Below are 142,402 nucleotides of genomic sequence, written 5' to 3'. Positions count from 1 at the left end.
TAGTTCACACATATTTATTTTCTTTTTGGAATTCATTCATCTGGGGAGGCCATTAATAATACTTCTTTTTTCTCTTATAATTTATGATGATTTTCGGGTCAGATGTCTACCACTATACTCTTATTTTTATTTCCATAATGGTGCAGTGTGATCATCCAAGTTTTTTGGGTAGTAGTAGATCACCCAAATAACTGAGTATTATTTGGTAAATATGGTTTCAGGGCTTCCTCCACACCAAGAGATTGGAATGCCATCACTTTCTCCTACAATGACTGAGGTATTTAACCTTCTGCATGTGTGAGCATTTGGACCACTCATCAAGTCCCATGTTACCTTTTCTGATTAAATGATTCTTTTATGACGTTCAGGGTAACATTGCACGGTGGTTGAAGAAAGTGGGGGATAAAGTTTCTCCTGGTGAAGTACTATGTGAAGTTGAAACAGTAGGGTCTTGCTTTTTTCTTAGTTCAAATTCTGTTGTATGGTAACCGATCTGCTCCATGCATTTATCATGGTTAGATAAAACTGACACTTATGTCTACTTTTTCTAAGGATAAAGCAACAGTTGAGATGGAATGTATGGAAGAAGGTTATGTTGCTAAGATAATCCATGGTGATGGGGCAAAAGAAATAAAAGTTGGAGAGGTATTTCTTTCATCCTGTATCATGTTTTCATTTGGTATGTTGCCCTCTGGTTTCTTTGTTTTCATTTGTGAAAATTCTAATCACACATTTACGTGCCTTTCATATTTCTCTTTTGATACTGCCTGTTTTTCTTTTTAATTAATTTGACAAATTTATTAAGAACAAAGGGGCCGAGGTTGAGAAGACCTTACAAGATGCAAAGAACAAAGAAAATAGGAAAGAAGTAACAACACGGCTCCAAGCTACTCTCCCTCTCTACGAAGAAAATCCCACCATAACAGAAAGTCTTCGAAGAAGACACCCTTCAACTCATTGAACACTATGCACTAGAAAAATTGATAACCCAACAAACTAATGACAACTTCCTGAAGTGAAATGCCCATTTCCATCAAATGCCTGATAATTCCTCGGCTTCCAAATGTCAAACACACAGCAAAAGAAGCCAGACACCATAGAATCCTTTCCTAAAAGCCCTGATCTGCCAACACAGAAACACAGAAAAACTGAGGAAGGGAAGCAGTAAGAAACTTTAAAGAGAAAAAGCTGGGCAGACCAAATGAAGGAAGTTACCATGGCCGGAACTTTCGGCCCTCAAACCGCTGAAGCTGGGAACTTCAATGGAGGGGCATGAGATTAGGGGTTTAATTTCCTCTTCTTTTGTGTAGTGTTTTGGACCAAAATTCCTCTGGTTACTCTTAAAACTGCGCTATTTTTCATATTTACTATTTTGTGCGCCCATTTATTCATTGGGTCTTCAATCTGTGATCCCTGCTTTACACTACTTCGGTGAAGGTTTATTTTGGTGGTATTTAGATGGCCTAACTGATGATTAATAGATCTAGTATTGAATTTTGGTCTTTCTTGTCTAAAATGTTAAAATAATATTAAAGTTTCATGAAACACATGTCATGATCTCTGTTAATGAAAAAAACAAAAGAAGAAAAAAGGGGCAAAAAACAACTGGAAAACAAGATTCGTTTATTTGTTATTCTTCCCTATTTTATTGTCTTCATTGATATTGTAGCCTCTGTACATTCTACTTTTTTGGCACCATTCTTCTTTAGTTGTTATATCCACAAACAACACTACCTATTCATTTATTTCTCCGTTTTATGTGTATTTAATGGTTACAGATCTTGGTTCATAGGAATTATTGTAATTCCAAAGCACGTCCAATGAACCATACATATTATAGGACCTTTACTTGTATAAACATATTATTGTATTTACAAATGGTTACAAGTTTTAAAGTGCTAAGTTTGACTTGGTTGTTAGTTGTTATTATAATTGGGATCTCATCTTGTATCCCTTAATTAGGTGATTGCCATAACGGTGGAAGAAGAGGATGATATTGCAAAGTTCGCAGATTACACACCTTCATCTTCGGGTTCTGATGATGGAGTTAAAGAGTCATCTGATCCTACCCCACCCAAGAAGGAGGTTGCGGAACCTGTTTCTATCAGTGCAGATGAGCCAAAGATTTCAAAGACCGATGAAGCTTCTCAATCGGGAGATCGCCTTTTTGCAAGTCCTCTTGCTAGAAAATTGGCAGAAGATCACAATGTTAGTCGTTACATTTGCTCCAACAGAAATATTCTAATTCAATGTGTTAATTGTGAATAAGATTCATTTCTTGGTGCTATTCACTAATAAACAATGAAATTTTATTTGTTCTAGGAGAATGTTTATCATTTTCTTATTTGGATGTAGGTGCCTCTTTCAAGCATCAAAGGAACTGGTCCTGATGGGCGCATTGTGAAGGCCGATATTGAAGATTACTTGGGTATATTTTTTTTGTTATATGCTTCTTCAGTAGGTTGCTCCAAGGCTATTTTTGATTCATTTCATCATTTGGTTTTTGTCAATATTCTGATAAATTTTCTTTCCTTTGTCTTCGAGGGGATATGCTGACTGTGTCTTATTTTATTTATTTATTTATCTTTTTGAAGTACCATTTCATTCATTTGCAATTGATTATTGGATAATTGATTATTATAAGTGATCATGGTTTTCTTTTTTCAAAATTTCTTTAGGCACTTATTTGGGTTTTTTCCTTAATGATGTAGCTTCTGGTGGGAAGGGTGCCTCAGCACCAGTCTCCAAGGCCAAGGATGCACCACCACCAGCAACTTTAGATTATACAGACCTCCCACTTTCTCAGATAAGAAAAGTAATTACATTTGGAGCTTCTCCATTGTATTTTTTAGCAACAATCAAGCTCTATCTTATATTCGTTCTTGACTTCTTGACAGGTCACGGCTTCACGCCTACTGCTCTCGAAACAAACTATTCCTCATTATTATTTAACAGTGGAATCCTGTGTTGATAAACTCATGGAGTGCGTATCAGTTTGCCCCATTCCCTAAACAAAAAATTATATGTGATTTCTCTGTTATTGTCATATAGACTGTTCTGAATGGCTATTGGCATTAAATACTCATTTTTCTTGTGACAGCTTGCGTAACCAGCTTAATTCCCTACAAGAAGCTTCAGGTGGGAAGCGGATATCCGTCAATGATCTTGTAATAAAGGTATGCTATCTTCATATTAATTCTGTGAGAATTTCAAGTTACAATGCATCAGAAAGCATGCCCTTTAGAGGTAAAACACAAACGCGAGATTGATGAAGCTGACCATTTTATTTAATTTGTTTTTTTGCCTTAGTTATGGCACGATGGTAAATGATTAGTATGATATGTTTGACATATATGTATGGGAAGCGTTCAGATGCCCTAAATAGAGACAAACATTGTGCCAAACATTTTTCAATATATGGGCTAGAAGTTTCGGAATGGGCTGATTTTTTGCGAGGATGATCTCTATGGTGAGGAGATCGCCCTCACAAAAAATTAGCCCATTTTGAAACTTCTAACCCCATCAAAAGTGGTTTACAAATAGTTAACGGTCCGCGATTCTTCAACTTGTAAACTAGGGTTAGGAGTTTCAGAATGGACTGATTTTTTGTGAGGATGATCTCCTCACCATACAAATCACCCCATTCTGAACTTCTAACCCATATATTGAAAAATGTTTCGCTCTCTATAGGGCCTCCAAACGCTCCCCTATATACACATATGGGCAGGTTCAAGGGCCATATACAAACATTGTGCCAAGCATTTTTCAATATTTGGGTTAGAGGTTTCGGAATGGGCTGATATCTTGTGAGAATGATCTCTCCACCAAACTTCTAACCCCAGTTTACAAGTTGAAAAATCGTGGTCCGTCTAATTTTTGTAAGCCACTTTTGATGGGGTTGTAAGTTTTGGGATGGGCTGATTTAATCATGGTCTGTATATTGAAAAATGTTTGGCACAATGTTTGATTTTGTACATGTATATATGGGTTGGGATCCGTTGACTCGTGTAAAAACACATGATCCCAACCATTTAGATACATAATCCAACAGTTGAGATTTATGCGTATCTTGATAACAAATATCTCGGAGATACTTATCCCGATAATAAATATCAACCATTGAATTTTGTATTTAAACGGTTGGGTTCGTGTGTTTTCTCCATGAGTCATTCTTTACGAGTTAAGGGATCCTAACCCTATATATATATATATATATATATATATATATATATATATATATATATATATATATATATATATATAGATATGGGAAATGTTCAGCACCCAACCATTTACCCAACAATTTGCCCAACATGTTTTGTCCTACATGGGTTAGAAGTTTTGGAATGGGCTGATTTTTGGTGAGGATGATCTCTACGGTTAGAAGATCTTCCTCACCAAAAATCAGCTCATTCCGAAATTTCTAGCCCCATGTTTACAAGTTGAAAAATCGTGGACCGTCCATTTTTTGTAAACCATTTTTGATGGGTTAGAAGTTTTGGAATGGGCTGATTTTTGGTGAGGATGATCTCCTCACCATAGAGATCATCCTCACCAAAAATCAGCCTATTCCAAAACTTCTAACCCATGTAGGACAAAACACGTAGGGTAAAGTGTAGGGTGTTGAACGGGACCCTATATATATTACAGATCGTGTGTTTTCTCCATGGTTAGGATCCGTAGACTCATGAAAAATGAACTCATGTTTACGCACAATCCTGACCATGAATGTGTGAGATCCAACGGTTGGGATAAAAGATGGATCTCGAGAATATATTACAGATCTTTACGATAAACTCAACCATTGGATCTCACATATACATGGTCAGGATCGTGTGTGAACATATGAGTTCACTTTCATGAGTCTACCAATCCCAACTCACTTTCATGTCCCCCACCCCCAAAGAAAAAAAAACAAAAGAAAAACACCAACCCATCCATAAAACCCCTCCCAAGATTCTCTGAAGTGTAACTGTTGAACAACATTTGCAGGCTGCAGCTTTGGCTCTTCGCAAGGTTCCTCAATGTAACAGTTCTTGGACAAACGATTACATCCGCCAGTGAGTATAAACAATATGCAGTATACTTAAATGCGGCTATATGACACTTATAGTAACAATTTACTCTGGCTACTGATTTTAGGTACCACAATGTGAATATCAATGTTGCTGTTCAGACAGAAAATGGACTATTTGTTCCTGTTATCAGGGTGGGTGATGCCATCAGTTTAATATCCTTAAAAGACTTCATGTGTTTTTTTAGTTCCATGGTAAGCTATATGACATCGTGAGATTCCCATTATTTGTTCATAGGATGCTGACAAGAAGGGGTTATCTACAATCTCTGAAGAAGTCAAACATTTGGCACAAAAAGCGAAAGAAAATAGCCTGAAACCAGCAGATTATGAGGTGAGTGGATGCTTTTAGGATTGCTATTATAAAATTACTGGTTGGTGGACTCGCCCGAGTCATCTAGGTATCGTCCATGAACGAGATGGATAGACAAGATGTCTCACATGTGTAAATTCTCGTGAGACAAACGAAATGACTTGGACGATATTTTGAAAACCTCGGTCAAGTCAGTACAACTCGTCAGAGTCAACTGGGATTTTGTATATTTTAATTGAAATTAATTTTTTTTTTAAATTTAAATATTTATTATCTAAATAAAATATGATTTTATGATCAAACATCCTCTAATCGACCTTATTTTCTAAAAAAAATTATAATTATTTTATGTATATAGTGAAAAATAAAAGGTTATATTAGTCTTTTTACACAATAAATGCTTATTTACATAATAGATACTTGTCTCTCACATAAGAAATGTTAAGGGCATTTAATCTTTAGAATTAAATGTCTTGTTTGGAATAAATGATTTGACAATCAATGCAAACAAGCATTTATTATGTAAAAGACCAACATACTCCTATTTTTTTTCACTAATAGACAATGAATAGGGGTATTTATTGAAAGAAAAAAAGGTGTTGGATTATACTTACTTATTCATATATATATATATCTATATATATATATAATATATATATATATATAGGGATATGTTCAGCAACAAACATTTGGCAAACATTTTTAGCAAAACATTTTTCAAAACATGGGTTAGAGGGTTTGGAATGGACTGATTTTTTGTGAGGAGTATCTCTACGGTGAGGAGATCATCATCACCAAAAATCAACTCATTCCCAAACTTCTAACCCCATCAAAATGATTTACAAAAAATGGATGGTCCACGATTTTTCAACTTGTAAACTGGGGCTAGAAGTTTTTGGAATGGCTGATTTTTGGTGAGGATGATCTCCTCACCGTAGAGATCATCTTCACCAAAATCAGCCCATTCCAAAACCTCTAACCCATGTTTTGAAAAATGTTTTGCCAAAATGTTTGTTGCTGAACGGGACCCATATATATATATATATATATATACACATATATGAATAAGTATAATCTGAGTTAAATGGTTTTTTCTCGTCCTAGAAGAGTTGAATTGTCAGAGACAACTCAGTCTCATCCATGAATGAGATGAGACATCAAATCGAGTTTTGAAATCATGCAAGCATGTGCTTTACAATATATATATATATATATATATGGGGGGTGTTCAAGTGACATAAGTAAAAACATATGTAAAAACAATCATTTTTCAAAATATGGGTTAGAAGTTTCAGATTGAGCTGTTTTTTGTGAGGATGATCTCTGTGATGAGAATATCATCCTCACTAAAAATCAGCCTAATCTGAAACACTTCAAAATCCATCAAAAGTAGTAAAAATCGATGGTCCACATTCTAAATCACTTTTGATGGGGTTAGAAAGTTCATATTGAGCTGATTTTTTGTGAGGATGATCTTCTCATCATAGAGATCATCCCCACAAAAAAATCAGCTCAATCCAAAACTTCTAACCCATATTTTGAAAAATGATTGTTTTTACATATGTTTTTACTTATGTCCCTTGAACGCTCCCCATATATATATATATATATGTGCAAGGGTAGAATGGTCTTTATAGTTAAATTACAAGATTATGTTTGAGATTCAAATAAATCTTAGAGCCTTTGCAGGAGTTGTCCTTTAATGTAGAGAGAGGCTTCTAATTGTGGACAATGAAGCCAGTCTGTGTCAAACCCTAGTAAATTCGTTATAGTAATAGATAATAGTTTAGCAACTTCATACGATCAGCAAATCATAATGGAGTTAATTTACAGGGAGGCACATTTACTGTGTCAAACTTGGGAGGACCATTTGGAATCAAACAATTCTGTGCTATAATCAATCCTCCTCAGTCCGGTATTCTCGCTGTTGGGTCAGGTAAGGTTCACTATGGCAGACATTTACTATATCCATAATAGCCGGTCTCTTATGTTAGATTTCTTTTTTCCTGATTGTCACACTTGGTTTTGGGCAGCTGAGAAAAGGGTAGTGCCCGGTGCTGGTCCCGATCAATACAACTTCGCTTCGTTTATGGCAGTTACACTGAGCTGTGATCATCGTGTAATTGATGGTATGTAGCTCAGATATATAAAGTTGTTATTTATCTTAGTAAAGCAAATCTCAACAGCCCTAATTTTTTTCCTTCATGTTACTTGTTCTTTAGGTGCTGTTGGTGCTGAATGGTTAAAAGCATTTAAAGGCTACATTGAGAACCCAGAGTCCATGCTACTCTAAATGAACGTCTTTTTATCGAACATTTTTGCCGTGTTGAATTTGAATAAAGGTATTCCAAGCAACCCAAACATTTCTTTGTTAACTTATCCAAGTTTCTATTTCGATTGGCATGGCTGGATATCCATCTCCAATCACCTTTCTCCTTTGGAATCCGGTTTTCGTGTATAGTGGCGTAGAGTAGTTGAGGATTGAGGCATTGAATCCTGCTGGCATGAAACATTAGTTGTGCTTAATTTTTTTCTTTTCTTTGTTAGTTTTCGGCTTTTGCATAAGAGTGTAAAGACGGCCGTGTAGTCTTCCGAATGTTATGTTGTGATTTAGAATTGCAATGGTGGTGAATGGATCTTCATCAAAGCCTTATTCCAAAAAGTCAGGTTAATTGATTTTGCAATCTGAGTCTGTAAAATAGGGCTGCAATGGATAGAATCAGATCCAAAATCCGATCTGAAAAACGCATGGTCTGGAATCTGGATGGAAGTTTTGGATCCGATAAGGACCCGATCCAACACCATGTGAAAATATAAATTATATGGTATAGGTTGCAAGTGTATCATCATCTTTTGGATTAGTTTAAGGAATCATGTCCATTCAATTATATATACATTAGCTATTTATCAAACCGGATTTGATTACAAATGTTGAGAGCTGGATCCGAATCCATTCCAACTCTTATGCGATTGGTTCCATATGGATTCCAATATCATGGATTTGGATACAAGATCTTTTGTGCGTTGTTTAACCCTTCTCCATTTTATAGACCTAGTAGGTTAGTAGTAGCTCTGCATCCAAACATCATCTATTAGTAGAAAGTTGTGCTCTATGTTACTTGGTTAGCTCGGTTTGAATTCGGGTTCGGGTCTGCCATTCTAGAATGAACTCTGTTTGTAGGGGGTTGGTAGTGATAATTCGTTTCTTGCTTCGCTTTTGTTTCATAGATCGGTTGGCAGTTTGGTTCGCTTGTGCATATATATGATTTAAGTATACAAGTTATAAATACAATAATTCAAATTTTAAATATGGACAATGAAAAATTATTTGGTTGTTGAACGAAACACAACCAAAATTTGGTGGATTCGTGGTTCTCTTGATTTTACGAATCCAATATAAATCACACCACAAATTGGTTTGCTTTGTATTGGTTCATGGTTTGGACTAGTAGCAACGAATTGGGAAACATAGGTTGTGCTTGTGCGCAATCTATAAGGGTTCTCAAAGGGTACCACTAGGGGTTAGCTGAGATGGTAAGAGTGACTGGGTTTGTTCCCTGGGTCACACCGTTGAATCTCTATGTGTCCTTCCACATAAAAGTGATTATATTTAATTGTTGTACACGTGTACATAAGATCTGTTAAAGTTATAAATAAATAAGACTTAATGGGTGGAATCATACCTTAAATTCGATATGTTTTTATTCAATAACTTTGGATATAGATTGAGAATTTGCGTTATGAAAATCTATCAGATTAGTTTTGTCCGATGGTAGCATAATTTAATAAAATTGGATAAAATATATAGTTATATAATTTATTTTGTTCAAGAAGGTTTGATCTCATCTGATTATTATTGAGTCCTAATATTGAGATCTAATGAACCCTTCTCGGATAGGTCTCAATTCGACCTCATTCTAATCCAGACCTGATCCATTGGTTCCAATCCTTACTGAATTTCTAGAATATATTAGGGATGCAACTTAGTTCGATTTGTGGCTAAATTAGAACCGAACCAACATAGGTTGGTTCTACTAAATAAGAACCAAAATCGAACTGAAATACCAATAGAACAGAACAAACCCAAACCAAAGTAAAGTCGGTTCAGTTTGATTCCATTGGTTATCAATATCCTATTAACTTAGTTGGAAACAACGTATTTTTAAAAATAAAATAAAATGATTATATAATAAATCATTAATCTATTTATAAAAAGAAAATCATTAATTTAAAAATCATTAAGCTATGTCCTAACTCCTAAAATAATTCATATAATTGAATAAATTTATTTATTTCTTTATAAGGTCTAGTTCTCGGTTTGATTGGTTCTATACAAGTTTTGAACCGGAACCGAATCAAATTGATCGGTTCTCCATTTTCTAAACTTAGAACCAAACCGCAACATACTCCAAATTGAACCAAATTAACCTAAAGCTATGGGTTTGGTTCGGTTCTCAGTTTGAACCGAATCAAATTGCATCCATAGTATTTACTTTTCACCCAAATGAAACAGTTTGCTGTGGTCTTTGATACCAAAGACTTGATGCACACACAAAATGTCACGTGTCACTTTGAAATCACACGTGCCGGGCCTAACAATGTTTGGTCAACCTCTAGATGCAAACATCCATAAGGATTGAGGACAAGAGTGTGCCACGTGGCGTTTTCTGGACGTTGACATCTGTATAAAAGTTGGATTCGTATTCGTAAAAGATATCGTCAGTGGTGACGACGTGATGCAAATCTAAGTCGAAAGTATTATCCTCATTCCCACTCTTATATAAATATAAAGGTACTAAATATACATTATTTTCTCATAAAAATAACCCTAGCGTTGTATCATCATTAGTGCTAGATTAGAATAGATAGTAAATTGATGGGCGGGAGGGACGTTAATGTGATGGACCACAGGTCCATTATCAGCAATGGAACCCAACTTGCACCATCTTATGGTGCAGAGTGTTCAATCATTTAGTGAATTTTATTTTATTTTTGGACAAAAGACATTTGAAGTGGCTGTCCTTTGGAGGAATCCAATTAAACTAAGAATTATTTTTTTTTTTTCTTAAAGAGGGCAGAAAGATGAGTTATGCTTCATTAAATTGAAAATTGGATAATTAGAGAACAAAATATTTCTGGATTGAGTATGATAGAGATGGAGATGCTAAGATGAATGAGTAAAAAAATATAAAAATTAGAAATAAACGTAGTTGTGAAAATACAACGAACCTAATAGGTAATAAAATATTTCTAATAATTTTAACATACGGAAGTTCTTTTTAAAGGGGGGAAAAAGTAAAGTATTGTGCCGAACAAGTAAGGGTAATCAATGAGTTCTTTGGTGGCAAATTCAATAAAGTTAGTTAAAGTAATCGTAGTAAAATAAAAATATGAAAATTTTGAATTAGATCGTGCTACTTTGAAATTTGTTGATGTTTTTTTTTATAAAGATGGTTGGATATGTGCAAGGTAGGCAAGTTAAAGATCCTGCAAGAATGAGAAGAAGATAAAGGTGTCAGTTAGTTAAGTTGGTTAAAGCCTATAAGTGTTGATACCATGAACCTGAGTTCAAAATTTGCGTTCATCTGCTAATACCAATCCACTTGTTGTAAACAATACAACAAAAAAAAAAAAAAATGCAAAATAAGAGATATGAAGAGATGATTAAAAAGAAGAAAGATTGAAGTGGTAAGAGAAGATGTATGAACATATTTCAATATAAAAAACCGGATTTTATATAAAAATTGAATAAAATTTGATCAACCCTAAATATTTGTTATCTCAAAAGAGGAACACTCATGAATTGAGGAGGATTTGGATTATTCCTTGACAATGCTTTTGGTGTCCTGAGGTGAACATTTCCAATGATTCTTTCTACAATAATGGTTTATTTAACATAAAGCAGATATACTTTGGGCCACTTTTGTCCTATAAATCTTCGCATTAGCACAAATAACTGATGTTCTGTCAAGATCCCATTGGCCGCTACTCTTCGTAAACAAAGAACAAATTATTCTTTTTCTTTTTCTATAAACATAGACCAGACCAGCACATCCTAGCCATGATGCAAGTTATATTCCTTCTTGTAGTTGAAAGTAGATTAACTTGACCATAATTTAGTACAAATTCACATTCTACACAAGTTTAATTAGTTGTCATTCAAGTCGATTGTATTTAATAAAAATTACATCGAACAGATGATCGTTAACCATCCGATGAGCAGAATTTTGTATAAATCACTAGTACCCATAACCCATATATTAAAAAAAAATTATGGGATATTAAGATCATGAGATTGGTAGAAACTTTTTATCATGACCCACTAAGTGGATGATTAGGATTGGTTGACACACCAGGCTACCATATTAGGTTGATGCAACTAAGAAAAACTCCTAAGATTTACTAAAACTTTTGGAACATTATTCTATCTTAGTGACCATTTAATTTGGAGGGTCAGGCCAGTGGGAAGAGATAGGATTGGGAGATAAGATGATAGATTCAGAATTACAAGGATTCATTGGTAAGTGTGATTGTGTTAAATGGGACAGGTTGTGTTCTATGGAGAGAGAGAGAGAGAGAGATTTGGCTTCTTTATGTTATTATATTTAAATTATTTGAATATAAGCCAATAAGAGAAAAGAACATTTATTCCATTATGTCACACATCCACTATTATATAAAGCTCAAGAGGGGCCTTTCCTTCTTCACAAGTCCAATCAAATCAACCTTTCTGTTGAGAGTAGTAGGGGTTTTCATGCAAAGCTTAAATGGGTTTTCTTTAGCTTCAGAGGTAATGGTTTTATATATATATATATATATATGGTTTGTAAAGGAGGTGACAGGAGAGAGTGAGCACACATGGTTTTTCTTGCATGAAGTTGCATGCTCGAAGCTTTGCGTACTCACTCTCTGTCTGTCACCCACCATTAAACTGATATGTGTGTGCGTGTCCCCCACTATTTAGAAGTTGTGTTTGTTGCTAAAGATGTCAATGGATCGGAGCGCTGTTGATCTAGATCCAATTTGATATCTTATCTAATTGAATCCTTATTACATGAGTCCTTATTGGATCCTCCCCCCACCCCCCCCCCCAAAAAAAAAAAATCAATTCATACCTTAAATTCACAAGTCATGATAATCTGACGCCCCCCTCTGACATACACCCCATCACAAAATTGTAGATCATTTGCCTTGGGATACATAAGAAAAGATTTATAATTTTACATATCTCAAGGTAAATGATCTACGGTTCTGTGATGGAGTCGTATGTCAGATGGGAGCGTCAGAAAATCATTATTCTAAATTCATAGCTGATTTTTTAGGCCAGTTCCATCCATTTCATAGCTTTATTACTTTATACCATCCTAATAATTTGTTGGTTTCGTTTCCATGAGTTGAGTAATGCTCTTCAACTCCACGGCTTTTTTTTTTTTTGGAAAAATTCTAAACTTGCTAACTTCTTACGACACTGCACTCAACACTACGCTAGCTGACGTGATGATGTGCACAAAACCATAGATTTTTTACATAATCACGAGAAAAAATTTCTACTTAAGAAGTGCTACTTAACTAAGTGGTAAGGCTTGTAGAGGTTGTTCCCAAGTTCAAGGTTCAAACCCCTTGAACCCATACTTCTTATGTCAAGTATTAACAATTTACAATAGTCATGTGTATTAACCAAGCATTTACCTATTAAAAAAAAAAAAAAAAAAAGTCTACGGTTTTGTGTACAATACCACATCAGCATAACGTTGAGCGCAGTATAGGAAATTAGATTAGAACGGCTCTTTATTGAATAGAAGCCAATAAGAGCTAAAACAACATTTATTCCATTATGTCACACATCCACTATATAAAGCTCGAGAGGGCCTTTCCTTCTTCTCAAATCCAATCAAATCATCCTTTCCGTTGAGAGTAGTAGGGGTTTTCATGCAAAGCTTAAATGGGTTTTCTTTGATTGCAGAGGTAATAGTTTTATTGAAATGGTTTGTAAAGTAGGTGACAGAAGAAAGTGAGCACACATGGTTTTTCTTGCATGAAACTGCATGCTTGATGCTTTGCGTGCTCACTTTCTATCTGTCACCCGCCACCAACGTGTGTGTGTGTGTGTGTTTGCGTGTATTATTTAGAAGTTGTGCTTGTTGTTAAAGATGTCAATGGATCGATCGGAGAGTGGTGGTTCTAGATCCAATTTGGCATCTTATCTGATTGAATCCTTATTAAATCAAGTCCTTATTTGGATCCAAAAAATAAAATAAAAATCAATTCATATTGGATTTTTTAGGCTGGTTCGATCCATTTCATAGCCTTGTTTGTTACTTTGTACCATCCCAGTAATTTATCGGCTTCGTCGTTTCCATGAATTGAGTATATGCTATCCAACTCCATGACTTAATTGTTTTTATTTTTATTTTTTATGTATATAGTTGCAGTTTTTTTTTTTTTTTTTAAATGTAGGTGTCAACTACCTTAGTTGAGAAAGTCTTTGGGTGATGATACGAGAGACCCGGGTTTAAATCTCGCCAGCTCCGAGTTAGTGAAGTCATTAAAACAGGTTTATCGATAAAAAAAATTTCAAAAATCAATTTGATTGGTGGATTCAGATCCGATTATTGGAATTTTTTTATGGTGATTTATACATGCCCCTCTAATTTTTGGTGACATGCCCCCATGACCTTGTTGATCATTTCGTATAGAAGGCTAAAAAATGAATTAGATGCTCTCATTGTTTACCTCTAACAAAAAATTGACTTTTTTTTTACAAAATATTTCTCAACTTAAGTCTTCAACCTCTATTCAACTTCATCTTCAATTCATTATTTCTAATCTTGCCTTATACCCCCACTTCCCCTTTCTTCTTTGTAGAAAACCCTTGATTATTTTATTTTTTTAATCCAAAATTCCTTCGTCTTTTATTTCTCTGAAAATCTTGTCTTAGTCTTAGAGGTTTGAAGTAGGGCTGCAATTTGGGCGAGTTGGATTGAACTCAACCCAATTGATGGGTGAGCCTGGTCTGAATTATGTAAAAGATGAGTTGAACCAGGGGTTAGAATATCTCAACCTGACATCAATTCGAGGAAAGGGTTTGAGCAACCTGACCCAATCCAAACCCAAAGCTATATACTTTTTTTATTCCATCTTATTAGTATGGTTTATAGACAATTGAAAATTATTAATGTGGATTTTGGTTTAATATAGTTAGTTTAAATATTCAAGGTTGGATGTGATTTTATTTTATTTTTATATATATATATATATATATATATATATATATATATATAATCAAAATGAAATTAGGATTTTTCAACAAGCCCCACTCGCACAACCTAATCAAATCGTCCAAAATTACTTAACTCAGATTAACTCGAGCTTAAACCAATTTTAGAAGATCAAGCTCGGATTAAACTTGAGTTGGTGAGCTTAGGCCCGTTGGGTTGAGGATTGTGCTACTTGGGTTGAGCCTAAGTTTATCCTCCAACCGCCCAAGTGCAGCCCAAGAAAGAGAATTTGTTCTAAGAGGTTAACTTGTTTTGGTAAGAAAAATCGAGAGTTTTTTTTTACTAAATATTGAAGATGAAGGAATTTAGGACATTCTTTATTAGACTAATAGAGAAAACCAAGATCAAGGGGCTTAGGGGTATGTCATCATTTTGAAAATATGGGGTATATCAAATACTCATCAAAACGTGGAGGAATAAATATCTAAAATACCAATTTTTTAATTGAGTCGTGATAATCTGACTTATCCATGTGGCATACTCAATCACCACCCTGACATGATAAGCTCAGAAATCATAGATCTGCTCTCCTCGAGATACAAAATTGCATTTTTTATGAAACCATAATTTTGTATCTCAAGGAGAATAGATCTACGATTCCCGAGTCTATCACGTTAGGGTTGTCAATTGAGTATGCCACGTTGATAAGTCAAATTATCACGATTTTTTTTAATTATGGGATTGGGCCTTTTCATGCTCTTAATAGTATATAGCCTTTAAATATTCATATAGTTTCAGACGTTCAGATTGTGACACGTGTCAAACAAGAGCCATGAATGCGTCATCTTAAAAGTATAAGGAACATGGTTCACTAGGGATTATTAAGGTCAATCGATGGACCCACCAAAAACCTTTATGTAGTCCCCAAAACCACGTGGCACTCTTTTTTGGGCTCTGACACTTGAAATTACGGCCCATCAGTTTGATTGCCGATTCACACACTTTAGATTCTAGGATTAAAAATAATTTAAAGAGAGCTTCTATTCCCAGACCAACCTTTACTTATGACACCAATTATCTCTTCCCCATGGTTTTAAAGCTTGTTTTGACGTCTCGTCTCGTCTCGCCTCATCACGAGACATCATCTCAGGCAAGTTTTCCAATATGTTTGAGTTGTCTCGTTCAACAATGAGACAAATGAACCATGGTTTTAAATATTGTCTGATACGTTTGACTTGTCTATCTATTTCGTTGGTGGACGATACCAAGACATATCGAACGAGTCGTCTCAGGCTTAGATGAGATTTAAAATCATGTTTCACACCAATATTTTATCATCCCACATCAGTTGACAATCCATACAAGTACGAGGATCTCTTTCTTCTCCCTTTATGAAAACCCCAATTTCTACAATATTCTACATGTAGGGTTTCTAAATGGTTCTCTCGCACAATGTATTTCATCTGTGTGTAAATCAAAAATGCAAACCTTCGCAATGGTGCGGAGCTTAACCTCTCGAAGCTCTCTCTTTATTCATACTAACCACACAATCTCTCAAGGACATCTAAAAGGATTTAACATAAGTTACAAAAGAATGGAGTGTCAATATAAAAATTTATCATAAGTTATCCACACACCTTTGAAATTCCTTTAAATTTATTATTTGGGTGTCATAAGAAAAAAGTTGGTGCGGTAATAGTAGTTCTCATAAACAAGATTTCAATCCTGGGTGTGAAATCTTTGGAACCAAAATTGATCCTACAAATTGATACAAACTAGTGGTGCAACTTGGTTCGGTTTGATTTGGTTTGAGGTCAAATTGGAACCAAATTAACATAGATCGGTTCCACTAAATAAGAACCAAAACATAGCCAAATTCGATTGGAATCAAACCAACCCAAATCAAATTAAAGTCGGTTTGGTTTGGTTTGGTTCTACGGATTGCCAATATTCTATAAATTGTAAGTAATATTTTTTAATAAAAAAATAAACATAAAATTTCATACAATAAATCACAAATCTATCTATAAAAAGTCATTAGTTTATTCATAAAAGATGACTAATCTATGTCATAACTCCTAAAAAAATTATAATAATTATTATATACATATATATTTATTTATTGCATAGGGGTTTGGTTCTATACAAGTTTGATCCGAGAACCGAACCAAATTGATCAGTTCTCCATTTTCGTAATTCGGAACTGAATCGCAACTTGTTCCAAACTAAACTAAACCACCCTAAAACTATCGATTTGGTTCGACTCTCGATTTAAACCGGACCAAGTTGCACCCCTAATACAAACCATGAATCCTTCAAGAATATTAAGAAAATTTTAGAATTAGGATCTGAGATTTTTCTTTGTAGTCGAGATTTAAAAGGAATGGCAAATATAATTCATTATTTTGTAAATTAGGACAAAGAGGAGATTGTAGGCCTAACCTAACAACACCACTACGAAGTTGTTAAGTTTATGAACCAATAGGATATTGCCACGTGTATTAAAACAGCACTTAAACCGAACTCTTGACCTTTTACAAATCTTCTCCACCAATCAATCATGTTTGCTTTTTTTTCAATACATGTGGCATCATACCATTGGTTGATCAGCTTAGCACGGAAATTTCTTAACAGCAAATTCGTCCTCTAATCACATCATGAATGGGCCGGCCCGGCCGGACTAGTCAGACTCAGGCTCACCAATTGTTTTAAAGGATTCGTATGGCCCAATCTAGTCCATCCACGAAATGGGGTTGGTCTAGAGTTTGTGAGGCCCGATTAAATCAGCCAATTTAAGTCCTGATCTTAACCAAAAAAGGCCTAATTTTCAAATAGGCCATTCTAGACCATAGAGATTGCTCGAGCTTTTAACTCTACAATTCTTTAAAGGCCCAGCCCAATCCACATATGGGTCTGGCTTGGGTTAACGTTGTGAGGCCCAATAATATCCAATCTGTAAATCCCAAGTTAGTCGATCGGATAGAGTAGCAAACGCAAACGAAACCTCAGAGAGGACTGAGGAGAGGACGCTTGAAATGAGAGGAGGGCGTACTCCCGCCATTGCACCTTCTCTTTGCGTCCGCTCATCTCCCATCTTCAACTACGCCATCTCCCCTCTTCGTTCTCTCTCCACCGTCAGATCTCATAGTTCATTACGATCAGATCACTATCAGATAAAAGCCACCAAGTACTGGAATGATTTCTACAAGCGCCACCATAACAAGGTAATCATCATCATCATCATCATCATCATAATCTGTGTTATACCCTCTTGCATGCATGCCATGTGTACTTGATATAATTTTGATTGATTGGTTGATTATTACAGTTCTTTAAAGACCGCCATTACTTGGAGAAAGACTGGTCTCATTATTTCTCTGCAAACCCTAATTCCCAAAACTCATCCAAAGTTGTATTAGAGGTATTTCAATTTCACTATGTAGTTATTTAGTTTATTAGTTAGTTAACTTTCAATTATTTTTGCTCTGTATTTATCACTTTTTGACACAAATTTAACATTTAATTGAAGGTTGGTTGTGGAGCTGGCAATACTATTTATCCTCTGATAGCTGCATTTCCTAATCTTTTAATTCACGCTTGTGATTTCTCACCCAATGCCATCGAACTCGTTAAAGTAAGATTTAAATGTCCATTTTTCGTTATTTCATCTAATGTACTCTGCTCTAAACAACTTAGACAATCTTTTTCCTAATCTTTGAAAGAGTTTGTTGTGTGTGTTTTGAATTTTATAATATTTTGTTGCACATGAGTTGCAAAAATTGGTATTTATGTAATTTTAGAATTGTTGTGTATTATGTTATTTAATGTAATGTAATGGTATTTTTGTAATTTAAAAAATACTAATTAATGTGGATTTGAGTGAACAATACTCACACTTCTCGTGCTATAATAGTAAAGACAAGTGGGCGGCATGTGCATTTGCACCTGAATTACAAAACTTATTATTTAGACAAGATTATAATTATCTTTATAATTAATTTAAGAGATTGCTTTTGAAATTTGAATCGATATTCTCTCTTTACACATGTTGCATTATTTAATATAAAGCAAGAGCATTTTGTAAAAAAAAAAATTATATATATATACCCTAGGTATTTGAGCCTCTTGGGATAAATCTCAAGGGGTTGGCCACCAGGGGGGGGGGGAATCGAACAACATTTTGTAATTTAAAATAATTAATTAATGTGGATTTGTGTTACCTTATCATTCTCTTATTATATAGTGCATGTATTATTTATATGATTTTAATATATATAGCCATGGTTTTAAAAACTCGGGCAATTCCAAGTTGACTCAGGCAAGTTGGGGTGGACTGGAGGGCACTAATGAGTTTTTCCATGTGAATCGGGACCATCTTTCACTTGGCCAAAAACTAGTTCAAATCGACCATCTTTTTTTTTGTGTGGAAAAACTTGGCTTAGTCAACCGATCCACACACACAAATTTTAAGAATTCAAATGTTTGTGATTGATATAAAATGAAATTGTGCGATTTTAGCATCCATTCATCCAGTTTATAACATACATATTCAATTATATTTCAATCCAGTTATATTTTATTGACTAGTGACTAGCGTTGAATTGGTTCAAACCAGTTTGGGAGGGTTTGGCTCATCCTAGTTGGATCAGATTGGCCGGTTCAATTACTCCTGTATGAATGTGTTAGTGACTCAATGTATTAGATATCTAGAGGTTGGTGAGTCTACCACTAGTTTGTGCCATTGTTGAGTAGCTAAAGTGGGACCTTTTGTCTTTCAGTGCAAAGGCCTATTTGTAAGGCTTGTATGTTGACTGATAGGTTTTGGGGTTCTTGACCTAATCATTTTAAATCTTTTGGTTTAACACTAGTTTGTGCTATAGTTTGACTTTATGAATAAATATGAATCAGACCTAAGAGTGTGGGAGTATATTGATTGTAATAAAACTGTTAAGGAAGAGATATACATAACTTTTAATGTTTACATGATGCAGTCACATGAAGATTTCAGAGAAGACCAGGTGAATGCATTTGTCTGTGATGTCACAAATGACGATCTTTGTGAGAAAATTACACCTTCTTCGGTTGATGTCGTGACCTTGGTAAGGATACTTTTCCTTCTTTTTCGTATATTACTTCATTCTTTGTGTCCATGGTTTAAACCATGTTCTCCTTCTCACATTTGCAAAGCAATCTTTCTGAAAATGACACCTTTCATTGTTGTTTGACCTGTAAGGAGTAGAAACTTTGTTGGAGATGATTATTTTCTGTGTATTATTATATTCATCATTTTCATAGTTTATATACCATGTTTTCTTCATAGTTGTAAGGATCATGGTTCCAATTGTTGTTCCGTTTCGTACGAAACGTTTTGACTTTTGAACAAACGGAGACGAAACTCTACAGAACTCGAAACATATGAAATTTTTGTTGATTTCTCTGAGAAATCAGAGAAGAAGAGGGAAATGGAGAAGTCGCCAGATTTGTGTCGAAGTTTGAGGTACAATTGTTTTCTTCTTCTGCAGCTGCTGCTTCGATTTTTTTTTGTTCAAGAGACAACGAAGTTGCCCTTGACCTTGGTCTTCTTTTGAAGACACGGTTATTATTTATCCCCCCCCCCTCTGGTAAATATCTGAGATACCCCATGTCTTCAAACTAACCATGTGCCCCCTGACCACAATCTTCTGAATAAGACTTTTCAAAAAACCGAAACATTGATCCAAAACGAGATTTTAAACCATATAAGGATGAAGGCGGGTTTTTGATACCAGATCTTTGATATTACCACCTCCAGAGTTTACAAACTTACCAGGTTGTCTTCCAAAAATTTTAATAAGCGTCTATCCTTGAATTAACGGAAGACTTGGCTTTTAAATAGAATTAGATGGAGGAATAGGATTCGTTTAGCCTACCCCAAATATTTTGAGTAAGGCATTGTTCATGATGATTTATTGTTAGATGTACTTCATTCCTAATCACTACAACTACTATCATTACCATCACTGTACTACTACTTCAAATCTTCGTTTCTCAAGAGTTTACCAACTATGAATGGATACTTTTTAGAGATATATCTTATAGAATATAACATCTAGTAATGCTACCTCATTGTCAAGTCCTTCAAGATCAGATTTCCTTTGTGCGGACTCCAATTCCTTCATTTAATATTTTTGTTCTTATTGAGATATTGTTCCTCAAATAGTCAAAACAAAGTAAATTAATGCTAAAAGTTATGCTACCTAATTTCAAGGGAAGGCATTTCTCTGTTTTGAGAATATATTTCTTTATTTTCAACCGCACTTGGTGTCACTCTTTCGATGAATTTGTGCCAATAAATGGCACGGCATGCTACTTTGGACATAATTTATATATATGTGTGGTGGTGGTCCTGGATCCTCCTTTAGAGATAATTGTTCTCATTTTTTTATTTATTTTTCATGAAGAGTTGCAAATACTGCCCGAATGTCCAACTAATATGTTAAGCAGATTTTTACGTTGTCTTCAGTTTCTCCAAAGAAGATGCCCTTGGTATTGCAGAACATCAAGAAAGTGCTTAAGGTGAATTCCCATATGTTATTGTTTAGATGTTAGCTTTTGTTGTTTCTTATTTGTTCTTCTGATCCTGCTAGAAAGCTATATGATGATTTTATACCTTTTCAGCCGAATGGTTATGTTCTTGTCCGAGATTACGCGATCGGGGACTTTGCTCAAGTGAGTCTCCTAGTTCTCACTTCGAAATCTTCGATCTCCTTTGCAGTTTTTATGTATACTTCTGAGTTCTGCCCAACTTTTACAGGAGAAGCTCAATGACAAGAATCAGATAATTAGCGAAAACTTTTATGTTAGAGGAGATGGTACCGTAAGTTCCATGCGGCTAGTAGTTGTTTTATTTCAAGAAACAATTTATATCTCTAGCCAATTTTCTGATAGGTTTTTTTTTTTAACTTGTGTGATTCCAGTGTGCATTTTACTTCTCTGAAGATTTCTTGTCAAGCTTGTTTAAAAAGGATGGCTTTAACACTATAGAAACCAATATATACTGCAAACAAATTGAGAACCGCGCTCGGAATATAATCATGGATAGGTAAGATCAATTTCTCATTTTGTTTAGAACTGTTGACTATTCTTTTTCTTTTTATTAAGAGAGCTGCTATTGCCACACCAACCTTTGCTAATGTCACACCAAATCCTATGTAAATCACCAAAGAATTGCACACAGTTGGTGTGGCGTTAGCAAAAGTTGGCGTGGCAATAGTAGCTCTCATTATTAATCCATTTTATATTCACTTTTTCGGCAAGGGAAAAGATCAGAAAAAATCCACAAAAGGCACAAAATTCGGGGAAGAATAAAAATATATTATTACTTAACATAATATTAAATAAAATTTCATATTGATATATAATATAAAAATATAATTTTCAAAGCTTTGTGAATAAGTTGTGATAAAATTGCTGATTGAAAGAATAGTGAATTAATCACGACTTTTAAAAAAAATTGGATAATTATGTCACTATGGTTAGGATTCGGATGTTCATTTTTTTTTTCTTCTTCTTTGAAATCCTAGATTAGATTATTGCTTATAAAAAACCGAATACGGACATGTTGATGTTCATTTATACTTAAGCTGGTTTCAAATTCACAATGCTTAAAAGTTACCCAAAGTTCTTTTGGATGTCAAACAGTTCATATGCCATTAAATCAAGAGTTGCAATCCAGAGTGGTGACCCGTTACTATAGCAACATAAGGTGTCTACATGGCACGTTTTAATTGGAGATTAAATACATGGGGCTGCATGCCAAACAATATGGTTAGAAGCCTGATGTGTTTTAAACTCCAATCAAAATGTGCCACGTAGATACTGTTCTATTCTATAGGACCGGGACACCTTACTTGATCCTGATTTTTAAATCATCAACTCACTTAAAATATTGAAAATCAGGTTCTCAAACTTGTTCAGGGACACATAAGGTCAGGCCCAATCTGATGAATCAACGAATTTTTTCCTGTTTTATGTTCTTATATCTTTTTTGCTGATTAAAATTTCTATTATCAGGCGTTGGATACGTGCCGCATTCTGCAAACTAGATTGCTTTGATCCCCAGCTTACAGCCATCCAAAAACTGGATAATGATCTGGTGATTCCCTAGATCAAGAAGCTATCAATTCCCTAATCCTGGCAGGTTTGGAAGTTAACTCGTGTGCTCACTGGTTTTGATGATCTGATGCCATTGAGATTGAATTTTCACCATGTTTCTCACTTGAAATAACTTGATTGTTTTTTAAAAGAGCTGCTATTGGCACCCCAACTTTTACTTATTACACCCCATTTTCTCAAATTATTTATCACACCCCAATTAAAGATTACAACACACCCTCCAAGCATTACAAAGGTTTGGCTCAAATTATAATCTCATCATTACAACATCTTACAGCACTCGCTCAAACAATTTCAGAAGTTGTTTACAATTACGATTAGGCTTGTATAAAATCCTAAACCCAAAAAATAGAAATCTAGCAAAACATAAAAATTAAAAATTTAAAGAGCTTCTATTGGCGCCCCAACTTTTACTTACTCTCAAACATTCATTTATTTTCTCTATTTTTAATTGGGGTGTAATAAGTAAAAGTTGGTGTGCTAGCAACTCTTTTTTTCTTTTTCTTTTTCTTTTTCTTTTTCTTTTTCTTTTTTAAATGGTGGAGAGTCAAATCAGCTTGCCATCAAAGGGAGAAGTCAATATCTGACCATAACCCACATTCGTGAGGTCGCTGATAAATATATTTCTCAAATTTGAGTATTCCAGCCCTCCTTATTCAAGAATTATTGTTTCCATTCAAATATCTTGCTTAAGGATGGGGGAAGTTGGAGGCAGGAGGAGCAATTCCCATCCAAAACATAGCTTTTTCATTCCATACATGGTGAAGTGCATTGTTCTGCCAAGTAACTATATTTGAGGTAAATTTATGTGAGTAGTATATTATAGGAACAGTTTTACGCTACGTCCATTATGTAGCATTGAAGACCTGCAATCAGCTGCACTTCCAGCATTTATGTTTTTATTGAATATTATTAGATCCTTAACTTAGTTCCATGAATGGTTTATGTTTAACATAAAACTTTGATTCAGAAAATGGAGATCCTCTTTCATAGTTAAATGTGAATAGTACAACTTAAAATTTTTCTTTCGGTGACATTTTTTGGTGTGGGAAGAGACTCGTAGGCGGGAAACACTTTCAAAACATTTTGTATTGTTTACGTAGTTTACCAAGATGCTTGTTTAGCTGCCTTGAAGATGTAACAGAAACAAAATGTAGTGTGGTGTAGCAACAAGACTTCCTCATTCCTAAGTTTTCAATTTTATTTTTTTTTATTTGCATTTTTATTTATGCGCTAATTTATGACTTACTAATGTTTTAGTATGATAAATGCTAATGTTTGAATAAGAAATGATAAGAGCATACTCTCTTCTATACTTGTGACATGTATCTAGGTTGTTAAGACCCATCATCCAAACCATGGAGATCCGATCTGAAGCTTAACCATCCGAATTCCTGATCAGGACTCAAACTTCAAGATCTTTGCCTGGAACATTCACCATGGTTTCTTCATAATTTGATGAGGTTGATTTTGGCAAAAATGATTCCTTGATGAGATGAGACCCACAGAAAGGTAGGCCCCCTATTTGAAGATTTTCTACCTAAACTTTGGTAGAAAAGTTTAAGGATACATATACAAGCTAAAGCTTACAAAACAAGAGGAGAAGATGCACCCCTCCATGAAGGAGATGTCTTGAGTTCAAACCTCCTCGTTGGCCATCCCCCTGGTGCTTTAAAAGGCCAGCACACTCACCACGTGTGAGAAGGGGTGACACGTGTTCATGGGAATAGTCAGACTTAGTATGGATACCCATGTATCAGAGTAAAAAAAAAGTTACAAAAAAAACACAAATCAAGTAAAGAAACAAGAGGTGTTCAACAAAATCTAAGAAAACTTTTCCATTCCTACCACTCTACCAAACATATATACATGTGAAACCACATTCGTCTAACCACTTGACTTCCCTCTTAGTAACCCAACATGTGCAACTTGTCACAAACAAACATACATTACATGAGAGAAAAGTAAGACCAGAAAGAAGAATAAGGATGAAATTGGAGGTAAAATGGGAGCCGCCTTCGAGGTATAGAAATAGTAGTAAGGATAGGAGTAACCATTTGGTCCAGTTGTAGGAGGTGATGGTGGTAATGGGGTGGAAGGAATGCCTAGATAATTGAATGGAGGAGGGGGTGTTACCCAAAAGTAAGAAGGCGTTGAAGGTGTTGGTAGTGGTAATTGTGGTGGTTGAAAATAATACGGTTGGGGCGGTGAATACTGAATGAATTGCGGTGATGGTGGTGGTAGGAATGTTGATGGTGGTTGCAGAGGTGGCGTACAGGTGACCGGACAAGTCGCACAATCACTGAAACATAGTAAACCCGTTGTTGGTACTCCAATTTGATCTTGTGACATTACTTGCATGATCGAGATCGACGCCATGATCCAGACCCTTAGAAGCTTAGGAAACCATACTCTCCTCGGATGTTTCAACACCTTTCCGTGAGCCATCTCAATTGCAGTCTCATGAACTAAAATGACTAAATAGAGGAAAAATGTGTCTTTGTATATGATACTTTATAGATTTTTTACTATCTTTTAAAAGTGCCATTTGGATTCTTTTTTTCTTGAAAGAAAATGGAGTGTGGTGTTTGCTGTAAAGGGGGACAGTTTTTCCTTTGCTTTGTCTTTGATCTCTAAAGGGTGCTTTTAGTCTTTTTTTAAATAATAGGGTAAAATAGGCATACCCCCATGTATTGTGGTGAATATTGGAGATACCTCCTGCATTTTTCAAACCCATGATAGAACCTTTGACTGTGGTCTTTTGTCTTATACATACAAAAATGGCCGAAATACCCTTGGTTTCTACCTCTTGCCCAAAATAAGCTTGGGTTTTGGTGACTAGATTGCCACCTTGGATTTTCTCAAACATTTCACACTCTAAACCAATGAGAAGAAAAATAAATAAAGGTTTTATCTTATAGGAGAGTTTGCAACCAATCCCTAACCTTTGGGGTAAAGGTTGAAATTGATGCTACTTCGGGAGGTTAAAATGAAGAGTTTACTCAATAAATCATTACTATTACTCTTAAGATTGAAAGGGTTTAAGACCATGGACATTTGAAGATGAGGGTATTTGGTCATTTTCTATTAGTCTTTCATAGAAGACCACAGTTCAAGGGGGTATGTGACCAGTCTGAAAACACTGGGTGTATTTCTAATATTTTACCAAAATCTAAAGGTTATTTCTAAATTAGCCTTTGTTTGATTGAAATATCATCATTATGTTGACTTGAAATGTTGTGCAACGTTACATTTTCTTTCGGTGACGATAGAGACGTTTGTGAACATTTCTAACAGACAAATGTGGACCTTTCATCATAGGTGGGCCCGACATGGTGACCCAGTTGATGGCCAGAGGGATTTGACTTGGATGTCCTTAATGGATCATCGAACTTGAAAGGTTACAACCATGATCTCTTAGTTTGAAATCAACCCTTCAGATGATCATCATCATAATCTGTGCAAATGAACGTGGCGGATCGATCGACTACGATAACATTCTATTGGAACTTGTGTGGGATCCATACATCTTATCCTTTTATTTTTCAAAATTGAATTTGTGTTCATGAAAAAGAATCCAAGGCCCAAGTTTTATGCTTTTTCTCCACACCCACCCACCTTTCATGGGCATATTGTCCTTCAATTTCAATTTTTTATCTGTAATGCTTTCTTTTGTATCCACTTTTTTCTTGGGATTGTGAATCTCCTATTCCATTTTGGAGGTTTCATGTAAGGTTGTCGAGAGATGCTTATCAGTTCGAATACAGCAATATCCGAATTCGAATCTGAAATTTTTATCTAATATCTAAATTCGAATCAAATTATATTATTAGATAACGGATAATATCCAATTAGAATTTGAATAATTTGTATATGAAAAAAGCATAATTTTTCCTTATCCAACTGATTTTTTATTATTAAAAAATTTATTATATATTATATTATGTATTATTTCGAATCTGTATCTGATAAGGATTCAAATATATAAAATTATCCAAGTTTGAATTCGATTTTTCAACTATCCATTGACACCCCTACCTCCAAAGACCTTAGGTAAAGTGAGTATTTGCTTCGGATTCTAGACTTTGATTCTGGTCCATAATTAGATTTTAGAATCTGATGCATCGTTTAGTTTAGATTGTCAATCTAATTTTTTCATAATAGGAATTAAATTCATGGAGAATCAGAAATAATTCTCAAGTTATTTCTTTTCATTTTTACCAATTATTCATTTATGATGATCTTGAAATACATCTTATAATAATAATAATAATTCATAGATTGAAGATGGCAAAGAGATTATGTTTGATTCTACATTATTTTATTGCAAGAGTGGGAATTATTGGGTTGGACAGCTAATTCCCGCCAAAAAGAAATTTTAACGTTGGTGGAACAATCATTTTCAATGTAAAAAACACAATCAAACAAAGGAAAAAATATATATGATTTTCCATCCAAATCAAATTCCCTCCCATTTTCCATGTATGTCAAACAAGCACTGAAAAGATTGGGTCGCCCTTTTTAAATTTAAAGGTCTGTACAATTGTAAGAAAAATGTTTTTTTATTTGTTATCAGAATCTTAATTTCTAGAAGAATGGATCTTTGAAACTGTCAATGTTGAATTGTAGCTAATAAAATGCCAAGTAGAGGGTTGACTTTTATTTATGGGTGTGGAGTAATCACGAAAGGATGACACTAGGGTTTTTCTAGAGAGAAATTTTTTTTTTCATTTTTCTTAGTATTTGGGTAAAATGATGTTTTACATCAAAATAGATATATATATATATATATATAATGGGGCGGTTCACCAGCCTTAAAGTTTGCCAAACATTTTTCAAAACATGGGTTAAAAGTTTCAAAATGAATTGATTTTTGGTGAGGATGATCTCTTCATCGTAGAGATCATCCTCACAAAAAATCAACATATTCCAAAACTTTTAACCCCATCAAAAGTGATTTATAAAAAATGTTTGGCACAATACTTGGCAAACTTTAGGGCTGCCTATATATATGGGGGTGGATCATGAGACATAAGTAATAAACATATGTAAAAATAATAATTTTTCAAAATTTAGGTTTAAAGATTCAGATTGAACTGATTTTTTGTAAGGATAATCTCTATGATGAGAAGATCATCCTTATACGAAAATCAGCCTAGTCTGAATCTTCTAACCCCATCAAAAGTGATTTAGAATGTAGATCATCAATTTTTATCAATAATTAGTAACCACTTTTAATGGATTTCGAAATTTTATATTAGGTTGATTTTTTGTCAGGATGATCTTCTCATCATGGAGATCATCCTTACCAAAAATCTGTTAAATCCAAAACTTTTAACCCATGTAGGACAAAACACATATTGCAAATAATAGAGATCATTATCATAAAAAATCAGCCCATTCCGACATTTCTAGTCCTATGTTTACAAGTGAAGAATCATGGACCGTCCATTTTTTGTATACCATTTTTTATGAGGTTAGAAGTTTTGGAATAAACTGATTTTTGGGGAGGATGATTTCAAAACTTATAACCCATGTAGGACAAAACACATAGGGCAAAACGTAGGGTAAATAGTAGGGTGCCGAACATGCTCCTATATATATATATATATATATATATATAGGGAAGCATTTGGAGGCCTTAAAGAGAGTCAAACATTGTACCAAATATTTTTTCGGAACAGGTTGATTTTTTGTGAGGATGATCTCTATGATGAGGAGATCCTCCTCACCAAAAATCAACCCATTCTGAAACTTCTAACCTCATCAAAAGTGTTTTACAAAAAAATGAATGGTCCACAGTTCTTTAACTTGTAAACTAGGGTTAGAAGTTTACAATGTTTGGTTCTCTTTAAGGCCTCCATACACTTCTCATGTGTGTGTGTGTGTGTGTGTGTGTGTGTGTATAGGGAAATGTTCAGTAATAAACATTTTGGCAAAACATTTTTCAAAACATGGGTTAGAGGTTTTGAAATGGACTGATTTTTGGTGAGGATGATCTCTACAATGAGGAGATCATCATCACAAAAAATCAGCCCATTACAAAACTTCTAACCCCATCAAAAATGATTTACAAAAAATGGACGATCCACGATTTTTCAACTTGTAAACATGGGGCTAGAAGTTTTGGAATGGGCTGATTTTTGGTGAAGAAGATCTCCTCACTGTAAAGATCATCCTCACCAAAAATCAGCTCATTCCAAAACCTCTAACCCATGTTTTGAAAAATGTTTGGTGCTGAACATTTTGTTGTTGAACGGGATCTTATATATATATATATATATAGCCAACCATTTTTGTCATACATGGGTTAGAAGTTTTAGATTGGGCTGATTTTTTGTGAGGATGATCTCTAAGGTGAGGAAATCATCCTTACCAAAAATCAGCCCATTCCAAAACTTCTAGCCCCATGTTTACAAGTTGAAAAATCGTGGATCCATTTTTTGTAAACCATTTTTTATAGGGTTAGAAGTTTTGGAATGGGCTGATTTTCTGTAATGATGATCTCCTCACCGTAATTCCAAAACTTCTAATTCATGTTTTGAAAAATGTTTTGCCAAAATGTTTGGTGCTGAACATTTCCCATATATATATATAGGGTCCAGTTCAACACCAAACATTTGGGCCAACATTTTAGCCAACCATTTTTATCCTATATGGGTTAGAAGTTTTGGAATGGACTGATTTTTAGTGATGATGATCTCCTTACCATAGTGATCATTCTCACCAAAAATCAGCTAATTCCAAAACTTCTAACCCATGTTTTGAAAAATGTTTGGTGCTGAACATTGCCCATATATATACACACGGGGGTGATTCATGGGACATATGTAAAAATAATGGCTTTTCAAAATATGGGTTAGAGGTTTTGGATTGAGCTGATTTTTTGCAAAAATGGTCACTATAATGAGAAGATCATCCTCACAAAAAATCAGCTCAATCTGAAACTTCTAAATCCATCAAAAGTGATTTACAAATCATTAATAAAAATTGGCAAAATTTTGATAGTCTACATTCTAAATCACTTTTAATGGGGTTAGAAGTTTCAGATTGGACTGATTTTTTTTTCAGATAATCTACTCATCATAGAGATCATCCTCACAAAAAAAATCAACTCAATCCAAAACTTCTAACCCATATTTTGATATTTTATTAATGTTACATTATTTTTTCACATGTCCCTAGATCCGTTACCTATATATATAATTTGGTTTGGAATAGAAAAGTGATTCTCTGAAGAGTAGATTTAAAAAATAGGCTAAAATCAGAAAGAGAGTTTCTATTGCCACGCCAACATTGTGGAACATTTTGATGATTTAGATAAGGATTGGTGTGGCATTAGTAAAAGTTGGTGTGGCAATAGTAGCTCTCAATCAGAAATGATGCAAGCCTCTATCTGAAGATATCCTAAAGATGCATGATATATACTCAAGATACGTGTTTTCTTCTTACAAATGGATAATGCGTTTTTAACCTTCGGATTGTGTGTTTTCCATGGATCATTTATCATGATTCAAAGGATCCCAACACATATATTACGACTCTGTATCTTATTTAACCTCGCAACAATAGAAAATAAGGTCAATAAAAGGAGAGAGTAATTTTTAGATTTTTAAATCATATTTTAAGGTTTAAATTGGATTCTAGATTATCTGACTTAGTTTTTATAATCAGGTGATTATGACAATCTAAGATCAGAATCTAGAATTAGATTCCAACAACCCCAACTAAATGTCCTATGTCTTTGAAAATGGTAGGTTAGAAACCCAAGAAATAAGGAGAGAGAGAGAGGGAGAGAGAGTCTAAAATCATGAATTATTTAAATTTAAAATAATAGTTTATCATAAAAAAGAAAAAAAGATTATTAGGTGAAACTATCGTGATAGTCAACTTTATCGGATACAAATCTAATCTCTCACCACTTGACTAGAAATGGAGAGAAGAGAACCCCATTAAGAGAAGAGGAGACAAACTCAATTTCTCTCCACCATATTTAGATTGAGAGGAGAAAATTTTGGATAATTTTAAATTTTAAAATATTTTAAAAGAGATTTAGGGGAAGAATTAGAATTATAAAATATTTTAAGAGGATTTTTCTCCAAATCTCTCCATTATTGGAGAGAGAAAATTCACATTTTTTTCTATTCTCTTCTCTCCCACTTAACATTTCAAACAAGTGAAAAGAAAATAAACTCATTTATTTTCTCTCCTCTCCATTTCTCTCAATCCGAACATAATGTAAGAGAAAATGATAATTTGCAAACAAATATGGGATTTTAACATTTAAAGGAAATTTATTTTTTTAAGGAAAATATGAATATCTTGAAAATAATAATAATAATAATAATAGGAAAATCAGGTTTCACATTTAGATGGCAATCTCTTGATCAAATCATTTTTCTCTTGGTCGAATGAATTAAAAAAAAACTGAAAAAGATAAACTCGACCAACTTTTGGTAGACTTAGATATTTATAAAGCAATCTTATAGGTGATATCTAACACTTGGATTTGAGTATATTTTATTATGGGCTTTGAATGTTCACGAATCATGATTTTCAATGCTTGTCTCATCTTATTCGTGAATGATATCGAGAAGAATCCGACTAGCCTTATTAAGTTAGTAAGGATTTCGTTCTCACTAAGGGTCCTTGGACTCAACTTGTGGCATCTAACGACATGATCCAAAGCTTCAGGGTTTAGAGGATAAATTAAAACGAACTTTGGAAGAAGAAAAAAAATTAATTAATTTTCACCGTTGAATTTTCATTTTAAGTTCGGGTGTGACAATTCGATAGTTGTCCATTTTCAAAACCTTCGATCAAGTTTAAAAAATTGTTTTCTGATTTGTTGAGTTTTTTGAAACAACTTAGAGGAAAGTAGTAGTATTGGATTTCTGAGATAGTAATCAAAGCAAAACAACCCTTAATAAGACTCAAATCTTTGTCAAGTTAGTTGGGAAAAGAGTCGTGATAATTTGACTATCCCATGTGGTGTCAATCGACTCTCATGATGTGATAAGTTTGAAAATCGTAGATCTGTATGTCTTGAAATACATTTTTTTTTTATGGGGAAGTGTAATTTTGTATCTTGAGACATACAAATCTACTGTTCCCAACTTATCACGTCAGGAGAGTCGACTAAGTGTTCCATGTGAGGTAGTCATATATTATCACGATTCTTAAAAAATTAAAATTTTCTCTATCGAGAGAATTATCGTCGGAAGTCAGTTTAGCATTTTTCTTTTACAAAAAAAACAACAGCAATGTAGTCGGCAAACTGATATTTACATACATACCATTGAAAGATTGAAAGAAAAAAAATATCAAATTTCTTAAATTCACATGACAGTGACGTGACACAAGTTTAATTAGGCATTGAATGCCTTAGCGTCCAACGACTTTGCACGTTATTGACTCTCTAGTAACTTAAATGCCAAAACAAACCGCCTCGTTATCCAAAGTCACCGTCCCACCTCACCAACCCAACTTCATCGGAAATCTTCCTCAACCCCGTTCACACCTGCACCCACTTTTACTGTTTTAGTTTTCTATTCTGCCCATACTTTTAAAAAATAAAAGATAAAAAATTAAAATGAGAGTTGTTATTAATAACCCAACTTTTCCTCGTCACACCCCAATTTCTTAAATTATTTATCATACCGCAATTAAAGATAAGAACTATAATACCCCTCATCTAAAAACTCACGAAATTATTTTATAAATAATACTCTTGTAAATCTCTTTAATTGTGATAAATCGCTCCTAGAAGTAGCACGACATAAGGTGAGAGACTTAGTCCCATATCGCCTAAGAGTGCAATGATTGAAGTATTTATAAGGGACAAATCGACCCTATATAATACTGAGGCTTTAGGACGGTTAATTCAAAGATAATATTGATATTATTGTAGATCAGGGCGTGACAAGAACACATTCTTCAATATATTATGAAGATTTAGCCCATATATTTTTAAATTTTTTTTTTTTTTTTATAATGGATTTTTTGAAATGGGACCTGAAGACCCAGAGCAAAGGTTGGGCCAGGGCATGTGGGTCTCTTCCGCTGGGCATGTGCAACATCGCATGTCACACGCATCGGGTAAGTGAGAATGAGCCCTTCAGGGTGGCTGCAAGGTCATTTTAATGCTCATATTGTATATCGAACTCACAAACTAGAGACTTTCACTACTTATCTATTTGAAATTGCCATTGAGCCGACCCCTCAAGGTTTTGGCCCATATTATAAACTCAACATTACAAAATATTATAACTCTTTCAGATACTTTCAATAGTTGTTTACAATTATGATTAGGCTCATATAAAATCATAAAATAGAAATTTAGCAACAAAAAAAAAAAAACAAAAACCTCTATTAACACCCCCCAACTTTTACTTATTCTCAATCATTCACTTGTGAGATATTTCTCAAAACATGTGTAACTTATGACAAAATTTCGATTCCAATACAATATTCATTTTAATTCCCAAAACATATTTTTTCAATGAATTCCTCACTTTTATAATCAACGATTTCGTAGATAAATTACTAGTGAGATCGCTAATATGGCAAAATCATTCGTTGATTATCATCAACAAATTCATTGACTATAAAGTGACAAATTTACTAGAAAAACATGTTTTGAGAATTAAAATGAGTAGTTTACCAAACTCAAAATTTCAAATTTCATCATATTCAGCGTGTACGAAATCGAGATTCACCCCTTCACTTATTTTCTTTATTTTTAGATGGGGTGTAATAAGTAAAAGCTGGGCTACCAATAGCAACTCACCAAATTAAATTTTAAAAAATAAAAATAATAATGAACGACTTCAAAGTTCATGTGTTCACACTTGAGAGATGACACGTTATCCACATTTTCAATCTTTCTCTCTTCAAAAGTCTTCTCTCTTTCCCACATAAAACTAGAACCAAACCAGTTCTCTTCTCTTACTTCCTCACTTTGTTTCAATCTCTCTCAAACTCAAAAGAAATGAGAGACAACAAGAAGAAACGCAGAAGAAAAGATGATTCAACTCAAGAAACATCATCAACAACATCAACAGCATCGAACGGCAACAAAAACAAAGAAGCTTTAAAGGAGATTCTAACATCACTACTCTTATTAGAACAACAAGAGTTGGAAGAACAACAAGAATCCATTAAATCCTCTCAAGAAGAAAAATCTCTCTCTGAATCCAACCACAACGAAAAAACTCAATCTATGATCGATTACGAATCTCATCTCCATGATTACTATTCTGATTTAGATGAATCTGATCGTTTACGCATCAAACGATCTCGATTCTCTTCTGCATCTAAGATTATTTCATCTCTCACGCTCTGCAACTCAAATTCGAACAAATCGAATCAAAATCCTCAACATCGAAGGCTCTGGGTGAAGGATCGTTCACAAGCTTGGTGGGATGAATGTAACCATCCCGATTTTCCAGAATCTGAGTTTCGTAAATCGTTTCGAATGAGTCGATCTACGTTTGAATTGGTCTGTGAAGAGTTGAATTCGGTTGTTGCGAAAGAAGATACGATGCTTCGATCTGCGATTCCTGTTCGACAAAGAGTTGCTGTTTGTATTTGGAGATTGGCTACTGGTGAGCCTCTTCGACTCGTGTCCAAGCGATTCGGATTAGGTATTTCGACTTGTCATAAACTTGTTCTTGAGGTTTGTTCTGCAATTAAATCTGTTTTAATGCCCAAATATCTTAATTGGCCTAATGAGGAAACCCTAGAAAAAGTTAAAAATGATTTCGAATCGATTTCGGGGATTCCTAATGTACTTGGATCAATGTATACTACACATATTCCAATTATCGCTCCAAAGGTTAATGTTGCGGCTTATTTCAATAAGCGACACACAGAGCGTAATCAGAAGACATCGTATTCGATTACAGTTCAAGGAGTTGTTAATCCTAATGGAATGTTTACTGATGTTTGTATCGGTTGGCCTGGTTCGATGCCTGATGACCAAGTTCTTGAAAAATCAGCGCTTTATCAAAGAGCGAATGGAGGATTGTTGAATGGTGATTGGATTGTTGGAAATTCAGGGTACCCTTTAATGGATTGGGTGTTGGTGCCTTATACACACCAACATTTGACATGGACGCAACATGCGTTTAATGAGAAAATTGGGGAGATTCAAAGGATTGGGAAGGAAGCATTTGCGAGATTAAAGGGGAGATGGTGTTGTTTGCAGAAGAGAACTGAGGTTAAACTTCAGGACTTACCAGTTGTACTTGGGGCATGTTGTGTGTTGCACAATATTTGTGAGATGAATAACGAAGAATTGGATCCGGAGTTGAAGATTGATCTCATCGATGATGAAATGGTCCCCGAGAGTAGTTTGAGATCAAATACTTCAATGCAAGCTAGGGATAGTATTGCTCATAATCTCTTGCATCACAACCTTGCAGGTACTGCATTTCTATAGTTTTTTTTTCTTTTTGTGTTTTCTTATGAGATTGTAATTCTTTTGGCCATGGCTTGTGAGAGTTCGAGTCGTGGAATAATACAATAGAAATTCCATTATGATTTGTCAAAGTGGGATGGGAAAAGGATTCATTCACCACTCCAACAAATCAATGGATGATCTTTACTTCAATTGCTCATACAACAATAGAAACGAAACCTTATCGCAAAGATTTGTAGTCGGCTAAACGAATTATGTTCCTCCATTTGATAATGTTCAATGCCAAGTCTTTTGTTATTGAGAATGAATTTATATATGCTTTTGTTGTCTTTGTCCGTCCACGTTCTTTTTGTAGAATGCTTTTTAACTACACATGGATAATGGATCTCCATTTTATGTTGATTACTTGGTTTCGATGGCTATGGAAGCATACACTGTGTTACAATGTCAATAATCAAATAGTGAAGCAGATGCGGCCTCGATAATCTTTATAGGGTTGTTAATGGTAGGGATAGACGATGTGCCCTTTTCTTTAGTGATGATCGATTATGGGTTGGAATCCGTAGACTCAGGAAGGTGAGCTCATATGTTCACACACAATCTCAACCATGTATATGTGAGATCCAATGATATAGTGCCCTTTAATAAAATAATATATATCATATATTATTTCGAATCGGATATTATCGATTTCGAAATGTTAATATCAGAATCCGTATCCGATAAGGATTCGGATATATAAAACCATCCGAATTCGAATCCGATATTCAAAATTTTTGGATTATATCCGATTTTCAAATTCGAATTTTCAATTATCCATTGACACCCCTAGGTGAGCTAAATAGTACATTTAGTAAATCCCTCTTTCTAATTAGTCATTGAACCCCACTCTAGACATTTTTCATGATTGAAATGTCGAAATTGTCCTAACCATTCAAATTTATCATTTTCATCCAAAAAAATTGGATTTTCGGCATCCCAATCAGGTTTTGGAGACTCCATTCTGAAGAAAATGATTTGAGAAGGATGATGAAGCAATTTTCAAGCATTTTAAAGGTGTATGTAAAAAACTTGGATTTTTTACATATGTTTACTTCGTTTTTTATCAAAATCGATCAAGGATGATTCTTTTGATTGAAATCATCTACATAAGTCATTATGCCAAGTTTTAAGTCAATCTTTCTATGTATTTTAGTTGGAAAAACTCAAAAAAAAAAAAAATGAAATCGGATAAATTTTACAGCTTCGAGGTCAGTAATTTTTTTTTTCAAGTTCAATATTTTTATTGTCAAGGTCGACATTTTATTTAATTACTGTCGACCTCAATGCTAAAAACTTTATTCGATTTTTTTTTGTATTATTATTTTTGTTTTGTTTTTGTTTTTTTTTTTTGAGTTTTTTCAGCTAAAATACATGGAAAGATTGGCTTAAAACTTGAAATAACGTCTTATGTAGAAGATTTCAAACAAAAAAAACCACCCTTGATTGATTTTGATCCAAAAAAGAAGTAAAAGCACTAAAAAAACCCAGTATTGTTTTTTGTTATAAATTGTCAAAATAAAAATTATATATTTAAAAGTTCAAAATGATGTAATTGTCAAGATTGATAATTCAAATAATTGATATCAACCTTATACAATTGTTATGATCAACAATTGAACACAAATCACCGCGATTAGTAACTCAAATTGCCAAGATTCAATGATTTGAATGAGTAGTTTTATCGGGGTGAGGGGGTATTAAGAAATAAAAAAAATTATGTATTTTTGATAACTGGGTATCCCTGTAGGCAACGGATCGGGCCCGATTTGGACTTTGCCTAGTCCATATACCATGGTCTTGTCTAAGGACTAGTCCCAAGGCACGTGCAATGTTTGCATATCACACACTCTAGGTAAGTGAGGGTGCACCTTCAGAGGTGGTGCCTGAGGAATTAATGCTTAGAATGGGTATCGAACTCACGACCTATGTGCATTAATTGCTTATCGGTCCAAAATTGTCATTGAGCTAATTACTAATTGGGTTGTTGGATATCGCCCCAAAACACAAGGTGCATTTAGAAAGACATCGCTACCACAGGGTCTATTAAGTATTTTTTTTTTCCTTACATCTGGTATAAAAGATAGTAATTTTACCTTTATAAAAATATTCCACATAAAATATTATAAAAAGAAAAGAAAATTTATTTCACATGTTTATTTCAAGGATGAATTCGTTCGTATTTGTTTGCGAGGATTTTGGGAGTCGGAAAGTTTTTGAATGGACTAGTTTTTTGTGAGGATGAACTTTCAGGACTATAGAGACCAACCTAAAAAAAAATTAGCTCATCTCAAAGCACTTGTATATATATAATAACACATGATCTTGGAGTTACTTATCTCAATTGTTGGATTTTGTGTTTAAACAGTTGAGATTATGTATTTTTTCCACGAATCATTTTTCATGAGTTACTGAACCGTAATCCACATATCTGTATAATAAAATACAACAATGGATCCCCCTTTTTTCAACTTTATTGTTTTTCCTCTCCTTAATCATTTTTTTTTTAATAATACCCCTCTAACTTTACTATCTTTCTTTTTTATCCCAAAAAATATTCTTGGCCTATGACACCAATAAACTTTAATCTATATAACAAACACAACGATGAACCTTACTCAGTTATAATTTTTGTGGGTATAATGAATGAAATAGAGGAATGGGGTGCACACAACCTTTATTGCCTTTTATCTTCTCCCTTTTTTCCAAGAAAATCTTTCAATTTTATTCTATATTTCAATAATACATATCTCTTCAACTTTATTATCTTTCCTTTCATTTTCTTCCCCTTTTCAATAATAATTATCTAACTTTACTTTCCTCTTTTCAATAATAATTATCTAACTTTACTATATTTCCTCTTTTACCCCTAAAAGAGGATACATGCGTACATGAATCAAGTAATGTATCTTTAGTATATACTGGATAAGATAACTAAAGAAAGGATAGCAACAAATAAAGCTACAAAGGACAAAATTATAGTAGTTTCTTAAATTTCATGAATTCATTCATAAAAGGTGAGGTGGCATTATGTTCTATAATTTAACGAATATTTTGTCTCAATACATTCAAAGAGAAATGTTTATGTCGAAATATTTCGAGTCAACATTGAAATTTTTACCACCTAACTTTTGGGTAATAACTTTTAATGATCCAAATAGAAAAATATTTTCTTTAAAATGTGCCTTCACCTTATGACGAATTTCAAAGTATCCAAAATACCCATTTTCATATTTTTTTTTTACGTTTCTTGAGTTATTAGATCGTTGCGATTCATTTTGACGGACTGGAAATAATATATTTATAATTTCAAAGATATGAATGTAATTTTTAATCAATTATGATGATTTGTGACGACGGATGATAAACGACGAACAATAGATTCATAAATTAGAAGCGTTGAATATAATCTATGGTCACTCGATAGATCTTTTAAAAATACCCTAAATGCATTTATTATCTGGGTTACACTATCCAAGAACAAGAAAACATTCAAAATAATCATCAGAGTTTTCGAAAAGAGATATTCTGGAGTGACCTCAAGATTGTACCTCATATCTGCACATTTTGACATGAAAGCGTGTAGAAATCATTTACGAGAAAGTGTGTAAGAATCTTAAATGATTTTTACACACTTTGCCATCAGAATATGTGGATATGAGGTACAATCTTGAGGTAGCTTTAATATTATTCTTTCGAAAATATGAAATTTTTTACATATGATGGCTGAGCCAACATAGTGTTGACTAACCGTTCCCAAAGTAATTGGCACAATGTGATAGTTTTGGGAATTTTGTCAACACTTGCAGCACGTTACAAGAAGAAAAATACTTTTCTTACAAACTTAGTTAGATTTCAAATCTTGCTAAGAGTCATTGAGCCCACATGAATTACCACATTGGCATTCCAAGGCCAAAACCTTCTAGATTTCATGGAAAAATTCTGATTAAAAATAAGTAATTATCTTCTTAGCTTCATCTAACATGTTGAAAGTGTACGGTTGTCAAACTCTCAAGTTTAAAACGAAAATTCAAGGATGAAAATTCTTTTTATCTAAATTATTTATTGTCCAAAGTTCTAAATTTTTTGTTCTCTACATCTCTGTGTTATCAGATCATGTTTTTTAAGCTAAAATGTGAGCTCACGATTCTTAGTAAAATTTCAAATCTTACTAAGTTAGTCAGTCTAGCTTCACTCTTAGGAAAATTTCCCAAAATAATGATTTTTTTAAGGAAAAAAACACATGTTCTTATCCCCCAAAAAACAACACATGTTCTTGTCAGGGGTTGAAGGTGAGGGTAATTCGGTCATATTTTATAATCCCTCCCATCTTAGCCGTTCGTTGGACATAAAGTACCCAACGACGTAGGACCCCCTGAGAAGGTCAGATACAATCATTAATATATATGACTGAGTACTGTTCATTCTCCGTTACCTTCCTTCGTCCTTCGGTATCAAGTAAAAAATAATATAAAAAAACATCGAAAATCAAATATCCCTCCAAACCCTAGTTTATTTCCCAAAACCTTAGTTTCCATTCTCAATTCGATTATTATTAATCGATATTGATCTTTGGTAAGTTCGTTTCGATTCATGCATTTTCGATCTTGTTGTTTCAGATATGTTTCTGTTTTTCAAAATCGTTGCAGATTTTATTCTTTTAAATTATGAGTTTGATCCTGATTTTTTTTGATTGATCGTTGTGTTTTTTGATTGTTTATTTGATTTTGATTCGATCATCTAGGGTTTTATACTTGTTTCGCTGCTGCAATATTGATTATAACAGTTTTGGCTTGTTGATGCTCGTTTAGATCATAATTTCGTCATCTTGATGCTTCATGCAATACGATTATTGTGTATAGTGTTGTATTAATTTGATGAATTGGATGATTTTTTTATGAAATCGATCCGATACATTTCTCTCTGTTGATTTTTTTGTTAGTTGTTGTGTATAATTTCACACTTTTATTGGATGGTTATCTCATACCCAGTGTTACCATGCATCTAAGATCAAGTTCAACAACAGATAGTAAGTAAAGCTGTAGAATTGAAATATAGAGTAAAAAATCGTTCTCTTTGAAGGGTTGATGGTGATCAACCTCTTAAGAATTGATAGTCGACACCTAAACATACCAGTGATACTTTCTAACAATTAGCCGACTCAATCAGAAACTAAAATTTAGAAGTAAGCAGTAACTAGCTAGAACCAACTTACTAATCTTGACTTATTGATTGTTGCTTAACTAGTGGAATTGTATCATTCTATGCTAGTAATATCAATCTTTCATTAATGTTGGGGGTTTTCACTACTAAATGAAGTGTCCAATATACTTCATTATTATTATTATGCAGGTGCCAGTTAGCTTAATTGGTAAAGTATTCGGGTGATAATACCAAAGACTTGGGTTCAAATCCTGTAGCACCGAGTTACTAAACTCATTGAAAGGCTTACCTATAAAAAATTATTATTATTTATAATTAGTTAGCATTGTATACCATTTTTGCAACTCCATGAAACTGTTTTTCTTACTGACCTAAAGACATAAGACCTTGACCTCTTGACCCATCCACCTTATTTTTATTGCATGCTCTTCTTTGGAAAAATAAACGCACTCTACATCTGTTTGGCATGATGTTTAATAGATTTGATTGCTCCACATTAGTAATCTTTTGTCAGGAGCATGCCTGTTTCACCATAAGTTTCAGAGGCTTTCGAGATTCATCTATCTGTTTCATCTCCTTCAAATTTGGGAAAATTGGCTATAATCATCTTAGCTTGGATGATTGTTCCATACCTCCATCCATCTTGATTTTCATTTGTTTTTGTGGTATGAGTTTTTAATCTAGGTTAAACTACTGCTATTGAAATCTTGGTCAATGTGTTAGCTCCCTGAGCCACCACTTCGTTCGCCCTTCCCTGTCTCACTGAGCCGCCTAACCCAAGTAGCTGTCGGCCGTTCTGTTCTATCATTCCATGCATGGAATGTTCCTTCCCTCCGGCTATTCCGGTAAGCGAGTAGTCCGTTAGGTACCCCAAACCTTGTATGTCGAGTATCTACATCTAATGTTGGGTACGAGCATTGGTTTTGAAGGTCACACAGATAAGAAATGTTGGGTTCGAGAAATCCTAATAAAGGGATTTGAGGATTTGACGTTCAAACAACTTAGAAAAAATATTTATCATTCAAGAATAAGGATAATTATGAGTTTTTTTTACACTAGGATATATTTATCATACACACGTAGACAAGTGAATATGTATATTCAATGTTAGATTTTCCATAAATAGAATTCCAATTGGAAAGCACAACTTATGTAATCTAGGGCAAATACTAATCGATTCTACTTATTGTTCCCTTCTATATTAGGAAAATTTTAATTGGAGAGGATACAACTAGATAATCTATGGAAGATACTACTCTACATGTTGGAATAAATAGAAAAAGAAAAGCATAAGAGTTGCGCAAGAGTTCATGGAGTGTTGGAATCCGCCTAAGGTGCCATCTTGCGACATTGGTAAGGTTTGTGAGTGTTGATATCCCACCAATTATTGACCACTAAACCGAAGTTCTAAATATAAAAAGAGTTGGATTTCAGCTCATGACCAACATGGGTACTTCACCCTTTTAGAACAGCCATGTAACATATACACATGTTTGTATCCTATTTTCTTAAGTTGATTGGGGTTTTGTGCCAAAGTATGGTCATGTTGATTGACCCTTCCAATATCTTCAAATTTGATTCCATCTCTCCTTGAAATGATCAAGAACCGTGGGCTTTGGTAGCAATGATGATGTTCCATCACATCATGTGTTTCAAATCAAACTAAACAAGTTCAACATTCAACTATAGACCTGGAGACTTCAATATTGTATGTAAGCATTTGAAGAAGAGAGGCGGGCATGTGTGGTGGGGTTGCCTTAGTGTAGAAGGTGTTCACCACCAATTTTTGTAGAGTAGTTATGACCTTCTTAATTTTCATGTGTTTTCAACATATTTACTACTATCCAAAAAATTATGGATCTTATGAGAGCAAATGGGGATGAAAAAACAAAAAACTAAATTAGCATATGACCACCTGTACAAATGCTACACATTTTGTTGTGACAAAGTACAACAAAAAGCCTCAGATGAAAATAGCAACCCACAGATAAACAAATGCATTTATTCTTTATAAACACACTTATTCAAACCTGGTCTTGTGTGTGTGTGTTTTATGTTTTGCACAACTAAAATTGTAATAAACATTCCATACCCTTTTTATAAATTAGGGTTTGAAGAGTTATATACGTTTCTACAAGATGTCATTATTCTAAAATGCTTCTACTTTTGAAACTCTTGGACTTGGATTTTGTAGATTCTGTTCTTTAGGAACATTAATAGCTTAGGAATGAGTTTAGTTGCTTTAATTACAGGGCTGCTATTAATTTCGTCTTTCCCATTTAAATTTAAATAGGATTTGAGATTCTATATTTCTATTTTTATCCTTGTGCAGGCGTGGCTGTTGCCTATTATGCTGTCGCTGTTTTAGGATTTAAATTTCTGCTGTCTATGTACATGTCATTCGTCAATTAATTTTTCTGGATCAGTAACTCAGAGAGCTTAGAGAAATTAATGCAATGTCAACTAGCAATAAATTTGATATGTCTTCTGGTAGCCCGGATAGGCCAACTTACCCTAGTGGACAGCGGGGAGCCTACACAACTGCTTCACTTGACAGATCTGCCAGTTTCCGTGATGGCATGGAGAATCGGGTCCTATCGACACTTCCCAGCATGTCGAGAAGTGGTTCTACAGTGTCACAAGGAGATGTGATTAATTTTTTGCATGGTTTGCCTTCTGATGCTAAACCGTTCTCTACGGGACAGAAATTCCCTCGGCCAGGCGAACTTAATAGAGTCATAACTTCTGCTCTTGGAATTTCACCCGATGATTCCTTGTCTGGCTCTTTAAATACCAAGCAGATTCATCCTTCCTCACTGGAGGACCTCAAGCGGGTTAAGGCTTGTCTTCATGAAAACTGTGGCAGGGCAAGGTAGATCTTCCTTTTACAATAAGGCTTTTAGAGCAACTCCTAGGGAAAACTCCATAATGGCTAGCCATTCCATTATGGATATTCATGGGGTTTGCACTCCAACCGTGCTACCCAAAATGGAGATGGAAATGTTGACTTTGTTGGAGACTCTAAAATCCAAACTGACTCTCCAAAATAGCAGTTGGGGGATGAAATCTTTTTGGAGCCAAAAAATGGAGAATCCAAACTTGCCCTCCATTTTGACAATTGAAAATTTGATTCTCTAAAATGGAGAAGGAGATGGTAATTGATTTTGAGAGGGGATGGCGATTGGGATGGAGTATGTGTTGGATTTGCTATTTTTAAAGCTTGGAAAGAATTTCCCCTTGAAGAAATTTCTACTATTTTGGAATTTTCAGAAATTCCAAATAGTAGAAATTTCTTTTTTAGGAGTTGTTTTTCCAATTCTAAGCAATCATATTGAGCCTAAAATTTTATAGATCTTTGTCATTTATCGAAGTTTTTTATTTAACAGGGATCGAGTGAAAATATTCAATGAAGTCATATCTAAATTCGATAAGGCTTTTCCAAATATTATGCCAAGGAAGCGATCTCGATCTGATGTTCCATCAAGTGAGCGGTCAAATGCCTCGCTATCAGGTGATCGTCCAGTCCTTGGAGCAAGCGTAGCTAAGATGGGAGCTCAAGGCCATGTGATCTCAAGTGGTTTTGACCTTGAGCCTCAGAAGTCAGACGAGAGGACCAAGAATGCTCCTCCCAACAAACGCATCCGGACCTCTATGCTGGATGTACAGGTATTCCAAACTCCCTTTACCTCTTTGTATACTTCTATTTATATTTTTTGGACTTATGTTTGTTAATGATTGTTCTATTTCCTTATGAACTATATATGATTATCTCACGTAAGTTATCTTATACATAAGTATTGTGTAACTAGTTATCATAGTAACCAAGTTTGAATCCGTGGGGGTCAATTCTGTTAATTTGGATAATATAGGAAATCTTCAACAACAACAACAAAAAAAGGAGAGAATATCAAGCCGGTTTTTTGAGAATAATCTGAATTTTTGGAGAATAATTGTGTTTAATTGAAAGAAAAAAAACCCCACTGATTGTTACTTTAAAGTATCTACTTTTTCAATTAATCTGTGATTATTCTTGAAGCACTATAAATCTCTGATTTTTTTGTCATACTCTCTTTCGGTGATATTTTTTGGATTTTCATGAAAATTCAGCAAATTTTGTGACTATGCTAATTATAATTATTCATGGATTGATGCATATTATCCATTTTGTTGTATATACATCTGATTATGAATTATTTATCTTTTCTTTGGAACTATCTTTAAGCCTTTGGTCCCATTTTCTTATGCCGATGTAACATGGACACTACATATCTTTCGACATGGGTACTTATGTTATTACAAAATTTGATATTATCTGTTTCTGAGTGTATGTTTTCAATGTTTTTCTGTTATACCAGAATGGTTGTATGTCATGAAATGACCTCCATTTAACAACATTTTTCAATGCCACCATTGTATGGACACTCCAGCATGTTGGAATCCTACATAGATGTTCATGTCTATGTTGCACATCATTTGCACAATTTCTTTGTTCTTTCTGATTCAGAGTTTTTTTCGTTTAACTAAATCTCATGCTAGGTTAAATTCACAAACTATTCACGAATGATTTACATTTGTTTCTGATTGTTTAGATGGATGCACGTGCAAATTCTCTTGCCAGGCCATCTGGGGCCATGGATCGAGATAGAGAAATGTTTGGGCTTGCAAATACTGTTCAATCTGAAGAAAAGGATCGAACATTATCCATTAGTGTTGACGGTTGGGAAAAGTCAAAAATGAAGAAAAAGCGTTCTGGGATAAAGGCAGATGTTTCTGCTAGTACACTGTTGACTAGACCTCTTGATGGTGATCGGGAATCCAAACGGGACATGCAACAAAGGCTTGGTAATGATGTCCGTTCAAGATTGAGTAATGCTCATGGCTTCAGGTGTGGTTTCTTTTAATGCTTGGTTAAAGTGATGTATGTCTTTTCTTTACTGTTTTTTTTGGGAAAGTAAGATCGTTGTCTTTTCTTTTTTTCTTTACCTTTTTTTTGTTTAGAATATGATGTTCCCTTGCAAACTTTTGTAATACAATTTTGTTTCACTTTAATTTTTTCCTCATCATATGCTCCTATTATATGCTAGGCTTTTATATTTTAAATATCACCACGTACAGGTCAGGTCCATCTAATGGTGCAGTCGGTGTTGGAAAATCGGATATAACCTCTCAACAAACTGGCCTTGGCACACGTTCTGCACCTCGGGCTGACCAGGACAATGTTTCTCTTCTCAATGATAGAAGAGATCGCCCTGTTGGTTCAGACAAAGAAAGAGTCAATATGAAAGCCATTAATAAGTATGAGTTAAAAACTTAACCACAGATTTGTGTTTTTTTAGAACTACTGTTAAGTTGTTTTTATAATTTTGTTTTTTTTTAATGAGGGATTTACTTCTCTTTTTTTCTTTTGTTTGCTACAAATTATTCATCAATACCAGATCGAATATCCGTGAAAATAATACTTCAGATAGTCCTACTTCAATCACAAGAATGAATACATCTGCACGGGCACCACGATCAGGTCCAGGTGCAATACTCAAGTCCTCGCCCAATGTCCATCGACCTTTTGGAGTCCCAGATGATTGGGAGCTGTCCCAAAGTACAAATAAACTCCATCCCGTTGTTGGGGTTAACAACCGCAAACGTACCACATCAGCACGGTCTTCATCCCCGCCAGTAGCACAGTGGGCTGGGCAAAGGCCACAAAAGATATCCCGTGCTGCCAGAAGATCAAATTTTGTTCCACCCGTTTCAAGTCATGATGAAATCCCAGCTTCAGATACAATATCCAATGTTACTGGTAATGAAAATGGGTCAGGGTTCCCAAGACGCTTGTCCAGTAATGCTCTCCAGCCAAGTAAATTAAAAGGTGACCATTTTTCTTCAGCTGCACCATCAGAAAGCGAGGAGTCCGGAGCTGCTGAAATCAAGTCCAAGGATAAGAGTAAAAAGTCTGGTGAGTTAGATCAGAAAGGTGGGCAGAATGTTCACAAGGTTTCAAGTCTGGTGTTGCCGTCAAGAAAGAATAAGATGCTTGATGAGGATCTTGGAAATGGTGTTCGGAGACAAGGAAGGACAGTGAGGGGTTTTACTACTACAAGGTCTGGCATTCCAATACCGGTTGAGAAGCTGGACAGTGCAATCACTGCAAAACAGCTCAGAAGTGCTAGACTTGGTTTTGATAAGATTGAAAGGTGATACGTTTTCTCTTTTAAATGTTTTGGGTAGGGGTGCAACTTGGTTTGGTTTGGGATCAAATTGGAAGAGAACCGACATAGGTAAGTTCCGCTAAATAAGAACCAGAGCCAAACCAAAATGCCTATGGAACCAAACCAATCTAAGGTCGGTTCGGTTCTATGGATTGTCAATATTCTATAAACCTTCTTGGAAGTAACATATTTTTAATTGAAAAAAGAAAAAAAAAAAATATATATATATATATATATATATATATATATATAATAAACATCGATTTTCTATAATAAATCATTAACCTATCTATAAAAAAGTCATTAATCTATGTCCTAGCTCTTAAAATAATTCATAATAACTGAATTTATATTTATTTATTACATGAGGGTTTGGTTTTATACATGCCTTGAAGTGAGAACCGAACCATATTGATCGGGTCTCCGTTTTCTTAACCCATAACTGAAGTGCAACTTGTTCCAATCCAAACCGAACCAAACCAAACCAACCCAAAGCCATTGGTTTGGTTTGGTTCGGTTCTTGGTTTGAACCGAACCAAGTTGCATCCCTAGTTTGAGGTTCTCCTGCACATTGACTTTTCTATTCCTAATTGTAGCACTGCTAGGGTTATCCTGTTATAATCTCTTATTATTTTGGTTCTTTTGACACAGTAAAGCAGGTCGCCCACCAAACCGTAAGGCTTATACACGCCCTAGGCAATCAGTCAATGGTGGAGTACCAGATTTTCATGGTATTTGACCTACAAAATATTGGATTATAGAAGTTCTGCAAAGCACCGTGGTTTGTTGTCCATCTAATTGTGCAGTTTCTTTTCTTTAACTTTTTATTTCCAGGAGAATCAAATGAGCATGAAGAGCTACTGGCTGCTGCAAATGCCGCTGTAAATCCCGGTATCATTCCCACTAAGATTTTAATGTTCAAACACTAATCAAAAACTTGTTTTTAGTGGATTGACTGTTTCAACTGTAATTGCAGATCATGCTTGTTCCAACGCATTCTGGAGGCAAATGGAGCAGTTTTTTGGTTTTATCTCAGCTGAGGACATAGCCTTTCTAAAGCGACAGGTAATGACTTTGTTTTCTTTGTAACGATTTATTGAGATCTTTGATCTGAAATAGTTACCCCTTTGCTTGTTAATTTTATGTTTTGTGAAGAAAATGATTTTCTTATTTTCCGTATTGATGAATCTGCTGCTTTCATGCTAAATGCTGTACTGATCCAAGCTGAAGGTATGGAAGCTGTTTACAGTTCTTTATCATACATGGTTATTTTCAGGAGCTCCTTATCTGTCTCCATTGATTTTGATTGGTAAGATAAATATGTTAAAAGAAAGGGAGAAAACTCACTGTTTAAAGAAGGAAATAACACATGAGAGAGGTGCTCGTGGAGGAAATCAATACAAGACCACCTAACGACTCTATCCGTTGATCATTTCCTCCCATCTTGACCAATGACATCGAATCGAGACCCTCTTGGGATGATGAATATCCATTAATGCAATAGGGCCTTGACCTGCGACACTGCTACCACACCCGTTATTTGTTCTCAAAGACTTCCATTCCTTTCTTTCCACAAAATCCAGCATGCCGTGAATGGTTGGAGTTCCCACAAAATCCTTCATTTATGGGGGAATGCGTAGAATGCAATCGTAGGAAAGTTCATAAATGATGCTTGGGACGACCCAACACACACCAAAGCACTGAGAAATTCGACCCAAATGTCCCGAGAAAAAGAGACATGTAGTCAACTATCTCACAAGTATCTTTGCACAAATCACATCTATTAGGAATAGAAGAGTCCCTAAAAAGCACATCTATATTTTTTTACTGACTATTTTTATTCTATCATGTATATTACTAATCTAATAAGCAATAGATACTTATATGATGTGGATGATTCATAATACGTTCTGATCTTTATTGGAACAGAAGGCGCTTGTGAATCGTTCATTTCGAATAAGTTGGACACTAAATTCCGTCTTTTCAATAGAATAAGAGACATGACCTTTTTTTAACCTTATACACAAAATGCTGTCTTGTCTTCAGTATTGGACAGTACAATTTCATTGTTGAATAATTCAAACTACATGGTTTGTGCAGCCCTTGAATATTTTAGATTATGGATATGAATGTATCTACTTTTTTTTTTCATTTTCCTTCCCAGGGTGATCTTGGATCTATGACATCGACCCCAGGCCCAGTTTGTATAGATGATTGCAGTACTGTCCCTAATGGAATAGGGCCAATTGAATGCGAGAAAGATACGTGGTTTGCCAATAAAGCAAAGAGTGTTGAACAATCACCAGATCATTTAGTACCAGGAATGAGTGTTCATAATGAGACCCCTTTGTGTCAGAGACTCCTTGCCGCTTTAATTTCAGAGGATGAGAATGAGGGATTTTGCTGTAGTGGAGATGAAGACATCAATTTTGACGCGTATGAAACTGGATTTGAGCTGGATGCAGAGTCAAAATCTGATAGTTGGCATCAACGGACATTAGGAACCATTCAGACTGTTGGAAGACCCACTTCAAATGGTTATAGAATAACGGCCACTCGTAGATATGTTGATGAGCTGGAATCCAATGAGTTGGAATGTGCTGATAGAAGGGCAGATCCAAATACAGGGATGATCTCAAACTTTGGGCATGCCCTAAATGGCTCACAACCCGACCAAGCAGTGATGAATAGCATCGGGTGTACTCAATCTCAGTATAATCAGATGTCCATGGATGAAAGACTTCTCCTGGAGGTTCAGAGTATTGGAATTTTCCCAGAAACAATGGTAGGTTCCTTTTACCATAGTTTTCATATTGAATGGGTATGCAATGTTTCAGTGTTTATTTATTTTTATATGTTAGTTTTTTGTTCCCTATTTGATTGAAGCTGTTGTCTGGGTGGCTTTGGTGATATACATATTTACTACCTTGCTTGAAAGTGCCAACTCAATGAGTTGATAAACTGTGTGTGTGGTAATACCACTGACCTAGAATGAAAACCCTGCCTTCACTCTTACATCTATCAAAAAAGAAAAAGAAAGAGCGAAGAGCTTGTTTTCTTGATAAGAGCTGTGTTGCTTTAAGTTAGTTATTATTGTTTTAAAGTTTAAAGTATGTGGGGAGGGGTTGATCCCAGATATCTGGTATTATCACACACATCTTACCACCTCACTGAGGTGAGGAGCATAAGCTGTTTTTTTATGGTTTAAGTATGAAGAGGGGAAGGTCTGTGGTATTATCACACGCAAACTTTACCATCTCGCCAAGGTGGCACCTTCTGCTTTTGATTAAACTATTGGGTGCAAGCGTTTGCTCATGATTTATAGATTTAGTATTTATATAAGGTTAAACTTATCTTCGTAATTAATTTAAGAGATTGTTTTAAAAATTTAAGTAAATAGTCAATTGTATAATGCGTTGTGTCATTTAATGTAATGTAAGGCATTTTCATAATTAAAAAGTTATCTAATATGAATTTTCTTCAACAATACCACCCTTCTTTTATTATAATAAGGATCTTGTCATTTGGATTTACTTTCCTTTTTTTTTTTTTAAATAAATAAATTTTTGTTCTCTTTTCAGCCTGAACTAACTCAGAGTGAAGAAGAAGAGATCAGTGGAGACATCAGTAGATTAGAGGAGAAGCTCCATGGGAAGGTACTTTCTGATGACAGCCAAACGAGCCCTTTCGTAATGGCCCACTCAAGAGTTTCCTTTTCATTTTACATTCAAATAAAAGTTCCTTGTTCTATATCCTTGCAGATCATCTTGTAGTCCATGTCCTCAGTTATACTTTCTATGAAAAGTGTTTAGTTCATTAAACATGCATAACTTTATGGTGTTTCATACAACTTGTTAGGTATTTTCAATAGTCCTCATGTTAATGGGTGTGCATAGTACAGAAAGTATGAATTGTCTAGAGTTTCGTCATATCTTCAGTTCCAATACATTGCAGTGTTAGATGCATGTGTTGCCCTGGCCAATAAGAAAAAGAAAAAAAAACAAAAACAAAAACAAAACAAAACCCTCCTTGTCCAACCAACAAATTTTCAACTTTCTGATATACGTGTTGTATGTGTGTGGGTGCACACTATTGGCATTTATACAGGTACGTGGGCATTTTTCATTCCGCATATATGCATCTAATGTGATATCTAATATACTATTTATAATATACGACAATATAAACTATTCTTTAAAGGAATCATCTGAGTTTAGTACTATTTATCATAGGTTGTAAAGAAGAAACAATTTCTACATAAACTGGAGATGTCTGCCACAGCTGCAATAGAATCTCAAGAAAGGTACAAATTGATTTCTTGGATAGCTTCACATTCATTGTTGGTATTCCTTTTGATATTTTGTCCCCAATTGTTCTCATGCCAACATTATATGATTATACAGGGAGATCGAGCGACGTGCTTTTGACAAACTTGTCGGAATGACATATGAGAAATATATGGTAATTCTTGTTGTTCAATACCTGATTCTTTTCATCCATATCCTCTTTTTTTTCTTCTTGGAATTTGATATTTCATATTTGGACTACAACTCGCCTTGTAAATCTTTCTTTAGTTGTTTATGCATCCTTTTCAATAGCCTTCAGAACATATATATGTCTACTGGTAGAATCTGTAAGGTCTCAATTAAATAATCATGCCTTACTCAGATGGTATTTGGAGAAATAGGTATTGGATCAAATTTTACATCTAAAATTTCGAAGTTATGAATATGTTCTGCTCCATTCATCATTTTCCATCACAATTACAATGGCCATTAAAAATTCAAGTAAAAGAGATGAGAAAGGGCGTCTTGTGGACTTCAAAATTTGTCCTAAGGCGAGGGGCATTTAAAAAGAAGATTTTACTAATTTGGTTATCAAGTTACCCCCAAAATTAAGTTAGGGAGTAGTTAGAAAGAAGTTCCTACTCGAGGTCCATTGAGTAATTTTCCAGTTAAAAAGTTGTAACTCATGAGGCATAGTGTGTCAATTTGCCTCTGAGAGGCTAAATGAAAGTCCCACTTTTAATTTTTAGAGAAGTACTCTAAAAATCACAATTAATCTCTGAAAAATGAATTCATAGTAAATAGAATAAACACATTGGTTCTTATTTTTTTATCTTTTACCTTGGTGAATGACACTTTCGAGCCTAGCACCTGATATCAATGCATTGACATGATAGCCCTTAAATGAGCATAAATCATAAACTGAATCATTATAAATCAAATTTCAATAGCAAAAAAAAAAAATAAATCAAATTTCAATAGCAAGTCCATGCAGTATTTACGTGTCTTCATTGCCGTCACTTGTAGGATCATCCAAAGCGTCATCATTGTCTCTGATTTCCCTACCCTCATTGTTATCCATTTCCACCCATACTTTACTTTCATCCACTAATTTCTTTAGTACCTTTCTTTATCTATACTTCAGATAAAGAGATGAACATATTAAATAACTTGCTAGAATTTAACATCCCCACATTGTTCAAGTAAGGTGTGGATGTGATGACTGCTCTTGTAGAAAAGTGCAGAAAAATTAGATTATACTTGATTAGTACAAGAAGTAAGACATAATAGGCAAAATAGAGAATCTATCAGAAGAGTAAGAAGACAAAAAAGTTTAAAATTTAGAAAAAGTATCTTAGGTATAGATGGAGATGCTAAGAAGTTATTGTCCATAATAAATACAATATGTTATTATAAAAATATTGTTTATTATTTTACGTATTTTTTCCTCTGAAAACTTGCTATTGTTAAATAGATGTGGATAAGCCACTGTAAGAAATCGAGTAAGACTATCTGGTCTAGTGGTTTCAGTTGTGTGATTTTTAATCTAGATACTTGGAACTGTGGTTGGTGAAAGGTGATTAGATTGTTGCCTAGGTTCAAGTTTTCTGATTTCTAGGTATGAACGTTTCTGTTTCTTAGTATTGTCTTACCAGTAAGATCAGTTGTTTGTTGGTTATGTTCACCTTTGTTTTATTTACAGAGATTATATTGCCACATCAACTTTAGCTAGTCCCCCGAGATGTGTGCTAATTCTTTGGTTATTTACATATGACTTGGGGTAGAGTTAGCAAAAATTGGCATGGCAATAGAATCTCTCTTTATTTACCATAATAGGAGGCATCACACTTTTAAATGTCACTTCAATGCATCTATCTCTTAATTGTAGATGAAGCTATAATACAATGAAGATGCTTATGAGATATACTGTTGTTCTGTTAATTTTCCATATGGTTTTGTACATCAAGATGTGGATGTAATATGCTAACTATGTTTGACAGGCTTGCTGGGGTCCTAATCCCACTTGTGGCAAGGGTGCGAGTAGAAAAAATGCTAAGCAGTCTGCCATGGAATTTGTCAAGCGAACACTTGAACGATGTCAAAAGTTTGAAGATACGGGTGAAAGCTGCTTTAACGAGCCTGTATTCAGGAATGTGTTCCGTTCTGTGTCTTCTTCTTCAAACAATGCTGAGTTCATAGGTGGTGTCATGGAGGGAGAGTCTTCCAAACTGTATGCTGATACTCCAGTCCGTTCTCCAGAAGTTAGGGATTCAGGTGCGCTTCCTAATGTGTTTTTGGAAAATAACTTGGTATCTCCATAAATACATGCAAGACACTTGTTACATGACCACACACATTGTATGTATTAGGATTGTCACTGGATCAGATTCGGGACCGATCTGATAAGTATCGGATCTCAATATTATGATCCAATTCCAATTCATTAACAATCAGATCAGGTCAAACCCGATTTTGTATACACAATCTAAATAAACTTCATTCATCTCTGCAAATATATAATATAATTTATTTACTTTGTAACATATTATCGGTTCGGATCCTTATTGGATCAGGACATGGTTGATCCATATCCGATCCAGTAAGATATCAGATTGAAACCTAACCAGATCGGATCCCCATCAGAATCCAAAACATCGATCCAGACCCAAAGTTATCGGATCAGGACATATCGGATTACGGGTCTGATCGATCCATTGACAGTTTATGTTTGATTTGTCAAATTGCTTCGTGGGGTTTATAGGTCTATGATTCATTGATCATCATCTTTTTTTCAAATGGGGTCTTACACTGTTCACTAATCAAAAAAGTTTAGTCATTTTGGTGATTGACTGGATTGCAATGTTCTCTGTTGGTTGCAGCTTCCATGGGTTCACAACAAATCCTTCCTCTTATTTCACAGTCAGGACAGAACATGGATACTCGTGAAAAATACTCTTCCGATGGTTTCCAGTCCGTAAATAACTTAGATGAACAAACTACCGGCAAAGAGGATTCAGGGTCGACTAGAGTGAAAAAGAGGGAGTTGTTGCTTGATGATGTTGTTGGTACTTCTCTTAGATCCCCTTCAGGTATTGGTAGTTCTCTTTTAAGTGGTGCAAAAGGAAAGCGGAGTGAGAGAGATAGAGAGGGAAAGGGACACAACCGAGAGACGTTACCTAGAAATGGCACTACGAAAATTGGTCGGCCATCTTTAGGTAGTGTTAAGGTTGAAAGGAAGTCCAAAGCGAAACCTAAGCAGAAAACAACCCAATTATCTGTTTCTGTCAATGGCCTTGTTGGTATGGCTTCAGAGCCAGCTAAAGCAGGATTACCTTCAGTCCTGAAGACTTGTGAGATGAGTACTGGTAGCAATTCTAAGAAAAAAGATGATTTGTGCTTGGACTCGTTGAATGATCCTGATGTCCTTGACTTCTCCAACCTGCCGATAACTGAAATGGATGCACTAGGTGTTCCTGATGATCTTGGTGGGCAAGGTGATATTGGTTCATGGTTGAACATTGACGTCGATGGATTACAAGATGATGATTTTATGGGCCTTGAAATTCCAATGGACGACCTTTCGGAATTAAAAATGATTATTTAAGATTTCTCTCTTTGTATATTCTGTGCAGTATACATGTTGTCAAGACTCAAGAAATGAGTGGGCTCAGCTGTAGATTCTTTTAGGGTCTTCGGTTGAAGTTCATTTGGAAGAAAATTGCCTGGTTGTCAAGGAAGCTGTGTTTCTCCTGATCCAAGTTGGTGATAGTTAGGATCTTTTTGTTCAATGTGCAAGTTAGTGAGCACACCCCATTGTAATAGCTTATCAAACAAGCATGGTATCCTGGTTTGTAGCATTTACAAGCCAGGAAATTGTGCCAGCTGTACATAATTATATTTCAAATAAAAAAATTGGGAATTTATTTGTGTTACATTCTCTTGAAAGTGAAATTCAATGTTGAGGTTTTCCTATTTTTTTCTCCATTTGTTGTTTTTGGCTCATGTTACTTCTTGTAGATGTTTCGAGTGTACAAGTTTATAGAAAATCAAATCTTGACCCAGGTTTCTGCTATGTAGAAAAACATTTTTCCCTCTTTTTCACATTTTGCTCAGTCCTTGGTAGCTGACCTCAAATCATTGGTCAATGATGACGATGACTTTGTTCTGCTCGAGGACTTACAAATTCACTAAGTGGGAGGTGTTCTCCTCAAACCAGTGCAGGTATATACAGCTTTTCATATAATGAGTCTTTGTGACATATAAATTATTTTGTAGATTTCTGGTAAGGCTTCATAAATTTTTATCTTTTTTGACAGGGTGTTTCCTTCCTGGCATGGATTTCTTTGACGTCTTTCCTGTGATATGCACTCCAGTCAGCATCCGACGTAATTAAAGTCTTACCCTCTATGTTTATATTTCATTTACGTGAAACTTCGTCTAGAATCAGATGATGTTCGCATGAGTTGGTCATGTTATGAATTAGTTGTTTCTGTTCTTCATCCCACCAAGGGGGCTCGATGGTTGCTAAGACGTTCTTAGGTATTTCGGCATTTCAGCCAAGACCTTGGAAACTAGTCCTATTGATGATACTTCAATCTTCTTATTCTCTGCTTCTATTATGTTGGATTATAATAGGCTTCAATTCTATTGATATACTTACTCCATCTATTTCGTTCCAGGACTACAAAACCCAAACCCAGCTCGTCCGAATTTGAATTTTCTTTGTTGGAACCATATTTGCTTGCTTGGTGAAGGTAGATTCCCTTAGTTTAAATGCAGATTGTACGAAGTAGGCTGTTAGTGGATCGATCAGACCCGATAACTTCGGATCTGATTGAGGATTTGGGTTTCGATGAGGATCCGATTGGTAACCTATCAAATTAGTAGATTTATATCATATATTGGGTTTGGGTCCACTTACTCTCTGAGAAAACATGAAATCAAATGGTTGAGATTTATACATATCCAACCAACACAAATTTCGATGATACTTATTTCGATGATAATCTTGACCGTTAAGTTTTATGTTTACATGATTGGGATCATTCATTTTTTCCACGAGTCAATGGATCCCAACCCTTACATATTCAGTACTAAATTTATTATGCTAATGATTTTTTGACTCGAAAATTTTCACTCGATCTGTACTTGTTTGATGTGACGAGAGCACAAGACCTTTGATCGTTTTCATTGTGTATACCTAAGAAAAAGATCTATGGTTCTGTGCCCTTGCCACATCAGCCGCGTACATATCGAAAATCATGACTCAATTTATGATCCTGTTTGGATCCTAATATTGAGATATGATAAAAACCTGATCGACAAGGGTATGATTCGATGCTTATTTGATTGATCCGATCCATTGACAGCTGTAGTAATAAGTGTTATTAAAAGGTTCATTTTAACTTTTTTTTTTTTTTAGGAATATTAATAGGTTTCCAATTTATGAAATAAATACCTTTGACCTTCTAAGGGACTCAATGTATCTGGCGACATAAAAACATGCCTGTCAATATCACCCTTTTTAGATTTTTTCTGCTTTGAAATGTTGTCTTTCAAATATATATATATATATATTTTAATTTTTTTTTTTTTTTTTCTTTTCTGATTTGACTTTTGAGAGAGAAAGTGGGGGGGGAGCAAGGATGCGCTTTTGATGCCATGTGTAGGCAAACCACATTGTTGGACTTCTGGCGTTGCACTTGGTTAAAAGACAAAAATACCCTCCTGATTCTTTTAGATCGGTAGTCTAGTTTTGATTTGCTTGTGTAATCAAGGGAGTGTTTGTAATGGATTCTAGAATCTGGTTCTTCTTCATAATCCAATGTTGTTTGGTTCGGATCATTAAAATGATTATCACATAATCAGATATACAGATTTACTATAATAATAATAATAATAAAAAAAAAAAAAAAAGAGGAAGTGTGACCAATTCTTGTGATTTTGAAAATCTGTTTCTTAGGTTTCACACTTATTGCTCTTATACTTGATATTTTATGAGTCGTGATAATTTGACAAACCCCCCCTTTGACTTGCACCCCCATCACAAAATCATAGATCATTTGCCTCGGGATATATAAGAAAAAGATTTATAATCCTGCATATCTCGACACAAATGATCTACGATTTTGTGAGGGGGGTATCAGAAAATCAATATTCATATTTTATATCACAATTGGAGAAATAGAGTCAACAAAAATTATGGATTCTCAAGTCAACTTTTATAAATGGTATAATCCAATGATCTATTGAAAAATTCAAAATTAGAATATAATCATTTGAAAGAAAAATTCCCTTGGATTTCTTTCAAGGACAAATGAGAATATTTTGATTGAGGTTGTTAATTTTTCTTGAGATTGAATATTAAATTGATGAACCCATGAACCCAAATTTGAATTAAACGAATCAACAAATCAAGTGTCGTAAACCTAGACAACATGAATCAATAGTTTCTGACTCCTAAAGAGTGCAATGGTAAAACTAGTGATTGTAATTATGTTTGAAATTTGATGTTTTCTTGACTTACTTAATTTGCACGTTAAGGAATGAGACATGCAATCATAGGAGTCCGTCCCATTCCATTAGGGGGGAATAATGTCATATAGAAGAGAGTTTCTATTAACACACCGGCTTTGACTTGTGGCACTTGTAAGTAAAAGTTGAGTTTGAGTTTGCCCCCTTCATTACAAGACACATGTTATTTTCTAATTATTACACACCCTTAAATTTCCACCAAAATTTTAAATAACTCTTTCAAAGAGTCACTTGCAATACAATGAAAAGGGTTCCTTCAAAAGTTTGAAGCGGGCAGCCATTTCAAAGTTTTTTTTGTAAAAGTTGGTGCGCTAATAAAATCTCTAAAAAATCAGTATTTTTTATAACTGTTAACACTCCAATTTCTTATATTATGTATCACACCCCAATGAAAGATTAAAATACACTCTTCAAACATTTCAAAGGTTTGGCTCAAATTATAATCTCAACATTATAACACAGGTTCAAACAATTCTAGTAATTGTTTACAATTGTGAATGAGCTCATATAAAATCTAAAACCCAAAAAATAGAAATCTACAAAGGAAAAAAAAAAAAAATTTAGAGAGCATCCCAACTTTTACTTATTCTCATTCATTCATTTATTTTTCTTTATTTTTAATTGGGATGAACAAGTAAAAGTTGGGGTGTCAATTTTTTTTTTTTTTAAGAGTTGTTATTGTCATACCAACTTTTACTAATGTCACATCGAATTCTTATATAAGAATTGGTGTGATATTAGTATAAGTTGTGTGCCAATAACAATCTTTTTGGTTTGTGTGTTATGTGATACTCTTTTTGACCAAATAGGACAGTGGACGGAAAGCAGATGCCAGATGGCAATTTTGTATGGGTCATTAACAGCATTCCGCCTCTTTTTTAGAATAATATTTTCGATGGACAAGACTCAAGAGAGTACTACTTACACACTCATTCATAATAAGTCTTTAGTTGACATTATATAAAGACAGGTGGCGCACATGTATGAAACCACGATTCAAGGCCCATCGTCATCGTAGAATCATGTCAACTTCTTATTGGAAAAAAAATATCTTGCTAAGATTGCTACAAAAGTAGATGGCTGTTAATCATTCTACCGTACTTGATATTTATTATTTTTACCTAATTCAACCATTCAATATGTGCCACGCGTCACAAACAAGCTGGCAATCACGCTTTAAATAATTTCCTCGATAAACGTAATATAAATGCTCTTTTTTTTCTACAATTTACAAAAATACCAAAATTGATGACGTGTGCAAAGTTACAAAAGAGTTGTATTACTTATTCTTTAATCTGGAGAACTGTTGTTGCCACACCAATTCCTATAGTTGATGTGACGTTAGTAAGAGTTGGTGTGGCAATAGTAACTCTCTTAATAATAAAAAATATTCACCTCCCATGATGAAGAAGATATGTTTGTAGATTTCTTTATATTAAAATATTATTTAATATTCTAAGATTTCTTTGTAAAATTATCGGAATATGATCAATTAAATTATTATAACAACGGAATCTTTATCGGAAAGATTTGAGGTTAACAAAAGGAATCTTTCCCTAAATTCAATTTTGTTGAGTTCATTTTATATTATTGATTGACCAAAGAATATCTGAGCCAAATCTTGCTTATTTCTCAAATAAGCATGAAATTAATTTTAAAGCACATTTTGATCAAATAAGATTTTTGAATTTTGAAAATTACTTTCAATGATTAATAATTAAAATTTAATTATCCAAACTAAATGATCGTGAAAAAAATATAATGGCCTTGTTTGGGAAGAGATTTGCACGGGTTATCGAGATTATTTTTTTTCCTTTTTTAAAATATATTAAGAGTCGTTATAATCTGATGCCCCTCTGACATATGCCCCTCCTCATCACAGAATCGTAGATCATTTGCATCAGGATACACACAAAAAGATTTATAATTATACGTTTCCCGACAAAAATGATCTATGAGAGAGGGGGAAGGGACGGTGTATGTCAGAGGGGTTGTCAGAAAATCATTATTCATATATTAAAGACGCGACGAATAGGTCATAAGGTAACTTAGTAGTTGAAGTCAGATTTTTTTAATGGGACCACACAAAGAGGACACGTGGACATAATAGGTATTGGGACCAAGTAGTATTTTTTTTAGGGTTTAGATTTCCTATGGTAACATCCATCCAATAATGCCCCACTATCATATAAAAAAACCTGCCTTTAATCCTTAATGGGACCATCAATTGTGGTTAAGAAGTTTTTGTTGTTCCCATGGACATCAAGTTGGGGCATCTCAACTCGTCTCTCACTAATCAATTAAAATCGATTTGTGACGATAAGTTCAAATATCAAATGTTTGATTCTAAACAACGGTTGAGAAGTGAAGATATTCATCAGAGATTTTCCTATAAATTGATCCCTAAGATCTTGTATTTGGCTATTTGTTAAACGTCAATAAGATTGTCAATGGATCAAGTCTGGGATTGGTTTGAGGTCATCTGAGAGCAATCCAATAAGATGATGGGGGTATCCGAATTTACGTCTGACTAGTGGGATCAGAAGAGCCATTGCCAGAGGTTGAGCCAAGGCGTGGAGGTGCACTCTCGCGGGTGGCCCCGTGGAATTAATACTCGTAATGGGTATCAAACTCACAACCAACGATCTTTCACCACTTATCGATTTAAAATTGCCATTGAGGCAACCCCTCGAACTTAATTGGATCAAATTAAGAACTGATTCGGATTAGATATAATCCAAATATATATTACTTTGAAAACTATAATCAAAATATCATCTCTTATTACATAGATTCTTTTAAATGAAAAGGTAAAATTATAAAAATAGTTTTGATCCGACTCATCTCAGATTGAAACATGGTATTAGTTTTTAGGATTGGCATGGAATCCAAATCCAAATTGATATACAAGGGTGGAGATAGACTTAGATCCAATTAGGGTGGGACCCATTTTATGCCTTTATGATGAAAGGGACTGGGTAGTTGCACAATGTTAGTAGTTGATCGCACACCAACCTTAAAAATAACTTATTTTTTAATAACCTACTAATTGCACCTCATTATCAGTAACGTTAAGATTTAGGTTATTCACCTTCTCGGGACTTTGTCTTCTCTCTACTCACGGGTGGAGCTAGTAAGAAGTTGGTGGGGGCAATTGCCCCCCCCCCCCCCCCAACTTTGAGACACCCCTATATTTTCAACTAATTACATGCCCCATTTGTACCCACTCCCTCACCTTTCTCCCCATTTGCCTCCACACCCTCATCTCCATCCAATTTTTGCCCCCCCCCCTCTTCAATTTTTTGTTGATGACATTGCCTCTTCTTGACCGGGCTTTCTCATATACTAATTGAAAATGACCTAAATATCTTTTTCTTCAATTTCTAACATAAAAAATACCTCTGAATTTCTCCTTAAAATCATTCATCGTCAAATTCTTCAACTATACAACTAACCATAACTTGCCCCCACTACAAGAAAATCTTGGCTCCATCCTTGTCTCTACTCATGTAAATTGTAAAAATGTTTGTTTTGTGACTAAGTAATTCTTACAAAAATGATCAAATCAACAATAATTTATGAGGTTCAATATTTTTTGTGAACAAGGCCGAAGAAGTAGAACAATAGAAAAAAAAAAAAAAAGATTAATGATTTTCTGATTACCTCACGTGGTACTCTCCTGATGTAGCATGTGCTAAATCATAGATTTTTTTTCCTCAAGATACACAACTGCACATATTTATGGGGATGTATAGATGTGTATCCTGAGACATAAAATCTATGATTCTAGCACATGCCGCATTAGGAGAGTATGTCATGTAGGGGAGTTGGATTATCATGATTCAAATAACAAAGGAGTGCAATATTTTTATTTTCAGTGCAATTGGTAATGGATGGTGTGCAACTAGTCACCTTCATCATTTTAATGAGATCCACGAAAGAGATTCTTTGAGATAATCATGTGGGCCCACTCCCCAATCGTTAGGTACCAGCTAAAGATTCGCAGGTGAGGTCTTGGTGATGATGATGCCACAACCTTTTACTTCATTGATTTTAGTGCTGTGGTCCACTTGTTACGTGACTTACCAATCCGACGGTTGGGTTCAAACATCAATGTGAGTAGGTGACCAGCCTTCTTTGGACGAGTCACACTTTCAAGACAAAATTTTAGAAAAAATACTCTCTTTTTTTTACTTCACACGTGGTATGTATATATATTTAAATTGATGAGATATTGTTGAATACTTGAGATACCCACCTATGTTTTTGAAATGGTCACATAACCATCGATTAGCACACTCTGAATTGATTGGTCTTGATCGAGGTTGATTTGGTAATCTAGTAGGGATCGAATCCAACTTGGAGTCAATCCAATTAGTTTCGAAAAAAAATCTTATTACAATGAAATTTTTTATCAGATCTCAAGATTAGAATTCAAACCTGATCCAGAACAATTGATGAATCAAATTTCGATGGAATTAAACTTGATTTGATATACAAAACCTAAATATGTAATGTAATTTTTAAATTTCTCTAATCTTATTAGAATCTTTTTTTTTTCTTTTTTTTTTATTAGTAACTTGGAATTGTTAGGATTTAAAGTCAGATCATCGATGTCATCACCCAAAGATTTTACCAACTAAGTTAGCTGACACCTATCTCTCTCTTTGATCTTCTCTTATAAATAATGAAAAATTATTATTTTTGGATGCCAAAAGAGAAGCTCAAGGACTCTTAGTAAGATTTGAAATCTTACTAAATTAGTAAGGCTGGCATAACTCGTTTGAAAATACAGCGTATCTCAAGAATTCTAAAAAAAACATTGACAGGACACGCGTAATGTAAGTGAGGCAGTTGTATCATTTTTTTGAAGCGGAGTGGTTGCATCAAAGTCTTTCCTCACTGTACCCACGAGGGGGCAAAGTCATACGTGACTCATCAAAACACGTTATAAAAAAACAAATAATTAAATAAAAAATAATAGAGAGAAGGAGAGTAAGCCATGTGTGATGGTATTTCCGTAAATAAATGAAAAAGAGAGAGAAAGTGTAGTGTGCCTTTAATTAATAATATACCTTGATGACTTGACACCTGTCCTCTGTCTCTCTCTCTTCCTTTCTCTTTGTCTCTCCAATCTACTCTCTCTCTGTCTTTCTCTCTCACTATTTCTTTAAAAATCATCCTCTCAATGACCAAGAAGAGAAAGAAAGGAAATTAAATTCTGATTAATTCTTGTGGTTCCTTAAACTGGTAAGAATCTCCACTCAAAATCTGTTCTTGCTTTGTTCTTAATTTGTTTTCTAGAGATTCTTAGAGATAGAGATGGGTTGCCTCTGATCCAGGGAACTCTAGGTGATATGTAGAGAAGGTTCTATCTTTTTTTAGGGTTTGCTTGTGATTGTTGGGAAATTTTCATTTCTTTTAAAGGTTTTTCTCATGATCTCTTTTGATTTTGATTTTTTTATTTTTTATCTTTCTTGTGTTTATAGATAAGGAGTTGTTTTGATTTCAATTTTGTTTGATTTTTTTTTTTTTTTAAAGGGTTGGTAGGTTTGAATGGATTTTAAGGTCTTCTCGTGTTGTTTAATCTCACTGTAATTGATGAGGATAGAATTGATAGACAAATTTCCAGAAATGGGGAAGGTTTGTTATGCTCTCTAGAGAGATCTATCTATGGTTGAAATTCTCATAAAAATGGAATTTTGGGTCCAATTTTCCTCACCAGATCTGACTAACCGTTTCCATTCCACTGCACCATAGCTCATTATTTGGGCTCAATCGGATTCCTTCGATTCGTTGTTTGAAAGCAGATCTTACATGTCTAGAAACCCAAAAGTTGTTTTTACTTGAATTGGAGGAGTTGAAATAGTTGAAAAAAGAGGGTAATTCTTTGTGTGATTTTTGAGGGGTTGGAAGGTTAGGTTTACAATTCGTACTAATCAGATAAGAGAATTGATGGAGGAGATGTCTCCGGCGGTTGCAGTGCCATTTATGTTAGGTAATTCAATCTGTGATAATTCGGCGATAGCAACCCATATGGAAATCACGCGATTAAAGCTGATTACGGATACCGTGAGCCTATTGTCCGAACCCGCACCAAAGCTGCCTCTTGAATCTCTTAATGGTGGAGATGAAATAGTGACTATGTCTGCACAAGAAGAAGTTAAAGGAGGAGTTGAAAATGAAATCGGTTGGGTGGCTTGCGATGTCATAATTCAAGAAAGCGAGGAAGACGACAACTTATCCGTGGAGGGCGATCAAATACTCGATCCCTCTTGTTCAATTTCTGTGATTAGCAATACGGGTAGTATCTGTGGTGAAGAGTTTTTGGGCTTGGAGATTGCTAGTGAGATAGGGAAACCAAGTTCCTTGGACATTGGGACGAGCATTGAAAGTGTTCAAATTGTCACAAAGGCCACTACTTTAGATGAACCCAATGTTCAGAAAGAGCCCATTTTTGATGGCTCTCATTCGAAATCATCGACGGTGGTTCTTCAAGTGCCTCAGGAAAAGATGGTTATTGGAATAGGAAGCCGAGGAGGCTTTTTTGAGTTGGATTGTATACCCCTTTGGGGATCCGTATCCATATGTGGGAGGAGACCAGAGATGGAAGATGCTTTTGCGGCTATACCTCGTTTTTCGAAAATTCCTCTTCAAATGCATATCGGTGATCCCATGAACCAAAGTTTGAGTTACTCTACTGCCCATTTCTTTGGAGTCTATGATGGCCATGGGGGTTCTCAGGTACCCTCTGATTCTCGCTGTTATTCAATTGGTTTATATACTAATAAAAGTTAGCTTAACAGAATCCATTTTTATTTTTTTGGGTGTAGGTTGCGGACTACTGTTCTGATCGAATCCATTTGGCTTTGAGTGAGGAGATAGAATTTGTCAAAAAAGGGTTGGGTAATGGAATAATTAGTGATAATTTGGAGATGAAATGGGAAAAAGTCTTCACTAATTGCTTTCAGAAAGTCGATGATGAGGTTGGAGGGAAGGTCAACAGAGGATATCTTGATGGTATCCTTGAACCAGTTGCTCCGGAAACCGTTGGATCCACTGCTGTGGTTGCTGTTATTTGTTCCTCCCACATATTAGTTGCAAACTGTGGTGATTCAAGAGCTGTTCTGTGTCGTGGCAAAGAACCCGTGCCATTATCAGTGGATCATAAAGTAAGGCATGTGTTTATGGTGTTTTATTTTGTATAATTTACGATTGAAGCTATTGCCCTCAATGGGGAACTGAGTTTTTGTTTAATTGTTACAGCCGAATAGAGAAGATGAATGTGCGAGGATTGAAGCAGCTGGAGGCAAGGTCATAGATTGGAATGGGCACCGTGTTTTCGGTGTTCTTGCAATGTCAAGATCCATTGGTATGCATATTCTTCACCATGATCTTGTTTCCCTTTGTATGTTCCTAGTATAATATATTCTAGGCTTCAATAAAAAACTCTAAAATTAAATGCCACGAGGATTGAATCTGTTTGTAGTTTGTTGGGGCCTATGGAAAGTAAGGAAGAATGGGTCTTTTAGGTCTCATTGATCTCTTGTTTGTTTTTCTCTGTCTCTTCTAATGAATTTATAGTTTTAAAAAAAGACAACCCAACTACTGTTGTTGTGTTTAACTATTTTATGGTAGTGTGAGGATAGAACACCAAAAGAGTGTTGGTGTGTGATTAACATGTGAGGATGGTTTGGTGTCTGGAATGGTGAATTTTGCCACACATAAAAAAAAAAGAAAAGAATGAAAAAAAGAAATTGAAGTTTCCTTGTTACATGTGTAAAATTCCCAAGTGGATCAATTGATGCGCGCAGACTCCACTCAATACCCAATATATACTAACTTGTGAACAAATTGAAAATTTTTAAACATGTATTACTTACTCTATTGGGAAATGAAACTTATGTACCATATAAGTTAGAAGGCATATATATTATGCGACATAAACAAGGTATTCATGAAGACAATACCCTTTATTTGTCTGAAAATGAAAATGTCATACATATATACAACTATACAAGTATTGCATGACAGAGGGATAATATAGTAGTTATTTGAAATGTTGAAGCATGAAGTGTCGTGTACATGGGTAATTGCAAATATACTTGTGTGATCCATCACATCCAAAAATATAGAGTAGGCCTAGCCTGACTAACTTAGTAAGGAAAAAGGCCTTGCTAAGTCTCATCCATCGTCAAAACAAAACCTCGAGATTCAGGAAAGTGTTTTTGAAAAATATATCATGGTATTTCCTATAAAATTAAACATCTCAATTATTATTTGCTTGTGTATCTCATGTGGGCCCATGTACAATAGTTCTCCTTCTCATTTGTTTTTCTTCATTTATTCCCTTACTCAAGGTCATTAACATCGAGTGTTTTGCATTCGGCTGTCTCACTAGAATGTGCACAAAATGATGACAGAGAGTTTGTCTACTGTCGAGGGGCATGGACCGTGTGCAATAGAATGATTAGCAACATGTATCCTTAAAACTATGTTTATACACAATTATATCCTATTTATGATGTGAAGAGGAAATATTCAAAATAAATTGGAGAATCAATCCAAGGTTTAGTTGTAAAATTTCCCCCCACCTTTTAATCAAATTTTACTCATTAATGACATATAAATGAAGAGAGATTCTATTGCTACACCAACTTTTGCTTACGCCACCCCAATTTGTATGTAACCAAAGAATTAGCACACATCTTAGGTTGGCATTAGTAAAAGTTGGTGTGGCAATAGAAGCTCTCATAAATTATTAAAAATAAAATTTAGAAAAAAATAATGAAATGAAAAAAAAGAAAAAGCTTTAATATTGCCAAGCTTATGTTTGTTGTTTAATTTTTATGGCACAGGTGATAGATACTTGAAACCATGGATCATTCCAGAACCAGAAGTAATGCTTATACCTCGAGTGAAAGAAGACGAATGCCTTATTCTAGCCAGTGATGGGTTATGGGACGTCATGACAAATGAGGAGGCATGTGACGTAGCTCGAAGGCGGATCATTCTCTGGCACAAAAAGAACGGTGTTACAAATCCCTCAGAAAGGGGCAAAGTGGTTGACCCGGCTGCTCAAGCTGCAGCCGAGTGCCTCTCAAAGCTTGCTCTCCAAAAGGGAAGCAAGGACAACATTACCGTGATTGTGGTGGACTTGAAAGCACAAAGGAAGTTCAAGAGCAAAACCTGATGGTAAGTTCACACACACCCTCATTTGGTTGATCGATCGATCTATAGTTGTAGAGATATAAAAACTTGCAAGTTTTAGTCTGTATGGTTACTACTAGCATAAATACATAGCTATGCCCATCTGTTTTTCACTCTTGGGCTTTGATGAATTGTACCAGAGAAGTTTTATTCTGTTGTATTTAGTGTAGAATGTGCACCATTCTTGGGACACCTTATTGTTTTAAATCTTTTTCATACACCATGCCAAGTACTGGCTTTGTAAATTTTTGAGCTGTTTTAGAGTTACTAGGAGATGTAGAGAGAGAGAGAGAGAGAGAGAGAGACTTTCTATTGTGTTTTTTATCAGATTTATGTTGCAGGTTGGGATGTGGGTTTCTTAAGGCTCTGCGGCTATAGCCATATGGAGGCCATGGTTGGTTAAAAAAAATAACTGTATTTGATTGTAAATTTGAGCTTTTTAAACTGATAATTATGGCTGGAAATCTTTCAAAAAAATAAAATAATAAAGTCAATCGAGATGACCAACCAAGCCAAAAGCCGTACTATTAATACAGCAAACCCAATCCCATTTACCTGCAAAGGCGTCAAAGAAGACTCCTTTAAATTCTGAATTTAAGGACAACTCACAACGGTGTACGAGGGCTCCAAAGAAGACCCTTTTTAAGAGTCATGGAAATATTTGAGAGTGGCTTATTGTTGGTGTTTAGAATGGAAATACAAATAAACTTAAGGGGGCAACCAATAATTTTTTTTTGGTCTTTGTAGAATTTGGACTGTGGTGGTTCTCAAGTTGACATGTCAAAAGCTTATGATATGGTCGGTTGGAGATAAGGGCATCAAAACAATATGATTTCAGGGTGAAAATGATTTTTTTTTTTTTTATTGTGCGGGAAAAGTACAACTTTTTGGGCTTTTTTTTTCTTTTCTTTTTTCTTTTTTTTTTGTTTTTTCTTTTCTTGGAATACTTTTTCCCACCTTTCCACTCTACACCCGGAAAATGATTTTCTCTGCCTAATGTTGGAGTGACCTCGGTGGGGGGTCACACGGGACATCTTGACGTGGTGGTGTGTACATGCTCATAGATTTGTTTTCTCCGAGATATGAGTAAAACATATCTACGGATGTATAATGCCATGTCGGCAGTGTGTAGAGTGCAGTGTTAAAGGAAGTCAGTTTAGAACGACTTCCTTTTCCTAGGAGCAATTAAATGGCTCAAGTAATAAAGTTTCCCTTGAAAACAAATTCTCTGCAATCATGCAGATATTTTTGGTGTCAAGCCATGTGCTAGTGTGTATTTCAATTCCATCCTTTTCAATCCTCCTCAATGGGTTGTCTCTCACTTTTTTTTTTAAAAGGACCATTAGACGTTTACGACAAGGAGACCCTCTATCACCATATAAAAGTGTTTTTTCAAATTATCCAACCCGATTCCCTAAATCATTTTCATATAATTAAAATCTTGAAATCAAGGTCAATGTTCTCATAGGATGATTTTTTTTTATTTTTTCAATAATACTGAAATGACCTCAAGCTTGTACCTCACATCGCACATCCTGACGTGAAAGTGTATAAGAATCATAGATGCTATTCATCGAGATACATGGAAAAAAGCATCAATGATTCCTATACATTTTCACGTCAGGATGTGCAATATGAAGTACAATCTTGAGGTCACTCCAGCACGATTCTTTTTTTTTTTTCTTCTATCCGAATCATAGAGAAAATGCATTTGTAATTTTTTTGCCCAATATTTGCAATTTTATTTAAATAATGCACATTTTTAATATATAGAATTGAACTGATGACAAAATTTGTTTAGAAGACGTCAATTTTTATTTTTATTTTTTAATTCTTCAAAACACTACGAAGATACTCCACACAATACTCAATGTGGGCCCATTCATTCGAAAGGAAATCTTAATTAGTTTTTTCCAATTAATTAGTAGTTGAATTTACAATAGAATAATTAAGAGAAACTTAGGTCTTATGACTCTATTAAGTAAAATTTTATGGTTTTTATTGAAGGGATGTTACATGTGATATGGTAATTTTGAACAGTTTGGCCACATAAATAGATCATAGAAATGAAAATTTCACATAATGCTACAAACTAACACTACCTTTGATTGGGTGAGTAGGACAATAATAGCTGACGTTGGTTAAAATCACTAAGGCCTTGTTTGGGAGTGTGGTGTGTTTGGAGATTTAAATTACTTTGCGAAGTGAAATGTTTTGATGAGAGCAGTCAAGAAGTGCTTTTTGGGATCTAGAGAATTTGTGGGGGCCTTGGTGGGCAAACAACTTCTGTGACTGGCTTTTTAATTATATATATTAAAACTTTTGAATATTTTGATCATATAAATTAATAGTATAGAAACATTTTGAGAGTATTTTATAGTCACTAATTAAAAGAGTGAGGGCATTATCATCCCGAAATTGTATAGCTTGAAGTTCCATCAAATTCCAACCACCAATGATTTTCTAACTTAAAAATTTTCACTCGATTTGGACTCAGCTGACGTGGTAAGGGCACAATGTTGAAATATGACTCAAAATATATTGGATTTGGTCCAAGTGTGTGTGTTTTTAAGTCGGTCCAAGATAATTTGGGTTGGACTTGTAACTTATGTAAGTAGTCCACTTATGTGGTACTTTTAAAAGAGGTTTTGTTTTCTTTTGTTAAAGAAGTTTAACTTCAAGTCTAAGTCTTTTCGAAAGAAAAAAATAAAAAAATAGAGAAAACCTAAGAAATGAAAGGTTTGGGAAGATTGAGATTTAGAAAAAGGTAAAGCTAAGTGATAAAGGGAGTTCTTGTATCGATTTGTCCTATTTTCTTCTTAGCGAAATCGAACTCCAACGCTCATACCTCTGTGGACGTAATCTTTGTGTGAACCCTATAAGATCTCATGTTATGGGTATTGTGTTCTTATTTTTTTTTTTATGTGGTTGTTTATCTTCTTTGCATTTGTTACTATTGATTGGATTATCCTTCACTGTCATTATCAAACAAAGTCTTGGAAAATATGACATACAAGGTGTTTGATCAAATTACTAAGTGAGCTTAATAAAAGTGTTCACATACACAACACACAGAACCGTTGATCGTTTTTCTTGTGTATCTTGAAGAGAAAGATCTATGGTTATGTGCCCTTACCAACATCAATTGCGTACAAATCAAGTGAAAATTTTCAAGTCAAAAAATCACGACTCAATTCCAACAAAAGTGGGTAGGAGTGACTTCTTGTTTTTGCCCATTTTTTACTTCTCGCTTATTTGGTATGCAATTTTACATGAACTATCAAAATGTAATTTTCGATCAAAAAAATGCTTTTGGGGGTTGGCTAGGGAGGCCACGAGGTAAGATTTATGCTTTGATCCCACTACAAAGCGATCATCCAAACACCTGCCATGACTGACTAGGCACCTATCCTCCTCTATCTGCCACATGGCCAAGATCCTACGTGAGGTCATGCCAGGTTTCGACATGATGCCCTAATACTAACGTAGCGGCTCTCCTTATACGAGATCTACTAATGCACCATCCACATCAACCAAGTCGTAAATCTCACCTTATCATCAAATCATAGGGATATAATCATCCTAATGGATTATTCCACATGAAGACATAAATTGTTCTTGAAGATGCTTAACTTAGCTTGGTAAGTTGGTAAAGTTTATGAGTAATATTTTTTGGTTCTTGGACCATATGTCCTTTGCATTTGAGTCAAGTTCACGTAGCTGATATTATATTAGCATTGAAAATAAAGATAGCGATAGCTATCAACCAAATTATTGGTATTGGTATTATTATTTTCTGGTAAAGTATTAACCTTTAATCCAACTCCACCAACCTCAATTATTACCTATATAGCCTCTAATATCTTAACAAAATCATTCTACCCTCCCACGTGTGGAACTAACGACGAATTTCCTATCCACAAATGGAAAAATCAATATATTTTACGTTAATGATTTTCTGACTCGAAAATTTTCGTTCGGTCTTTACTTGGCTGATGTGGCAAGGGCACAGAACTGTTGATCAATTTCCTTGTGTATCCTGAAGAAAAAGATCTATAGTTCTATGCCCTTGTCACGTCAGTCGCGTGGATATCGATTGAAATTTTTTCGAGTCAAAAAATCACGACTCTTTGTTTTATTAGCAACATGATTATAATAATAGAGTTTCTATTGTCTCACTAACTTTTGCTAATGTCACCTCAAGATGTGTGCTAATTCTTTGGGGTTTTGCATATGAATTAGAGTGGTGTTAGCAAAAGTTGGTGTGACAATAAAATCTCTTTTATAATAATAATCGTAATGAAACGGAAATAATCTGTTAATGTTTCAGTAATCCGGATTTATACTATGTCACATATTTGTGGTAGGGTCCACTGTTAGAGTATAAAATGTGCCAAACGACTTGAGTTTGAAATTGAAATCGAAGTGATTCGAAAATCAGTGTGGAATAAAAATGGGTCGAATATGATTTAATTTAGAGATGATTTCTATGAGTTTAGATATATTTTTAATGTGAAATGCAATGCAATCTGACTGGTTCGGATATGGCCTTGGTTAGTATGACCCAAGCCAGATCAGGATCTGATCTAGATCCGAATAAAATATTCGGATCTAAATATGGATATACTAAGTTCCAACCCATTTTATACCCTACCCGCTGTTAATGCCGTGACATTAACGTTACAATCTATTATAGTGGTAACGCCACCAACCAGTTTCACCGTTACCGTTAAACCTTGGTCCACATTAAATTTGGCTTAGATTATTCAAACGCATATATAGATTTCATGTAAGTAGCCAGTGTCACACCACGTAATAGTTATCGATGAAGAAGGGCAATTCCGACAATATAACAAAAACCCTAAAACATCCTGATCCCGTACTGCAGAGAATTTGTTAGATATCTTACTCCCCATTTCATTTTCACTCTAGTGGATCTCTTAGTAGTATTTTCGAATCCAAATGAACTTCTTACCATCTACTAAGAGAAAAAAAAGAATAAATTGATCTTATAAGAGTTTCAAAAAATTATTTGATATTTTTTAAAAGCAAATGGTAATTCATATGCTTCTCATGTTTCATAGATTGGCACGACATCGAGGAGTATCTGGAAACATATTTGAGGAATCAATTTAATTTTTAGGTTCAATAATTTTTAAGCTCTATTAGACATTTCAATAGGATTTGAACTCAAATGAAGTTCTCGAAATCTACTTGAGAAAAAAGCACGAAGTGACCTTATAGAATTTTCAAAAATAAAAATAAAAAATTAATCTAGTTCTCACGTTACATAAATAACTAGAATATTAAGGAATATCAAATAAGGCATTTCGAGAATTGATCTGATTTTATATCTATTTATTTCATTTTGTGAAAAACTCAAATAAAAACAAATATGAAGTGATATAATTTCTTGTTCGTAGATTAATGAAGGGTGGGATAAAAATGATTTTAAAACTCGTTTTAACGTCTCGTCTTGTCCATGAACAGGACCAGTTTTCTGATACGTCTCGTTCAACAATGAGAAAAATGAACTATGATTTTGTATCTTTGTCCGATACTTTTGACTTGTTTATTTGTTTTGTTGGTGGACGATAACGAGATGTATTAGACGAGTTGTCTAGGTCATGGACGAGATTTAAAACTATGGGGCCACACAGTTTTGGTCAGTGGGCCTGACTAGTTAGCCAAGTGGCGTTTATAGGAGAGGTGGAGTTGGATATATTATTTGATTCCCTGTAGCACAAGATCTAGTATTCTTGTTAAACTATGATACCGGCTATGGCCGGTTGTCCTAGTTTGAAAGCGTAGAAAATTGACACACAGAGAGAAGTCTCATTGTTAAGGCGAAGGGCGTTAGCGATAAATGAAAAGAAACGAACCTATCTTTCTCTCTCTTTTGTAATTCTCAAAATTTGCAGAAAAGAGAGAAAATTCGATTTTGGTTCAGCTCTAACTGGTTAGTCCGTTTTCTTCTACTGTGCTTATTTCATTAATAGATATTGTTTTATTAATGTTATTTGAAATTTATGATTGTTTTGTTTTAAGTAATTTTAGGATAATTTTGATTTTTTGTTTCAGAAATTGAGTTTTGGTGCAATTGTTTTGACTTGATTTGGTTTTGTGGAATTTTTCTGTTCTGTTCTGTTTTCTAATTTTTTGTCGGCAGAGTGTTTGTTTATTACTCTCTTCGGGATTGTTCTTATTTTTTTTTATTTTTTTTAATAAAATTTTGTTTTTTGGCGAATGGGTTTTGGTGGAATTGGGTTGAATTAATTTGGGTATGTGGAGTTTTCCTTCCTTTTGAACTATTGTAGGGAGAATTTGTATTAATTGTATTTTTCTTCCCCTTTTGGGTCCTTTTGTTCTCAATTGTGAATTTTTATTTTAAATTTTTTTGTGGTTGGGAGATTTTCACTTTATGGGTTTTGATGGATCTCATTTAAAAGAAGTTGCCAATGCCGACAGATTAATCTTTTTTATTTTTCTAGTTTTTGGATTTGGATGACTTTCTGGCATTTTTTTTTTTTCTTAATTATGAAGAATTCAGACAATTTATCTTGTAATCAAAATTTTAAACTGTTTCCATGGACTGTCAATCTTTACTGCTATATTAATTTCTTGAAAATTACACTCTAGATCACTTTGCCATTCTGACATTTTGGGTGTTTTTTTTTTTCCCTTCCCCCCAAGTGTGTATTTTTTTTCCTAACCTGTCCAAGTTCCTTTGTTTGTTAAGATCTTCCATTAGGTTTCTAGTAAACGAGTTTTTTGAGTATATGCCACATGTGACAGGTTACCCATTCATCAAACAGTTTAATTAACTAGTTGGTGTGTCAAATGTACGATCTAGATTCTGTGAGGCATCTCATTCATTGTGCCGTCATATATCAATGGTATGGTGCATCATATGTGACCACTATTTATTTGATCGAGGAGGGAAAATGTGGGGTGGGGAGGCGTTGCGGGGGGGAGTTGGTTGGTTGTTAATTTGAGTTTCTATTGAAATTGTAATGGTTAGTGACGTTCATGTTATTTGAAGCAGGTGATTTGGAGGCTGCCCGAAGAACTGAGGATCTCAACATACTGTAACATCAACCATAATAAAAATGGATCAGAGTACTTGACTTTCCTCGATTTATATGTTTATTTATTTCAACTTTATAATTGTTGCATATCACACATCCATCTCTTTCAACTGAAGTTTTTATCTTTCATACATTACACCAAGCTTAGATTTTTTTTATTTTTTTGAAATCTTCTCAGTATTAAGTTTCAACCATGTTTCTTTTCTCTTCTAATCCTAACCTACTCGAATCTCTACACGTCTAGATGACTAGACATTCTAATATTCGACACATTTTCATGTGCCAAATGTAGCTATTATATTTAGAGAACTTCTATTGCCACACCAACTTTTGTTGACACCACCCCAAGATGTGTGCTAATTCTTTGGTGATTTACATATGAATTGGGATGGCATTAGCAAAAAGTTGGTGTGGCAATAGAATCTCTCTTTATTTATTCAAAAAATGTTTTACTTCTATTTTTTCATAATTAAGTGGCATAAAAGTTGGATTTAAGCAAAGGACGGACAACTTTGAAGAATTATAATTTCACTTTCTGAGACCTGACAAACCCTCACATTTGAGGTTGCACAAAAGGCTAACAAATGCCTTCATAAAATGAATTAACACACATAAGACATTTAAATAGTACACATTTACTTTCATAATGATTATAAATGCGGCATTCTTGGTGTGACAGATGTGAATGTTGAGGAGATGACGAGTTTGAGAAATGGCCTTGAGTTGGTGAAATCAGTTTCAGATAAGCACCTTGATCTTTTGAGGCCATCCGCTCGATATCTTTCAGTGTCCAAAGGTAGTTATCCTTTATAGTGTTATTAATTGGTTGTTCACCTCTCCTGTAACTTTTAAGCTTTTGTTTTGGATTAACAGCTTTTCTTATGATCCAAGGGAGCTTCCATTTCTCCTGTTGTGTTTTTACCTAAATTTTGACACTTTACGTGAATTAATGAAATTTAATAGAATCTATTTAGAAGTTTGGCATATAGTCTCCATACTTAGTATTTTCTTCTTCACTAAGATTGTTCTTTATATCTTGGGGGAGAAGAAGTAAAATGTGGTGATGGAACTGCTCTGTTTTATTTATATGAATCCTATAATTGCAATGTGGCCTGCTTGAGTACCTTTCTTAGGTTGTCTTCAAAACCCAGTCCAACTAGTTCAGCACCTCACAACAACAACAAAAAATGGATTGAGGTAGTGAAAGTGGATATGTACACACTTTCAATGGTAGAGGATGTAGCTCTGGATAGAGGATTCATTCAGCCAACCCCAGGTCTTGGGGATAAGGTCTCGATGATGATGATATGAGACACTGATTTAGATATTTAGGTAGATGGAGCGTCATATTATGTCATCTGTTACCATGATGAGCTCCGAGTAATAATCTCTTTTTCATGGAACATTTAGAATCGAATGTTCTAGTAATGAAAGCCAACTCAGAATGCTTTATTTTGTTGTAGAAGATGAGTAGTAGTACCATAGACTCGCCCTTTGTTTCATGAACTCTACATTTGGACATATGGTTGAGAGTGTTAATGTTGAATGCAGGGGAAGCTATCGATACCATGGAACACGAAAAAGGGAAATATACACTGATCAGGGACGCAGAGGACTACCATCAGGGATTGTTCGACAAACCCCTTCCGTGCTTTGGTTGTGGAATAGGATGGTTTTCGTGAGTACTCTTTCTCTCTCTCTGGTGTCAATGGGTTCGGTCATGTTGAAGTAAGGGTATTCTGAAAATTTTCTCAACCTTAGCACACCCATTTAGTAATCGCGTCAAAACCTTAAATCCAAACCTGACCCCTTTAAACAGGTAGCACGAAATTTGTGTATCTGGTTTAGTAAACATGTTGGGTTGTTCATGTTCAGGTTGACATATACAGCCCATGAACATGATACGATCACAACTCAAATACCAATATGTTTATAACCCGATCACAATTCAAATACTAATATGTTTATAACTCGAACACAATTATGACCCAAACATGATTATAACTCGTAGCTACTAACCTACCATTAACACATATTAAGTAACGCAAAACATAATCAAGTTTCATCACCTAAAAACTATACCAAAACCATTAAATGGATTATACATGGATCGGGTTGTATGTGTGTCAAGACAACACGTTAGTGACATGATAAATAAACGGGTTAGACACGTTGATGTCCCCTATCGGAACATGGCCCGTCTTAATTAACAGGTTAGAACATGATTAGGCTCAACCTAGACCCATTAACTTTGTGTTGTTTTAGAGTTGTGTTCACTGGTCGTGTTGGAAATGCCACCCCTACTCTCTCTCTCTCTCTCTCTCTCATATGGTTGCACATCCTCTGCAGTTTTCTATTAGGATTCGTGTTTCCATTGATGTGGTACTACGCTACAATTCTCTATTTCGGAAACTACTACCGCAAGGATCCAAGGGAGCGGGCTGGCCTTGCTGCCTCTGCTATTGCTGTGAGTGCTCCTCATTCTCTCAGATGCACATAAATATGAAGACACTCATCTAAAGATTACATATCCCTTTGACTACCAAATGTTTTACTTATTTAGCTCAGCATATAAGAGATGATCACCTTAGTTTTGTTCCTAATCACTTAAACTAATCTTGTTGAATAATCTCAACATCTATACTAATCAATGGTATGGAATGGCTGTTTCAGGCATTGACATGTTCGATTGTGCTGTTTATTACAGTAATTGTTATTATATTCTCCTCCTGAAGAAGTTAGGGATGATGTTAAGAGTTACTTCTCATCCGGTATTGTTGGGAGAATAATGATGTGGCGAAAACGTTCGAGGCAGTCCGATAAAAATATTGGATTGTTGTAATATACATACATGACTCTGAACTGTATATGATGAAAATTACTATCTTACTGTAATTTATCAGATCTTGAGTGAGTAACTTGCGGATCAAATTATAGAGAAATCACTTAAAAACACCAATTTCCATACAAAATCTTTTTCTTGCTTCTGAAAAGTTATATGGGGAGGACTTTGATTCGCATTAATGAAAGTTTAACAATGGAGGCACTTGACCATTGATGATTGCTGCTGGTAATAATCCAAACATTTAGATGATAAAAGTAAGAGAAAGTTGGCTAATAATAAAGATTGATGACAGCCCAACTTAGAATAAATATTCCAATTGAAAATCCTGGAAGAGCCAAAACAAGATTCAAAAGAATGTGGAAAGATATGAAGAAAGATCAATGATAAAATGGCCTGTTAAAGCGTACGTGATTAACATGGCAAGTGCACAGAACCGTAGATCTTTTTTTTGTGTATCCTGAAGAAAAAGATCTATGATGCTATGCACTTGCCACGTCAATCATGTACAGTTTAGCACGTCAATTAGTAGTGATGGATTTAAAATAATAGAAGATATGAGTTTAGACAGTGACATGGAGGAATAGTAGGGGCAACTAAGACACTATTAAAATTGTCTTGTGGGGTTAATACTGACGGATTTTGTTACCCATTGCCGCTTATTTGTCGCAGAAATGAACTAATCCAATATAGATCCTAAAAGCAATAAATTACATTACTATTTTGAAAATTCGTCAAACTTCCATAACAACCAAGCCATATGATTTTAGGCAGCCTGATTTCCAAGCCTGACTATATAATATAAAAAAAAAAGAAAAACACACGGTAGATCTCTCTAAACAGTCCAATTTCTTATATTAACTTTCAATATTGGTGAAACACACACTTGGCTACAAGTCACTTTTGAGAATCAATTCAAAATGATCAATATTTCCTCCAAAAACCAAAAAAGAAAAAGAAATTGGTCCTGATGCAAAATTGTGATCTGTGAAATTGTCAATCGAACAGATAAATAATGAATACTCTCAGCAAATTTAATAAGATTTAATTGGTGACAATTTGATCAGACTCAACTTTTCGCCACCAACCGAACAAGCTTGCCATCAAGTGTGAATCTGGAGCTTGAATTAATCTGCACCATAGAGAAACATTACAAGGTATAATTTTGCAACAACAGCTATACTCAGATTTGAGCCTTCCTTAATAAATATACCTTGTACATGAGTGTGTCCATGAGTTGGGCCTCATCTCCAGAGAGGCCCAATTCCTGGAGGATCTTCAGAATAAGCTTTTGCAATTTTCTCATTTTCAGAGCTCCATCTGGATCCTGCTTTAGATACAACAAGATGTAAATAAGTGGATATTTACAAAATAAAAAAGAATCAGGATCCAGTGTGGTGTCCCATTCCTATAGAATAAGAATGGTGTGTATGTGGCAATATTTGGTTGGTGTTTAAAACAATCAGACACGATGCAACCCTATATGTTTTAAATCCAATCAAACACGCCACATGGGCACCGTATGTTGCTACAGGAACGGGGCACTGTTCTGGATTGTGACTCAAAAAAAGAAAAAAAAAATAGTTAATAATGTAATACCCTGACAGCATTGTTTCCTCTTCAGTGAATCAGATATGGTGAATCAGATATAAGATAAAAAAGAACCAGAGTTCCATGCATATAATATAACAAAATGATAGGATTTCATAGAGATTCAGAAGCAGTCTTGTTTGAAAGAACATACCGATTTTAGGACTGAAGTTATCATCTTCTTCCACTTAATTTTCTTATTCTTAACTTCCTTCGAGTCATTTGAATCCGTGTCATCTTCTTTCGGTGCATCAACACATTTGGTTTTCTCTGCTTTGGCTCTTTTTGCTTGAATCACTTCGCCATTGTTTAAATCACCTGAACCATCAGTACCCTCCTTTTTTCCAGCATTTCCATCATCAGATGTATGAAGTTTTCTCTTTTTCTTTGACGATAAATTTCCATTTTCTGCTTCTGAGACATTATGGAGAACGGTGGGTTTCAACAAATCTTGTGCTGTTGGTTCCTCTACATCTTTATTATGTCCAATTGATTCACCTTTTGGAGGATCAATGGTCACATCATTGGCGTTTGCATTTGATTCTTCTGTCTGTTTTGGTTGCTTCGAAGCATGAAAAGCTCGAGCTTTTGCCCTGTGTTTCTTTCCTTCAGCGTGACCTAGCAAGGTTTGCCTACTCGTAGCGCTTGTATTGCAGAGGCTGTAGTAATGCAAGTTTACAAGAGAAAGCAAATTATATCTAACATTCTAACATTAAACAATTCAGTAATTCCAAATTTCCATATAATTTTTTCTCCCTTATTTTGGTCAATAATGAGTTAACAAAGTAACAATGTCATGATCTCATTTTTGGTTTTTGTTCCCTTCTTTTACTACTCTGCCCATTTCTTCTTTCTTGTACTTTTTGTGATTGTGTGTGTGTGTGTGTGTGTGTTTGGGGGGGGGGGGGGGGGGGGGGCGGCTGGGAATTCCAAGCATGCTTCCCACCAAGATTTTAAATTTGACTTCGACATAGGGTTCAGCTCAGGACGAAATCCTGGTCTAAGCCAATTTTTGTCTCCAATGTTTTTGAAAAAGTATGTTGAAATTTCATTATATTTTATTTTAGTGATTCCTTAAACAGAGATTCCACCCAAAATACTGACAACTTCAGTGGAATTTTATGAAAACATGCCAACCATCCATATATTTACATACAAAGGATCAATTTATACAGGCTGGGCTAAGACATTTTTTTTGGCAGTCACCTTGCTTCTGCAATGTAGCAGATAAATACTGGGATCTATAGCCATCAATGCTAGGAATCAGTAAAAGTTCTAAATCAACTGTAAAAGAACATATAAGATCAAAACTTCAACCTTTTACGTTTTCAAAGTTAAAAAAAAATACAGAAATTTACTATTAAAATATGACTAAGTGTGGCTAATCGATGTTGTGTGTCGATGTACTAAATATAATGTGTACAAAATTATAAAAATACTATATAGAGATTAAACCAGTAAAATAAGAACTTACCTACAAAACCAGGGGGCATGTGAAGATAACCCAACATTTATATCAATTTCGGGTTTTTGCTTTGAATCATTGGTAATTTTAGCTGGTGTGTGCTTCGAAATTTTCCCTTGACCTTTCGGACCATATTTCTCCTGAAAATAAGATTCTACATCCATTCAGATAAGCGTAACCACTTAAGATCTTAAGAAAAGGCATGTTCAATATGGAAAAAAAAAATCTGAACTAAGGGTTTGTAGGAGGTATTTTCAAGGGAATATGAATTCCTCGGGAAAATGAATTCCATAGTTTGATTGCACCTAGGAAAATATCTAAACAAAATTTGGTATTTAGTTCTGGAGGTGCGGGTAATCACGAGAGAATAACATTAGGAAAAGGGAAAATCATTGTCCCAGGGGGTGGGATATGAAAACATTTTCCCTCACAAAGTGGAAAATCACTTTAGGCGGGAAATTGAATTTCAGGGAAAATGTATAACTAGACATGAAAATTGTATTTTCCAGGGGAAATCATTTTCCCACCTATTTTCCATATACAATCATACACATAATTAGAAACCAAGTTTGGATTTGGTATTAATTCGACAGGAGGTTCAATTTGGATAAATTCGGGAAAGTTTAGCAAAAGAAAGTTGGAAATTTGTGGGGAAGGACAAATGATGAATCTGTTTTTCTTTTTTTATAAAACAAAAACCCTTCATCTTCAACATCCCTTAAATTAAAACCCTATCTCATTCTTGATATTTGACTGCTGACAAAAATAAAATTCAGAGAGAGTGTAAAATTTTTACCATAGCCAACGATTAATCAATGGAGTTGTTATTGGCATCTTGACTTTTACGTATCACACCCCGATTTCTTAAATTATTTATCACACCCAAATTAAAGATTAGAACACACTATTCAAATATTAGAAAGGTTGGGATCAAATTATAATCTCAACATTATAACACTCGTGCAAACAATTTAAGCAGTTGTTTACAATTATGATTAGGCTCATATAAAATCCTAAACTAATGATGACATCACGAGCATACCCTTCACAGTGAGGAAAAGACATTCAGAACCGTTGTGAATGGACGGAATATGGATGTGAAATTTAAGGACAAGCACCATTTCATGGACCCTTCTCATTAAGTCATTATATCTCCTGTTTTTCTTTAGTTTAAGTTTAGGAGAGTCTATTTTGGTGTTTAGGATGAGTATTTCAAGTTATTTTCATGTTTTATTAGTTTATGGTGTTAGTATAGATGTTTAGGGGCAATTTTATAACTTTACAATGAGTTATCATATGCTGAAAATTCAAGGGAAATAAAGTTATGTAATTGGGACATAGATGGTATTTCTGATTTTATTTTATTTAAGTTGTTTAAATTTAATTTACAATCATTGGATCTTATTATATTAGTTAGACGGTCGAGATTAGATTTAGGGTTTAGAGAACATTATAAGTACAAGTTTATTATTGTAATTTTCTCTAATGATGAAAAAATAGAGATTAAACTTTGATCTTCCCAATAATGGGTGTGGTTTAAGGCCATTTTAGAGTGAGTCCAGGATAACATTTTTTTTTTCTCATTGAGGTGGGTATTTACAGTTTTCTTAACATCTTTCCCACTTTCTCTACTAATTTTCTTTTTTGAACCTTTAAACTATCCATAAAACCTAGCCAATCCATTTTATAATCCAAAATCCCATCAAAATTCCTTCATCCATTAAAACCCAACCCTAATTACCCATAAAAACCCAATCAAACCCTTCCCTACTCAAACAACATTGTTCCAAACCACCTTAAACCTTTTTTTTCAAGCCCTACTCGTTGTCCAAAACCTTAACCACCCAAAACCTAATCACCTACGTTTTTTAACCTACAACTTCTCCAAACCTTTTTAACTTGTCCAACAAATTAACATTACTTATTTGACTATTTTTGCATTGAAATTGAAATTAGAAATCTATTTTGAGCACCTAACTGAAACCCTAGGATATAGGAAGAGTTGACTTCTGTTGGAAATTATTGTTAGTACTTGAATTGCTATTATGGTGGGACTGTGACAAAACTTAAAACTATTATCGGTTGAATTCTCTTGCATATCTATGAATGTACGAGCCCATGGTTTATGTTTACATTGCTTATATTAATTCAGTCTGGTCTCAAATTTGTCATCCTAGGGTAACGTTCACAATTCTACATCATAAACCCAAAATATAAAAATCTAGCCAAAGAAAGAGAGAGACCTTCTATTTGCATACCAACTTTTATTATTCGCGACTATTCACTTATTTTCTTTATTTTTAATTAGGGGAGTAATAAGTTAAAGTTGAGGTGCCAATAGTAGCTCAACGTTTATTATTCTCAACCATTCACTTATTTACTTTATTTTTAATTGGGGGAGTAATAAGTTAATGTTGAGATGCCAATAGCAGCTCTCTTAATCAATTCATGGATTTAATCAGCCAGACCTAGTCCATTATTCGGAGAATTTTATGAATTTTCGGCAAAAATTGTGATTTTGATCAAAAAAACCCTAAGATTTTCAAGGAAAATTTTCTTTCCTCCTAGTGTAGGCAAGGATGGATCAACAATTCGAATTTGACTACGAAGTGGTCAAACAGTGGAGATTAAGGGAAAAAAAAATTGGAGAAAAGGATTAAGTAACGAACCGCTTCAGTGATGCATTGGGTGTGACCTTGAACATTTTGTTGCCCAAATGTTTCTCCACAATCGATGCAAGATAACTACATCAAATAAAATTAGAGAAAAAAATAAATGAACTAGAATCATAAACCCTAATTGGAGTTAAAATAAAATCAGAACTGTCGAAAGAGGTTTTTATTGTTAAGAAATCTGCTAAAACCCTAATTAGAGTATAAGAGAAAAAAAAAATCTTACCCTGTTTGCAGAGCAAACCCTGAAATGGTTTAGCAGCTTTGGCTTCTTCAAGTCCTCTCCACAGTCTTCGCATTGAAACCAAACCATTCTCTCTCTTGTGTTGGGAGAACGAAGAACACTGCAAGATGACAGAGAGAGCTTCTATCTGTAAAACGGCTTAAAATAGGGTTTTAGGGTTTCTCTTGGGAGGTACTTTCTTTTACAGCTTGTTATAATGACCCATGATGACTTACGGTTTTAAAACTAGGTGTCACGTCTCGTCCAGACCCGATACCAAGCCGTGTCGGACGAGTTTTCCTATACGTTTTGAGACATCTCGTTCAAAAAATAAAAAAAATTGAAGGTGAGGTATTAAATCTCGGTCAAAAAAATGACTTGTGAGATGATCTCGTTCAGCTTCGATACCGAATTGACTTGGGGGATACGTCTCGGTCTCATACGAATTTTAAAACGATAAGGTGTCTACAAGTGTCATATGTCACATCAAAAAATCAGCAATCCAGAAAAAAAAAATTATTTGGTTCGAAAAATCCAAATCAAATAAATTAGGAAAAATTACTTTAAAAATTTTAGTGGAGGAATTTTTTTTCTAATTAGTCTCTTAATTTTAGGGCTTCTCTTGTAGTACACATTTCTCACGATTGAAATGTTGAATGTACTCTAACCATTTGAACCCATCATTTTCATCCAAAAAGATTAGATTTTTAACAAAATTTGAAAAGGAAAAATGAGTCATTTTCAATGATTTTTTTTTTAATATTTTAAAGACATGTCAAAAAATTAGGATTTTTTTTTTGCTTCATTTTTTTATGAAAATCAATCAAGGATGATTTTTTTTATTTGAAATCATTGAAACAAATCGTTATGTCAAGTTTTTAGTCGATCTTTCCGTATATTTTAGTAATAAAAAAAAACGAAAACAAGTGAATTTTACCCGTATCAAGTTTATAAATTGTTATTATCAAATTGAACAATAAAAAATGTCGAACTCAACAATAAAAGTGGTGAACTCTACAATAATGAGGGATCATTAAGAAATAAAAAATTTACTAAATGAACTATCAAGTTATCCCCTAAAACTTAGGCTTTGTTTGGATTGAGATAAATAAAGAGAAAATAAACTCATTAAAAGATAATGAGAAAAAATCCAGTTTTTTCCATCTTGTTAACCGTAGAAAAACATAAGTTTTGAGAGAAAAAAAAAAAGAGTAGAGTTATAATTTTTAGACTTTTTATTAGTCATGAGCATTTCTTCTCACTCTGGTTTGGAGAGAAAAAAGGAGAGGACAAACTGACTGTTTTTCACTCTATTTCTTGCCATTATTTTTATTTTCTTTCCTCACTTAACAATCCAAACAAGAGAAATGGAGAAAAATTCACTTTTTCTTATCTTTTCTCTCCATTTCTCTCAATCCAAACACACCATTACCGACTATATAGAAAGAAATAATAGGAAACAACCAATCGAATTTCTTTATTTAATTATTTCTAGAGCCACATCTTCATTGTGATCAATAGTCCTATGTTCTGTAAGTTAGTATGAATTCCATAAGTGGGTATTCTATATTAAAATTAATATTAGTTCATTTTTTTAAATTACAAAAATACTATTGCATCTTACTTTATATAGTATTCCTACACAAAAAAATTATAATAATAAATAAATATTACTGTAATTTCATTTAATCATTTTATCCTGCTTTACTCGTTTTTTATGGATAACTTGAACTTGAACCCATAACCTCAAAGTTGCTTTGAAATATGTCAAACTAACTGAGTTATGGACCTAAGCCTTAAAAAGAGAGGGGTGCAACACGAGTAGAATCCATTCAACTCTCTTAAGTATTATTGTAAGTTCATTGAATGGGATTGTGTCATCAGTCGACGAAAAACAAGCTTGTAAGATTCAGCAAAACTTGTAAAGTTTTACGCCATTTTAGTGCTCCGATTAACAAAATGTATTTAATTTTGTTGTTAAATTTGTCTCTACTCTCTAGCATGTGATACACATTTCCATTGTTCACTAGCATCACTTGTGCATACAGTTCACAATCTCCCAATTGAATCTTTTTGTACACGATTAATAAATAAAGAAAATTAAAGGTCAGCTTAACAAAATGGAAATACTAAACAATGTCTGCAGATCAAGCCACTTAATTGTGAAAAAATTAAGGATCATCCAAAGCAATATCCAAACCAACAAAACAAAGATGAAGGCTCCCAAAACAAATGGCACTATTTCAATTGTTTTTGAGAAATGTTATGAGGGAAATGGATTTATCCAAGGGAAAAAAGAACAAAAACAACGAACATATGCAACTCCGGAAAGGGCAAGAAAAATTAATAATCTACGATACACTAAAGAAAAAAAAAAAGGAACAATTTAAAATTATTTCCCTAATTCCTTTTGGGGGTCATTTGTGGCGTTGCTTGATGGCTTTTCGCGGAAGAGTATATCCAAATCTCATGTCTTATGGCTGCTTTGTAAAACTCTCCACTCACTCTCAGCTGAAACCTGCAATGAACCAAGCCAAACACACTAGTTGCAAAGAAGATGATGACATGAGCTGAAAAATAATGAACCTTTGGGTTCAGAGATTAGAAAATGTCTCTGGAACTTGACGAAATCCTTCGAAGAATAACACATTTCTTCATTATCCAAAATGAGCCAAAAAAAATTACCAATAGAACATTTAAGTACTAGCATATGTTTTAGTAATACCAATAGGACATCTAAGTACTAGCACCCTTTGATCAGTGCTAGAGTACTAGAAAACATTTATTGCACATCAAAATTTGACCTCTAACATTGGATTTATGCCAAAGAAAATGTAGAATCTGTATGAATGGCATACCCAAATCACTTTCAACAATTGTGGGCAACATACTACAACAAAAATGTCAGTAGCGACATTTCATCTATTTTGATTTGATATCTCAAGTCAATAATACATGAAAATCACTAACATAAGCTATTAAAAAGATTCAAATTTAATGGAAAACTATTTTTCCTTTCGAGACTTTAACTTACAGATTAAAAGGGAAATAGTACTTCTTTTCTTCTTTTTTTCCCTTGTATGGGGGATATCTCAGTCGCCTTTTCTTCTTTATCAATATAATTTTACACTTGTAAAAAAAAAAAAAAAAATAGTCAATAAAGCATCTGGTTCAACAACGAGAAACTACAATCTAAAGCTACAAAAATTCACTTTTGTAGACATACTTCAAACATGTAACACATCTTATAACATAGGCAAACACGAAGTGTGTACTCATGAAAATGATTCATACACCAACAAAAAAATGCTTTATGATTCCAACAATCCTAAAAGATAATAGATGGCACTACAAGATGGTTCCAATCTATCAAACCTTTAAACCTACAAACGTTTACATCCTACAAGAGAGAAACCAAAGAGAGAAATAAATAAAATTGAAACAACAAGAGCTTTACTTTACCTAAGAAGAAGTAACAGAGCATAAGCTAGACTTACAGATGCATATAATATGATTACAACTACTCGTCTTTACTCAATAAATATTTCTTTAACACATCCATAACTGATCCAAAATCTGCCTTCACTTGCATGGGTGGGTTAGCAAAACGACAAGCCATGTCGGCGATCTCCTTCGAGTGGTAATCAATCTTCGCTTGCGTGAACTTTAGCCCGTGAGCCGTACTAACCACCACCGTCCGATCCGTTTTCCCAATAACCCCACTATTCCTAAGCTTAATCAATGCAGCCAAAGCGACACCCGTATGAGGACATGTAAACATGCCATTGAGATCCGCCTGAGTCATCGCATCCATTAGTTCCTGCTCACTCGCTTCTTCAACAATCCCATCTGAATTCCGAAGAGCAAACACAGCTCTATCTATAGAAACTGGATCTCCAATTTGTATAGCCGAAGCAAAAGTCGTATTAGCCTTCACCGGCTTAAAATTTGCCCAACCCGACTTATAATGTAGATAAAGCGGATTGGCATTCGCGGCTTGAGCACAAACAAGTCGAGGGAGTCGATCGACAAGCCCTAATTCTTTACACATTTGAAACCCTTTATAAAAAGCATAAATATTTCCAAGATTCCCTCCTGGAACAATAACCCAATCGGGTACTTCCCAATCACATTGCTGCAAAATCTCAATCGCAGCCGTCTTTTGCCCTTCGATTCTCAAACTATTCAAAGAATTCGCCAAATATATCGGTAACTCCGACGTTACCTCTCGAATCAATTGCATACACCCATCGAAATCTGTATCTAAACTAAGAACAAATGCACCATTCGCGATAGGTTGAACTAATTGAGCCATCGAAATTCGATTAGCGGGAAGAAACACAATTGCAGGAATCCCCGCCGCGGCACAATAAGCTGAAACTGCGGCCGAGGTGTCCCCTGTCGAAGCACACCCAACACCAACAACGGGTCGTTTCAGTTTTCGTAACCGATTCACTTGGCTAACCAATACAGTCATGCCCAAATCCTTAAAACTACCAGTATGACTAATCCCACAATGTTTAACCCACAAATCTTTCATACCTAATATTTCTTTACCAAATCTTTCAGCCCAAAAAAGATTCGAATTACCTTCGAAGGCGCTTACGATGTGATCTCCATCGATTTCGGGAAGAACCCATTCTTTTTTACTCCAAACCCCTGAACCGTACGGCCAAGTTGTCTTTCCAACTCGTGAGTCGAATAGGTTTTTCCAGTATTGGCCGTCGAATTTCTTGAGAGCTTCGATGTCGTGTTGGACATCGAGAAGACCTCCTGATCTACTGCGATAGACGATTTCATCGAGTGAGTATGACTCGGTTGATGTTGGATCTGCGTTAAAGGGGACGTATTTGGCGGAGAAGCCTTGGTGGTGAGTTGAGTGGATTTGGCGAGCTTCTTCGCGGATGTTCTGTTCTGCTGGACGACGTTGTTTTGCGACCGTTGATGCTGGTGAGATTTTGGGGATTGAAGAATTCGAGGAATCTGGGGAAGAAGAAGAAGAAGAAGATGTGCAGGAAATAATGGGGAATGACTGATTTTGATTTCTAGGGTTTGGATTGATGGATTTGGGGATTAGAGACGATGGAGAAAACTGAAACAGTGAAGAGGCAGCCATTGTTAAGTGAGACTGTGACAACGAGGATTATTTGTAGAAATGAGCCATGTGTTTAACACACACATGAATGTCACATCAACGGGTCGGTTCTGGGTCGGTTCCTCATTTACCTAAACCATAATCTAAAAACCAGGTTCCGGATCTTATTGGTTCCGATTCAGGTTACGAGATCCTCGGAACCATAAACGACCTTCGAACAACGACGCAGTACCCTTCTCTATACCCATGAGCTCCTAACTATCGAAATGGGTATTAGACTTTAAAAATTTCGACTCCTTTTAAAAAACATTGGGTCTGGACAGATTCGATATCAAAAATTGGTACTCCCCTCAATTTACTATTTTTTTGAGTGAAAAACTTTCTTACGGTCGCCTAGGTAAGTTGTTAAACATTGGTGTAGGAAGAGTAGGCTTCTAACCGTTGTGTCCATTTTTCTTTAAATTGAAATCCTAAAAATTAGAAATTTCTATTTTTATTTTTCATTGAGCTCTAATGCACCGATCGGAATTATGGATTTTGATTCTCAAGTCTCTCTCTCTCGACTCGTTTTGCGTTTTCTTAGTGAAGAAGACGAAGATGGGTTAAAAATCATAGAATTTTTACATTGACACCCCAATTTTTACTTATTTACACCTTAAATTAAATAAAAAAAAATATTTAAAAATTTATAGGTAGGACTCTATGGGTAGCATGGTTGGAATTACTATTTAGTGTTGGGTTGGAGTTGCTCTTGGAAATACCCAACACTTATTGAGTATCCATCATGTGAGTGCATATTCTTTTGTGTTTTTTTTACTGTACCTTATGGCATTATCAAGCGTGTCACATTATTTAAGTAAAGAAATTCATTCGTTTAAATTTGGAAGTTCAATGGTCGTCTATTTTTAATCATATATTAAATTTGATCCAAACCATGAATCCAAGGGAATTTTTGGTGGTTATTTTCTTTTCAATGTAGTATTCTATGGAATGTAGAAAAAGAGTTACAAAGGGTCGTACGAAAACCCCACCATAGAGGATCCACTCCTCCGTCTGTTAACCATTAAGATAGGAAAATAAATGAATGAGAACAAAAAAAAATGAGTATCATATAAAATATATCATTATTCATAAATTTAGAAAAAGAAACTAACTTTTAATTCCTCCATTAATAATTAAGATGAAATGAATTAAATATAAATATACTCTTTATTATTATTATTATTATTATTATGGAAAATGACCACATAGTTTGTAATTTTTAAGTATTTACCAAACAGTCCCATGTCAGAAATTTTGAACTTTTAATACCCAATTTTCCAAACGTTTTCCTCTATGAACTTTTTCGACCCTTGTGCATATCAAGTTACTAATTCATCCATAAATGCTAAAGGAATATTAAAATATTCTTGATTAATGGATATTATATAGGTACTCAATCTTATTGAGTCGAATCAACTTTGCCAAATTTTGAGCTCTTTGATTTTCACTATTGATTTAGTGTCATTTATGAAAATAACGAGAAAATCTCAAGTAAATAAAAAAAAATAAACAAACGTATTTTTGGTATATAAAAAAAAAAATACATGGATTCATTGGGAGGAAAATTATATGTTTAAGGGTATTTTGAATATTTTACAAAATATCACAAGTGCGATTTATGCGTTTAAGGGCATTTTATCATACATTAAGTTAAAATAAAAACCTTGGAAGGAAAACAGTTTGGAAAGTGGGCCTTAAATGATCTAAACTTTCATCAAATGGAATTAGTTTTAGTTACTATTTCTTAAAATGTAACATTTGTAGTCATTTTCCGTTATTGTTATCTAATAAATCTTCTCAATAGGACTATTTGAGATATTATTATTTTTAAAATCTTTTAAATTTTAATGTTCTAAGAATTTATTTTTATAAGATCAATTATAATGTATACAAAATGAATATAGTTGAGCTCTAGAGTATTTTATTGGACAGACCCTGTTCCATAATTACTATTTGTAGATTCTCCTCTGAAGTTGACAATACACTCACCACACCCAACTCTATTGACTTCATTACATATTTTTCAGTAGTGTAGGCCCACAAATATACTTGCAACTAGCGTCGTTTTCAATATAGTTAAACCTCACAATGCCATACCCCCATCTTATGAAACTAACAAAAAGTAATCTCTATAAAATAAATTGATATCCCATGGAACAAAATACTTAGGGCCCATATAGATACAGGAGTCAAAAGTACTTATAATATAAATACTTTCAGAAGTATTTATGATATAAGTACTCCCAGAAATACTATTTGAAGTAGTTGAATACATGTTGTACGTTTGGATACAGGTTCTGAGAAATACCATCAGAAGTACTTCTGACAGAGTTTTATGTTTATAAACTATTATGGATTATGTTAAAATGACCAGAATGCCTTTATATGTAATGATTATTATTTTTAACATTATAACTCAACAACTTAGACTCCAAAAAAGTAATAGTTACTGTTTTTATTCAATAAAAACATTATTACATAATTTTAAACTCAAATATATTTATTTTCTTTATAAATAAAAAAATTGGTTGAACCTCCCCTAAATATTAGACATGTGAAAAATAAAACCTGTATAAAAATATGACTACAATCATATTTGTTGTTTCAAAGAACATCTTCATTCTCAAAATTTCAAGAATAAGATAGGATTTTCAGGGAGGTTGAAAACGATGATTTTGGGTAGAAACTAGAAACAACATTTGTATAATCCACAAAGTTTTCACATTTTTTTAATAAAACTTTCATGAACTAAAGCTCCAAGAAATAGATACCTAATCCAAACTTAGTTACTATTTCATCAAATCAGCAAAATACTCAATTTCATAAAATTAAAATTTCATAATGCCCAAGAAAAATACTAAAAATATTCTATCTAACTATCAACAATTGAACTTTAAAATATATCTACATATACCTCGTTTTACAAGAGCCACTAGGACCACCAATGCCAACTGTCACAAGACCCTTTTTTTTCCTCTGAGTTCTTGAATAGCTTTTACTAATAAATAATACCCATGATCCAAGGACTGCACTAACACAACCCAACCATAATTAGGAGACTCGTAAAGGTGAACAAAACAATTATGCAAATATGATGGAAGACTTACTTAGGTCATAAATTTTTGTTATGGCATTGATTTCCAATAGATATTTCAAACCTTAAAATGCTATAAAATTTATAAGACTAAGCCAGAAGGTACCCAAATTTCATAAAAATGGATACAAAATCTTTTAAAAAATTACATTATTTTTAACGAAATTTAAGACCTTTGAACAAGACTTGTAATACAAAAATCAAAGTAAGCAAGAAAACACAACTTTCTGATCAAAGTGTGCGTGCTTCAACCAATGTTTTGGATTTCTCTTCGACGTCAATTTTCAGAGAGAAATTTCAAATGTAAAAATGCAGTAAATTGGCCGAAAGTTCACAAAAATGGATACGAAATCCCAAATTGTTCTTGAAATGTAAAACAGGACTCTATAATGCAAAATTTCAAAGTAGGAAATCAAATACACCCTTCAGATCAAAGGTAAGCTTGAACTAAGGTTTTGAATGTCTGTTTTGATGTCAAATTTCAATCAATGAAACCCAAAAATTCCAATCGTAAAAATGCAGTAAATTTTTTACTAATAATTGACCAAAATTAACCGAAATGTTTGAAATATTTGTCAAAATTTAAAACCGTTGAACAGGCGCGTAACTCTTATAGTATAACAAATTAAAGTAGGCAAAAAAATTAAAAATAATAACTATAGCCTTTGATAAAAATTCTCAAATATTTGAGGGACTTTTCGATGGCGAAGATTTAGGTGCCTAATTACAACAAAAACGTAAGCAATCGAAGGTAATGGATGAATTGTGTGCTCCTTACAACAGAGAAATCGATTTGAGAAGAATAAATTATTTAATCCAATAGAAAGAGATTGAGGTGAAGTTAAACTTACAACATGGAGAGGGAGAGATTGAAGAATTGAAGAAGTGGAGGAAAAAGTAAAGTGTTGTTGAAGGTATTCTCGTCCTCCTTCGAATACTCTCTGAACTACTTCGTCATCCATAAGGACTTTTTGGTATTTGTGTCTCCTCTCTCTCACTCTCACACACACACACACCAAAAATGATGTTGTTGTTGTTGCAAACACGCAATAGAAAGAGAGAGAGAGAATCTAAGGAGGAGAACTAGCCGTTGCAATCGTCGGAGGGAAAGAGATTTGTTCTTAAGGGTTCTGTCAAGGGTTCCAAACGAGAGAGACTCAAAAGTCTTTCAATCTGTGTGTGTGAGAGAGGGTTGGAAGTTTGAATAGAGCAGTCATGATGTGCGTTGAGTAGAAAGATTTGATCAGGACATTGCGTGTAATTTATATAATTTATCAGGGGCATACTTATCCCAAAGTCGTTGTTTTGACGGAGTTCAAGTGCTCCCTGAGATTTTGTTTTTAAGAGGTACTTATATTGGTGCTCTACCAAAAACCTTCTTTTTGACTCTTAAGTATAGTAGTTTTGTGAAGTACTCAACCGTCTAAATGCACATAAACTACTTCTGACTCCCCGCAAGAGTCAGAAGTACTTGTAGAAGTCAATCCAAACATGCCCTTAATGTAACACCCTTAAAATCTGTGACATAATCTTTTGATCTACCAAATCATAAATATTTTGGCAAATATCTTCATCTACTTGCACACAAAAAGTCATATTGATCATTAATAATTTGGTATATGATATTTGGGAGTACTTAAATGCAATATGTTATAATACATCAATAAATGTGGTTTTTCGAGTTTAGGCTGATGAAAATTTATTGATACGTGTAAAATCATAATGAATATTTTTCTTGGGTGAGACATCAAACTTTCTATATTACAAGAATATCAAGATTTACCACCAGTGGTCAAAACATATGGTTGCAGGCACGGGGGCTGAATGACCATTGCTTGAGTTCGAATTTGCATATGCTTCTCGAATTACCCATTGCACATGTCGTGTAGATCAGTGCTTGCGGTCCCAATATTAGTCTCACAAATGTGTGAGTGAGGACACCCAAGCTAAAGTATTTTGTTTTGTACGGGCTAAAAGTTTTAGAATGGGCTGATTTTTTGTGAGGATTATCTTTATGGTGAGAAAATCATCTTTAAAAAAATCAGTTAATTCTGAAATTTGTAATCCTAGTTTATAAATTGAAAAATCGTGAATTGTCAAATTTTTATCAATAGTTTGTAACCACTTTTCATAGGGTTAGAAGTTTTAGAATTGGCTTATTTTTCGTGAGGATGATCTACTCACTATAGAGATCTTCCCCACAGGAAATCAGCCCATTCTGAAACTTTTTAAGCATACAAGACAACTTTATCTAAAATGTTGTCTAGGATATATATATATCAAGATTTTATTCTAGATTTTTTTTTTATATATTTTAAATTTGGGTTTGGGTATTAAATGCATTTGGAAAGGTGTATTTTGATTTAGGGAAAATTACATAAAAGGGTTAATTTTTTTAATATTTACAATAAAGAATCTATTTTTTCAAAAAATTACAAAAAACAAATTAAGTTGTTGGATGATCCAACGTTTTAGTAACTCGTTGGACTATCCAATGTTTTAATGTGTTAAAATACATTATTTTACCAAAAATACCCTCTAAATGATTAAATCATTGGATTGTCGAGCATTTTAATAGTTTGCTTTAACACCCTAGCAACTTAGCCTCCATTTAGAATGCCAGAAAATCCATCGAGTTACTAAAACGTTAGACTGTCCAGTAACTTAATTATTTTTTGGTATCTTTTTAGAAAAATAGTTTCTATTTTATAAATATTAAAATATTTAACCTAGTAATTTTCTCTTTTGTTAATGAAATGTTTGTGGCTCCACTTGAAAATAGAATCTATAAAAGAGGGTGTGAAGAGAGTTTTCTCTACTTCAGGATGGATTTTTAAATAACACATACATATCTTTGGGGTCCGCTTAGTAAAAAACATTTTTCACTATATTTAAGTTTCACGTGTATTCCATCACACTTCCCATCTATAGCTTACAATACCATCAAACAGAAAACTTCTGGTTTAAGATTCGCAGTCTGTAAAATGTCGAAATGTCAAAAACACCCTCACAAGGAAAGAACACAGAGCACCGTTACAAAAGGGCAGTTTGAGGCCTATTTTGTCACATAGAAGATATTTTTGTCTGTGCCTCGATATTTGGAGCGGTTTCGGACCGTGAACACTCTATCCACATGGGCGGACCTTTCTGACTTGTCAAGATAAATAAAGTACGAGTAATGATCCAATGCACCGATAGAATTCACTATATCGCATGGTTTACTTTCATACATTAGCCTAAATCGGCCACGTGTACTTTCTAAATAAAATTAGACACGTGGCGATCTTTCATCTGACCGTATAGAATCGTCATCTGTACTGGATCGATTCTTAGGAATAAATAATTGCCGTTATTTAGCTATAAAATATTTACGCGCCAGGAAAGTTGGGGCGGACATCCGTTTATCTTGTCGTATAAAGTTATAAAACTCGTATTTGGAAAAATACCTTAATGGTTGTAGTTAATTACAATGCTACCCCCCAATTGAAATTGACATCTTTATGGTTGGAATTTACCAATTTGCCAAAACTAATCCATTATATCTTGCAATTGGGGTAATCCTTGTGACTTGATGAAAATCTGATGGCATAATCGGTTAGAATAAAGAGTTAGGTTCCGAAACGGTGCCCGACGGTGCCACGGGGCACCGTTTCTATGATAAAGATTAGATGTCTATATGGCACATTTTTGTCAAAGTTTAAAACACTTACGGTTTTTAATTTAGTCGTGCACATAGTCCAATGTGTTTGAACACCAATATAAATGTGCCACGTAAAACCTAAAACCTAACGTTCTTATAAAAACGGCCCATTGTTCTAGATCGTGACTCTCAAGTAAATTCCTCTTTTGTGATTTTATAAATTGCGATGATGGGATGGTTTTACACTAATTAGGTACTTATTCTTGTAAAGCGTGAAATGTATGGGGGGAAGAGGTTTTAGTACTTGGGGTTGGGATTGAGTTAGATATTTTTCTTGTACTATTCTTAATAGATTCATAGCATGAAGAAGATCAAATTTACTTGGGAACATATACAATATTGTTGAACAACTTAAATGTTGGTGTTCATTTGATTTATTTTGTTTCTCTGCATAATAAGTATTATGCTTAATAAAGTTTCTCGCATTTATACACAATAATTATGATGGTTGCAATAATTCGATCTTTTTTTTTTCGTGGTGGTGGTTGTGATTAGGGAGGGGGAGGGGGTTTATCTGATCAAAAGAATGTGAAGATCATGTGATATGGTTTATTTTTAGGTTTAGAGAATTTTGATATGTTTTATAGTAGTAATTTGTTGCATAACATATTGGTATATGTTCGTCATTTGCCACCACAAATTGTCAAAATGAATCACAATAACCTAAGGAAATAAATATGAGAAACGGTATTTTGGATACTTTAAAATGTCTTAAGTTGACTTGGCATGTAGTTAGAAAATATTTATTTAGGATGTGTTTGATTACCCATGAAAACATGGTGGATTTTCATTTTTCATGGAAAAATTGCATGTTCCATAGTGTAATTGGTTTTTTTTTTTTCATGAAAGATGAAAATTTACCCTCATTTAAAAATTGAGCAAAGGTTATATTTCATTTTCTCACTTGTGTCCATAGAAAAATGAAATTCACCCTCAAATTATCTCTAAATAAATAAAAAAAGTCCTCTTAATCCTTACTTCCACTACCATCACCGTCATTGTCATTGACGATTTTCGTTGTCGTTACCTCCACCGTTGGTGAATTTCTCCTTGTCTCTCTCACTTTGTTTTTTTGTTTTCTTTTTCTCATTACCCCCCCCCCCCCCTCCCCCTCCCCCTCCACCGTTGGTGAATTTCTCCTTGTCTCTCTCACTTTGTTTTTTTGTTTTCTTTTTCTCATTACCCCCCTCCCCCCTAAACACCTCATTTGCACTTTCTTTTTCTTTCTTTATTTTATTTTCTTATTTTATTTATTTATTTTGGGTACGTTTCTAGACACAATCAAACAACAAAACTTGTATTTTCCACCTTACCCATTCTTCCATGAATTTGAAATTTCTTTTTGTTTTGACATTTCATGAAAATGAAATTCCCATGCAACCAAAATGACCCTAATTGGATTAAATTTTCTACTGAAAAATCAAGGGTATCTTTAAAATAAAAAAACCCCTATATTAGAGTCATAAAGTAAATTTCTCAAGACTAGATGAAATAATGAAATTATACATAACTTACCAAATAAGTATATCTGCTATAAAAGAAGGGACTATGAAACATAATGAGAAAAAAATAAAATAAGGGGACCAATTGAGATTGTAATCTAATAGCAATAAATCTCTAATGTCGTATTCAATTATTGTCCCACTCTTATAACTAGTAAGTATCTTTAAATCTCAAGGAGCGTTTCTCACGTGGGTAGATAGTGAGGTAGAGAAAAATGAAAATGACTACATTCATTAGACAAGTACAACAAAATATTTATCCATTAATATCATTTTTGCTATTATAGCGAGAGGAGGTGGAGTAGAAGTTGTTGACACCAAAATTTATTTTGGAAAACTCTGAAGGGTAGCTCAATGGAAATTTCGAATCCGATAAACAATGAGGGTCTGTAAGTTGTGTGTTCAATACCTAGTATGAACAATATTTCCTTGGGGCCACTCGCGAGGGTGGTCCCTCACTTAGTACGTACTCGGGGGAGGGTCCCATATGCTTTGATTCCAATCTTGGCTCATCCCGTCCCTTAGTGAAGTCTAGACACCTCATTATAAAAAAAACAACAAAAAAACAATGGAAAGTGCACCTTAAAATTCATTTAGACTTACTAATTAATAGAATATTTTTAATCAAAATAAATAAAATTGTAAATGCAAGACTCCCATCACATGTTAGTTAATTTGTTAAAATTTTAGATGTATGATTTTAATCTTCAATATTATAATTAGATAAGGATCTCATGTAAAGTTAATTTATTAAAATTATAAAAACACTCCATTAATTTTATATATTACAATGAATAATAATCTAATGCAAATTGGAAGGCGTTGAAATTAATATTTAAAATAACAAAAAAATAATATAATTATAATATATTAAATTAAAAACTTTAAAATAAAATAAAATAATAAAAAATTCTCAAATAATTATAGACATTTTTGTTTATCCCTAAAGTTTTGGAAATACTGATAGAACTATCACATAATATTGACACTTTAAGAAAAAATTATTGACACAAGTTACACTTTCAATGTTTTTAAAAGCATCGGTAATTATTTGGGAAAGTTTTTCTTAAATTATTTATAAAATAATAATTATAATTTTTTTTTTTAAATATTTCATAAATTTTATTTTTAAAATAAATATGCATTTGCACATGCTCCCTTTTAGTTGGATTTAATTTCAAATACACGAGCTTCGCGTGGTATAAAATTAAAAGTGTCGGTGTAACATTTAAATTTTGAATGATGGGCTTTCTGTAAATAAACCCAATGCAAAGGCCTAAAAGATAAATAAAGCAAAATTGCCTACTTAGTCAATAATCGTTCTCTCATGCTGTCTTCAGAGCTTGAGCGCGCTTCGGAGCTGGTGTGGAGACCACGATTGTCCCCACGAAACTCTACAGCTGACCAGACTTCTAGAGAGAGAGAGGAGAGAGAGAGAGAGAGAAGTTTAGAGTAAGAAAGAGAAGGTTAAATTAATTTGATACGTAAACTTCAAAACTCATTTGGAGGAGAGAGAAACATTCAGAAACTCTGAAAAATCACCAAACCTTCTTCTTCGTTTTCTTCGAAAAATTTCTCTCATCTTCACCAAATTGTTGCAGAGAATCTAAAGCTATTTGTTTGTACTCTTCGATCTGAGCTTCTGAATTTCAGTTCTCAACATCTGTTCATCAATTATCGTTTCGGATGCGTTAGAGAAGAAGAAGAAGAAGAAGATCTTCAGGAGCATCAATGGTACCTAACTAAAACCCTTATCACTTTATGTTTTCTAGTTCATTTCTTGTTTTAATTGTACGAATGAGATCCTAAAGGTTGTGTTTTTATTTTTAATTTTTGTCGATTTTTTTTTTTTATGAACTTAGAGTCGAATAAATGGATTCACGAACACTCATTGGATTCTATTGCGTTAATTCAGTTTTTGAATAAAACCAAAACCTTATGTTAGTGCTTGTTTTCAAATAGTGAAGATTTGTTTTATGAAAGATGGAATTTTTATTTTCGGATGCGGAGTCTGGTGTTGTTTGGGTGATTGGACGTAAAAAGGTGTAGGTTCTTAACTTGCCAATTTGAACACTTTAACAGAAATAAGTCTAATTGGGCATGTATGCTGCTAGAGGTTGAATTTAATTGTAGCCACGGATTTTCTAATATTAGGTTTAGGAATGCGGTTGCTTAGAAATGGATGGTGTAGGTCAGTATGGTTTAAAATATTGGAATGTATTAGAGTGATACTTATCGGTATCGGCCAAGACTGATATGAAACATTGACCCCGAAGCGTCAAATACCGATACCGTATCAATTTTTTCATTAACCGAAACCTTCAATCGATAGGATCTTTGAAACCTTGTGGGCCAGTCTTATAGTTCTCAACTTCTCATGGAGGGAGGTGTCAGAATGCTATTGTTATATTGCTCCATATTTTTTTGGAGACTAACAAATTATCAGATGAATGGAGGAGAATATTATGTGTGGGTAAGGTGTACTGATATATTTTTTTTCTTGAATCCTTTTGAACCCTTAATTTTGGTCCTGTACAGATCCTGCTAGGGTGCTTTTTCTTTGTTCACATTGTAGAAATTCCAAACTTTTTTTGAATAGGGTTGGGGCTCTAATATAAGTCATTGCTTTGGATTTCTATTGACTATTTTTAATTTGCATTTAGAGGAAACTCTTAATTGTCATTGCCCGCGGTCGTAGCCTTAGAGATAAAACTTCACTGATCTGTGTCTTATTCTTGTGTATTCTTTTTTTGCTGGCATTGTGATCGATTGGGGCCCATCCCTATTTTCAACAACACTGGAGTATGGTGGCGCTTATTTATAGGAATAATGGAGATATACAAAATTGAACCAATTATCTAGGGATACAACTTATGAGCCACACTATGGAACTTGGAAAAGAGTGACGGAACAAAGATTGATACAATAAACAACAATATATTAGATAATAAAATTGCTTCATGCTAGGGAGGTTTAACCGTCACATCTCTTAGACAATTAATGTGGGAAGTTTTGAGAGAAGATGAGGAATCTCCACGTGGTCTTTATTCACTTTGACAAATCATGTGATAAAGTCTCTAAAGAGTTAATTTTGTGAGTAAATATAACGAGATTCAAATGTGTATGTTCACATTATCAAGGATCCGATCCCATTGACTTCAACTCAAGGTAGGACATTATTTGGAACTGACGTATGGCATTGTAACCCAGGTTCTGTGTTAAGTGAGCAAATGGTTGGTTTGGGTATCATCTCAAGACGACGTCTGGTTGTGGTGAAAATATTTAGGGTTCTTGCATTGGGTAAAAAAACTAACTCAAGAAAATAGGATTTGTTTGGCCACTTGGAGCTTATGGACTTTGAACACAATGACATAGCAAATTGCATTATAAGAATGACAAAGAACTTCTTGTTAAAGCAAAAGAATTAACAAAAAGAAACTTGGTGGTGGAGTGCTGAGGTTCAAAGGATTATAAGATGAAAGTGTTTTGGTTGAAGATTTGGCAACAAAATCGAAGCGTAGAAACTTCAGAGAATATGAAAGGTTTAAATAAGACACAAAAAGGGTGGGTTAAATATAGTTCGGACATATGCAGCAGAGACTGGGAACTGCCTCAATTAGGAGAAATATGCAAATTGAGATTCTAAAAGAGAGGAAGATTAAAATTTACTTGGACTGAGGTTGTGAGAGCGTATATGAACACATTTGAATTAACATATAACATGGCTTAGAGCAGAATTCAAGGGAGGAACAGGATTCTTTCAGCTGAACCCAATTTTTTTGGATAAGGTAGAGATCCACATTAGATTGGCTCACTTGAAGAAGATGCATCTCATTGGTGCAAACTTTACGGGAAAGAAGCCTTCTACCAAACCCAGGCAATTTTTTTTTTACTGAAAATAAACAAAAAAATAAAAACACAAAAAGAAGGCCTTTAATACAATTGAATAATGATGAATGCACGTGGTTTTGGTATGCGACTGATGTGGCAAGGGCACAAAACTGCACATCTTTTTCCTGTGAATCCCGATGAAAAAGATCTATGGTTCTGTGCCCTTGCCACGTCAGCCACCTACCCAACTGCGTATCAAAGCTGCTTGCATTCCTCATGATTTAATGCTATTTGCTAGGTATCTTTTTATTCTGCCTAACCTGTCAGCAATCTATGTACTAAATCCTGGTGATGGTGGGTAGTTTTTTTTTTTTGGGTGCTGGGGGTTGAGGGATCTGGTGAGCTTCCCCAACTGGGATGGGGGAAAAGCCCCACATAAAGCCAAAATTGAAGGTATTGTTATCGTGTAAAAATTACTTTCTGATTTTGAGCCAGCTTTTGTATCTGGATATCATAGGTTTAACTATAATCTTTTTAAACTTATTTATATGCCTTTTCATGTTTCTGACCCATACTTCTTTTTGCAGGCGGCACCAGTTAACATTATTGTAGGTTCTCATATATGGGTTGAAGATCCCGTATTGGCTTGGATTGATGGAGAAGTTTTTCGGGTCAATGGTGAAGAAGTTCATATTCGTACCACAAATGGGAAAACGGTTTGTGCATCTGTTTTTGTTTTCCCTTCCCTCTTTTTAATTCATGTGAAATTATCTACTTCGGGTAAAACATACATTCCCCATGGATGGTTAGTCACCTAGTATGACATTTTAACTCCATTCACTCCATGAATTGCCTAGTCAGATAACATGACATTTGTAACTAACAACTAGTTACCTCCGTGTGTGCACTCTCCACTCTTCATTTATTGCATTTCATTAAGGACTATGCCTGAGATGACGATTCTCTCCATTTCATAACTTTTTGCTAGTTTTTGATCGAACTGACAACTACTTAACAATGGTATGAAACTATCCTGGCTGATGCAATATTCTTGAAGATCATGTCTTATCTTATATATCAAAATTCAGCTTTGCCATAATAAATCCATATAATCCTGCAAAGAACGAATTTATATTATGCAACCATTATCTTGACAGTTTTTCCCATTAGTATATTTATCATGGAACAATGATTCTGAGACTTGATGCTTGTGTCCAGGTTATTGCGAATTTATCAAAAGTGTTTCCAAAGGATACAGAAACTTCACCTGGAGGTGTTGATGACATGACAAAGCTTTCTTATTTGCATGAACCTGGAGTTATGCAAAACTTGGCCACTAGATACGAACTTAATGAAATTTATGTGAGAGATATTCTTTCTTCCATTTCAATGACATGCTGACGAGGCTTTTAAGTTAAAGGAGGAGCAAAATAGATAGTCATATGTCACTAATCTATTTTGCTGTTATCTTTGCAGACATACACCGGTAATATCCTTATTGCAATAAATCCGTTTCAAAGATTGCCTCATCTATATGATACCCACATGATGGAACAATATAAAGGAGCAGCATTTGGGGAACTGAGTCCTCATGTTTTTGCTGTTGCAGATGTTGCATACAGGTGATTTCCAGTTTTGTTTTTCTCAAATGTCACAATTTTCTAGGTCACTGTTTTAATATGTGCTCTTCCATCATAAAATAGGGCAATGATAAATGAAGGGAAAAGCAACTCTATTCTTGTTAGTGGAGAAAGTGGTGCCGGCAAAACAGAAACAACGAAGATGCTTATGAGATATCTTGCATATTTGGGTGGGCGATCTGGAATAGAAGGAAGAACAGTTGAACAGCAAGTCTTGGAAGTGAGATGCAATTACCTTTCTTGCCTTAAATCTCCAAATAAATCTTAGTTTTCCCCTATAGATCCATTCATTGTTTGTCACTTTCTCAATTACAATTAAAGGGTTACATTGCTGACTAAATTCATTTCTTTTGATTGTTGACATTGATTACAGTCCAATCCAGTTCTTGAAGCATTCGGTAATGCCAAAACTGTTAGGAACAATAACTCAAGGTGAGTAATTGTTTATCGTGGGACTTTCCCTAGAAGAATAATATAGTTCTAAAACAGTTCTCATCATATGCTAGTTCAAAATAAAACTTAATAATCTATATAGCTGGTATATTATTAACCCATTGTTCAATCAAATTAGTTGTATTTGATTTAGCTGCTGTAGGAGCTTATTATGCTATCTTTTTTATGTTATCATGGCATGTCAATGAAGTCGTTTTGGTAAATTTGTTGAAATTCAATTCGACAAGAATGGGATGATATCTGGGGCAGCTATTAGAACCTACCTACTTGAAAGGTCTCGTGTTTGCCAAATTTCCGACCCTGAGAGAAACTACCATTGCTTTTACCTTCTTTGTGCAGCCCCACCTGAGGTATTTATGCTTCTTGTCATTTTCCAGTTCATTATTGATCTATTTTTAGCTTTTTTGCTCAAGTATTTTCTCATCGTTTCAATGGTCATAATTAAGTGGTCATTAATATTTTAAAAATCATCACCTAAAATGTGCAGGATATTGAAAAATATAAGTTGGGGAGCCCTAAATCTTTCCATTACCTTAACCAATCTAATTGCTATGAGCTGGATGGAGTAAATGATACCCACGAATATCTAGCAACCAGAAGGGCTATGGACATAGTTGGAATCAGTGAGCAAGAACAGGTCAGCCTTCCCAGTATTTACAAGATAGTGTTGGTTGTACCTCTTTCTATAGCGTGTCTTGTATTTGATGGTTCAGCCGCCCGATTTCTTACTATAAATTTACTCTTCAGGAGTCAATTTTCAGGGTGGTAGCTTCAATTCTTCATCTTGGTAATATTGATTTTGCAAAGGGAAAGGAGATAGATTCCTCTGTTATTAAGGATGAAAAGTCTAGATTCCATCTGAAAATGACAGCTGAACTTCTTATGTATGCTCCATCTATCACTTTTATACGATGAAATGTACTATGCTGCCTTGTTTGTGTTTTTATAGTCTTTGTTAAATGGCTATTCTGTGGTAGGTGTGATGCCCAGAGCTTGGAAGATGCACTGATTAAGCGTGTAATGGTGACACCAGAAGAAGTTATTACAAGAACTCTTGATCCTGATTCTGCACTTGTTAGCAGAGATGGTTTGGCTAAAACAATTTACTCCCGCCTATTTGATTGGTAAAGAGCTTTCTTATATATAAAATTTGTGGAAACCGTTTTAATATCATGTATTTAAGTTATCTATGGTTTTATTCTGTCTACAGGCTGGTGAATAAAATTAACATTTCGATTGGGCAGGACCCAAACTCAAAGTCAATAATTGGGGTTCTTGATATATACGGTTTTGAAAGTTTTAAGTGCAATAGGTAAGGCTTTAATTGGAAAAAAATGTTTGTAAAGATAATGGTTCAAAACATGTTTTAATTAAAAATATATGGTTTTTTTTGTTATGCTTGTCATTCATAACAGTTTTGAGCAGTTTTGTATAAATTTTACAAATGAGAAGCTGCAGCAACATTTCAACCAGGTAAGCTTACTTTGCCTCTGAGGTTTTGGCTCAAAGTTTTAGTGATCATATAGTTTGTAGCCTTCTCTGATTTAACTTACTGGGACTGTTTGTTGGCAGCACGTGTTTAAAATGGAGCAGGAAGAATATACGAAAGAAGAAATCAATTGGAGCTACATTGAGTTCATTGACAACCAAGATGTGTTGGATCTGATTGAGAAGGTTTTTAACTGTTCTTTGATGCAATCTCAACTGTATCACTTTCCCTGCCTTTGGAGAAAATCCAGTGCTTAAACTTTTTGAATTTATTTGAGCAGTGGAATCATAAATTCCTCCACTTGTGATTTCACCATGCATTCATACACATATTTCACTTGTCTGATGCACTGTTTTGGACGATAACAATTGACTAATTCATTCTTTGTGCAGAAACCTGGAGGAATTATTGCTCTTCTGGATGAAGCTTGGTATGGAGGCATAACCCATGATTCTATTACAAGAGCTCTGAGATTACCTTAATTCTGGATTTCAGAAGAATTTATTTATTTCCATATTCTTCCATTAATATGACCATCTGTGCTTCACGCAGCATGTTTCCGAAGTCTACTCATGAAACATTTGCCCAGAAGTTGTATCAGACATTTAAAAATAACAAACGCTTCATGAAACCAAAGCTTTCTCGTACTGCTTTCACTATATCTCACTACGCAGGGGAGGTATACTTGTTTTTGCATCTCCATTTATGTTCATTTTCTACTGACATTATTACCACTTCGCTGCCACAGCATATATAATTTATTAACACTTTTTGCAGGTGATGTATCAAGCTGATCAATTTCTTGACAAAAACAAAGATTATGTGGTAGCAGAACATCAAGATTTATTGACCGCGTCAAAGTGTCCCTTTGTGGTGGGTCTATTTCCTCCACTACCAGAAGAATCATCTAAGTCATCCAAATTTTCCTCCATCGGATCTCGCTTCAAGGTAGATTGACTCCACTTCCTTCCCAACTTTTCTTATTCAGATAAATAAATCACATGATGGTTAGAAGCTAGGGTTGTAGTCATATAGCTTTGGAGCACTTCTACTTTATTACAGTAGGTTCTAATTACATAACTTGGTTGTCAATAAATTTTGAAAACTTCTATTACTACCACCAAAATTTGTTTATGTACACACCTATTTTTATCAAATACGAGTGCAAGGTTAATATTCAATCTTTATTTTAGATGATCTCAAAATGACCTAAATGGCCTCCTTGTCAATGAAAAATCCTTGAATTTTCTTTCCACGACCTGTCATCTTTGATCTCGAGTAAACAATCTTCAACTTGAGATTAATCTAGCTACTTCAACCTTCAAATCTCAAGAACAAGATATGATTTCTGGGGCAAAGATGGAATTTTGGATAAAAAAAATTCAAGGGATTAAGTTGAGGTTAAATAAATATATTTCAAATCTCATGAGGACATTAGTAGTCTCCACAACCTTGAATTTTTCAAAAGTACCTTTAAAAAGAATTTATTCTCCTTGTTAAAGCTATAAGATAGTGACAATTTTCGGCCCTAAAAATGAAAAGAATCCAATGAAGTTTGATGACTTTGATCCCTTTTTTTATGTAATGGGGTTTTTTGGTTTTAGAAATTGCCAAAATTTTAAAACTTCAGAGCATTCGAATTAAGAGATTAGCATTTTAATTTTTTATTTGATAGTTTTTGTTGCAAGCGGCAGATGTCTCGACCTTTGTTTCCTTTTGTTTCTTGTAATAAATCTTACATTATGTGTGCAGAAATCTAAATGGCCTCCACTTCAACCTCTAGCCAAACACCCTTTATTTTTCTCAGAAAAACCAATTGCCATCAAATTGCAAATTCTTTTAATCTTATTCAAACTCATTTTCAATCAAAGAAAACCATTAATTTTAAAAAATTCTACCCAAGAATCCATTATCTTCAATTTCCCAAAAATCCTATCTTGATCTCTTGAGTTTTGATGGTTGAAGGTTATAAAATCTAAAAAGGTTGTATGCTAGAGACTGAAGACAGACCGAATTTAAGAGAGAGAGAGAGAGAGAGAGAGAGAGAGAGAGAGAGAGAGAGGGGGGGGGATACCTAGATTGGATGAGTGTCGAGTGGTGGTTGCCGGCTGGTGGAGTTGTCTTGGGCTTGTAGGGGAGAAAATCAGGGGTGAGAGGAAGTTGGAGAAGATGAGAAGACTAGAGGGGAAATGGAGAATGGGAGTCATTCAACTCTCCTAAGTTGAAAAACAAAATTGAATAATTGTTCTGAAGTCCTTCAACTATTTTAAAATTTCTATGGGGGAAAATTACTAATATGAAAAATTCCAAAATTTCTGTGGGGGCAAACTAGTAGAACTATTTAAATTTTTTAAAATTATGACTACCTCCCTATAGATTTCAAAAAGTCTTGGGGGGCAATTGCTCCCATTGCTCCCACTGTAAATCCGCCCCTGGCTTTTAGCGTAGTGATAAAATAGCATAAAATCTGGCTTCCTTGTCTAGGGAACAGTGGCTGTGTTGCTTTTGTTGGTGACAATTATCACTCAGTTTATCATTGGGTTCTAGAATTCAGATAACATGGTTCACATGGGAGGGTTTAACTTCCAGCCTCTCCCTGGGTCAGTGGCTCTTTGCCTAAGGAAGGAACTAATTGGGACCTATCTTACCTGATTCGGGGGTTCGCTCAGTTCGAAATCGGGTTCGCAGTTAGTGGCTTGCTGGTTAAGAATGAACCTGGTTCGTAGGGCTAGACAGAGATATATTTGAATGTTGAAGTGATGAGAAGGCGTAAAAAGATTTTGAAGATGGTAGAACATTTTTATTTCCAAGTTGAAGATAAGGGTATTTGGTCATTTTCCCTTGGTCAATTAATAAAGAGGAAGATCAAAGGAACATGTTATTAATTTGAAAACTTAGGAAGTATCTCAAATACTATCAATATGTGGAGGGGAAGGGGGGGGGGGGGTGAAAAAATTACCATAAAGTAATGAAGTTCGTGTGATTTGCTGTGTTTGACGAACCAAGAGTGAACCATACTGTGAACTGCTTCAGTTTGAACCGGTTCACAGTTTGGTTCCTTAATAGCGACTTAGGTAATTCAGAATGGGACATTAATTTGTTAATAAATCCAGAAATATTGTTTTCTTACTTCAAGATCTAAAATCTTGGTGAAGTAGGTCAAATTGGTCAGTCAAGGCTGGATCCTTTGGCCAAAGATGGTTTATTGTGGTGATCTTTAGCTCCATTTAGCTGCCTCTTTTTTGTTTTTTTGTCAATATATTCTCATTACTTATTAAAAGAAAGACATGGTCAGTCCTGAATCTAGTACAGTTCAGATGACTCAAACAACTTGGCACTAATTATTGTGAATTGAGAAACATTTGACTGAGGAAGACTCCTACTGGCATGGCCTTTGAAAAGACCGGCTTAGCTGAAGAGTACTATTTGAATGAGCCATAATGAATTTGAATGAGTCATTGGTTGGATATAGTATGCATACTGGATTCCTCCTGAAGCCTGTGCTACTTAATCAAGCGCATCAACTTGCCAGAGATTTTAAATTTTTTGTTGCTTTTTGTCCTCTTGTTGCTGTTGATAAAAGTCCCAACAAGCTTTGATGTTTGTACTCTGCCTTTTGGAACCTACGGGGAGGTATCTGGTTTCTTGAGCCCACTGATTTGCATAGACTCACACATGGAGACACACACACACACACACAACACGCTGATGCACGAACGTATGACTCTGAAAGTGCACTGCTCTGTAGCATGTATACATGGCTTTGGGTATAAGGGATTTTTTGATCACACTCAATGTACATCCACTTATATTAATGGCACACTTTTCTAGGAATTATTGAAAAATAACGTATTAAATTGCAGCTACAACTTCAATCTTTGATGGAGATCTTAAGTACAACTGAGCCTCATTACATAAGATGTGTGAAGCCGAACAATGTCCTCAAACCTGCAATTTTTGAGAACTTCAGCATCATCCACCAATTACGCTGTGGTGTAAGTATACTGTGGAAAGCACATCATGCTTCACATTCTCATGTCACATTCAGTTGTTTTTTCAGTAGTAATTTTTTTTTATCCCTTTCATGCATGTAGGGTGTTCTTGAGGCAATTAGGATCAGCTGTGCTGGATATCCTACCAGAAGAACATTTTATGAGTTTCTTCTCCGTTTTGGTCTCCTTGCTCCAGAAGTTTTGGAAGGAAAGTAAGTCTCTTTTCTATTTATTTATTTAGCAAGCACAAGATGCTGGATGCTTTCAGACTAATTGTTTGATACCTAGCATGAGTTGGTATAGATAATCAAATGACACTTCATATGGATTCCTTTGTACAGTCATGATGAAAAAGTTGCATGCCAAATGATTCTTGATAAAAAGGGATTGAAAGGTTATCAGGTAATTCCTACACTTCCTTTAAATTCATGGATTTTCAATCCCTTTGCGCCTTGCTTAATTTTCTATCCTACATGATTGGGCACGACAGATTGGCAAAACGAAGGTCTTTCTAAGAGCAGGTCAGATGGCTGATTTGGATACACGAAGAGCAGAGGTACTTAGCAATGCAGCTAGAACCATTCAAAGACAAATTCGTACATATAAAGCTCGTAAGGAGTTCACCTCATTACGCAAGGCTGCAATTCATTTGCAATCTCGTTGGAGAGGTATCTTCCAGTTGCCCTCCAAACCATACATTTGTGGACTTTTAGTTTATTTTTGAGTACATAATCATTTCATTCTTGAAGAGCAATTGATCATTTTAGCATTGGATGAAGCTTCGCACCCTAATTGGCTTATGCAAAAGTCGTGTTAGTATCAGGCATTGAAATGAGACTTTTAATCATGTGCCTGAAGAAGAGACTCATTATTCTCACTCCCCAGTTGTCCATACCTTGAACAAACTTCCAATGGTTGATCTTCTTAGGCATAAGGGTCTTTTCTTGGTCGACTATTGTTACATGTGTAGAGAAAATGGTGAGTCAGTGGACCATGTTCTCATTTGTTGTAAGGTGGATTTTTTGGTTGGGTCTCATTTCCTTTCTTTGTTCAAGATTTCTTGGTGTCTTCCTGGTTCGATTGTCCCTCTTCCCTTCGGTTGGAGGTACCTGTCCTTTTCTAGCAGGTTGAAGATTCCTTGGAAGTTAACTCCCATTGCAATTTGTTGGGGTTTGTGGAAAGAGAGGAAAATGCGCATGGTCGATGGGGTTGAGAGTAATATGCAAGAGCTTATTTTTAATATCTTCGATTTGCTTTTCTTTTGGAGTAAGCAATTTAAGGAGTTTAGGGGCTTCTTCTTTGATGATTTTATGTTTAGATGGGAAAATGTAATTAGGGAGTGATCGTTGTCTGTATTCTTCTTTAATAAATTTTCACTAATACAAAAAAAGAAGAAAAGAGAATTAAAAAAAAAAAAAAAAAAAAGAAAAAAAAGAAAAAAAAGAAAAGAAGAAGAGCCGACTTGAAGTTGAAATCTGTGTTGTTCGCTAAAATCATTATTTTCAGTCAACTGTTTTATATAGTTAGTAATGTTAGAATGAACTTTTATTTTGTGTCAGTGGTTTTCATGTTGAACATGATTCACTGTGTGGTTGGATCATCCAACATGATATGCATATGGGCCCCACAAATAGGAAGTACAATACGGAGTAAGAACGGTTGAGTGTAGACCAACCTATATGTGCATATGCTGATATGAATATAAATATACATATACATATACATATACAAACAAGTAAAAAGATTTGTAAAATCATCTCTATCTTAAAACTATATATTTGTATACAAGTAACATAAAGTTCGTCAACAATATACAATACGATGTCTGGAAAGACAATTTTTCGAAAACGTCTATGTGAATGTTCTGTAGCTTGCTTCTGAATTTCTGATCTGTTAATTGCAGCTGCTATTTCGATACTGATTTGAAGTGTAACTCTGACTCTGCTTGTAGGTAAAATGGCCTGCAAGCTGTATGAGCAGTTAAGACGGGAAGCAGCAGCTTTGAAGATACAGAAGAATTTGCATCGATATATTGCCAGGAATTCCTATTTAACACTGCAGTCATCTGCAATCACATTGCAGACAGGCTTAAGGGCAATGGTTGTACGTGATGAATTCAGGTTTAGAAAGCATACTAAAGCCTCAATCATTATCCAGGTAACATTGGCTCCCTGTGCTACGTAACTGCTTTTATTTGTTTCTATTATCCTTTAGTAGTGAAAGTGGTCTATGCCACTTTTACAATGGCATTCATCATTCTGATATGCTTGAAGGGAACAATTTTTTTTCCGTACCTTTTAGAACTAACATTAACAATCCATTTTTTTTGTGGATTTGGATTTTGAGTTATAGACCCATATTTATTGGTGACTTTCAGGCTCATTGGCGTTGCCACAGAGATTATTCGTATTATAAGAGTCTCCAGAAAGCAGCAATTATTTCTCAATGTGGTTGGAGAGGAAGGGTTGCTAGGAGAGAACTCAGAATACTCAAAATGGTTTGATCTAAATCCTTAATATGGTTTTGTCACTCTTTACGAAGCCATGATGCATCACGTGGTCATAAATTTAGGAATGTGGACTAGTAATCATTAATGTGAATGTCTTCAGGCTGCAAGAGAAACTGGAGCTCTTAAAGAAGCGAAAGACAAACTAGAAAAGCGTGTGGAGGAACTTACATGGCGTTTGCAGTTTGAGAAACGATTAAGGGTAATGAGTATTCTGTTTTTTGTGTTTGTCTTTCACTTTTTAAATATCAGTTCACTGATTTTTAGGGGGTGAGACAAATTACGGGACTTCCATGTGTGATTATGCTTTGCTTCAAAAATACAGACTGATTTAGAGGAGACAAAAGCCCAAGAACTTGCCAAGTTACATGATTCTTTACTTGCTATGCAATTGCAATTAGAAGAGGCAAACCTCAGGATTATCAGGGAGAGAGAGGCAGCTCGAAAAGCTATTGAAGAAGCTCCTCCAGTCATTAAGGAGACCCCTGTTTTAGTTCAAGATACAAAGAAGGTTGATTCATTGACTGCTGAGGTTGAGAACTTGAAGGTAGACCCACTAAACTCGAATCAATGGCCTACTATAATATTCTAATATTGAAAAAAAGTAAAGAAAAATCGATTTCTAGGGTGGTCCTTTGGGCTTATTCTTAGTTTTTTGTCCTTTTTTATATTTCATGTTTTTCTTGCTTTAGGCCCTGTTTAGGTAGGTAGTTTTGATTTCCTTTTCTGTTAAGGAAAAGAAGAAAGATTATGTACTGTTTATAAAATCATCCAAAAGTATATACCTACCATAACTAATACTCTTGGTAGACGCAATTTCTTTTGGTTTTTTATTTTGCCCCTCCACATTTCTCTCTTTTAAGGTAAAAAAGGACAATACCTTTGTTTTCTTCTTCAAGTCCTGTGTAAAACTACAACATGAAGTAGTGAAAGAATAAAACTAGAAAGGGAGGGGAAAAAAGTTTCACGAAAAAAAAAAAAAGTTTCACGAAATATATTTGATTTTGTTATTTACTATTGAATTTGAAAGCTTATTGATTTTCCCTATAGGAGTGCACACTTTGAAGTTTGGTATTTTTGAGATTATCCATTTTAACAGGATCCCTTTCTAAAGGTATTACTGTCGATGTTGCTTATGGACATTTAGCCTAGGGAGGTTACTGTTTGCTGCCAAGCTAATTTTGAATTTAAAATTTTGTCTAACGACTGGATGATTTTGAGTTCCTGAAAACGGGCATTGCAAGTCATTGCATGCAAGCATAATGCCTCCATGCAATGCCATACAAAAATGTCAGAAATAATGTGAAATTGCACTAATTATGATAGCACGGTAGAAGACTTGCGTTCTTATATCCTTGAATTTTTTAGATGCCATATTTTACATGAAATTTATGCAGTAGGTGTTGAATGTTGATGGAATTCTATGGAACTGCTAGGGTTGGTCAATCCTTCCTCATAATTTGAAGGGTTCCAAAATTATTTGCATGAAATGAAGGTGATCTTCTGATTCAAATAGTAGAAATCATAAATAAGTAATTGAAGTGCAAGTAAATATATATATATACAAACCTCAGGTTATGAAGCATAGAACCAATATGTTCAAATTCTTTTATAGCATGTCTTGGTACAACTTTTTTTTATCTTGAACTTGATTTCAACAAGCTATTCATATAAGTACTTTAATGGAACCATCAGTTTTACTAATTAATATAAATAGAATCATAATTGTTTCGTTGCTTGCCATTCAAAAGCAGTAGATTTTGGTTCATGAGTTAAGATGCTAATTTATTACGAGCGCCACTATTCCAGTTCATGTGAGCCACATGTAACTTCTATAAATTGTACAGGCTTTGCTGGTATCAGAAAGAAAAACAGCCAAAGAGGCCAAACAAGCATATGCTGATGCTCAGGCCAAAAATGGTGAACTGGTCAAAAAGCTTGAAGATGCAGAGCAAAAAGTGGATCAGCTTCAAGATTCCATGCAAAGGTTTGTAAAATGATATGAGAAACAAAACCCTTTGGATATTCGAAGTGTGATGAATTGGTGACATGACTTGGTCCTTAACCAAGTTATCTCAGGATTTCACCTTCCTTATGACTTATTTCAACTAGGAGTGGCAAGCACAGGCCCAACCTTTCCTTGTACGAGACTTAGCTCAGGATTACAGGTCCCTTGGGTTTACTCCACCTCAACCAATCATACACACACACACAAAGGCAAAAAGAAAAGAAAATCTATCCTGTCAAGGCAATTTAGCCGTAGATAGGAACAATGGCTAAAATGTAGTGAGTAGAGAGTCTTTCTCTCTCCACCTTTCTGAAGTGGTTATGTTTTTATGACTCAGACTCGAAGAGAAACTTTCCAATATTGAATCAGAGAATCAAGTACTTCGTCGGCAGGCACTGGCCATTTCACCAACTAGTAAAGCTTTAGCTTCACGGCAGAAAACAACCATCTTTCAGGTATCCATGGCATGAAAAAATATTGTACATTTTCCTGAATCTTCACATTTATGGTCATGAAAACAAGAACTTGATTGGTTCTCTATGAATCAACAGAGGACTCCTGAGAATGGAAATATTCAAAATGGAGAAACAATGGTGACATCGGTTAGATCTTGTTACCTTTTGATATATGCTACATTTGATCTATCTTCTAGGAGGTAAATAAAGAATGCATTATGTTCCCATCCTTCTTTTAAATGTCTCAGGATTTAAGTCTGGCTGTATCTAATCCATGGGAACCAGAAACAGAGCAAAAGCCCCAGAAATCACTTAATGAGAAACAGCAGGTAAGAAGATCTCACGCATAATATAAATATAAATTTTATTTGAGGAGTGCACAACATGTTTGGTATTCCATTTTGGATTTAACTTCTCCAACTTTTGAGGGTTCATTTTATTTTAGTGATCCAATTTCTTGCAATTTGTTTTGTTTGTACAGGAGAACCAGGATCTGCTCATAAAGTGTATTTCACAAGACCTGGGATTCTCTGGGGGAAGACCTGTTGCTGCTTGTGTCATATACAAGTGCCTTCTTCATTGGAGGTCATTTGAAGTTGAAAGAACCGGTGTTTTTGACCGTATCATTCAGACAATAGGCTCATCTATAAATGTATGTCAAAATTCTGAGTTGAAGGATTTCAGTATATATATAAATTACAAATACAATCAATTTACCTGTACTGCCTCACTCCATTTAGTATTTTGTCATGTTACTGATATTTATAAATTTTATGCTGCTGAAGGCCCAGGATAATAATGACATATTATCCTACTGGTTATCTAATTCATCTACATTGTTGTTGCTCCTCCAACGCACGCTGAAAGCAAGTGGGGCAGCTAGCTTTACTCCACAAAGGCGGAGATCAACATCAGCTTCTCTGTTTGGGAAAATGTCTCAAGTAATAAGCAATAATTTTATTTTATCTTTTCCTGAAGGAGTGCCTATTCTTTCTTTTTTATTATTTGCCCAATCTTCCAATGTTGTCAAACTCTCTTTAGGGACTTCGAGCATCTCCACAAAGTGCCGGGCTCTCATTCCTTAATGGTCGTCTGCTTGGTGGACTGGATGACTTGCGACAAGTGGAAGCCAAATATCCAGCTTTACTGTTCAAACAGCAGCTCACAGCCTTCCTAGAGAAGATATATGGAATGATAAGAGACAATCTGAAGAAAGAGATTTCCCCTTTGCTTGGACTATGTATCCAGGTAAGAGAGACTCTATTTTATTCAATAAATTAGATTTTTCTGAGATACATTAGATATACCCAGTACTACCATAATTAGATTTTATCAATCTGAGCTCTTCCATCAGTTTCCATAGAGGTGATCTCTTTGTTCCCAGAATAAATTTGATTGAATGGTCTTAAGCATCCACAAACACAACAAAGCCTTATCCCAAAGATTTGGGGTTGGCTAAGTGAATCCTATTCCTCCAATCCACTCTGTCCAAGGCCAAGTCTTCTGTTCTTGATGCTATAGCATGAACATAAATCAATGTCTGATCAGGATTCATGTTAGGGTGTGGCAGGTTTTTACATCGGTGCCAACCTGACGTAACCCTCATCCTTCTGGGCTTGGGACTTGGCAGGAGGAGATGATCTTTACTACCCAATAAACAGATTTTTCTGTTAACCCTTTTCCTTAAAATTCTGGCCATCCAAAAAGGATAAAATTGGTTGGTGCTTAAGATGATTAGGTTGGCTGTTTTTGTCCCCCTTCTAGAAAGCTGTACGGATGGGGCCCAGAAATTGTACATTGGATTAAGAACATGCACCACATTATGGTATGGTCCTGTGCTAAGAAAAGTATGATAGGATCAAGACCAACTATGTGCCCTTTTGGCAAGAAGTTAGAATTGGTATAAGGTCAAGTATCTTACTGTTGAATTAAATTTGTTTTAAGGAGCTTATTTCTGACGAGCTTTTAGCCTGATTTCTTTTTGGAAATGGTTGCTATTTGAGTTCCATGGCAGTGTCATTTGGTGTGTTAAAAGTGCCAAGTTTTGGTGAGGATGATCTCCCCAACAAACATACCAATTATTGAACTTCTAAGTTCGAACCCTATCAAGTATGTATTACAAGTTGAAACATTCTCCATATCCCATATTGTTGACGTGGTTTTGTTGATAGGAGTATGTGGGCCCATGTGAGATGAGTCAAAGGCTTCTTTTGGCAAGAAGTATCTTCTCACCATGGAGATCATCGTGGCCAAGTTTTGAACTTCTAGCTACAAACATCGAAATTAGGAATATGGGCAGATAGGATTAGTAATCTAGACAAGGTGCTCTTGATATCAATCTCCTTTGGGAGAGTTACATTCCCAAGCTGTCAGTCTCCTCTCAGATCTCTCGACCACGGGATCCCAAATTACCAAGTGTCCAAATATCTGCATGTATATATTCATTTTGGCTACTATTTAAACCATGTTTGCTTGTGTCCTGTTGCAAGTGTTCTATTACATATTTGATAGGTCATACAAACCAACTACATGACTCGGAATGTATGTCTCTCCATTATGATGCAGGCACCGAGGACATCCCGTGCAAGTTTAATAAAAGGATCACGTTCACAAGCAAATGTTGTTGCTCAAAAAGCTTTAATTGCTCACTGGCAAAGTATTGTCAAAAGCCTGAACAGTTACTTGAAGACATTGAAAGCCAATTACGTGAGTTCTGAAATTCCAAATACAGTAGGAATGCAAGTATGATCATCCTTCTGAAGACTTGATGTCTCTCTTACATTTTCATTCTTTTCAGGTTCCCCCATTCTTAGTCCACAAGGTGTTCACTCAGATATTCTCATTTATCAACGTTCAGCTCTTCAACAGGTAAGTGTGTTCAATTATTCTCTTCTTGACACTTTAATTAATCTAATTATGCAAGAATTTAACCCAAATTATTGCATTTTGTAGTCTTCTTTTGCGGCGTGAGTGCTGCTCATTCAGCAACGGAGAGTACGTAAAAGCGGGGTTGGCTGAATTAGAGCAGTGGTGCATTGATGCAACTGAAGAGGTGAGCACAAATCAAACCCTTTTTCCTAAATTTTATTTCAGCAATCTTTATGAAGAATTTGCCTAAATTCCAAATATACACAGTACGCAGGCTCGGCTTGGGATGAACTGAAGCATATCAGACAAGCAGTTGGATTCCTGGTGTGATTCATTAATCCGGTCTTTTAATACTCATAATTTGTTATAATTCCATTTTTTTTGTTTTGGCTTACCGACCTATTTTTTATTTTAATTTTCTGATAAATCAGGTCATACATCAAAAGCCCAAAAAGACCTTGAATGAAATAACAAAAGATCTCTGCCCTGTGAGTGACTCTTCCATTTTAACTTCAATACTCCTTTCTGAAACTTGTCTTATTTTGGTTAAAAAGAAAAAAGAAACAATAATTCTTTGCTTTGTCTTTCAGGTACTCAGCATACAACAACTATACAGGATCAGCACAATGTACTGGGATGACAAATATGGCACTCACAGTGTGTCTTCAGATGTAAGTTAATTTGAATTAGTTGTAACTTGTACAACCTTCAGCGATCTCGAATACAATATCCAAAGAGAGGTGCTATTTGCACCCCGACTTTTACTTATTACACCACATTAAAAAAAAAAAGTCAATGACTGAGAATAAGTGAAAGTTGGGGTACCAATAGAAACTCTCTCTTTCTTTCTCTCTCGCGCGCGAGCTTTTTTTGTTTAGATATCTATTTGTTAGATTTAGGATTTTATATGAGCCTAATCCTAATTGTAAACAACTGTTGTGGTTGTTTGAATGGTGTGTTTTAATCTTTAATTAGGGAGTGAAATAATTTAAGAAATTGGGGTGTAATCAATAAAATTTGGGGTGCCAATAGCACATCTATCCAAATTAATCTAATCTACTCCCATGCTTTCAAATTTCAACTGCCTGCTTCAAATCCTATATTTTGAGTTATTATAGATTTCAATTCTGTGGAATAAATCACTTAGAACTCCTCTCTTATGGTAGGTTATTTCAAGTATGAGAGTTATGATGACAGAGGACTCCAACAATGCTATCAGTAGTTCTTTCTTATTAGATGATGACTCGAGGTAACTTTCTTCAACATTATCACCACATGCTTTAACCTAACCAACTCTTGATCCTCTCTTCTGTGTACATTCATAAATTAATTATCACTTTGGTTCGTTTTTTGACTAATGCAGCATACCATTCTCTGTGGACGACATCTCGAAGTCGATGCAACAGATAGACATAGCTGATATTGATCCTCCACCCTTGATTCGTGAAAACTCGGGATTTGTATTCTTGTTACAACGTGCAGAGTGATCTACAATATCAGTGTTTCATCTTCAAATACGTTCCTAAATGTCCCCACCACCTGTGCATATTGTCACCTCCTTCCTCATCTCGAGGCATGTTATATATTATTCATTTCCCCTGCAAAACCAAGTGTATAGCACAACCAAAATGCTTTCAGCCCCACGTGTTAGGTTTCGATATTGGTTTATTTTCTGGTTCTCCATGTCAGTTCGAAAAGTGGGGTATTGTTGTTTGTTGGGTATTTAGGTCTCAATGTAATTTACGACAGTAGCCACATTTTTTTAAGGCAATTATTGTGGAAACTATTTGTAAGTAATGTAACATATTATCTTATTATTCATTTTTCATGGGATGGTCCTCGACAAAGACCTTAGCAGCGTTGAAGAAACTATAGTGTCGATATGGAGTTGGTATTGGTATTGATGAATATAATTTGTGAAAATGTAATAGAAGTCTCAATAGGTGATAAACAAAGGAAAAGTAGATTGGGATGCTTTGATCGTGTGTAACAGAGAAGTTATAAGGTCTTCACTCCAAAGGTTTAAGATTCTAAAAGAACGAGAGAAAAAAGAGAGTCGTGAAACGAGGAAATGAGAATTGATATGAACACACTTAAATTAACTAAAAACATGACTTTATATGGTTGAATGGCGGAACACGGTTTCGGAACAACTAAATGAATCCCATTTGAAATGAATTTTAGATCTCAAGCGATAGTCTCTTAAATAAATAAAGATTACATGCAATGGTTGTATAACCCTATGACTACATCCTAATTACATTAGATAATGATCTAGAGTATCATTGTTCACCATAATCTAACACTGCATTTGGATAGAACTTTTTGACTACTTTTACTCTTGCGGGGAGTTAGCAAATGTTTGGTTAGGTTTTTGCTTTTTGTTGAGAAGTTCTAAAAATCTACTCTTGCGCTGAGAGATTGGACTTTTGCTCTTGCGCGGAAAGATGTATCCACATAGGGCCTAATTCTCTAGCATATAACTTCCAAACAAATGGTCATAGTCATCCTACATGATGTTCTTATGTGTTGAAGAGCACCCAATCACCTGACGGGTCCATGTATATTTTATAGTCTTGTATGGGGGGTTGGGGTTGGTATCAAGTTCAAGAGAAGGATTAGAAGTATATTTATAATCGTGTTAGGCTCTGTTGACTCAAGAAATATGACTCATGATATGACACAAGATCTTGACAGTGTAAACACACAATCTAATGGTTAAAAATTATTCTTGAGAGAAGTACCACTGGGATACGTATTGTGGAGATAGTCATAAATTCTTAATCACTGAATTTTGCATTTACACTACCATTTGCACTCCACTACTTAAAAATTTCCCTTTGCACTCTATTTGGACGACAATAGTCCAAAAATAATAAGGAAAATGTTACACTTAATTTTTTTTTCTTCTTCAACGATGTCCACAAAAATTATCATTGGTTCAATAATTTTTATAAGAAATTCTTGGTTGTACAGTGAGCATGTTTACAATTTATAGAGTCAAGAAGATGAAGCCATGTGGAGGTGAATAAGCCCTAAGTGCAATTAGTAGGTTAAAATAAAAGTTATAAAAAAAAATGCTTTTTTTTAAGAGATTCATGTGCATAACAAAATCACCAGTGGTGTGCAACTAGTCGGTCCATATTATTTATGGTGTCTTTCAATAGCAAAATCACCAATGGTGTATATTTCTACTTCTGTGGTGCGGTAATATCACAGCCCTTTCAACATCTTGGGTGCTCTTCTAGTACTCACCCTCGGAGAAGAGACTTTAGATTGGAGAGAGGAGAGAGAGAGAGAGAGAGAGAGAGATTGGGGGTTTATGTGTGCGTGTGTGAGAGCGAGCGAGCGAGAGAGAGAGAGAGAGGTGAGGGGGTTTTTGGTGTATGGGGGGGATTAATAAGGAGAAGAGAAGTTCTTCAACATCGCCTTGTTCCCATCTCAGAGCTGCTTACCACGATTGCTTCAACAGGTCCATTCCTCTCTCTCTCTCTCTCTCTCTCTCTCTCTCTCTCTCTATCTTAAAAACAATAATCATAAATACAGGTGGTACTCAGAGAAATTCTTGAAGGGTCAGTGGGACAAAGAGGAATGCGTCTCTGAGTGGCAGAAATACAGAAGTTGCCTCTCTGTATGTATTTCTCTCTTCTTTTATTTAAAATTTCCCCATTAATTGTAGTGTTTCTAAGTTCATAGATTCATATTTAATATTTTCTTTTCTTTTCTTTTTGAGTGATCCCATTTCATTTCACAGCAACATTTGGAAGATAAGCATCTGAGCCGATTCTTAGAAGCTGAAGCTGTCCATTATTCTCTAGATCAAGACGAGTCCAGCCGTCCATTTGGTGCCTCTGGTGTTTCCCAGTAATACATCTCCATATAAAGGTGATTATGATCAATTTTTAATGATTTTTTTTATTAAATTGTTGTTTTTGTTATGTTCTTAGCATCTTAAATTCGTATACCTTGGTTAGTTTTGAGCAATATCAAAGGGGCCGTCTTAGGATATTTAATGACCGGTCGGTTTACCATTACCCATTAATTTATTTTTATTTTTATGGTGACCCCACCATCTTTGAAAGTAGGACTAATACCTACGAATACACCCAACTACCACAAACTAGCACATCGGGTATAATTGCGGGGGAGGACTCGATGGTCCATTAGCCGATCATTTAGTAATAATTGTTAATGCTTTTTCAATGAATACCACAATGCCTTATCCCAAAGATTTGGGATTCGGCTAAACAAATCTTCCTCTACTCTACTCTGTCCCTAGCCAAGTCTTCTGTCAATGAGAGTGAGTTCATATCTACTTTCACCGTTTCCATCCAAGTTCTTTTGGGTTTTCCTCTTGCTCTTTCAAGACCTTCACCTTCAATATTTCTTCAAATTGGGGTCAATCAACTTCCTCTTAGTTTACCGCTTATTGGAGCTACTCCTACATTATCCTGAATGTATTCATTTCTAATTTTATCTTTTCTAGTGTATTGGGTCAAATACAATATCTTAGCTTACGTGGATAAGGCTCTCGATTTTCATGCCCCACTCCTCATTGTGGTGGGGTATTTATAGCCTATGAAACATCCTTGTTTACCTATGTTGAGGTGCCATGCCGCCTTCCCCTTCAGCTAGTTTCGAAGTGGGATGCGTCCTCTCATTGGATGTAGGGTGAGAAAAATATTGGCTCTTCCCCTTTTGCTTGGTAGATTGTAGCGTCCCAGATGGGTTTTGCCTTGTTGTTCCCAATTGCCCTGGCGATCTAGCAAAAGCTGTCAGGATGATGCCACGTCGCCGTCATGGTCGTTGTTATTCCCCCATCAGCTGTCTTTGTCCCTTTACATTTTACACCGCCCACACTAGTCTCTCCACTCATCCATCTAAACATCCTAACCTCTATAATTTCATTAGCATGATGCTTTTGAGCTGCCCAACTGCATGGGAAAATTATATCGATGGTTAATTTGATTTTAGTTGGATTAATTTTTAAATTTTGCACAATAAAGGTCAATGTGGTGTTATACTATTAAGAAGGGCAATAAAATGGTGTTATCAGTCTCATAACAAGCATTAGTTCCTTATGTTGTCAATTTCTTTTCTATGATGAAAATTATAGAAGTTGCAATCATTTATTTAAGAGAGCTGCAATTACACTGTTATAACTGGCATCGAGGATGTCGATAGGGTCTACTTTACACAGATGTGATTCATTGTGAGGACTATACTATGTTTTTCTCAAGGAAAGATTTTTTTTCCCATAACCGTGAACAACAATCCTTATCCCAAATATTTGGGGTCAGCTAACAATACCTGACTCCACTCTTTCCAAAGCCAAGTGTTCTGTTTTAGGACCTCAACTTGAAGTACTGTTTATGTGTACAATTACTAGAAGTATCAAGTTATTTTTGAGATTTTCTCTTGTGTAGGGGTTATGCTTGTACCATTTGAATGATATGATAATATATCTAATCCTTATCAGAAGTTGTGATTTATTTCCATGTTATATTTTCTCTAAATTATTCCATCTTTCCATGGTCACAGACAACATCTGCATGGTTAATTCATGCCGCAGATTGTTTGGAATGTTACAGTTAACAAGTTAGCTCTGCATGAATTTCATTTCACTAGAAAGAAGTATGTTTTCATCTTCTGGTGAAAACATCACAAATATAGAAATAGTTGTTTTTGTTTGACTTTTCATGTCTTATGACTTGCCTTTAAAAAATTGTGTGATATTATGGATGCTCATGTCCTCTGTGGTTTACTGGGGCTTATCGAAGGAGAGGAATGGGTGGCTCTTTGAAGGGAAGGAGTAGTCTTTGTAGGGGACCACTATTAGTATCTTGGGTTTTGTGTTCTATTGGTTTAGATTTTTTAAAGAGTTTAGAGGTGTCTGTTTTGAGGATTTTCTCTTTACACTGTGTTTGGATTGAGAGAAGTGGAGAGAAAAGAAGAGAAAAGATGTGAGTTTCTTTCCATTTCTTCTGCTTGGATTGTTAATTCAGGAGAGAAGAGAAAACAAGTGGAGAGAAAAAATGCTGAGTTTTGTTTCTATCCAAAAGTGGAGAGATTCGGAGAGAAGAGAAGAGAAAGAGTTTAAAATATTTTACAATTCCAACTTTGCCCCTGACCATCTCCAAAAATTCCGAAGAGAACTATTGTTGGCATGCCATTTTTTTACTAGTTACACCCCAAGTAAAACATAAATAAAATCTGATTTCAGAAATCCTAGAGACATCAAATAACCAAAGAGACAGAACTCAAGGGCTCTATTCTACTCAAATGCAGTAGATGTCCACAAGTTCCAAAGGTGAAGAGGTATGCAATAAGCTATAATTTTCAGTTTATCAAGTATGAGTTTGATGATCTATGTTTGAGATCTTGAATTTTTTCTATTCTAGAATTTCTTTACTTTCACAAATTCTTCTAGTTGAAAACAATTGTAGTTCAATCTGATTTCGATTTCATTCTCAAATATTAGATGAAACTTATTAAATTCCTTAGATCTGCACTGAGATCTCTCAACAAGATTTAAGTGAAAAAAAGTCAAAAACTAAAACCCTAAAGCACATAGAAACCATACCTAAGACATGGGTTCTCATAAAACCAACTGAAGAACAAAACCCAGAGTTTCTTTTCTCCACAAATGCTATCGAAAACCCAAAAGTTAGTAAGGATTTTCATGCTTACCAAGGGTCCTTGGGTTCACCTTGTGACATCAAAAAACAGGATCCGATGCTTTAGGGTTGTGGAGGACAAAATTATATGAACTTTGAATTTTTTTTTTTCTTCAAAAAAAGTTATTTTTCACTGTTGCATTTTAAAATTTAATTTTGGAGTTAGGTGGAACTTTGGTAGCTGTCCATTTTCAAAACCTTAGATCAAGCCCAAAAGATTTTTTATTTTTAGTTTTTTAGTGAAATTTAGAGGGCTGTGGTGTTGGATTGCTAATGTGGTCATCCCTTGGAGCAAAATGACCCTTACAATAATGGATTCTTCTTTTTACGGAACTTACCTTCCAATACTGGATTCCATTGTTGTAAGTTGGAACCTGAAGATTAACATGATCTTTGAATGTGATGAAAGACTTCCTTGTGTTCTCTCTTATTTCTGTATGACGAAGCGATAGCCTTATCGTCTACGTTAGTTTTAATGCATTTTTCATTGTTTTTGTTAATACACGTTTCATCTTCCAGTTGCTTCTATGACACAAAAGTAGACTCAATTTTTACTCCAAGTATTTCTCTTGTTGTCAATGTCGATGATGATGTTCTTGTTCTTAGTATTGACCTTATAATCATTATAATTACTAGTTGGTGTTAATAAAAAAATGCACTTCTGGACTAGAACTCTAGAATCTGTGTTGGACACCAACAAATGTGTGTCCTTGCCACTGTCATATTACTCATGAATACCCTGAACCTTACTAATTAAAAGCATAGCAAGGTAATCAATCGATCAAAATCAATGCCATCTTCATTTGTATCCTCATTATCTAATACTTAATCGGTAAAATGATCACCATCATCTTTTACAATGTCATCTTGCCTTACTACTGCATCAAGGTCATCTTTTGTTTTCTCCATTTAAATTACAAAGTTTATGATTTAGTCGCGATGTTCATGATTTAGTCATGAAGTTCGTGAAAGTCAAGACTTTTTGAAGAAGTCATGATTAAATCAGTTAAGGAAAATATCACGATTTAATCGCGACCTTTTCAATAAGTTGCAGATTTTGGTGATTATGATAATGCCGAACAACTTAGAAAGAGAGAGTGTGTGACAAAAATTGATGAATCAACGTAGGACTAATGAAAAATGTTGTAATGTTATACGGATGGAGCCTGAAGCATTTGAAACTTTATGCAATGTGTTTCGAACTTTTAGTCGACTCACTCACATTTGACGAGCGACACTTGAACAACAACTTTCCAAATTTCTTCATATATTTTCGCTTAATGTAAAGAATCACACCATTTCATTTTCCTTCCGTCATTCTGGTGAGACTATAAGTCTTCATATTCATCGTGTGTTGATAGCCATAATATCATGATGGGAACTCTATCTTAAACAACCTAATGATTCAAAAGTTTCTCCAGAAACATTCAACAATAGTAGTACCCATACTTCAAGGTAAACACAACCATAATGAACTTTATGATTCTTGACTTCCTTTTATATAAATTTCATTTAAATAGTTGATTTCATATTTTCTTTATAGATTTTGATATATTGCATTAATATCAAGATTGCATATGTGCACTAGATGGAACACATATTCGTGTGAAAGTTCCTTGTAGAGATGCACCAAGATATCATGAAAGGTAGGAATATCCGACACAAAATGTGTTGCCGACATGTTCTTTTGACTTGAAATTCACATGCGTCTTACCTGGATAAGAAGGGACTGCCTTAAATTTAAGGATAATTAAAATGCACTAACTAGAGTAGATAATTTAAAAATCCCTGATGGTAACCTTTTTAGCTATTAACATAGGTTTCATTTATCTAATTAGAAACACCCTTGTAGTTATGACTCTCAATCTTAATAGGTAAATCTTACCTTGTTGATGTTGGATATATAGGAGTGGACTTATCACTCCTTGCAGAGGTGTGCGTTACCACTTGAAAGAATATTATGTACATGCACTAAAAAATGCTCGGGAAATATTTAATCACTGACACACTTCCTTGTGCCACGCAATTGAGGGATGTTTTCGAGTATTAAAGAAAAGATTTCTTATTATAAGAAGTACAACAAAGCCCACCAACTCAGTTGACATGCAATAATAGATAATTTTAGCATATTGTATTTTCTATAATTTTTTAATAAGTGTTGATTCTGACGACAGTCTTATTGTCGAAGTAGAACAAAAGAAAATGAATGAGCTTGAGTCTTAAGAAGTAGTTCGTTTTTAAGACAACGATGATGAGGACTCTAGATATGGATCAATTTTAAGGGATAACATAATAGCTGTCGTATAGAATGACTATGTATTGAATCAAATGTGATTTTGAATTTCTTTTATTTCATAACATGCGAAGTTACAATTGAATGCTTGTATTGTTTGACTATGTTCACATGCAATTTTAAATTTTGGTTGTGAACTTATTTGATGTTGGATATATGCTTTGGATGCTTTATCATGTTTGCATAATAACTTATTATGTTACAAATTGTGGCTTATTTAATTACTACAATTATTTGTTTATGTATATATTAGAAATGAACAGGCCAAAGGTGAACAAAGCAGATAAGAGACATGGTTGGAAATGGACTGAGCAGATGGATGAGATTCTCATTGATGCATTTGTCAGCCAGAATAACATAGGGAATAGAGTCAATGGGACTTTCACAACCACAGCATATAATAATATTGTGAACGAGTTGATCGAAAGGCTTGGGCAGGAATTCAATAAACAACTTGTGAAGAATCGTATGAAAACAATTAAAAAAAATTTCAATGAATGTTATGATCTTTTCAAAGGTGAGATGAATGGTTTTGCATGGAATCGAGTGACAAAGATGTGGGATGCTGAGCCTGAAATTTGGAAGGAATTGATTAAGGTTAAATTTTACTACTAACTTAAACTATATCACTTTGATTTGTTTGTTAACATGAAATAATGTTTTTAATTTTTTTTTTCTTTATTGTTATAGGCAAAACCTGAAGTAAAGAAGTGGATGAATACACCTTTGCCTAACTATGAAAAGTTAGCAAAACTCTTTGAGAAGGATAAAGCAACAAGTGAGGGTGCAGAAATTGTGAGTAAAAAAGCAAAACGAGGGGAAAATGAGATGCAGATAGGTGAGAAGATGGAGGCAGGTGGGGATGGTAGAACAATTATTGAAGATGTTAATCATATGATGGCAAATGATGATGTTTTTTTAGAGATCTTTGAAGGTACACATGACATGCATGATCGAAGTCAACCAGCAACTCCTCGTGAAATAGCTTCTACAGCAGCTACCAAGTCTACAACCTCATCACATTCCAAAAAGAGAATTGCATCATCTTCAATAGATTACTCAGGATTAGAGGATTCAATAAGAGAAGTTGCATTGGCAATCAGCAAAGGAAATGAAATTCTTCAGAAAAGAAATGAGATTCTTGAAAGGAGTAGATCACGCGTTTACATGGAGGGAGATGTTTTTGATGAGTTAGTAAGATTAGGAATTGATTCAGAATTACTTTATCGTGCCTACTCTTTCCTCGTTGAGAAATCAGGAAGGATGAGGGCTTTCTTTGGTTGCCCGGCTGAGAGGCGTATGGGATACTTGATGATGATGCTCAATAGTGCTGGTGACTCTTGATTCATAGGCTTATGTCATTGATAATACATATGGGATGCTTTTTGTGATATAACTACTTTTTATCAGTTTTTTGTGATGTAACTTAGTTATAACTTTGAGGATGCTTTTTAGAACATATAGACTACTTTTTATATTAGTTTGAAATCAATATATATGTTACTTTTTCTTTATTGGAAGTCATTATATAGGTTTTAAAATTTTATTTGAATATATGTTTGTATGGTATTTGATTGGAAAATGATGATTTATCATATTTTTTTTATAAATAACTGTTGGTGTTTATATTCTGCACCATTGTATAGTTAAAACTTTTTTCTTTAAACTATGAAAAGGGTATAATAGTTATTTGATTACATGGGAGAAACTTAAAATTGTTATATTTTTTTCTCTTGTCAATCCAAATAGGGTGGAGAGAACTTTGCAATTCTCCTACATGTATGACTTTTTTAGTATAAGGAAAATCCTGGAGCAACTTTGTTTTTCACAGCATTGATGTGATAGTCATAGATGTGTTTTCTTGAGATACAAGTAAAAATCATCTACGGTTACGTGCGCACTTCCTCAGAAATGTGAGAATCGCTGTAAATCCTAATGTTGCCCCAGCATTACTCTTAGTATAATTTGAAAGCCTTAACTACAATTTTACCACAAAATTCAAATGTTTCATGCAAATACTGTTCGACAGTTTTCTTCTTCTGTTTACCTCTCTCTCACACACACACACGCACAGACACACACCCCAAAATTAAATAAATAATTAAAAACAAAATTTACAATAAACAGTGTGGTAAATCTAAAGTTCTTTTCCTTTCCTAACTACCCTTTGTACATTTTAATAACTTTGGACTCGTTTCCAACTAAAATTCACATAAATAAAACTAAATTCAATCAATGGTGGATACTCCCAAAGATAGAGTAACAAGAGCCAAGTTAGCTTTTTTACCAGTATAAATTTTCTTGAATTTGACGATAAAAATGTTAAAAATAAATATAATTTATATTTATTTTGGATTGATTCAAATAAAATTAATTTTTAAAAAGGATATTTAAAAGTTACTTTATGTTTGATGTGTTTTTATTTAAGTAAAAAAGTAAGTATTGTGATTTGGAGCAATCCTATTGGTTGATATCTTTTCATATGGATTGAAATTTGTAAAAAATATTTTTGACTCTCGTTTTTATCTAAATAATTTGTAAATCCCACATTGTTTTTTTTTTTTATTTTATTTTAAAATTTTTGGAGGGATTTTTAAAATCTATAAGTAAAAACTTCTACTCACTTCTTTTTTTCATTCCAAAGACTCATTTCTTGAGAGCTCTTAATGACTTTTAGCCATATGAAAAAATTAAAATAATTTTTTGATTTTATATAATATATATATATGTAAGGGTACCATTGGATCCGAATAGATGTTTAGTGGTTCCAAATGGTACCATTGGATTTCAGTGTAAGGGTGACTCCCAAAAGACACATTCCAATGGGTTTTGTACCTATTGAGTTTTTTTGTCCATTTTCGAATGGATGAGATCATTGAAATTGTTCTCTATATATAAAGATCAATTTTATGAAGAAGTTTAATCTATCTCTTTCTAACTTTCTTCTTAATTAAACTCTTTTCTCTTTTTCCACAAAAAAAATGCATTTGTGTATCCAAGATTCTGTGTGACACATTTTCTAAAAAATAGTGTAAAATTTGAGGAAATATACAATTTTGACAAAACTAAACTCTATTGTAACTTGAAGATAAATTCGACAATAACCCATCTCTACATCTTTGATTTCAATTGGAGTGTGGGTGTCTGTTGTCTATAAGACAAACGTAAATTACTACGTGCCTCAAAACAATCTTTTTTCTCACTTTTCATCTACTTTTTTTTTTAAAACAAAGAATACATCAAAATCTATAGACTTGGTGAAAATAAAAAGTTTGAAAATAACTTCCATACCTTTGTAATGCACCAAAAATTACTTAATTTGGAGTTTGGAGGATAAAGTTATGGTCCCTAGAAGTTGATTAAGATTTTCTGGTCATTTTTGGTGCATTATTAACATTAAGGGTATTATAATCATTTTATTAGAATCCAGTCATAAAAAATTGTCAAATGAACATCAATTTTTGACTTATGTACTTTTGTAATGAACAAATTTTTGCTGGATATAATTTTTCAGGCTCTAGGCTTCTGCTTCTTACAAAGAACAACTTATGAAATTGGAGCTGACTTCTATAAAGAAGAGACCCTTACATGGTTTTTAAACTCGGTATCGCGTCTCGTCTCGTTCAGCTCCGATATCAAGTCATCTCGGATGAGTTTTTCGATACGTTTGAGACGTCTCATGAGATAACTCGAAAAATTGTACATGAGATGTAAAACTCGGTCAAAAAAATCACTTTGTGAGTTGGTCTCGTTCAACTCTAATACCGAGTTAACTTGAGCGATACGTCTCGGTCTCGAACGAGTTTAAAAACCATGGACCCTTACTCTCCAATTAAGATGTGACTCTTTAAAGGGCAATTATCTGTCATATTTGAAGACATGTCAATAATTTGGTACATTACATTCCAAATTTCAAATTTAAATTCGAATTTCAAAATCATTTCTCACTTTTGCTTTTTGTGATATCAACCACGGGTCCCCTTTTCAAGACTAAAACCAACAATTGTTAGTGTTTTTGGACTTTCTTAAACATCTAAAAGGAAAAAATCCAAAATAAAGTAAAATTGAAATATTAATATATATTTTTTATGTTTTCAATATAATATTGATTAAATTATAAAATTATAATATTGTTCAACTTTAAATTTTGATAAATATATTCATTTGGACTTGATCATCAAATAAAAGATTCATGAATTTATCATCTTATTACAATTCAGTGATTTTTGTCATTTATAATTTAATATATTGTAAAGGTACCTCTGTAATTTCAAGAAAATAATTTTCCATGAAACCCATATCTCATCATAATTTTGAAGATTAAAAAGATATATTTGTAATTCAATAAATTAACTGACGTAGGTACAAGAGTCACGAATTTTCTATTTTACGACGTTTTGATAAAAAGATTTTAATAATTAGTAGTTTAATTGTGTTGTGAGAGTATTATTTTTTTTTAAAATTTTTCTACCTAACTATTGTCAGGTTCTACTATTGGCAGACCAAGTTTTACTTTTTACACTATCAAAATTTTAAATTATTTATCACACCCCAATTAAATATTAAAAATCTACTCTTCAAACATTACAAAGTTTGGCTCAAACTATTATCTCAACATTATAACTCTTGTTGAAACAATTTCAATATTATATTTAGGCTCATATAAAATTTTAAATCCAAAGAAATCTATATCTAATAACTGAAAAAATTTCTATTGGCACCCCAACTTTTACTTATTACACATCATTTACTTATTTTATTTATGTGCTGTGGTAATATGACGCCCCCATCATATAACCGTAGATCATTGCCTTGGGATACAAAAAAAAAGATTTTGATTATGCGTATTCCAAGGCAAATGAACTACGATTCTGTGATGGGAGTGTATGTTAGAGGGAGCGTCAGAAAATCATTATTCTTTCTTTATTTTTAGTTGAGGTGTAAGAAGTAAACGTTGGGGGTGCCAATAACATTTCTCTCTTTTGACCATAGAAGTCAGGTCAGAGATGATTGGTTTTGAAAAATAAAATTCAAAATTTTGACTGAAGATGGAAGATGAGGGCATTTAAGTCATTTTGAATAATTTAGTAGAGTAAATCACGCTAAACGTGGTGAGGTAAGTCTAAATAATGAAAGATTAGAGAGGAAGGAAAGCATCTTAAAGAGAAATAAGACAACTAAGCCTTGCAAGGCTTTCCCAACTAACCTTTCAAACGAAAGACAAAATATTTATTTATTTATTTATTTTGTTACGCTTTTTTTTTTTTGTTTTTTTTAAATGTAAAATAATATTTGCAGAGAAATGGTCACGGTTTTAGAGAGAGAGTAGAGAGAGAAAGTAATTTTTAAGTAAAACTCGACCAAAAAACTTGAAATCATTTTTGTAAGATTTCGAGCTAGGGTTGCTCTTTCTGTCTCTCAAATCTTCGACAATTTTTTTGAGCACAGAAGACGAAGACGACGAAATCGAACCTGTAATTTAGGGTTTCTGTTATTCTTTACTGCACAGACGCGAAGAAATCGACTACTGGTAAGAAAATCCAAGCTGTTTTTCTTTTTTGGATTATTTATTTATTATTATTAATTTTTTTTTTTGTGATTAAGGTTTTTGTACTCGTTAATGAATTTTTTGTATAAGGATTCTCTTTAACTTGCATGGAATCAACACAAAATCATTTTTTTTTGTTCAATTTCACATACAAAAACACAGAAGAAAACTGAGGAATTATTTGTTTTGTGATCAAGGTTTTTGAACTCTTTAATGAACTTTTGATATAGGGATTCTCTTTAATTTGCATGGAATCAACAAAAAATCATTTATTTTTGTTCAATTTCACATACAAAAACACAGAAGAAAGCTGAGTTAAGTTAAGCTGGAGCTTTTATTTTATTTTATGAATATGATCTTTGTTAATTAGTTCAAATTTTTTAATTTTTCTGAAGAGATGATGTTGGCGAAAGTTGAATCTGGGAAGAAAAATGTTGGGGATGGGCGATTATTGCAAGAGATCGAGGCGTTGGGACAAGCACTTTATTTGAATAAAAACAATCCAAAAACTTTAGTTTCTGGGTCTAGTTTTCGATCCAAATCTGCTGGAAAAGCTCGTTTACCTGAACCGAAATTGAAACCTAGATTGGTTAAGGAAGAATCATCTCATAAGGATAAGAAATCGTCAATATGGAATTGGAAGCCCTTGAAAGCTTTTTCCCATATTCGAAATCGTCGGTTCAATTGTTGTTTCTCTCTTCAAGTACATTCTATAGAAGGGTTGTCATCGAGTTTTAATGATGTTAGTCTCTGTGTCCATTGGAAGAAGGATAATAGTGGGTTGCAGACTCGCCCAGGTAGGGTTTTTGAGGGAATCGCAGAATTCAATGAAACATTAACTCACAGGTGTTCCATCTACGGTAGTGGAAACGGGCCCCACCATTCAGCGAAATATGAGGCAAAATACGTCTTGTTGTATGTGTCAGTAGTTGGTGCTCCTGATCTTGATCTCGGGAAGCATCGGATTGATCTCACAAGGTTGCTTCCACTTACTTTGGAGGAATTGGAGGAGGAGAAGAGCTCTGGTAAGTGGACGACAAGCTTTAAGCTTTCAGGCAGAGCCAAAGGTGCTAATCTGAATGTTAGTTTTGGGTTTTTGGTTATAAAGGACAATCTGGCTGAATCTCGTGGTATCAAGAATGCTCCCGAACTTCCAAACTTGAAGCAGAATAGATTAAGTACGACAAATATTGGGATGGGTTTTGATCAATTTGATGGTTGGAGTGATCTTCGACGTGCTGGAAGCCTTCCAAGTGTCCCTAATCAGCAATCTCATCGGCCATCTCAATCTGTAGAAGATGTTAAGATACTTCATGAAGTTTTGCCAAGTTCAGGGTTGGAGCTTTCTAGTTCTGTGTCGTTGCTGTATCAGAAACTTGATGAAGGAAAAGTGGGTGCTTTTGCTTGTTCTAAGCCTGAGTTTGAGGTATTCTCGCTACATGTTGAAGATCTCGAAGAAAAGCCATGCTCTTCATGTGAATCTGGGAAAGAAAATAATGAAAATGAGAGTGAAGATACTGAGTTCACTGTAATTGAACAAGGGATAGAAATCTCAATGAAGGGAGAGGCGAAATTGGAAGAAAATACTTTGAAGACTGTCGGTACCCGAGTAGAAACTACAGAACTTGGGGAAACCCTCGAACAGGATAAGAAGCCTGACCCCCAAGATGAGACCTTTAGTGTAGGTCACAATTCCAAAGAGAGTAACATATTCACCGAAGAATCTCACATGGAGGAATTAGAATCAGCTTTTCAAAGCCTGTCAATTTTGGAGTCAGCAGAGCTGAATTCTTCTCAAGTTACGAATGAGTTTCTCGAGCAAGAAAAATACATTGAAGTTAAATCAAATTATAAAGCAAGTAAGGTGGGAAAATCCCTTAGCTTGGATGATGCTACTGAATCTGTTGCAAATGAGTTCTTCAGTATGCTTGGTATAGAACACAGTCCGTTTGTCTTGAGTTCAGATAGTGATCCCGAATCTCCAAGAGAGCGCTTGTTAAGACAGTTTGAAAAGGAGGCCTTAGCGGGCGGCAATTGCATATTTGATTTCGATATTGGAAAGTTGGACGAGGCAGAAATCAGTTACAATTCTCCAAATGGGTCTCACTGGGAAGACTTTTCGGAGGATTTTGAACTGTCATCGATTGTCCAAGCTGCGGAGGTAGAGCACCAAAGAGCAACACAGGAGTTGAAGAATAGAACTAGAGCGATAATGTTGGAAGATTTGGAGACAGAGGCTTTAATGCGGGAATGGGGCTTGAATGAGAAGGCCTTTCAGAGATCTCCATCTAATAGTGCTGGTGGGTTTGGAAGTCCAATTGATCTCCCCCCCGAAGAGCCACTTGGATTACCTTCTCTGGGTGAAGGTTTGGGTCCCTTTTTTCAGACAAAAGATGGAGGATTCTTGCGGTCGATGAATCCCTCACTTTTCGGGAACACCAAGAATGGTGGGCACTTGATTATGCAGGTTTCGAGTCCTGTTGTGGTTCCTGCAGAAATGGGTTCTGGTATAATGGATATATTACAGGGTTTGGCCTCAGTTGGAATTGAAAAGCTTTCTATGCAGGCTAAAAAGTTAATGCCCTTGGAAGATATTACCGGGAAGACGATGCAGCAAGTAGCATGGGAAGCTGTACCCAGTCTGGATGCACCTCACAGGTCTGCAAGTTCACTTATTGGCATTCTTTTTCATGAATTTTGAAGTAGCACATAAAATGGGTCGGATTTTATCTGAAATTCGAGTGATCCAAATTTAGTGGGTTTGAACCCTTGGAGTAGACCTGAATAAAAAATGTGTCGAATATTGGTTGATCTCCCTTGATCTGAGTCGGATACGGATCCATCCCTATATTCGCCTAGATCCGAATGATATATTGCTTTGAAAATGATATTTTTATGTTTTTTTTTTTTCAAAATATATATTTTTCTACTGCTTTAATACTTATAAAACAAAAGAATTATAATAGTAAAATAGTATAGAGATAGCAATTAGAAAAGAAATATAGCAAAATAAATGTTGAACAGTCCGAAATTATCCGAACTGAATTAAGTAATTTGGTTGGGTTGGATCCGGTTTTAGTGAAAGCAAAATTGTTCTGATACGGTTTTAGCTAATAGGATCCGAGTCGGATTCGGATATGGGTCCAAATATACTCATCCGGCCCAAACCTGACCCATTTAAGCCCTATTTTGAAGTACTCGTGGCTTTTCTTCCTCTAGTTTGCTGTTTTTTTACATGATAGCATTTTTGTTTTGTTATCTTTTCTTGTCACAGGCAGGTTTTGCAGCTTGAATCGGAGGTTGGACAAGAGGTATCTGGTCAGAGAAAGAAAGGTAAAGGAGGTTCATCCGGGCACCGGTCTATTAACTTGAATTCAAGCTCGTTAAGCGGAGAGACAGACTCAGAGTATGTATCTCTGGAAGACCTCGCTCCATTAGCAATGGATAAGATTGAAGCCCTCTCAATAGAAGGGTTGAGAATACAATCCGGCATGTCTGATGAGGATGCACCATCAAACATCAGTCCTCAAGCGATTGGTGAAATCTCGGCCCTTGAAGGAAGGCGGGCCCACATCAGTGGTTCTCTCGGTTTGGAGGGATCTGGAGGATTGCAGCTGTTGGACATCAAAGACGGTGGAGATGACGTTGATGGATTAATGGGTCTGTCGATAACTCTTGATGAGTGGATGCGGTTAGATGCTGGAATAGTTGATGAAGAAGATCAAATCAGTGAGCGAACTTCAAAGATCCTTGCAGCCCATCATGCTACTTGCACAGACTTGTTTAGTGGAGGGCGGAAGGGTGACAAAAGAAGGGGCAAAGGTTCCGGTAGAAGGTGTGGTTTGTTGGGGAACAACTTCACAGTTGCATTAATGGTGCAGCTTCGAGATCCTCTACGTAACTATGAGCCGGTTGGCGCTCCAATGCTTTCTCTAATCCAAGTGGAGAGGGTTTTTGTCCCTCCCAAACCCAAAATATACAGTACGGTTTCAGAAACTAGGAACAATTGCGATGAAGATGACGAGCCTAAAGTGGTTGCAAAGGAGGAGTTGAAGGATGAGATGAAAGAAGAGAAAAAAGAGGAAGAGCAAGAGCAAGGAATTCCCCAATTCAAGATCACCGAAGTACATGTTGCGGGTCTGAAAACTGAGCCTGGAAAGAAGAAGCTATGGGGTACCATGCCACAACAGCAGTCTGGGTCTCGTTGGTTGCTCGCTAACGGTATGGGAAAGAACAACAAGCATTCTTTGATGAAATCAAAAGTTGTTGCAAAACCATCTTCCCAAGTAACAACAACAGTACAGCCCGGTGATACCTTGTGGAGCATCTCGTCTCGTGTTCATGGCACCGGAGCAAAATGGAAAGAATTGGCAGCGTTAAACCCACACATACGGAACCCCAATGTCATATTTCCAAATGAAAAAATTAGGTTGCACTGAGTTGGGCATTTATGTGAAAGCCATTTGAATATGAATATGTGCAATGTTCCCAACTCCTTTCGATGTGGGGGTTTCAGTGTTGTGGTACGAGCAACTCAAACATTGGAACATCAAATAGTCTACTTCGGAATGGGGATTATAAATTCTAATGCATTAGTCGATTACCAGGATTGGACGACAACGATGGGATAAGCCTCCTGGAACGACCATTGTATTTTCTTAAAATGTAAAGGTAAATGGTTTCTTGTTTGCCTTTTTTATTTTATTTTATTTTTGTAAATCGAAACATGCAATGGAAGCATACATGCAGGTAGCCACAGCTTTGATGTTTTAGCTTGTAAATTTGTGTCCTTGTGAATGAAGTCTAGTTTGTTTTGTATCAGATAGCTTCTTTGTGCAGGGAAAATTTGAGTTGGTTCATGTCTGTTGCAACTTGCTATACTTTGAAAATTTTTAATGTGTTTTGGTCTTCCATTTAATTTTCTTAAAGTAACTTTCCAACCTTTGCTTATTTGATGCCTATGTGAAGGTTATTATCATAAAAATCCAATTTTGGTATGTCATCCTTTGAATTTGCTTTCTTATGCTTGTCGAAACGTGCTCATTTTAACAGCTTTTTTGGATATATTACTCTGGGTGAAGCTGAGGACTGTTATTTGTTTATTTATTTGGTAAACGATTACGGTTTAAGACTGCTCTGCCGGTTGAAGATCTTTGTGTTTGAATGATGATAGCCTCACCCATCATCTTCTACGTATTAAGATGGAAAAGAGAGACCCGTCTCTTTATGAGGTAGTGTGAATGGCTTCGATTCAATTGAAAGTGTTAGGGTAAGAAAAATAAGTACGATCAAAGTTTAAAACCCTCATTGAAATCTTTCAAGATGCAAAGAAGAGGAAGAAATGTGAGAGAGAGAGAGAGAGAGAGATGAAGAAATAGTTCGATACCTTTAGGTGTGTGCAATAAGCAATAGAGGTTAAAACAGATTTTTTTTTGAAAGGTTAAAAATGGATTTATTCGGTGTGTGCAAAGGGATATTTTAAAGATAATGTGGGTATCACAAAAAAATAGGTGAAATGAACCATTTTGATAGGTGCAAATAGACCGATTTTTTAAGTAATCTGTTTTCAACTTCTTATGAGGTTCCAACTACCTATCACTTTTAGGTTTCCCTTTAAAGAAAATAGTAATAACCAACTCGTAAAATGCAAGTGTACCTGACTTGAAGATGAAATTTGGAACTTATTCAAAACAACTTAAAATAAATAAATTACTTGATCGAAATTAGAATAAAATCAATAATTTATCAGAGAAAAGTATGTTAGGAGTGTCAATGGATAGTCGATCCTCTTTATTTTAAAACTTCTTTTTATATTACAGATTTTTAACATTTTAAAATTAATATATTTAAATAAAGGACTTTTAGCATAGAAATTCCATAGATTTATGGTAAAGGGAAAAAATGTCAACTTTTTTTAACACTCAAAATCGGGTCAGCTAGATCGTTTATGTGCTAGATTCATATGGGCTGGTCCTGCTATGGAGAAAAAATGCCATTTAGTGAGATGGACCATAGTATGTCGACCAATAGAGGAAGGGGGTTTGGGTGTCAAAAATATCGGTATGTGAAACCAAATGGCCGTTATGAGATACACATGCATGATTGCTGCCAAGGTTGAAAACTTATGGGTTAAATGGGTGTATTTTAATTTGATTCGTAACAAAGCATTTTGGACAATGAAAACCCAGCTTGATGCATCTTGGTCATGGAGAAAAATTCTGAGCCTTCAATGCATGGCTCAATCTTGTATCACTCAAGTCCTTGGAGATGGTAACAACACACTTTTTTGGGATGATCCACGGCACTCAAAAGGCATTCTTAGGAGCAGATTTCCGCAACAATTAAGGTATGATTCAAGACTTCATTCGCAAGCCAAAGTTGCTGCCATCATCCGAAATGGAAGATGGAACATTCTGCAAAGAGCAAACAACTCTCTAAACTCAGTGTGGCATAATTTGAACTCTAAGGAATTCAACCTAGACGAGGATGATAAGGTGGTCTGGAAAGAAAGCTCTTTAGGCATTTTTTCTATTAAATCTGCATATTACCAATGCAACCAACATATGCCTATTGTCTCGTGGGCTTCCCTGCTCAATGGTGCTAAAATGGTGTCTCGACACAAATTTATCCTTTGGTTAGCTTTGTCGAATAGCCTCAAAACACAAGATTGGATGGTTAGAAGAAAAATCTTAAATGCTTATAACTATGGAGTTACTATCTGGAAAAAATTGAAAAGGAAGATGATGCTATCAACAACAATAGGGTCCTGGGCTACTAAAATTCCTTGGCTAGCCAAAGCCTTGAAGAATAATAAGTGGATCAATCATGTTAGAAGAGCTGTTTTTGCCGCCTTCATCTATCATGTTTGGCGTGAGTGGTGTGAAATGATCTTTAACAATACCTCTAGGCCTAAGGAAGATGTATATTTCTCCATTATTAACGATATAAGACTCAAGTTTGGGCTCTCCGATTATCAAATGGAAGATACTGACGCTAATAGAAAATTCTCTGAAGCTTGGGGTTTAGACCTCTCATTCGTACATAGACCTCTCGTGAGATGCATCTGGACAAGGGCAACCTCCAACTTCTTTAAACTCAACACAGATGGTTCCCTAAAAAGTAGTTTGGGGGGACATGGAGCTATAATTAGGGATGATCAAGGCAATGCAGTAAAGTTACTTTCGGAAGGTTGTCAAGGTAAATCGGTAATCTATCATGAGTTGGAAGCAATCCAAAATGAGCTAATTATGACCATGAAGATGAACATTGAAAATATTGAGGTTGCTGCTGACTTCTCAATAGCTATTGGATGCATCCAAGGTTATTTTCAAAGCCCGTGGTATGTGCGTAGGCTAGTGGAAGAAATTCAAAGACTAAGAACTCTGTTTAAGACTTGTACTTTTTCTTTTTTGCTTTAGGAAAACAAATAGAGTGGCTGATTTTTCGGCTTCCCATTGTAATGAAGTGATGATGATTGAATTTTCCCTGCCCCTAACTAGAGAGATTGATAAGTTAGTTAGTGAGGATGCGAGAGGAAATATTTACTACAGAATGTAATGGTCCCTTTAATTTAATATATCTGGTCTGGGGGTCAGCCTAAACCCCTCTTACCCTCAAAAAAAAAAAAAAAAAAAAAATCGGGTCATTTGCTACAATAACTCAAGTTTTTGGATAGAAATACCTCTACCTACAATTTCTAAATAGCCATATTGGAGCGCTCACTACCGAAGCTCTAGCTTTAAGGAATGATAGCGAACCTTGTAGATCTGGTCACTCTCGTGATCTATTGTACTTTTTCTCTAAATGTTATCACTCTTTCATCTCTTTCTTTCATTTATTTAAATTCGTTTACATATTCTTAGCAACTTTAATATATTTTTAATTATATAAATGAAAAATAATAGTAAAAAACTCAATGATTTCGTAAAATTTTTAAGGTATAATTCTTAAAATTTACCCAATGTCGAACCTCAACTCTAGAATGAATGTATTATATAGTCGAAGCTCAATGTTACTTGTCATCGAACCTCGATTTTGATGATTAGGCATAACAAAATATTATAATATATTTCAGTGTTGAGGTTCAATGATAGATAATGTTGACATTTGACACTATAATATATTCATTCTAACGTTGAGGTTCGACACTAGGTAAATTTTATGAACCATACATTGAAAATTTTATGAAGTCATTGAATTTTCAATTACTAATTTCCATTTATAAAACTATGAAAGAGAAATCTGTCAATGTTGAAAAGAAAATATAAATAATTTTAAAATAAATCAAAGAAAGAAGGAGAGAGGGATAACCTTTGGTAGAAAGCTCTAATAGATCGTGAATTAAGCATGAGAGTGGAAAAATCTATAAGATTCATTATCGTTCCTCAAAATTAGAGCCTCGTTGGTGAATTCCAATGACTATTTGATGGGTTTTAGTAGAGAGCTTGAGGATGTCTTTCTATTTCGATGGTATAAAAGGTTGGAGGGAGGAAGTTACAAATTTAAAAAATATTTTTCAAGGGATCACTAAAAGAATTGTAACTGGGCGTATTTTTATCAAAAAAAAAAAAAAAAACATAAGTTACTATAGCAAATGGTCATATTTTGAGTATTAAAAAAACAGTGGTCCTTTTTTTTTTCATTGCCAAAAACCTATGGAATTTTTATGCTAAAAAGTGCTTTAATAAACATTCTTCAATTTTTCATATAAACTAGTAAAACTTAAAATAGATCATCTCTTCTAAAATGAAAGTTTATTAGTTGTAATGGAGATAAATAGTCATTAACTCTTACTTTTATAGTAAAATAAATTATAACTAAATAGATATTTTTGTGGATTATATGTTAATTTTATAAAAGGTTTTTTTTTTTAAATGATTAAAAATATTTTTTTTTTGAGAAATTTACTAAACCAATGTTAGTTTTGTTGAAAAGCCAACATGTGCTAGTAGGAAACATGGACTACACTACACTTGATATGAGTAGGTTGAAAAGTCATAGTGCGCCAGTAACAAACGTAGGCCTCCTATGCAAAACGACTTGACATGCTCCGCCCCTATGGGAAACAGAACATGATGGAACTCCACCTAGAAAGTCTTCGGCCAACATGCAATGATGCCCTGGGGTGCGTAGGAGCGGGTCAAGTCCATATTGCAGTGGAGCAACAACAACGTCCATATCCAATCTATCTACTCCACAATTTATCCGATGACTTCACAGTTGCCAAACCAAAAAGCATCAACCATTTTTGATGAGATCCTGAAGTACTTCTTAGATAGCAAGCACTAGTCACTGGTGGGATTTCATAAAAAGCAATCAAACATAATATTGAAGAGAATGAATTTATTATAAAAAAATTAGATAATTATTTTATAATTTCTAAAATAGATTTAAAACGTTGGACTATACAATGTTTTAACTTTATGTCCTTTCTTGCAATTCCCACCTTGACTATATTACTTTTGCACACCTTTACTAGTACTTTCTTCATTTAAAAATATCACTTTTGCACACCTCTACTTTCTTCGTCTCTTCTTCCTCTTTCTTCTCTCTCTCTCTCACTCTCTTTTTTTTTTTTTAAATATTAAAAGATTTTAAGAAGAATTTTAAACTTTGATCCTACTTATTGTTATCTAAGTAGGTACCAAAATTGTTATGTAAGATTTGACAAATACCTATCTAATTTACTAAAACAAGTCCACTTTGAACCTATAGAGCGGAGTGGAAGGAAGAAGTGAATTTTGGTTTTTGTTCGATAGGTGATGGTGTGCAATAAGTACAAATAAAATGATAATTAAAAAAAAAATATATTATTAAAAAAGAGAATGGGTGCAATGAGTGATTTCGGTGTGTGCAAAATAGACCGACTCCTTCAATATCCATTTGAGGATGAATAACGATTGAATGTGTAATAATTAAAAAAAACAATGGGTGGCAATAGAAATTTACAAAACATGTATTCTTATATTATTAAAAGAACTGATAACGGATTCCATATTTTCAGACAAACATTCCTTTACACCATCCCGCAGTTCATACTTGATACTTGCAAACCAAAGACGAAGAAACAACAAAACACCAAAGACATAATTAAACACCAAAACCTAAAACCACCATCACCACCACCACCACCACCTCTTCAACAAGCCCTCCATGAAAGCTAACAATCAACCTTAACCACTATAATAACACGTTTCCCTGGCCTTGGTGCTTGAAATTTCTTTACAGTCACTGTAAGCACACCATGTTTACAAACAGATGATATTGTCTCTCTATCAGCATTCTTTGGAAGATCAAACTGTTATTTCTGAATACTGGTTTCTTTTATGGCAAAGTGAGAAGAAGTTAGAACAAACCTTATATTTCGAAATTGAATGTAAAAGAAAATATTACCTACAAAGAAATGGTTGAGGCGTGCACAAAGCACTGTCCTAAAACGAAATTCGCCCCTGCTACGGTACCACAGTCTGTAGGCGTTCGTTCTGCAGGATTCAACAACCCACGTATCCAAAAGGGTACTCTAAATTGGAACGTAACTTCGAACTCGACGATGTTGTGTGCTCTCACAACGAAATAATAATTTACTGATAATTCGAAAATACATAATAACAGAGAAAATCAAGTTGTTTTAAATCGACTAAACAATTGATATAAATAAAAGAGAAAGTGACTGTTTAGAACAGTCACAAACTGGTTCCGAACAGACACATTGTGCTGGTTCAGAATAGATACACTGGTTCAATTTAAATTTAAAAAACGTCTAGAATTTTTAAATAAAAACGTCTAGAATTTTTAAATAAAAACGTCTAGAATTTTTAAATAAAAACGGACCTTGAACGGGCCTATGCACGCACCCACGTGAGGTGTAAATCCGAGAATTTGCACCCCCCCTGCGCGCACGTTGTACGTGCGCACACGCATTAAGGTTTTCGGACCGGTGGATCCAAATTCCAATTAGAACCATGGGTTTTCCTCTTGGACCCCCGTGTACGCGCGTGAGCCCGCCCACTACTTCTATCCACTTTAAAGCTATTAGAAGCGTAACTACTTAAGAATTGCAAATAAATTCTTCTCCTAGTCGATGTGGGACTAATATTTCTCAAGGCAAAATTAAAACATTCAACTAAACATAAAGCAATAAAGTAAAAAGCATAAAGCATAAAGTAAAAAGCAAAAAGCAAACATGGGATTTAAATACCCTATGGTTAATTGATTTACCATATGGTTGCAATTACATGAATATTAAAGGGTTTTCTAATTCAACCCTATAAATTCCAACAATGCCCACATGAATGCAGAAAACTCAAAATAAAATATATAAAATATATAAAGAGAGAGCACTTTGAACAACCATGCTTTAGTATAGGTGTCTTTTGGACTTGAACCTTACCTAGTATAAGTCTATCGGATTTACAAGTCGATCAGTGGACTTTAAGCCTTGAACTGTCAACCTTTAGTGTAAACCTAAACAATAGACTATACACACAGGTTACTCAATCAACTATCAAGTTCTATCGATGGTGTTCATTTTGGCCCTGAACATATCCTGGTATCATGAGTGCTTTAGAGAGCTTAGCCTTAACTCTCATAGAATCGGCCCAATTCTACACTCATTTAGGTGTGCCTATGAGAAGTACCCTGATATACTCCACTTTTACAAGTATAGGCAACATCAAGAATTATAATTCAACCTTTCTGTTTTACAGGCAACACTAAATACTTCATAGGAATGGACTTGGAACACTCTGTTCCATTAGTGTTTTCTTTTTAAATTACATTCAACTGGTTTTTCCATTGAACCTATTTTTTGGGATCTCCAATCAATTAGGTTGGGTTTCCATTGAAATAATTTTTAATCAGTAGGCTTTAGGCCCATTCCCCTCGAAATCGATGCAACTAACTCTCTAGATAATCCTTTTGTTAAAGGATCCGCCAAATTTTCCTTAGACTTTACAAAGTCAATGGAAATAATTCCATTAGAGAGTAGTTGTTTTACAGAGTTGTGTCTCCGTTTAATATGCCTTGACTTGCCATTATATACATTATTTTTTGCTCTTGCAATGGCAGCTTGGTTGTCACAGTGAATAGATATTGCAGATACTGGTTTAGGCCAAATAGGAATGTTAACAAGAAAATTCCTTAGTCACTCAGCTTCTTCACCAGTCTTGTCCATGGCAATAAACTCAGATTCCATGGTGGAACGAGTTATGCACGTTTGCTTGGTGGATTTCCATGAGATTGCTGCACCTCCAAGTGTAAAGATATAGTCACTAGTGGATTTTGACTCTTCCGAGTCTGATATCCAATTGGCATCACTGTATCCTTCTAATACGGCAGGATACCTATTATAATGCAGCCTGTAACTCATGGTATACTTTAAGTATCTCATGATCATCACCAAAGCTTCCTAGTGATCATGTCCTAGGTTGCTAGTGTATCTGCTTAATCTATTTACTGAATATGCAATATCAGGCCTAGTACAGTTCATAATATACATTAAATAACCAATAACTTGAGAATATTCTAATTGAGAAACACCTTTACCAATATTTTTCATTAACTTACAATTTGAATCAAAAGGTGTTTTTGCAGGAATACAATCAAACTGATTAAAACGTTTTAGAACATTTTCAATATAGTGAGATTGTGATAAACCAAATCCATTATTATTTCTAAAAATTTTTATTCCAAGAATTACATCAGCAGGACCTA

At 34.7% G+C, this 142,402-nt stretch overlaps 11 protein-coding genes across 30 annotated transcripts in view; 9 read left to right on the top strand and 2 right to left on the bottom strand.

The window, feature by feature from the left end:
* The window catches only part of LOC147388471 (dihydrolipoyllysine-residue acetyltransferase component 2 of pyruvate dehydrogenase complex, mitochondrial-like), a 12,188-nt gene extending 4,125 nt beyond the window's left edge, over positions 1 to 8,063 (top strand). Inside the window, exons 6-19 of the mRNA XM_086418073.1 lie at positions 222 to 277; positions 369 to 443; positions 553 to 645; positions 1,963 to 2,208; positions 2,356 to 2,428; positions 2,712 to 2,815; positions 2,898 to 2,983; positions 3,101 to 3,176; positions 4,993 to 5,060; positions 5,143 to 5,209; positions 5,313 to 5,408; positions 7,221 to 7,323; positions 7,421 to 7,516; positions 7,610 to 8,063. Coding sequence (XP_086274199.1) covers positions 222 to 277; positions 369 to 443; positions 553 to 645; positions 1,963 to 2,208; positions 2,356 to 2,428; positions 2,712 to 2,815; positions 2,898 to 2,983; positions 3,101 to 3,176; positions 4,993 to 5,060; positions 5,143 to 5,209; positions 5,313 to 5,408; positions 7,221 to 7,323; positions 7,421 to 7,516; positions 7,610 to 7,680 — 1,310 coding nt within the window. The 3' untranslated portion in view covers positions 7,681 to 8,063. The remainder of the gene's footprint in view (positions 1 to 221; positions 278 to 368; positions 444 to 552; positions 646 to 1,962; positions 2,209 to 2,355; positions 2,429 to 2,711; positions 2,816 to 2,897; positions 2,984 to 3,100; positions 3,177 to 4,992; positions 5,061 to 5,142; positions 5,210 to 5,312; positions 5,409 to 7,220; positions 7,324 to 7,420; positions 7,517 to 7,609) is intronic.
* A 9,521-nt stretch (positions 8,064 to 17,584) lies between these two features.
* On the top strand, positions 17,585 to 26,550 carry LOC147388470 (tRNA N(3)-methylcytidine methyltransferase trm141-like). 8 transcript variants are annotated; one of them, XR_015170547.1, is made up of 11 exons: positions 17,585 to 17,829; positions 17,934 to 18,026; positions 18,135 to 18,239; positions 19,597 to 19,704; positions 21,089 to 21,160; positions 21,263 to 21,313; positions 21,399 to 21,461; positions 21,562 to 21,686; positions 22,658 to 22,739; positions 23,454 to 23,557; positions 26,081 to 26,550. XR_015170547.1 is itself a non-coding variant. In XM_086418064.1 (10 exons), exons 1-10 carry the CDS (start codon positions 17,641 to 17,643, stop codon positions 26,096 to 26,098), a joined length of 906 nt encoding a protein of 301 aa, XP_086274190.1. In that variant the 5' UTR covers positions 17,585 to 17,640; the 3' UTR covers positions 26,099 to 26,550. The 8 variants fall into 8 exon arrangements, 6 of the variants coding, with proteins under 6 accessions (XP_086274190.1, XP_086274193.1, XP_086274189.1 ...); XR_015170548.1 differs by having other exon boundaries at positions 22,658 to 22,784; XM_086418064.1 differs by lacking the exon at positions 23,454 to 23,557.
* Positions 26,551 to 39,635: 13,085 nt separating this feature from the next.
* Positions 39,636 to 54,806, top strand: LOC147388469 (uncharacterized). 3 transcript variants are annotated; one of them, XM_086417702.1, is made up of 16 exons: positions 39,648 to 39,794; positions 41,588 to 41,735; positions 42,715 to 43,254; positions 43,769 to 44,048; positions 44,972 to 45,267; positions 45,498 to 45,677; positions 45,818 to 46,573; positions 47,240 to 47,319; positions 47,423 to 47,479; positions 47,565 to 47,653; positions 48,753 to 49,373; positions 50,170 to 50,244; positions 50,821 to 50,891; positions 50,992 to 51,049; positions 52,875 to 53,148; positions 53,754 to 54,806. In XM_086417702.1, the coding sequence occupies exons 3-16, from the start codon at positions 42,839 to 42,841 to the stop codon at positions 54,476 to 54,478; spliced, it is 3,978 nt and encodes a 1,325-aa protein (XP_086273828.1). In that variant the 5' UTR covers positions 39,648 to 39,794; positions 41,588 to 41,735; positions 42,715 to 42,838; the 3' UTR covers positions 54,479 to 54,806. The 3 variants fall into 3 exon arrangements, with proteins under 3 accessions (XP_086273827.1, XP_086273828.1, XP_086273829.1); XM_086417701.1 differs by lacking the exon at positions 41,588 to 41,735 and having other exon boundaries at positions 39,636 to 39,794; XM_086417703.1 differs by lacking the exon at positions 41,588 to 41,735 and having other exon boundaries at positions 39,651 to 39,794; positions 42,877 to 43,254.
* Positions 54,807 to 62,506: 7,700 nt separating this feature from the next.
* Positions 62,507 to 66,863, top strand: LOC147388468 (protein phosphatase 2C 50-like). Of its 3 annotated transcripts, none has more exons than XM_086417745.1 (5): positions 62,507 to 62,658; positions 63,169 to 64,152; positions 64,242 to 64,580; positions 64,675 to 64,780; positions 66,267 to 66,863. In XM_086417745.1, exons 2-5 carry the CDS (start codon positions 63,364 to 63,366, stop codon positions 66,599 to 66,601), a joined length of 1,569 nt encoding a protein of 522 aa, XP_086273871.1. In that variant the 5' UTR covers positions 62,507 to 62,658; positions 63,169 to 63,363; the 3' UTR covers positions 66,602 to 66,863. The 3 variants fall into 3 exon arrangements, with proteins under 3 accessions (XP_086273871.1, XP_086273870.1, XP_086273872.1); XM_086417744.1 differs by having other exon boundaries at positions 62,508 to 62,658; positions 62,950 to 64,152; XM_086417746.1 differs by having other exon boundaries at positions 62,509 to 62,658; positions 63,392 to 64,152.
* Positions 66,864 to 72,423: 5,560 nt separating this feature from the next.
* On the top strand, positions 72,424 to 76,768 carry LOC147388467 (uncharacterized). Of its 4 annotated transcripts, XM_086418139.1 has the most exons (7): positions 72,432 to 72,577; positions 73,414 to 73,514; positions 73,664 to 73,737; positions 74,386 to 74,502; positions 75,258 to 75,384; positions 76,056 to 76,173; positions 76,380 to 76,768. In XM_086418139.1, the coding sequence occupies exons 3-7, from the start codon at positions 73,728 to 73,730 to the stop codon at positions 76,437 to 76,439; spliced, it is 432 nt and encodes a 143-aa protein (XP_086274265.1). In that variant the 5' UTR covers positions 72,432 to 72,577; positions 73,414 to 73,514; positions 73,664 to 73,727; the 3' UTR covers positions 76,440 to 76,768. The 4 variants fall into 4 exon arrangements, with proteins under 4 accessions (XP_086274267.1, XP_086274264.1, XP_086274265.1 ...); XM_086418141.1 differs by lacking the exon at positions 73,414 to 73,514 and having other exon boundaries at positions 72,424 to 72,577; positions 76,414 to 76,768; XM_086418138.1 differs by lacking the exon at positions 73,414 to 73,514 and having other exon boundaries at positions 72,425 to 72,577.
* A 612-nt stretch (positions 76,769 to 77,380) lies between these two features.
* On the bottom strand, positions 77,381 to 82,725 carry LOC147388466 (zinc ion binding protein). 2 transcript variants are annotated; one of them, XM_086418136.1, is made up of 6 exons: positions 82,502 to 82,725; positions 82,273 to 82,347; positions 79,613 to 79,743; positions 78,293 to 78,797; positions 77,762 to 77,878; positions 77,381 to 77,680 (listed from the first exon to the last, which is right to left on the bottom strand). In XM_086418136.1, the coding sequence occupies exons 1-6, from the start codon at positions 82,586 to 82,588 to the stop codon at positions 77,618 to 77,620; spliced, it is 978 nt and encodes a 325-aa protein (XP_086274262.1). In that variant the 5' UTR covers positions 82,589 to 82,725; the 3' UTR covers positions 77,381 to 77,617. The 2 variants fall into 2 exon arrangements, with proteins under 2 accessions (XP_086274262.1, XP_086274263.1); XM_086418137.1 differs by having other exon boundaries at positions 77,762 to 77,875; positions 82,502 to 82,723.
* Positions 82,726 to 85,785: 3,060 nt separating this feature from the next.
* LOC147388465 (threonine synthase, chloroplastic-like) lies at positions 85,786 to 87,646 on the bottom strand. 2 transcript variants are annotated; one of them, XM_086419067.1, is made up of 2 exons: positions 87,089 to 87,646; positions 85,786 to 86,896 (listed from the first exon to the last, which is right to left on the bottom strand). In XM_086419067.1, exons 1-2 carry the CDS (start codon positions 87,612 to 87,614, stop codon positions 86,019 to 86,021), a joined length of 1,404 nt encoding a protein of 467 aa, XP_086275193.1. In that variant the 5' UTR covers positions 87,615 to 87,646; the 3' UTR covers positions 85,786 to 86,018. The 2 variants fall into 2 exon arrangements, with proteins under 2 accessions (XP_086275193.1, XP_086275192.1); XM_086419066.1 differs by having other exon boundaries at positions 85,786 to 87,646.
* Positions 87,647 to 97,283: 9,637 nt separating this feature from the next.
* LOC147388464 (myosin-17-like) lies at positions 97,284 to 117,001 on the top strand. Its single transcript, XM_086418829.1, has 39 exons — positions 97,284 to 97,665; positions 100,350 to 100,478; positions 100,981 to 101,124; positions 101,239 to 101,384; positions 101,466 to 101,622; positions 101,776 to 101,834; positions 102,046 to 102,205; positions 102,343 to 102,492; positions 102,603 to 102,739; positions 102,833 to 102,979; positions 103,066 to 103,167; positions 103,271 to 103,328; positions 103,428 to 103,529; positions 103,737 to 103,774; positions 103,897 to 104,023; positions 104,122 to 104,292; positions 107,208 to 107,339; positions 107,439 to 107,548; positions 107,678 to 107,738; positions 107,827 to 108,004; positions 109,288 to 109,493; positions 109,714 to 109,833; positions 109,946 to 110,044; positions 110,168 to 110,389; positions 111,690 to 111,829; positions 112,188 to 112,305; positions 112,402 to 112,452; positions 112,554 to 112,634; positions 112,787 to 112,957; positions 113,091 to 113,246; positions 113,347 to 113,553; positions 114,871 to 115,011; positions 115,103 to 115,173; positions 115,258 to 115,357; positions 115,441 to 115,497; positions 115,605 to 115,661; positions 115,764 to 115,844; positions 116,340 to 116,422; positions 116,537 to 117,001. Exons 1-39 carry the CDS (start codon positions 97,663 to 97,665, stop codon positions 116,658 to 116,660), a joined length of 4,596 nt encoding a protein of 1,531 aa, XP_086274955.1. The 5' UTR covers positions 97,284 to 97,662; the 3' UTR covers positions 116,661 to 117,001.
* A 1,410-nt stretch (positions 117,002 to 118,411) lies between these two features.
* Positions 118,412 to 125,657, top strand: LOC147388463 (uncharacterized). 4 transcript variants are annotated; one of them, XM_086418079.1, is made up of 6 exons: positions 118,412 to 118,645; positions 118,731 to 118,804; positions 118,928 to 119,058; positions 121,397 to 121,491; positions 124,397 to 124,740; positions 124,834 to 125,657. In XM_086418079.1, exons 5-6 carry the CDS (start codon positions 124,399 to 124,401, stop codon positions 125,485 to 125,487), a joined length of 996 nt encoding a protein of 331 aa, XP_086274205.1. In that variant the 5' UTR covers positions 118,412 to 118,645; positions 118,731 to 118,804; positions 118,928 to 119,058; positions 121,397 to 121,491; positions 124,397 to 124,398; the 3' UTR covers positions 125,488 to 125,657. The 4 variants fall into 4 exon arrangements, with proteins under 4 accessions (XP_086274205.1, XP_086274204.1, XP_086274203.1 ...); XM_086418078.1 differs by having other exon boundaries at positions 118,907 to 119,058; XM_086418077.1 differs by having other exon boundaries at positions 118,590 to 118,645; positions 118,720 to 118,804; positions 118,907 to 119,058.
* Positions 125,658 to 129,407: 3,750 nt separating this feature from the next.
* Positions 129,408 to 134,554, top strand: LOC147388462 (protein PLASTID MOVEMENT IMPAIRED 1-RELATED 1-like). The gene is made up of 3 exons (XM_086418102.1): positions 129,408 to 129,673; positions 130,087 to 132,349; positions 132,966 to 134,554. Exons 2-3 carry the CDS (start codon positions 130,089 to 130,091, stop codon positions 134,128 to 134,130), a joined length of 3,426 nt encoding a protein of 1,141 aa, XP_086274228.1. The 5' UTR covers positions 129,408 to 129,673; positions 130,087 to 130,088; the 3' UTR covers positions 134,131 to 134,554.
* Positions 134,555 to 135,867: 1,313 nt separating this feature from the next.
* Positions 135,868 to 141,833, top strand: LOC147388461 (uncharacterized). Its single transcript, XM_086418255.1, has 2 exons — positions 135,868 to 137,030; positions 141,758 to 141,833. Exons 1-2 carry the CDS (start codon positions 135,868 to 135,870, stop codon positions 141,831 to 141,833), a joined length of 1,239 nt encoding a protein of 412 aa, XP_086274381.1.
* Positions 141,834 to 142,402: the final 569 nt, after the last annotated feature.

Source organism: Akebia trifoliata, chromosome 12 (assembly GCF_017979445.1).
Source record: "Akebia trifoliata isolate Shusen 1 chromosome 12, ASM1797944v1, whole genome shotgun sequence".
NCBI classification, from domain to species: domain Eukaryota; kingdom Viridiplantae; phylum Streptophyta; class Magnoliopsida; order Ranunculales; family Lardizabalaceae; genus Akebia; species Akebia trifoliata.
The sequence above is the reverse complement of the archived record's forward strand: the minus strand, read 5'-3'. Positions and strand labels throughout refer to the sequence as shown.

Coding starts and splice junctions, on each gene's coding strand:
- LOC147388470 (XM_086418063.1), top strand. CDS start 17,641: ATGAGAGGAGGGCGTACTCCCGCCATTGCACCTTCTCTTTGCGTCCGC. Junction 17,830..17,933: donor ACAAGCGCCACCATAACAAG/GTAATCATCATC, acceptor TGATTATTACAG/TTCTTTAAAGACCGCCATTA. Junction 19,705..21,088: donor CGGTTGATGTCGTGACCTTG/GTAAGGATACTT, acceptor TATGTTAAGCAG/ATTTTTACGTTGTCTTCAGT.
- LOC147388469 (XM_086417701.1), top strand. CDS start 42,839: ATGTCAACTAGCAATAAATTTGATATGTCTTCTGGTAGCCCGGATAGG. Junction 50,245..50,820: donor AGGAGAAGCTCCATGGGAAG/GTACTTTCTGAT, acceptor TATTTATCATAG/GTTGTAAAGAAGAAACAATT. Junction 53,149..53,753: donor TCCAGAAGTTAGGGATTCAG/GTGCGCTTCCTA, acceptor TGTTGGTTGCAG/CTTCCATGGGTTCACAACAA.
- LOC147388468 (XM_086417745.1), top strand. CDS start 63,364: ATGGAGGAGATGTCTCCGGCGGTTGCAGTGCCATTTATGTTAGGTAAT. Junction 64,581..64,674: donor CATTATCAGTGGATCATAAA/GTAAGGCATGTG, acceptor TAATTGTTACAG/CCGAATAGAGAAGATGAATG. Junction 64,781..66,266: donor TGCAATGTCAAGATCCATTG/GTATGCATATTC, acceptor TTTATGGCACAG/GTGATAGATACTTGAAACCA.
- LOC147388467 (XM_086418138.1), top strand. Junction 74,503..75,257: donor ATATCTTTCAGTGTCCAAAG/GTAGTTATCCTT, acceptor TGTTGAATGCAG/GGGAAGCTATCGATACCATG. Junction 76,174..76,379: donor TTGCTGCCTCTGCTATTGCT/GTGAGTGCTCCT, acceptor TGGCTGTTTCAG/GCATTGACATGTTCGATTGT.
- LOC147388466 (XM_086418136.1), bottom strand. CDS start 82,588: ATGGTTTGGTTTCAATGCGAAGACTGTGGAGAGGACTTGAAGAAGCCA. Junction 78,798..79,612: donor CATGCCCCCTGGTTTTGTAG/GTAAGTTCTTAT, acceptor GCATTACTACAG/CCTCTGCAATACAAGCGCTA. Junction 77,879..78,292: donor TAACTTCAGTCCTAAAATCG/GTATGTTCTTTC, acceptor TTGTATCTAAAG/CAGGATCCAGATGGAGCTCT.
- LOC147388465 (XM_086419066.1), bottom strand. CDS start 87,614: ATGGCTGCCTCTTCACTGTTTCAGTTTTCTCCATCGTCTCTAATCCCC.
- LOC147388464 (XM_086418829.1), top strand. Junction 107,549..107,677: donor CCAGAAGTTTTGGAAGGAAA/GTAAGTCTCTTT, acceptor TCCTTTGTACAG/TCATGATGAAAAAGTTGCAT. Junction 111,830..112,187: donor CTTCAAGATTCCATGCAAAG/GTTTGTAAAATG, acceptor TTTATGACTCAG/ACTCGAAGAGAAACTTTCCA.
- LOC147388463 (XM_086418079.1), top strand. CDS start 124,399: ATGAACAGGCCAAAGGTGAACAAAGCAGATAAGAGACATGGTTGGAAA. Junction 124,741..124,833: donor TTTGGAAGGAATTGATTAAG/GTTAAATTTTAC, acceptor TTATTGTTATAG/GCAAAACCTGAAGTAAAGAA.
- LOC147388462 (XM_086418102.1), top strand. CDS start 130,089: ATGATGTTGGCGAAAGTTGAATCTGGGAAGAAAAATGTTGGGGATGGG. Junction 132,350..132,965: donor AGTCTGGATGCACCTCACAG/GTCTGCAAGTTC, acceptor TTCTTGTCACAG/GCAGGTTTTGCAGCTTGAAT.
- LOC147388461 (XM_086418255.1), top strand. CDS start 135,868: ATGAAAACCCAGCTTGATGCATCTTGGTCATGGAGAAAAATTCTGAGC. Junction 137,031..141,757: donor GGTTATTTTCAAAGCCCGTG/GTATGTGCGTAG, acceptor TTGCAATGGCAG/CTTGGTTGTCACAGTGAATA.